Source organism: Aulonocara stuartgranti (genome assembly GCF_965226115.1).
Source record: "Aulonocara stuartgranti genome assembly, chromosome: 4".
NCBI classification, from domain to species: Eukaryota; Metazoa; Chordata; class Actinopteri; order Cichliformes; family Cichlidae; genus Aulonocara; species Aulonocara stuartgranti.
Window position 1 is genome coordinate 6,413,833 of NC_138942.1, and position 144,179 is coordinate 6,558,011.

General features: G+C 39.9%; 1 protein-coding gene across 7 annotated transcripts; it reads left to right on the forward strand.

Annotated features, from left to right (window-relative positions):
* The first annotated feature begins 1,219 nt into the window (after window positions 1–1,219).
* spop (speckle type BTB/POZ protein) lies at window positions 1,220–100,741 on the forward strand. Of its 7 annotated transcripts, XM_082529083.1 has the most exons (14): window positions 1,220–1,323; window positions 16,374–16,457; window positions 17,864–17,999; window positions 33,383–33,482; window positions 37,022–37,216; window positions 46,342–46,545; window positions 49,999–50,120; window positions 53,866–54,017; window positions 64,217–64,344; window positions 83,443–83,620; window positions 90,946–91,001; window positions 93,981–94,103; window positions 95,799–95,941; window positions 98,574–100,741. In XM_082529083.1, the coding sequence occupies exons 6-14, from the start codon at window positions 46,459–46,461 to the stop codon at window positions 98,716–98,718; spliced, it is 1,134 nt and encodes a 377-aa protein (XP_082385209.1). In that variant the 5' UTR covers window positions 1,220–1,323; window positions 16,374–16,457; window positions 17,864–17,999; window positions 33,383–33,482; window positions 37,022–37,216; window positions 46,342–46,458; the 3' UTR covers window positions 98,719–100,741. The 7 variants fall into 7 exon arrangements, with proteins under 7 accessions (XP_082385209.1, XP_082385208.1, XP_082385207.1 ...); XM_082529082.1 differs by lacking the exon at window positions 33,383–33,482; XM_082529081.1 differs by lacking the exons at window positions 33,383–33,482; window positions 37,022–37,216.
* Window positions 100,742–144,179: the final 43,438 nt, after the last annotated feature.

Genomic DNA, 144,179 nt, shown 5'->3' on the forward strand with positions numbered 1-144,179 from the left:
GCCTCTTCATGGTTCCCATTCGCCTGCGGGATCCCCAAGTACTTGTAACTGTCCTCTATGTCTGCAATGTTGCCTTCTGGTAGTTCAATCCCCTCAGTTCTGACTACCTTCCCTCTCTTTGTTACCATCCGACTACACTTCTCCAGTCCGAACGACATTCCAATGTCATTGCTGTATAGCCTGGTAGTGTGGATCAGTGAATCGATGTCTCGTTCACTCTTGGCATACAGCTTGATGTCATCCATGTACAGGAGGTGGCTGACAACTGCTCCGTTCCGTAGTCGGTATCCGTAGCCAGTCTTGTTAATGATCTCACTGAGGGGGTTCAGGCCTATGCAGAACAGCAGTGGGGACAGAGCATCTCCTTGGTAGATCCCGCGGGATCTACCAAGGATATATATATATATATATATATATATATATATATCGTTATGTATATTTGTTGTACAGAATGTGACTTCTGAAATACTTAAAGGGTTTTGTCATATTGTGTTAAGTTTTTGGAATTTCACACATAATATCACAAATCTTTTACATTTTTTTTTATTATTTTTTGATTTTACAACTAATAATATAATGAATCTCACACATCAGTGCATATAAAATATATGACATCCATAGAAACTTAATCTAATGTGACTATAAGTATTTATATATACTACACAGAAAATATTAGCTATAGCAATGATATAACGTGTGAGGACAAAAGAGCTTGTTGTCTCAAAATGCACTCATGGTTTCTGCCTGATGGTTTAATAATAATCTGGAGATAAAGGATTACAATCCTTGATGGTTTGATTCAGCAATCTCTGGTTTCTCAATTAACAATTATTTTAAAATATCCTCTCTTCTTTTCTTATTCTGGTTATAATTAAGGGCCACTAAATTATTTTGAGGTCAAGGGAAAAGCTCCTTGTTTGAAATACTTTGAATTTAGAGCAACTCAGACTACAAACCTTTTACCATAACTCAGTGAATTTCTTATCTGAGGCTTATTCTTATTATGTGCCCTTTGCTTTCTTTTAATTCTTATCTTAAAAAACGAAAAGAAATTCCTACAGCTAAACCAAACAAAATAAAGAAAATGTAGTTTGTCTACGAGTGATAGTAAATGTGCTAGTCTACTGATTTTGATGACAGACAGCTGCTCGTAATTAAATAGGAAATTTGTATATTCCCGTAACACCCAGAGTCAAAACCAAAACAATCCCAGCATGGCCAGTCGCTTATTGGGCGTTCGGACACGTCACAGTCTAACCCGGAAGTGCAGTGACAGCTCTTGTCAAAAATCCTTCATCTCTTTCGTTCAAGTGCGAAACAAAGGTGAGTTTTAAAGATGTAAAATGAGCTCTTCATATGCCTGTTATTTACGAATTTTATTGATTCCTTTATGGTAAAGTGCGTTTAAAGTTTGGCCGTAATTTAACGCTGGAAGCACTTTTACAGAGCTTCAATATTAGCCGCTAGCTGGCTATTGTTAGCAGGTAGGTAGCGGCTCGGGACTTATTTATACTGTTTCCGTTTCTGATTCACTTTTCCGCGGATTGTTTTGTGCAATTTTATGCCATGACTGTCACGTCTGGGTTGTCACGGCAAGAGTTATCAGTCTGAACGTTTCCACATGGATATGCAAAATAATGAGACCCATGTTAGAAAAAAAACATGTTATGCTTCATCATGCCTCAGTATCCTGCCAAATAGTGACCACGGCTTCTCCCCTCTGTTGCTTCCCAATGCGCAGTGCAGGACAGCTGCAGGTTTCAGTCTGCCAGAAAGCATCTGAAAAGAGAGAGTCAAGCAGAAAGGCTACTGCAATGCAGGCTGTAGTACCTCTGCACGGTGGCTGGGGAAAAAACTGGTGACTTTTAGATAAAGTAATGAACTCAAAGTTCTATGAATAACTTTTTTTGTGATATCCAAATTCAAGGATCTAACCCACAACTATTTAAATGAAATATGGAATGGCAAACATTTGGTACTGGAGCTACAAAAACTAGTAGTTTGTTGGTTTATGAAAAAATAAATAAAAAAATCAGAAAACGTCTTTAAGATTTCAGTAGACCTTATAGAAACCCCTAGGGGGAATTTGGCTTTTATTAAAATGAGAGAAGACTTTATCTTTTGCTTTGTTCAATTTAATGTTTTTTTTTTTTTTTTTAGTTTAGCTGATACATATAGACCAAGTTTAATTAAAAAATAATGATCAGATTAATCAGTAATAGCAATAACTGTTGCAGTCATTAGAGTTGGATGACTGAACAAATATCTACTGCTAATTGGCCAAGTCCATTGCCATTGGAGGAAGGCGGGGATTCTTTTCTTTTTTTGTGAATTTTGTTATTTAATTTAGTAGCCTGCTTCTTTCATAATTATTAACTTGTGCAGCTCCATTGAAACCAAGTACTAATAGGAACTACCAGATGGATTTGTGCTGACGCTAGTACATGCCAGTGCTACGGTATTGTTTGGGCTGCAGAAAGGCAAGAAACAGGTAATTTTAGCCCATTGCTCAGTGTTTGGCATCATAATATCTCGTACATAATTGAAATATGAGTTAATAGATATTATCGCTGTGAAATAAACATGATCAAATGCTTTCATAGCGTTTCATAGGTGCATACCTGCTAAAAACAGGACATTTAAGTCCGTTGCTTGGTGGTTGCTAGGCAACCTTGTGATATCTGATAAAGGTAAGAGCCTTCAGGGGTCCAAAGCTGTGTCCATACTGGAAGCGTTGTGATGACTAGAGACCATAGAAAGGGAAGGAAATTTTGCAACTTTAGTGACTACAGGCAAAATAACCTGGTTTCAACTTTTCTGGAGTTCTAGGCGAGCGACGGACAGCATTATCAAAAAGAGCAGAGGATACCTTTGATTGGCATATGACCTGGTGGTAAATACATTAGTGGGTTACCTAGGCAACTAGAGCCTGGAATGTCTGTCAGGGACGAGCAGTCGGCTTCAAAGTGATGCAAATTGCTCAAGATTTACTAGTGTGCCAAGTTTAGCTCCTTGGGCTCTGATAATGTGAGTGTAGTGCATTATGGTGTATTATATTTATGTATGTTTTATATTAAGATTCTCCTGTAGAATCTGGGAGTAAGAAGTCTGTTGTGAGAGTAGTGTGCATGTGGTAGCGAACCTGGCGAGGTGGAGGTATGCACTGAAGAGAAGAGGAATGAAAGTCAGTAGAAGCACGACAGAATGTGTATGAATGAGAAGGACACAGGTATATCGGTGAAGGTGGAAGAGTTTAAATGGGTGCCTGAGGTGATTTGTGACAGAAGGACGTCAGCAAAAGTGAAAGAAAGGGTGGCAGAGTTGATGAAACTCAGATTTTCACTGGGAGTACCCAGGATGGACAGGACTCGAAATAATTACTTCAGAGGGACAGCTCAGGTTGAGCTCTTTGGAGACAAAGTCAGAGAGGCAATGCTAAGATGGTTTGAACATGTGCAGAAGTAGAGCTGGGCGATAGAACGATAACGATATGTATCGCGATATAACTTTTACTCGATAGAGAAATTAAGCTATCGCGATAGACTTCGCCGCTCTTGTCCTCTTTAAAAAAAAAAAAAAAAGGTCAGCCAATCCAAATTAAGTAGCGCAGAGCCGAACCAATCACAGCCGCAGCGTCACGTCGCGTGACTTGTTACGTACAGCACAAGTGCCAAGCCACACGTGTTTGTGTTTGGGAAGCAGCCAGCGGGTAATGGAGCCAGCGCGTAATGGAGGAAATGAGTGTGCCGACTAGAAAAATCAACCGAGCGTGACCGAAGAGAAAACAGATGATGGTTCCAATGCCGGAGAGATTGTCGAACGGAAGAGCCATAGAAGTTCCGTAGTGTGAAGGTATTTCGGCTATTTCAAGTCTGACAAAAAACAGAGTAGCGTGCACTGTAAATGTGCCGAAAGCAAGTCTGGAAATACAATAAACTGGTGCATGCGTCACACTGTGCGCCACGTTATTGTTTCGGTGAAATGAATTTCTACAATACTGTTACTGTTAATTCTACTCTCTGCAGTGTTTAAATGCTTACATATACACACAGTTACTGTCCCTCCACACATACGACTCGGTTCTGCTTCTGTGCCCCAGCTTTGTTTACTTTTTCCCACCGAGGCTTCTAGACTTCTGATTGGCCAACATTTCTGCACGGTTAGGAATCTAGCGCCACCTGCTGCTTTGGCATGTTCATAGCAGCGTTTTCCTTCATTTCTGCCTTTATGTGTGGACGGGATTATTTTTAAAACGAAAACGGAAAATCTCCGTTTTCAAAAATACCCGTGTACGTGTGGACGTAGCCTCAGTCTCTGACTGGAAGCGCTAATTCGTCATTCGGCTTTTGTCAGACGAAAGTAACTGTTAAAACTGTTTGAAAAGCTAAGCTATACAACAAGGAGAGATTGAGAATTTCCTTTTAGTTCTCAGTTTATTTGATATTGACAAAAGTTAGTCAGTTTTGTCTGTTCTTCTGTAAAACAAACTAAGATTTATTTTTAGAATTAATATTTTGTTTCTAAGTGGAATTGACAATTTAGTCTGTTTCGTTTGTTCTATTTTGAAACTTAAACGCTTTAGCGGCTGCCTTTTGTGTAGTTTGCAATATTTGCCTTTATCTATCTGAAAAAGTCTCATGTTCCTTAAGTACATCTACCCTGTTGAACTTATTATGGGAAATAAATATTTAAATAAAAACAAGCTGCTGATTATTTCACATTTTACTTGTGAGCAACGGCACATTTAAATCTTACAAATATAGTTATTTGGCTTATATCGTGATAGATATCGTTATCGCCTGAAATGAAAAAAACATATCGTGATATGAAAAAATCTCATATCGCCCAGCTCTATGCAGAAGAGAGATCGGGGATGTATTTGAAAAAGGATGTTCAAGATGTAGTTGCCAGGAAGACCACAGAGATCATTTATGGATGAAGTGAAGGAGGACATGCAGAGGGTTGGTGACAGAGTAGAATACTAGGGATTGGGTGAGATGGATGCAGATGATCTACTATGACAACTCATAAAGGGAGCAGCCAAAAGAAGAAGTAAAATTCTTGTTGCACCATGTTCCCAATGGAACAAAACAAGACAGTTACTGTGCTAAGTGACATTGGACTTAAATTGGTGCTAAATGTCAATTCACCTTTGAGATCTAGACCAAAATGTGTGGTTGTGGACCCTGATCATTTGTTTCTATTAAGAGGCTTAAGGGTTTCTCATCCTGTTGCCTTGTAAAGGCCCTTCTCCTTGCTGGATTCATGTTTTAAAACCCAAAACTCACTATTGTGGCTATAAGGACACCAAAAGCTGTTTTTTACACATCATGCTGGAATAAATGACCAGATCTAACAGTGCATCCTTAAAATAATTAGGTGGCCATCTGAAAGGGCAGGTAAACATGTCTCATTTCGTATTTTCTATTAGTGATGTGACAAAAGTTGGTGGAACACTTTTTTGCAAAGCTGAATTTCCTAGTAAAAGATCTGCTAAGTGCTTGCTAAAAATTCAGCTGGTTTGTCCCACAGAGTTTTCTGCTCAGCTGTGCTGCGATTGTATGCATGAGCAAAGGGCATGTGGGAGTTCAGAAATGCTCTGAATGGGAGTTTGGATTGATTCAGAAGATTCCATGGTGAACAAATTTGAATCCCAAAAGATAACTCTTTGACTGGCTTAGCATTTTTCTCATTTTATCTTCTTAAACCGTGACACATCCACACATTCTTCACATATCTGTTGGTAAAGACAGATTCTTGATGTACAAGTTCGTGACTTGTTTTGGTGTGCAGGGAAATTGAATTTTTTATTAAACTGCAGCTCATTGCACAAAATAAAATACTGACTTCGTTCCTCAAGCTTACAATACGGTCGAACTATGCAGATTCAGGATCTGAATTTCAACATCCAGTCAGTTTTGTGTAACAGCTGTTGGCACTTAAGTCACAGTTGTCTAGCTGTGACTGTAAAAGATGTGATGTCACATCATTGTTTTTATTGTGTTGGTATGGAAGTGTTTTGTTCACTCTCCGGACATTGTTGTGTCTGTCAGAAAAGGAAGTGGATACAAACTGGTAAACTTTCGGTTCATATTCTGAATGCAGGTGAACTAATCTACTGTTTAAGAACAGGACTAATGAAACTAACAGTGTAGTTTTGGTAGATATTTCAATATGACATATAAGGAAAGCAGTAGATGTATAAATGAAATCAACCAGGTGTCCAGTCCAATTTCTTTGCTAGTTTAATGGCCCTTTAGTCATAAATATTTTTTTGTTGTAACTTTTTAAACCAATTTCAATTAAAATAAAACCATTTTGATTAAAATAAATAAAGTAAAACATTTTTTTTATTTCATGTGTCCCATTTAAAAAAAAAAAAACAAACCAAACAAAAACAAAAAAAACCAAACAAAAAAAGTTTTGCTTTCACTGTGGTGCAGCGGCCTCAGTCTGTCTTTAGCCACCACTCTGTGGTCTTGAGCAATGTCCTTTCCAATTTGATTGGTTACATTTCACAAGTAATAGCCTGTTAATGCTGAAGGCCACTTTGCCACAGACAGGCACAGAGGAGCAGCTTTTCAGAGTTTTGAAGGTATAACAGATATTTCCCAAGTTGCAATAAACACAATAATCCTATGATTTATTTCTTTGAAGACAAGCACTCTGTTTTCCAGTTACATTGACTGATTAAAGCACTTTATTACAGTAATCATACAGTTCACTCAAATGTGATGCTAGAGCTTTACTGTATGAATCGGTAGCATAAATATACTTTTATTTTAATTACAAATAATTAGTAATGTTTTTGAGTCTAAACAAAAAAAACCCCCAAAACAACAAAAGAAAACCAAATAGGTTCCTTAGTCACATGGTTTTGGGTTATTATACCTTTTCTTATAGTTAGCTGTGAATGCTCAGTGAATATATGCATGCAATGAAGCTAGCATTTGGTTGAGATCATTATGTTATTACTATTGTAAATGTTCTTTTTATATTTTTTCCACTAGTATGCATGATATAATAGGATATAATGACTGTTAATTTAAACATATAGGTAATTGTGACTTTGTTGTGCCAGCGTCAGTCTTTCTTCACTTTTAGGCCAGCAGTTGTTTTTATTTTTTATTTATTTATTTATTTTTTAAATCTGTACTAGGAAATTTATTATTTTTCCACAGTTCTTCAAAAGCCATTTAAAAAAAAAACAAACAAAAAAAACCTAAAACCTGCAGTGGTTGAATTTATAAACACAAACTTATGTTTTTGTGTTTCTTGTTTGTGTGTGTGTGGGGTTTTTTTTTTTTTTTTTTTTTTTTTTTTTTTTTTTAATCTGAGTGAACTGCCCAAATAAATTCTATGTAAGAGGAACACGGATCAGGCTGTTAACAAGATCAGTTTGGAGGGGACAGGCCAGATGCTGTGTTTCATATTGCTGAGCTGTATGCATCAAAAGTGGTTATTAGACAGGTGGCCTTTCCATAGACTTCCACCTGGCAGCTGGCAGATAGGCACACTTTTTCCTTTTGTATCTAGCTGTGTGTGTGTGTGGACTGAGACCACTTGTCTTGATTTAAAAGTGCCTTTCTGGCTTCTCGTATTCCTCAAATTTAAACTCTTACAGTGATGTGTCGCGCTCTCCCTCTAGTTGACTGTGTCCATTCAGCTCGCTGCTGTATATTAAACTATTCAACCACTCTGTTAGATGTTCTTTACACACAAGCGCCCAGCTGCAAAGAGCCCCCCGCCCCTTCATATACTACAAGATGCAGCCATTTGGTTTATTTACGGGTGGTGCTTCTGTAACTGCTGGGAATAGGCCAAGAGCCAATCGAAGCACACGGTGGAGGCCAGGCTAATAGAATCTGACAGGAATGGAGTCATAGAGGCCGCTCAGGCATCGTAAAGCTGTCGCTGTTTAAGCCCCTAAATTTGTCGCTATTACCTGCTTGCCTCTCTCTTTACATGGGCAAAGAGTGCACCCGTGTTCCTGAGTTTGAGACGATGTTGTTACTCATCTTTGCTCATTTCAACACCAAATGAGTACGTCGGTGTGTGCGCACATGCTTGTGTATTTTCAGGGTCAAATGCAGAGCGCATTGAAAAATGGATCAATGATATACTATCCACTATATAATGTCAAGTAAAAAGTGAATTACTGCAGAATGTGGTGGACCTTAACAAACAAATGTTTCAGCACTGCACCATTTCTCCATCAGGCTCAGACTGTATCCTATGTTTTCAGATTTGTATTTTTATTTGCTCTTCTGAGAATTCCTTTCTTGGTGTGTGCAGCAGTGGGAGATGTCAAGATGTGTGAATTTGTTTGGAGTGTAACAGTGTAAAATGCTACACCGGTCAGTACATCAATACTAGTCGGTAAGGAAATTGGGTGTTACTGAAAATCTTTAATATGTCAGAATTGAAGATTTTATCCCACTAATGAGCCTGATTAAAAGAACATTCACAAATTCCTCTAAAACCAGGCCCATACTGTCCAGTCTTCTGAGCTGTGTCGCTGGATCGATTTCAAAAAGTATTGGCTGATCACATCACAGCATACAGCTTTGATACTTCTTGTTCTGGCTTCGTGAAAAGCTGAAGTGATTTCTTTTAAAGGAAAAACTAAGGTAATGAAATCCATATATGAACATCATATTCAAATTACTCATTCGGTTGACTCATTTGATGCTGTTAGCTTAATGTTTATTTAAATGTTTTGAAAACATGAAGTTGTTGATATAAACACAGGCAGTGGTGTAATGTACGAGTTTCAAATGGCACGCCATTTGATTAAAAAAAATTTCCTTTTGGTTGTAGTTTAGATTTTCTATCCTGCAATGCTACTCCTAAGGACAATTTGCATATGCACGGCACTACTAAGACATAATTGATATAGGCATTCAAAAATGTCTCAGATTGGACCTTTTTTAGATGCAACATGCGAAGAAGCTCATTTCTCATATTGCTGATCGCTTGTGAGGGAAGGCAACAAGTATTGAATTAGTTTGCATGAGAGGAGGGAAATTGAAATATGGATTGGGGTCGCAAATGCCTGCCAGTGCTTTGGCTGTTTCGGATATGGAGGATGAAATGTATTTCTTTGTGTATGTGCGTGTCAGTGTGTGACTGATGCAGACAGAGCCGGCATCGAATGGTTTTCCACCTCTCTTGCATGAAGCTATTTTCCAATAACAAGTAGAGAGCAGAAGTGACACAGATGAAGTGAATGTTTTAAGAGGAAAAGTAATCTTAAAGACAAGCCAAGTCATTCCTCACTCTAATCCCTTTGCTTCTCCTGCATTACTGCTTCTGTCTTGAAGCCAGATCCCAGCCAGGTCTCTCACCATCTGCCATATAGATGTATTTAAATCATGCATGCATGCTGACTTTGGACCTGTGATTTGAACTGGCCAGGTCCCCGGTCTCTGCCAGACTGCTCAGCAAAACACATGACCCAGGAAAGCTGTATGAATATAAATGAATGACAACACAGTTGGTTAAAAGCGCCATTGCCCAAAAGTCAGATTCAGTTTTGCTGATACACTGGCATTAGATTGTGGGAAAACAGCGACCCATCCAAATACTCTGAACATCAGATCCAACTTTTTTAAAGCTCCAACAGTGTTTGGCATTTAAAATTCATATCACTTGTAGGTGAAATGTTAAAAGAAATTAAGAGAAGACTGGTTCAAATAAAACAGTTCAGGGACGTTTTAAAAAATGTATCTAAGTTATCATGTTGGTGTTCCAGGATAAGAGTGAACCACCTCTGTAGCACTAAATAAACCCAGGGTTAAATCTCAAGTTACCTCACTAAGCCCATAGTACACAGTACAGGCCTCAGCAGTGAATAAATAGATGTCGTGATGCATCTCAAGTCACGATATAGTCATTATAATAGGCAGTGCATTGTTACGGTGTGCCATTGGAAGTTACTCTGTGAGGCCCACCTTTTAATATCTCAAAAGTGTACAAGGTAAGGGCAGTGGTATTCACTTTTGTCAAGAAATAGCTTTTCTGTTTCACCTTACAGATCGATCGATTCGTGATGTCAATGGAAAAAACATTTCTTTTAGGAGAAATGTGAAAGATGTAAAAATGTGACGGTAACGACCTCTCCGTCGCGAGAAGCCTAATAATAAACAGTTTTCATTTAACAGAAGTTTGGGGGGTGGGGGGAAGGAGTTCCACATCAAAGGTGGGGAATGGAAAAGAGAGAGGACAGAAATGGGCAGAGAAAGAGTAAGAATCGTGACTGTGAAATCGATAGTTCATACTGTTCTGAAATTGAGGGGTTGTGTTTTTTTTTTCTTTTTTTCTTTCTCCTCAGAAACTGTGTATATATGGTGAAATATGAAATAGCCTTAGTGGAGGCCCCTCATGTAAGCAGCAGTATTGATTTCCACAGACCTGGTCCAATTTTGGTACCACAAGTTTTTTTTTTTTGTTTTTTTTTTTTTTTTCTCCCGCTGCCCTTTTTAAAGGACTAGAGCGACTCTGGTGGGGCAACGTTATAGAAAAGCACCTGACTCTGCCTCATCTCCTCATACCCGAATGGCCAAGCTGTTTTTGCAACCAAAGCCACGACGAGAAAAGAGTCAAGGAAATTTCTACAGTTTCCAGAGTCTCTCTGAGGACACAGCTGCAGGATGGAAGATTTCCCCTGTTGGCAGTTCCTGTTAAGAGATTCACTAGCATTACAACATGAAGAGAAAATAATCCTTTCTCTTCGTGTGTCTGTGCACGCGTGTGTCTGTGCACGCGTGTGTGCGTGCGCGCTTGTGTGTCTTTCTATTGGCAAGTGGCTCTGAGAGAAAGCGTGTGGCCGAGTGGACTGACAGACTTTGTGTACGATATAGACTGGCTTCTTACGTCTGTAAGTGTGTTTTGTTACTGAACAGAGGGAGGGGGAGTCACATGAGTGTCTGCTCAGCTGCAGCTTGCGTTGAGGTGTATTCACACATATCCCCCACAGTTTAGCAGTTACTGCGAGCAGCCAGACATTAGTGGTGAAATTGCAGCTGTTTTAAAGCCTTTATTGCAGTAGGATTTACAGGGTAAAATGGTCTGTAATTCTTAGCCTGTGCTCCCGCTGCGATGTCCCTGCTGCTGACGCTGCTTTCATACTTCCCTATCTGGCTTCATAAGGAAAAGCGACTGGAGGGTATCAGCTCCCGGAACAATATAGGACATTTTCCTCCCCTCTTCTCCTGAGATTCAAAAAAGTTTGAAGGCAAAGAAACAAAGCCTTTGCCTCTTACTCTTTTTCTTCCCCTTTCCTTCCTTTGCAGTCACCATGTGTCCCATCTCTTCTTCCCCTTTCCTCTCTGCCTTTAACTTTCATTCTCTCCAAGTAACGGGAGTCTCTTGCAATATGCTGTGTTTCCCCACTTGAGTGTTAATGAGGCAGATGAATATTCATGAAGAGGAGGCTGACATCGCTGTATGGCGATTGTGCAGCGGATGATTGTGTGCATGGGGATTGTTGTGGCCACATTTCTGAGGGATCTGTTGTGCAGTGGGTAGACATCAGGGGACTCTGGGCTCCTTTGCTAATGATGCAGATGGTTGAGTTTTGTTTTGGTCTGTGGTTGTGGATGACCTATTCCCAAGGCCGTTCCTCTCTCCCTCGTGGCTGCTGGAGCTTAAGTTTAGCCTCCAGCTGCTGGTGGAGGATAGCCAGGGAGTGAAAGACTGAGAAAAAGAGCTGCCTTTTTACTGCCTACACTCCTCCTACTCTTCCTCCCTGTGGTCTTGACTTGTGACAAAGGGATGCCATGAGTCACATCTTCAGGGGCCATCTCTGTCTTCTTATTTTACCTCTCACTATTTGTTGCTACCTTTCTTATCTTTTGTGTTTTTTGCATTTTCTTTCTGTGGTGACTAAAACTGATTTCACCACATGTTGAAGGACATATTAGAAACTATGTGGCCCATTTTAACAGCAAAAGGCTGTGTAGTGCATGCTTGTCATGTCTCTTGGATTGCTATTTCCTCCTGTGCACTGCCCACCCCCTTTTTTCCTCTTTTGAGCTTTGTTCTGCTCTTCAGTTTCTCCTCGAACAGTTCCTATAGTAATCTCTCACGTTTTCTTCCCCTCTTTTCCTTTTTTTGCATGACAGATTCTCATTTACATTTTCTCACTAGCTCATCATCCAGTCTGCCTCTTCTCTCCCCGCTGCCATCAGCCTGGGGCTTTCTCTGGTCCCCTTTCCATCTCTTATTTGCCGATGCTACCTTTTCCCCTCTCAGCCTCAATCTTTCCTCCTTTATTTCCCTGCAAGATATCTGACCCTCGCATATTTTAAACCTTTGATCTCCAAACAGTCATTTTCGACATGAAGTGATGTGTGTTTATGTCTGCAGCCCAAGGTGGAAATTTGTGTTTGTCTGTCTGGGACATGCTTTGTATTAAGCACCCTTTAATTTAAGAAGGTGAGTCTGCCATTGCTAGGTTGGAGGACCGATAGTCCGACTGTCTCCTTCGTGGTGACACGTCTGCTAGTGACATAATGGAGGTCTTCCTTTTCCTTTGTGCTCCTGTGTTGTTCATGAAATCAGTTGCATTGCCACTTTATGTTGTCAGTTCCAGTCTAGCAGGTGTTCATACTTATTCTCATGCACACATATCCTTCTTGCAGTTGGGGAAAGGGTGGATGCTGGCCAATTTATCAGTGTTCTGACTGTAAGGCTACAGGGAGCCCTCCGTCTTCATCAGTTCACTCAGCAAATAGGCACACCCCAGTCACTGCTACTAGACTTAGCTCATGTGTCTCCATTATACTTTAACAACAAATCTGTGAGGCTGACTAGAAATAGTGTTCTGTGGTTAGCCATCTTAAAAAACAGTCTGCTCAGATCACAGGTGAAACGGGTTAAAATGGGTTTATTGCCTCAGATTTATTAGTGTTTCCCACAGGCTGGCAGTTTACAATAAAAGGCAGTTGGAAGATTATTATAGTATAATAGTAGTCACTTTATTATAAGCTAATGAGAATAACATTAGCCGAATTATAACTGCAATGTCAGCTGACTGCAGCTCAATTGCCATTACCGCGAGTATGGAACAAATGTTTCACACTGCTTGTAATAACTGCATTCGGTTTAGTGCGCAGTTTTTTTCTTCTTCTTCTATATATCTCTTTGAAACACTGTGCTTTTATTCTGTCGTGTCATGTGATATCTCAGGGCTGTTGTCCTGCAATAGTGAAGGACGTTTGTCTTATTTGTCTGTCTGTCCTCATCCTCCTCCTCTTCCTCCGCCGCCCTTAGCCTCTGTGCCCCCTCGATTTTCTCGACCCACTGCTGATCAAAGCTGCTTTGAGGGTGCTGAGCGTGTCCAAGGCCGGTAGTGATTTGATGATATGTGTTCGTCTAGAGAATCTTGTCTTCGTGTGATTAGATGGTGTGTGACAGGTGGCGTCAGTCCCATCAGCTCATATTAAGCCAGAGCGCCGTGCTGCCACCGCCGTTGCTGTTTTTTATCCTTTAATGTTAAACCTTCCTCACCAGCAGAATCAATTATCAGTGATTATGTTAGTGTCAAAGTCTTTAGCGCCTGGCTGAGCCCCATTGCTGCCTCCTCCCACTCGTTGCTGTGTGGCCCACAGAAGCCACACTATGCTGATCCCCAGTCAGAGCACTGCTGCTGCAGAGGGACAGCTTTACAGACAGCTCTAAGTTTAACCTTCCTCCTCAACAGTGGTGTGACAATGCAGGGAGAGTTTATTATGCCTGACAAAACTCCCCCCACGTAGGTTTTTCCTCAGTGAGAAAGCTGCATAGCGATTAGCCCTATCATGCTCAATTGTGGATGTAGCTGTCAGAGCTGGCCTGGTGGTCTTGCGTCCTTGGTTGCAGACTGCTTGAGAAGGCCATGTTTTATAAATATAAGAGTTCACTGAGCGTTTTCTGCACTGCATTACAAAAAACAACAAAAATACCCAGAATTTTCTATGCAAAAACTCTACTTTGCCATGTAACCAATCTTTTTCTCACATAAGGTTTCCTCAGAAGGACGTCCTCAGCCTTGGATTTACCTGTGATGCACAGTGTGTGTGCAGATTATTGCCACTGCACCACACAGGGCAGTGAGGCAGCTTGTTAAAAACCCCTCTCTGCTGCAAGGTCACAGCTCTGGCTTTTCCACCATTGTGTCAGTTCTTTGTCAAACAAACATTCGCACATTGCTTTCAGAATTCTCATCAGGCGGGATAATTGGCTTACAGGACTTTGTGAAACACACAGAAATATTCGCATATGCACTAACAACAATTTCTGTGTAGTGTTTAAGCAATTAAGCAGCGCTTGCTCCATCATGTTCCCCCACCTCCTTTCTATACATGCACCGTCACTTTTTCTTCCCCGTTCAAACTGAACTGTAATGACCTGTTGGTACCGTAGTTAACAACTAAATTAGTTACAGTAACAGTACATACTTTGATTCTAAATTTGTAACTCTGTTTTGGATGCAGAGTATGATTCATGTTCAGTCTAACAGAAGACCTGTATCTCATGTCTCTCCATAAGCAGAGCTCTCTGTGGAAGTAAATCAAGGATCAGGTTTGGAGTTGCCACTTAGGATTAGAGGTTTTAATTTCAGCTGCTGGGTGTCTTTTCTTGACAAGCCTCTGCTGGTGACAGGAGTGGAAGTTGGTTTTTATTATTATTTTAAATCTTTTTGAGGCTTTTAAGATCTAATGTCCATCTTCTATCTAACATGGTTTCTTTGACTCACTCTCGACCCTCCCTGACTCTCCATTTGCCCTTTCTCTCCTTCTATATGTTATCCAGTGTTGAGCGGAGGTAAGCAGAGATAGTAATCTGCTGTAGCCTTGGCACTCTCTCGCACTCTGGTCTCATTGAAGAAGATTGATGGCCCTCTTTCTGGAATGGCCGTTGTTTTGGATGGAGAGAGAAGAAGATGGAGGCAAAGTAGTGGGTTTAAAATGAAAAACTAAGTGAGGGAGGGTTGAGGAAAGGCAAGCAGTAGCAGGGATAAAGAGAAATGGAGGTAAGGTGAATGATGGTTGTAAAAGATGGAGAATTGGGAGAGGAAATGTCACTGTGGAGGAGCTTGAAAGCTCATTAAATTTGGTTTTTATTTTATTGAGTGAGCGTATACATCAAACTGTGATTGGTTTCAGATTCACACGTCGTTTCTTTTTTCCTTTTCTAATGCACACGCGGGCTATGGAATTGGCTGCACTTAGTTTGCATGTCAGCAGGATTATATTTAAATGTCAGCTCTTCTCTCAAGATGCAAATGAGACAAGAACATGTTTTAATGGAACGATTTTGTACACGTGTCTTGTGTTGCTGTTGCATTACGATGCAATGGCCTTTAGGGCTTTTAGGTATGTGTGCTAGTCAGTATTAACAGTCGTTGCTGCATTGCTAAGGGGAATAAGCAGTCCTTCATCCCTCTTCATGATGGTTCTGTTGCTCAGTGGCCATGTGGGTGGCACTGGGTTGATTGGCTGTAATGACAGTTATGCTCTTAATTGTGTCACTTATACTCCCTCTGTGGCTCTTTTGAATGCAGTCAAGCGCTTGATCTAACCCCCCCCGGTGTTTTGTTCCTTTCTACGTATTGGTCTTTTCAGGTTTCAGGAGCAGCGAGATATAGAACAGCCACTCTTTCTCCTTCCTCCTTAATTCTTCTCTCGTTTAAGAGAAGTATTGAATCTGACATTGTCTTTATATTTGGGCTCCCCCTGTCTCTGCCCACCCCCCCCATGCCCTCTCCTTAATTTGTCTCCTATCCCTTTAGTGTCTTTTTTTTGTTCCTCTGTTTGACTATTGTCTGACTTGCTGTTCCGCTTCTTTCTCTCTTTGCCTTTCTCGCTCTATTTCATCAGCCTGTGGTACATCGACCTATCTTTCATCCTGCCTCTCCCTCTTCTGTCTTGTCGACGACTTTTTTTTTTTTTTTTTTTTTTTTTTTTTGCTTTCTATTCTCCCGTCTTGTATTTTTTGTTTTCCACCTCCTCATCTGTCAGCTCCCTCCTCAGTCTTTTCTTTTTCTTTTTTTGAGACAGCCCTTGCTGTCTCATGGCGTCCCAGCATTGCTGGGGTCAGCTTGACATGTCTTGGTGGCATGGCTGGTTGTATTGCCTATTGTTATCGCTTCCTGTTTGAGCTGACCACTTGACTTGAGCAGGGTAAATGATACAAGACCAAAAAAACCAGGAAGAACATGAAGGGCACATAACGTTATGTTTGTTCATACTCCTGACAGGGTTGTTTCAGGTTATACTTCATGTAATTTCCTGTGGTAACAACTCAGCATAACACTTCTGAAGAGCCTCAAATAAACATCACAAATGGAAAGCAACCAATAACAAATATTTAAAAATGTGTTATCTTAGGCAATCTCCACTTCATCAGCTGAAACGGTTTCATCCAAGTTTGTGACAAATGGAGTTGGAGTCCACATCTGCTGTTTTGAGTCGGTAAGAACGAATCTTGTATTCATTTCAGGTGAGCTATTGATCAAATGGTGCTGGTCCCATTCACACATCACAGAGCCAGTCTACCTTTTTGACATTTCTTTCAGGGCTCAACCTTTGTATTTTGCATCTGATTGACATTTCCTTGGTATATATGTGTAAACACAGGGATCTTAAGATATTTCATTCATTCATGCAGATCATCTTTTCTCTCTCTGAGGTAAAAGCCCACAGGCAGTTTGAATACCGGTCGTGAATACAAAGCACCAAAATATAAAAAGTAACACTCTCGGTGCAGTATTTCTGAGCCAAATATAAGTCAGTGTTTAGCCTTAGAGTTGCAGTTTATTACACCTCTGAGGCAACTTGTCACTCCCTGGATTGCCGTAGTTTGAAGTCATTCAACGCCTGTTTTAAAATCCTGTTTTATTCTTTATGATCCAAGTGTCAAAGTAAATTGACTTAAATCACACAGCTTTCTCTAGTTGCATGTTAAATGTCAGACATCTTTATGGATTGGCTTTATTATGAGAACAAAGTGCATCACTGTGGCTGTTTAGCTTGAGACATTTTGTCACAATCTGCAGACCTTTCTGCAGTAATGGTTGGCAAAACACACCCAGTCTGCTCTGTGAAATCCTGTTCATCTGTGGTTGGCAGGCATGTGAAGTATGAGTAAGCGTCCTTGGTCATGTTTATTTAGGTAGAGGTGGTATTTGAAAGAGAATTAGACTTGGAGGATTTTAATGACACTGCAGAGTTGAAGCCACCGTGGGTCTGTTCTGTCAGATGATTGTTTTGCTATCGGGCTCTGTGTGGGCCCTTTATGCATCACATTAACGTGGTGAATTTTATCTACAAAGATTTTTATCCACTTTTATGGGCCACTGTAAATATAGCATAAAAAGTATCAGGGAAGCATTAAGCCTGCTTTGCTGTGATCCTGCTTTGAATGCTATTGCTATAAGCAGCACTATTTCATTTGTGGGATTGAGATTGCATTGCTTTATTGCTCTGTTTACACCTGTGGCTTTTTGGTTTGCTGTTTGGATACAGTCCAGATACAGTTTGTGCTTGGATTAGTATTTTAAAGCTGCGTGTAATTGTGGAAGGTGGGCCCCTGTCCCGCTTTGTTCCGCCTCGCTGTGTAAACCTTACTACAGTCTCTGTAAAACATGTGTTTTTGTAATATCTTGTCTCACACACACACACACACACACACACACACACACACACTCGCTCTATCTCAGGAATACTCTGCATTCAAGTCTCCTACATAACAGATGCACACACAAACAGTCAACTTGACAAGGAGTCTCTTGCAAGACTATGATAAGGCACTGGCTCACACCCACGCTCACTCTCACAACTACAGTCTTGTTGATTCTTTTCGCTGTTTGTGTTTGCAGCTTGCCAAGAAGCTCTGGCTTTGGACAGACGAGCAGTACTGACACACCTACAGACAGCAAGACCTGACGGAGAGAGTCCAGCTGGCTAGTTATGGCAGTTGCAAGCGGAACAGATGTGCGAGGTACTTTGATCTAGGTGAGTACCAAATGAGGTGTGGATCTGGGGGAGGGAAGGGGGGGCATCGGTCTGTACCAATATTGGGAAATTGCAAATCTGCCGTGGGTGGGGAGAGGAGAAGTGGAGAAGAGCGATTGTTAGAGGCAATTTTAGTCTATGACGATAAAACATTAAAATGACCACTTTTGATCTCAAGCTGATGACAGCACTATTAAACCAAGTGTTTTTAGCTAACTTTTAACAACTGTTTAAGTATTGGAGTCTTTGTGTTCATGTGTTCTGTACTCATTTTTCAAAGCAGACAATTTCACATTCATTTAAGTTTGAAATGCTGCCTTTTTGACTTCTGAACAACTTCAGTTGTCTTCAAGCGTGTTTTTATTTTTTTATTTTTTCCCTCCAAACAGGTTTTAGCTTGAAAAAAAATTAGTCATTTCTTCTAAAGTAAGCTACATTTGTTTAGCTGTTTAAGAAACCAACACCTACAGTATTCTCATAAGGCTAACTTTGAATCAAATTATGGGTAAGAGGAAGTGGATGGTCCAGCATAAGAAATAAGCTTGGTTTGGATAGAAAACACAAACCTTCAAAAAGCATGAAGGTGAAAGAAGATCTAAAGGCTGCCAGTGAAGGAATACCAAATAGCAAGAGAATAGAGACAGCAGCAGACACTTGATCATATAAATGGCAGCTCGATAAGACATTTCAGGTAGTATTCATCTGTCATTTATAAGCAGAATTTGGACCCAGTTCTAATAAAAGACCGAAAAGGTGAAAAAAGGAAAAGCTTGGGTTTTTAGAAGGGAAAATAAGGGTGGAGGTATAGAGGATGTGCCAACATTGGAGACCAAAAAAAACAGAGGAACAATAAAATAAATCCTTGAGGGTAAAGTATGTGGTCCTGTGTGTTTCATGCTTCCCCCACCAAACTTCTTAATTAGGTAGTGTAAAACTAGCAAGAACAGCAAGACGGGAAGAAAGGAAGGGGGGGGAAAAGCTTGGTGAAAATAGTGTAAAGTAGCAGTCTCTTTCCATTTAGAGGCTATGAGATATTTGTTTCTTATTTGCTGAGATGACGAAATGGTAAATGATAAATACATTAATTTGCCCTACTAGTGTACAGATCAGTCTGCTTCTCCACTCCTTCATCACATATAAGATAAGACGTTTATTTATTTTTTTACTTTGGGTTTAAACTCAAAGCAAAGGTTGGTGTTGACATTAATACAAAAGAAATTCCAAGATACAGTTCAAACCTTTTCTCTTTCTTCCCACATGTTTGGTGTGTGGTTTACTTTCATACATTCAGAAGTGAATTTCAGAGTATTTTTTTTTATTTAACATTTCATTTGGCAGTGTCTCTTGACATCAGTGTTGCTGTGTATACCCATGAAAATTAAATCTCTGTGTAGGATTTGTTGAGAAATGCTGGGATATTTTAATCACCTCCTTTCTGTATTATCACACAGAAAGAGCATCATGAAAAATCAACATGAATGTGGTTTTTCAGATGGTTATGAAGCAGTGCCGGTGATATTAGATTTCTCGGTGGTAACTTCAGTTCTCCCATGAAACTAAAAATAGTTTTAGTATTGGAGATGAAGAAAAGTATTGTGTGTGTTCGGTTTTCTTGCAAAATTAGATGGTTGGATTCTGTGTGTATTCTTGTGTTTATATATAAGTGAATAACGGTCTTTGCTGACCCTGTAGTTACAGCCAATTTGCTGTGATCACAGTGACAAGTGTCTCCATATGGATACTTAGTAATTAGCTAAGAGGAGATGGAGAAAGGTTGGAATTCGTGGGGTATTAGAGGACCTGTCAGAAGCCTCCACTCATCTTATCCCCACCCCCCCTCCCAAATCTGTCAGGAGGCTTGTCTGGGGCCCATGCTCCCCAGTCCCCTTCCTTACACTTGGCTGCTTCAGTTAATTGAAGCCACTTCAGATCACTCAGAGGAGCTGGATCTGCATGCCTGAACAGACCACAGCACTCACCTGACCTGTCACTCACTTCTGTCAGCAGCTTCCTGCCACCCACAAGCTTTTTCCAACACATGATCGTCTACAAACCCAGGATATAACAAAGATCCCGGGAATATACTTAGTACACAGTTACCTTAAAAAAACAAAACAAAAAACCCCACTTCACTGGAAATTGACAGGTGCAAATGTCCAACATATTGGGATCTTGGAGTAAACAGACTTTTAACTTGCCAGCTCCTTAGTACAATGTCTGTTTGATGGATCTTGTTAGAATTGTCTCAAATTTACATCAAGTGATTTATATCGTGGCATCTCTGTCACACAAATTTGAGTATTTCCTGTAGTGAGAATGCATCAGAAGCATTCTGGCTAGAGCAAATGTAGTGAGAATGTACTACAATATGTGGCACATAACATGTTGTCTAGTACATATTGGAAAAGGCAAATTTAAACAAAGCCATGAACCAATTCTCCCAGCATTTGAGTTTATGTGTGAAAACAGCTGAGGTCTGTTGTATTGTATCAGGTGCCATCATAAAGGTCTGGGACTTTGCCCATGAGTATAAAACACCTTTCTAAAGTTAAATTTAGCTGATCTCCCCTTAGAGTTCATCTACTCATGTGTTTCATACCTTCAGCATTGCTGCTTTTTTATTTTTGTTATTTTAAGGTTCCTTCTGGTAGTCTCTTTATGGCCACTACTTGTGTTTCTGTGATGCACACAACATTTTAATGTTATTCAAGTGAAGAGGATTAAAACGAAGGCTTATGTGTGGTGAGTTGGGTTAAAGAAATGTTAGTCTAGCCAAAAGGCTCCTGTGTTTTCTATTTCTCTGTCTATATACAATGGTGAGCTAGTATGATGACATACTAGCATGTGAAAATGCTATCATGTGCCATCGTTTGAATTAATTACACTAAATGGCTCTATTGGGCTGCAGTAGCTGACCATGGTGCGACCAAAGCTTTTTTTTTGACCATGTGCAAGCACCTTGTCATGTCCTTGTCTTTAAATGGTCGCTTCAAAGGCAGGGAGCAGTTCTGGATCCACTTATAGTCAGTTGCCTTCTTTGACTGTCTCATTGCTGTTTCATCAGTTTAATCTGCTATTGATTTTCAGTTGCATCTGTTTTTGATTCCTTCAGTCTATTTACAATAATATAGAGCATGGCTATTCAACTAAGAAGTTAGTTGGGCCAGATTTTTTTGCAGCCAGTAAGCAGCAGATCATGATCAATTTCAAACCCACACAACTGTATTGAAAAACAAGTAATTTTTTTATTCCTTTTCCCCCTGTAAATGTGGTGACCTCTCAAGAATGCACACCGAAAGGTCCATTTATTTAAAAAAAGGGAGCTATAAACTATTTTTTTGCACATTTGAAATAATAATAATACTAATAATGATAATACTAAAACATTTTGATATTTCCCTTTCAAATTAAAATAAATCTTTTGCTGACCACTCACTTTTCCTGCCATGAATGGAGCCCCATCTGTCACAAGTATACAGACACGCTTCATATCCAGACCATTTTCCTCAAAAAGAGCTGAAATCTTCTCAAACATTATTTCGCCAGCTGTGTGTCCCTCTAACAGTAGTAAGCAGAGCAATTTTCCATCCAAAAAACGGACATATAGGCACAACTGTGCATTATCAGTTCTGTCTGTGAACCCATCTCCTGCTATAGACATTAAATCAGTTTTCTTCAGGTCATCTAACAGCATTTCAAACTCGTCTGACGCCAGAACTTCACAGAACTTCAACTCGACGAATATTTGAACTGTCTGACAGGTGTACGTTTTTAATAGCAGATGTCACACTTACTTTAATTTTTTTGTCACTTATCACCGCATCCACCACGGCCAGCATGCAGTATTTCACTGTTTCAGAATCTGTGAAAGGCTGTTCTTCTTTGCCAAGAAGCAAACACGAAGGGAAGCTGCTGCAGCTCTCTCTTGGGCTGTACAGGACCCTCACCATGGTAGTACAACTCCGGTTGTAAGATTATTAAACTGTACTTTTGCCGCCTTCTCCTGAGATCGCTCTGGAAAGTTTGTGTAGAAAGTCTGGTGTTTGTCATTGTGGTGCCTTCGTAAGTACTGCAACACACTCACTCCAAACTAAACACATTGGTTTGGCATTTGGATTTGTCAGTCCAGCCAGGGTTAAACCGACGGTTTTCATTGTCAATTTACGCTTTTGGACTGAGAAAGACATGCTGTTGTCGCATCATGCATTACAATGATAGTTGAATATATTTACATTACGGTGCATTGTGGGTTAAATATTGCTAGGCTACTAGCAGCATTCAGTCTACACTACGCTGTAGGAATTTTTAATTTTTTAAAATTAATTGATTAATTTTTTGCGTTTTCTCTGTTTCTGCCAGGACCACAGGCAGGGCCACTCTCAGGTTGCTTCTGGGCCGCCATTTGAACAGGCTTGATATAGAGACTAGCTGTGATAAATGTGATATCTGTTGCAAATCTATCTACTACAGACCTGTAGTGCTGTATAGGAGCCAGTGGGGAACTCACCACCAGCAGACCATGCAGAATCTCAAAATACGAAATAAATGTATAAGTTTACAATCTAGACATTTATAAACAAACAGAGCTAGTTAATTCCATTAATGACCAAGAGCAGTGCAAATTTATTGCTCAAAACTGAGATTGTGAATAACGTACTAAAAGTACTACAGGTTCTAGACATTGCTTTTATCTGAAAACTGTTCAGATAAATTAAAAGAAACTGCATAAGAATCAATACGTTTATGACACAAGGGTGAACTCTTCTGCTAGAAATTGCTGAGCACTGTATGCAGTCCTGTGGTGTGGGACTCGGGTAGAGTGCATGATTTATCCAGAGTGTGTTTTTATTACATATAATATTGTAATTATTGCTGAAATAGCTGAAATGTACAAAGGAACACAAAACATTATTCATGTGAGATTCCGAGCCATCCATGTCTTTGTGAAGATACTATTAGTGTGCCATGTCCGTTAAACCACACATCACTCTAGGTTTTTCAGCAAGTTATGTAAGATATGGGTTTTGGTGTTAAATTTAGCACATTTTAGAGTAAACTGTCTGCTACAAACATTAGTAACTCAGGTTTGTGTGTTTGTTACTTTTCGATGAGCAGACGAGTTGCACTCATAGCTGCAGACTGACTGAAATTATATGTAGATAATAATGTAAAGGCAAAGTGAGAAAAGTTCGTGGTTCAAAAACTTAGTGAAGTGGTCCTGGTTATGCTTCTGACTGGAAGTTCCACCGTTGAGGTGTACAGCTTCCAAACCCAATGTAAAATTCCTCTCTTATCAGCATTGATGATCCTCAGTCAAATTTGGGCTTATTTGGGTCCAAATTGAAATCGGAGATGTACAAGGGAACTGCAACATAGGAATCTAAAATTAGCATTGGAGCTGGATTCAGACTAGAAGATCTTAATCTTGAAGGGGAGAGTGGAAAGATTTTATTCTGGTATGATGGAGTCTCAGAATTTTATGATTGCACCATTTATGCAACTTATTGCAAACTTCTTTTGTTCATTTTTCAAAATATTTTAAAGTCAAGTGAAAGCGTTACAAACATACCAAGAGGCCTGAAAATAGACTTCAAGTGAGCAGAAACACAGATTTTCAAGAGTTGGACCTTCATTTACAAGACGTGACCCTGAACTGCAGTTTTATAGCTATAAGGAGAATGTTGCCATCTGATAGCCTGTACTTACTCATGCTTGAAAAGCCAAGCATAACAAAATGAAAAAAGGGCAAATGTGGACTGGAGATGCAATAAAAGGCCTTTTCCAATTCATGGGTATTTCTAAACTCTGAAAGAGCACAAGAAAAGTGTTAAAACTCAGTATAAACAGAGATCCAAGACTTCAAGCCCACAAAGCTCAGCTAAAGTGACATGGACTAGAATTGGATTTGTTTTGAATAATTTGCCTCCCACATGGCTTTTGTTGATAAATTATGGCTGAATTGAAAATTATCTATGGTTATCATAAAGTAACCATTCTATAAATGCAACAAAGAAACAACTTGTTCTATGATTTGGACCAAAACAAGCTGTCTGAAGTTCATAAAGGCCATAAAGTCACGCCTTCATCATCCAGACATAGAAATTCTCTTTTTCTCTTGCCTCAGCATGCAGTTTGATGTCTGACTAGCAAGAAATCATACCTAAACGGCAAAGAAGGTTTCAGATTCGTCCTGCACGGTAACGATAAATGAAAGACTATGATAGTTTATACAATTCAAGTAAGATTACTTTTTTAAGTTTATGGTTATCTTTGGAAGAAACCATGATGAAGGTAGGAAGTCGAAGCAAGAGGTTGCATGCAAAAAAAGGGTGCATTTACATGGTTTAATTTAATAGCTGAAAGTGTGCTGCTGGGACAAGCAAGCTCAGTGGTTTATGGCGTTGCAGATATTTTTCAGGTATTTGCACCTAGAAATCACTCAGTTGAGAGATTGTCTGGCTGATGCTGTAAAAAGTGAAACTTGCCAATCTCTTACATCTTGCTACTGAGTTACTTGAGGCTGCAATAATGTGCCCCCTCTGCTGGTTCTGAAGTGCTGCTTCCCGTAACACTGAAAACTGGGAATGTGTGCAGTATAGCCATAGGGAATAGATCTTTTTGAAACACTCCACTTGGGAGTGAATGTCTAAAATGAGAAGTGGGGCTTGTGAATTGTTTTAAATGCCAGGCTTCTACTCATTCAGGGTGCTTTCTTGTGGAAGTCTTTAGTTATACTGTAGCTCAGTCTGCTGACATTTAATGCTCAGCCATTACATCCTCTGTTGCTGCTTTAGTATAGGCCCAGTTGTTACCGGTATGAATATGAATAGACAGATGTGACAGCTGGCCAGCCATATGTGACAAGCCTTTTAAATCTTTACGCCTTAATTATTCCGTCCCTTGGGACAAATATTGGCATTTAAGGTCTTAACACTCAGACCTTATAAACTGCCAGCCTCCAGTTGGCATTATCAGTCTCTTGGCAACTTCCAAGCAGACTAACAAAGGTGCTAGATAAAGGCTCACAGCTAAATTCATAACTGTCAGTTGTGCTTAGATGATTTCCTTAAATTCTATCAGTATTATACAGATCATTATGTTGCATATTTGTTTAGAGGCAAGTATCTCCTGTAAGCAGTGTTAACTCTAGAAATGTTTTAATGCTTCACAAGGGGGCTCTAAAAATCTCATGGTGGCACACTGAAATCAAAATCTATCACTGAATTAAAGTAATTCTGTTATGCCTTGATTATGTATATAGCTTTGCTGAAAACTACATCAATACTGGAATTGTATACCGATGTACCCTTTTCATTTATACACTCTGTAAAGTTACTAAAAATGGAGGTTAGTTCATCTGCTGCATGTAATATAATTAAATGATTGATGCACTGAGCATTTCTTTATTATTCTACTGCATGACATTTCATTTATTGAATGCCATCAAATTTTCTCTACCTTTTTTTTTCTCCTTCCTCTTCTTCTTTAATCTTTCCCCTCACCCCCATCAGTTTTGAAAGATTAAGACTCCTCCCCGAACTTGCTTTTTCCTCTTGGGGAGTTCGTCCTTCCCACTGTTGCTAAGTGTGTAGCAATTGGGTTGTGTGATTGTTGAGGGGTTTGCTTTCTAATATTGTAGAGTCTTGCAATTTAAAGCACCTCGGAGTAGCTGTTGTTTTGAGTTGGTGCTAGGTAAATAAAATTAGAATTGAAATTTAAAAGATCCAGAAGAGCAAGAGAAATCTCTGTATGCTATAGGACAAGGATGAAAGCCAATGCTGAATAAGCATGTTTCTTGGGCCCCCAGACAATGCTGCATTAAAATCTGACTCTGTTCTGTTGTGAAAATCTGTGCATGGGCAAGACAGGAATGTTAAAAACAATATGTTTGGGAACACATTGTTGCCTCTACAGGCAAAGTAAAACTATTGTGAAAAGAACAAATCACAGGTAAAAAAAAAAAAATGGAAAAAATATATGCTTATAACTTTCACATTTGTGAAGGCACCATTAATGCTGAGTGTATATATAATATAAATATTATGCAGGTTCTACAGCAGCACATGCTGTGATCCAGCTTCCACATCAAAATAATTAGCTTTTTTAGCATAACAAGGCCAAACGATATTCTGCATTAATGCCCTGTAGTTGCTGCTCAGCCACGTTGCAGCCATCCCTGCAGTCCAGACTTGTTACTCATCGAATACATTTTAGCTCATTATGAAATGGAAACTACAACAAAGAAGGCGCCAGACTGGTGAGCAGCTGAATTCTGACTCAAACAACAATGGGAAAACATCTTGCTTTCCCAAGTGGTCTCCTCACTTCCCAACAGTCTAACAGTCTCGGTAAAAGGAAAGATGATGCAACATAGTGGCAAACATGCTTCTGTACCAACTTTTTTGCATCACATTGCTGGTATCAAATTTCAAATGAGCATACGTGCTTTTGAAAAAAACAAAACAAAGTGATTTTACAATTCACTGCCTTTGATTCTTTTATGTACATTTATCACAGTCATTGTTTTTGTAGGTAGATAGATATAAAGTGTGTGTGTGTGTGTGTGTGTGTGTGTGTGTGTTTTATCGTATACATATTTAAAATGGCATTGTTGCTGTTGTCAAATGAAGAGGAAGATCGGAGTGCTTCTTTCTCCCAGTGCTCCCAGTGAACTGTAATAGGAGAGCGTTATTTCGTATTGATGTTTCTCCTAACTTGGTTTAAACTTACTGTACATATTGTGATAACTGCCATAATGTGTCAAGATTGTACGTTACCGTTTACCCAGATAACATTACTCTGTAACCATTTACTTGATTATCTGGTATACACTGTCACAAATTAATTTTTTTTTTTTGGTCTAGGAATGGGCTGGTGATGCTGTTTCTGGGGCAGAGCGTCTAGCACTTGGACTGTCAAGTTTGAGATTTTAGTGAATGAATGTCACCAGCCAGCATCAGTTTCACATTAGCCGTGAGCACAGCCAGTGAGAAACTGGTGGCTGTGGCCCCTTGTGATCCTCTTAGTGTCACCTTTGCTGCCAGTTTTCTCGTGTTGGTTGGAGATTTGCCTCATTTCCAATGAGGGCCTGAGTTTTTAAGGCATTTTTTAATGCATTTTTATAGTGTGGGTATTGAGAAATCCTTTGAGAATCATTGTGACTATGGGCCATACAAATAAAACTGACTTAATTAATAACTGGAAGTCAAAGTTATAATAATTTATCATACGCTATTTATAGCATCAGTTTCCACACAGTTATATAACTCTTCAGCTATATGTAAACATGTACAATTATGAAAAAAATGATGATAACGTCACACTACAGGAGAGCATATTTATCGTTGTCTGATGCATCAGAGGAATAAGGTGCTGACATCGCTTTAAGATTTTAAATGACAACACCTACCAGCATTTAATTTATTATATTGTTATGTAAGGGTTGCTCAACAAAATGAAGGTGGATCTGTTATTCTGTCTCTAAATCTTTTTCTTTCTTTGCCTCTCATCTTCTGTCTGTTCCCCCTCTTGGTCTGCCTCACCTGGGTCATCCCACACATTCTCATTTCTCTTGTTATCCTAGGTTCTAATTTCAGTTGCTGCGGTAACCCTGCGGCTCCCTACACTTATGCCTCCTCCCTCATCTCTCTGAGCTCCTTGTTAAGTGTGGCAGAGCTGGTTAATGATTGTGTTTTATTTATATTTTTCCTCCGGTAGGGTTCCTTTTGATAGGGCACGCATGCCTTGACTCTTGAATAAGCCTGGCTTTATAGTATGTCCTGTATCTTCATTTTATTTCTTTCTCGCTTACTCGTTTGCTTTCTTTCTTGCCCTTTATTTTCCTTCCTTTTTTGATTTGTAGCTGGCTGTCTTGTGTTTTCTTGTTTTTCTCATAACAGTTAGCTGTCAGTCGTGCAAGAAAACAATCTCTCAGAGACACGAGGTGGACTCTCACTGCTAATGCAGTGCTGTACTCTGATGCAAACTAATTTGCTCAGTGTGCCTTGTATGATTGTTTAAACTTGATCTACATAAATGCAAACAGAGTTTCGTTGAACTCTCAGTTCATGATTGGAGTTCAAAGAAACCTCCCGAAACAGATGAGAACTAATACCTGTAACTGGTATGGGTGCATGATATTCACTCCATAATATTTTTTTATTTTTTTATTTTTTTAAGATATCCAGTAATAGCTGTATTTTTCTTGCGCATTTGAGCCACTACTGTATTTTTCATTTACTTTTTTTGATACACTTATGCATGTTGGCATTTGCTGAGCATATGGAGTTTTTTCTGCTATGTTGAAATACTGACCTCTTCATTTGAGTTTCTTTATAGACTAGGGAAAGAATGGAAAGGCAGCAAGATATGCTGAGTAGGGGAGGTGGTGAGCAGCTGTTGTGCTAGGGTGGCTAGAAAACTTTCACAATGTTATGATGGCACAGTATCAAGCCAAGCAGTTCAGGTTGTTTTCACCAAATGTCCTCACTCACACACCTCAGGATGTTTAAAGTAGAACTCCCCATTGACAGTCTAACTGTAGCACAGCATGCTCCTTGCTGCACTGCTTGAGCTGATGTGCATCCTTCAGGCTTGGGTGATGTGGTCTGTTTTACTAAACTACTGGTGTTTGATTTCTGAGTCATCCCTGAAGACCTAGCTCTTATCACCAGTGATGATCCTTGACATAAATTTTGGTCTGTATGATACAGAACGTGACGTGTACTCTCTGAGCATGTGCACTTGATTGGAATGGGACTTACAGTCATTGACTTGAAAATGGTCAAAACCAAGGCCAATGGGGTATTGTCGTCACCATGCTGGGTGGGTGCCATGGACAATTAAGTTTGAATGTGAGAACAAAGAGATGTAGGAGCTTAAGATTGATGCTGTTGTTGTACCAGCTAAAAATCTGGGTTTGAATCTCAGTGACCTCAAAGTCAGAGTCAGAGGTCAAGTTTTCTGACGATCTTGTGAATGCGATAACTGAAGAACACGGCGACGTAGATTTTTGAAATCAATAGGTCTGCCTGATTGGAGGCTGAAGCGTAGCATTGGTGGTCTCCAGTATTTATTTATTTATTTATTTATTTTTTTTATTTTTTATTTTTTTCTTCAAATATGCTTTTTGCAGTTTACCAGTGTACTTCACTGATATATCTTTAATGCTTGATATATATTTGTATACCCACTGAAGTCCTGTTTTCTGCTTGCTTGGAGATGATTACACATTACTTCAACTCAAATATAGAAGATTAAATTGTCCTAGTGTGTTGTTCTTTTTTTGATCTCAGCTAAATCTTACTACTTGTTAAAGTTAACAATCAGCAAAATGTACTTGAATATAACTACGAAAAAAACTTCAGCCTATCTAATTAGTGTACTGACTGGCAAATGGTAAGATGCCAATGATCTGACTGACTGCATACCAACAGATAGCCCAGTTCACTTTAATACCAACCAGTACAATACTGTTCACATACTGTATGACTGGACAGGTTCATGCTTGTTTATTGTCCAGCACCACTTTCGTTTTTCTTCTATTGTTACATCTTTCATTCTTCACTGTGTCTGATTTTGTTCCTTTCACAGATATCTCTGGGTAAGGGCACAAAAGTTGTTCGAGATATTTTATCGACAAAAAGTGACCGGACTAGAAACCAGAGTACTTTTTAATTTTTATTTTACTTTGGTAGCAACTCTTGTGGGAATCATCATGGCTCTAGTTATGTAGTTAATGAGATCTCACTGTGAAAACTGCAATGAAATATTTGTGTTTGAAAATTCTTTTTGCAAATATGAAGAAAATGGCTCATCCAGACATGTCCAGCCTGCTTATCCAAAGTTACAGAGACTGAAATCTAATTTGTTTTGACATCTGGATTTTGTGTTTGTGTTAGTTTTTGTCTTTAAAGACATTCCTTGCTTTCTTTCTCCCTTACTCATTTTGTGTCTGCATGTATGCTTCCATTTATATCCATCTCTTTCCCCATTCATTACCATCTTAAATAACTTTTTACATGTTAAATATATAAACATAATAAATGTTTTTCTTTCTTTCTTTAATGGGTGCTGTCTTATGTTGTTTTTTAGGCTTGTCATTCTTTTTTTTCTTTTTTCTTTTTTTATCTGCCTCCATCTCTAAGTCCATCGCTGTCTACTGTTGCCACCATCCTGGCATCTGCCAGAGCAGAGAAAGTCTCTCTGGTGCTTTTGATTGGCTGTTTAGAGATTGGAATGTGCCTGCCTGACACAAATGACTTCATTAGAGAGAGTGATAATCTCAGAGGGGGTCTTCACCAAAGGCATTCTTCAACAAAGGCCATTTAGACAAAAGACAAAACATTTGAAATGGTTAACGTGAGTAATTTCAAATGGCAGAACAGGCGAGGAAGCTGAGTTTTAGTGCTAAAAGTTTGATAGTGGCAGGAGTGTTCTCAGAGATAGTGAAAGAGAAGGAGATGAATTAGGGAAGCTTCAATTCAGAGCATAACTGTTGGTTACGGTCCCAGATTTACTGTGAAGATCTGAAATGTCACTGTGTGTGTGTGTGTGTGTGTGTGTGTGTCTGTGTGTGAGAGAGTGTGTTTGTATGTGAATGTGTGTTTGTGGTAGTCTAGCAGCTTTATCTGCCTGGCATTTCCTGTTTTCAGAACTGACTGTGGTACCAAGCAACATCTGATGACCCTCCAAAAGGCTCAGTGCTGCAGAGAATACTAAGGGGAACACTTGTAACCTTAACACAAATTAGAAAGGCTTAGATTTGGAGGGTGACTCACAAGGTTTTGTCACCTTTACTAACACCAGCAGTTATTTTGCAGCTGTTATCTTAATAGTTTCATGGGAATTTGGATTTGATTCTGCCAGTGCCAACTTTCCGTGAGCTCCCTTGTGCAGGTAATGAACTGATCTCAAATCAGGATGCTGGCTGATTAATATAGATGATATGACACATTTCCAGCTGGGTGGTATCAGCTTTTGGCTGCAACTTTGCAGTCTCTTCCACTTCAGTGGTGCAAGGATAGAGGTTGGCATTTAGGTGTCAGGAGACAAACAGAGATGTTCGTCTGCAGGCACCCAGCGCCCACCACTATCTCGACTGGGGTTCCTCCAAGTAAATACTGAAAATGTCAGCTCAAAATTACATTTAAGTTGAAACTTTTGAAATTTTAGCATTTTGAATGTCATATCTTTTTTTGAAAGAGAAAACGCCATAAAATGTATTGAAGCTACATTAACAAACCATACTTGTTACAAATGAAACATTCAACTTTTATGCAAATGATCTAAAAATGAGAGCGAATATAGTTTGAAAGAATAGACCGATGCTTGTTTACCTGTCCTTTATTTCTCTGACATTTCTCTTTTAAAGGTTTATGTATCCTTGCTGTTAATGCTTAGTCTGACCAACAGTGTTTTTATCTGTTAGTGCTACCTGCATTTCCATTCTTATTATCAGGGCTGCGGTTTGGCACTTTACCGAGTGAGATGGGTAATTTTCAGCCCTCGCTGTATAATATCTGTGCTCTTCAATGTATAGATAACAATGTGTAAAAGGTGAGAAGATCACTTTTGGATTTAAGAGTTGGTCCATCTTTTAGGAATTTAATGAAGAGCATTTAAAATTCTTCCTGAATATAAATGAGTGTATGCATGTGTGGGTGTCGGTGTGGGTATGTGTGTAAGCGTCGTAATTGGGAAGCAGAGTGACGTTGGGGCACACAAAGGAGCAACCCTTGTCGTACCATGTGTAACCGATGGATGGAACTGAACTTATTAGCACAACTACCTTTTCCTTTCTTTTACTGAAAAGAGCAACAGCAAAGCAATAAGACAGAGAGCACTGCATCTGTCTCCAAATCTCATCAATGGTCTGTGAGACTGCCTGGTTTCAGTATGTTTTTGTGAATTCTGTAGCTCTATTAAATAAAGAGAGGAATGAACTTTCTTAAATGGTTCATTCATCTCCTAGAATTACTTTGTTGACAGTTTATATTAAATCATGCATTCAGATGTATTCTCTTATTGGATATAAAGTACCTGTGATTGTATAAATTTAGGAAGTACATTAGTACTAAGTCTATTTCTTTGTTCTCATCTGTAGGTACTTTAAAATACAGCCTCACGACTTGCTTCGGCTATTTCTTAAGAATTAACTCTTCTTGTTGATGTTAGTTTTTTTTTTTTTTTTTTGGATTCAGGAAGCCAGTTTATTTGGTCAAGCTCACTAATACAGACTTGGGCAAATTCAAAACATAACCTAAGCTGCAAGTGACTTGAGTCTCTGTGTGGTATTTCTTACTTGTCTGAGTCATTTTGCTCCCTTTAACAATGTAAAATGATACTTCTGAGATGCCCAATCAGCAGGGAATTGTATCACTGACGATCCAAAAAAGTCACTATTGGAGAAAAAATATGTTTTGTGATGTTATACTACTGTGATTAAGAGTCACAAGAGAAAGTATTACTAGTTACTAGTAAGTAACTAGAAATACAGTTGGAGAAATCGAGAGAAATGCTGTGCTGTTTGTTTTAATTCCCCCATTTCATTTTCCAGGTTTTGTTATTAGTTTCATGTATTGATCTACTTTTGGAGTTGATCCATATTTGGATTTGAATCTAGGAATTTTTGGGAAGAAATCTTTAGGGATGAGATAAAATTAGTCATATTGGATCACATCAAATTGATACAGGAAAGATTAGAAGACGCGTGTTGTTTTTTGTTGTTTTAAAGAAAATTGAAACACAAGTCATCCAGATATCTTTCCGGGACTCAAATCATTCATGGTTTGGCAGTAGTTTTTAGCCTTGGTTGAGCTACACAGTCTTGGACAGTTCTTGTTAACATTTGTTGAATTATTCTTGATAATTGTTCTTGTTGACATCTGGTAAGAAGCAGGAATATTGTTCCCCAAGGTAAAGACGAGTGGTAGTGTGAGAGAATCCCAGCGTTGACCATCGATGACATTAGAGCACCCTTGATCCCAATATTGCTGCACAGTGATGTGACAGTATGACACATTAAGCGAACAGTTGAACCTAATTGGCTCCTTGTGTGTGGGTGTGTTGGTGTGTATCCAACTGGGATTTATGTCCTTTGTAATGCTAATGGAAAGACAGCAGTAGGGATCGATGTACTTTACAAAAAGACGTTCATACTTTACATTAATATTTGGTTCATTGATGGGTTTTCACAGATTTTTTTTTTTTTTTTTTTTTTTCCCGTGTGAGAGCAATACAAGAAGAAAAGATAAATTGGTGAATGGTCAATGGCACTTGGTATTTGAAGACATGCTTTCAAAATTCTACAATATTTTCTTTTTCCCCCCCCAATCCAATATCAGTGGATTCACATGTGTTGTCATTGTTCTTTTACTCTGCAGACACACGGCTCTGTTGAGGATGACATCCCACAAATTCAGTAACTTGTACTGCTGCCGGCACAGTTCGTCATTATAATTGTTGGAGAGTAAGGAGGGAATGGTAAGGAGGAAATAAATGGAAAAAATGGCAGAAAATCTCATTGTGCCTGAAATTGCTTCCTTCCTACACCACTGTTTCTACATAGTAAATATTTTAAGCTCTCGGTAGTTTACTGTGAGATTTTGGAATCATTACTGTATATGTAGCCCACCACTGTTATCTTAAAATCGCTAGCAAAACCCTGAATCTGCTTTTCTTTTTTTTTTTTTTTTTTTTTTTTCCCCCCCCCTTCCCCTGAAAGAGGATTATTTGTAGCTTTATGGTACTTAAAAGTATAATTGTCACTGAATTCAAACTCAAAGCTACTAAATGCAAGCATAGGCAGCCATTCTAGACAGAGCACCATAGTGAACATTGTTAAGGATAATGAAATTATTCCTTGCTGAAATTAATCTTATGAATGTTTGGAGATGCACAAAGTTGCTTGGATTTCAAGCCATAATTAAAAGGGAAACAAAAAATGGAAAGTGGGTGTGCTATGGTCTTAACTTTAATACCAGCAGAAAATGCTGATCTCCTGGGAAGTTTCCACACAACATTCTCTACGGTTTACAGAGAAGGGTATGAAATTGAGAAAATATACTGTGGGCAATAGTTCTCTGGATCAAAATGCCTGTTTGACATCAGAGTTCACAGGAGAAAGGTAGTTTGGCCACTCTCCTCTGAACTTGAGACAGACTCTGTCACTCACAAACTCACTCATCACCCCCAAGGTATGCAGAAGAGTGTGTCTGAATGCACAAGATATCAATCCTTGAAACACATGGACTACAGCACCAGGAGACCACACTGGGTGCCATTCCTGCCAGCTAACAACAGGAAAACAGGCTAAATTTGCATAGACTCGCCAAAATTGGACAATAGAAGAATGCAAAGGTCTCAGATTTTTGGTGGTAGGGTCAGAAAATGCTGTAAACATCATCATGGATCAATCCTGCCTTCCATCAGTGGTTCAGTGGGATATTTTTGATGACAGGCTTTGGGGCTGTTAGTACCAATTGAGCATCGTTTAAATGCTACAGTCTGTCTTGAGTATTGTTGCTGACCATCTCCATCCCTTTATGACCCGAGTGTAACCATCTTCTGATGGGTGCAAATGGCTCAAACTGGTTTCTTGAATATGACCGTGATGGCCTCCACAGTCCATAGATCGTACTGGTAATTGGAGATTTGGATCATGGATGTGTAGCTGACAAATCTTTATAAGCTATTGTGTTAATATGTACCAAAATCTCTGAGGAATGCTTCTAGCATCTTGTTGAATCTGTGCCATAAATAATTAGGGAACCTGTTAAGGCAAAAGGGGTCCAGTATTTGTAAAGTGTACCTAACAACGAAGTGGAGAGTAATTCAATATATAGGGTTTTTTTTTTTTTTTTTTTTTTTAATTGAATTTGTTTTATGTGGGATACAATTTAATAGTCCCCGTTTACTAATTTTCAGGCCTACTCCAAGTTTCTCATTTTGCATAATGCTTTGGTCCAGAAAAGCTGAAACCTGTTGGCATACAAAGAAACTGACAGAGTGCATACATGATGTCCAACACCCTTTGTGAAAAGAGAAGGATAAGAAGAGATTAGACAAACGAAGGGGATAAAGATAGAGCTAAAGACAGGCTTTGTTTTTGGTCCCCTTATGAGCCAGGGATCCTGCTAATTACCAAGCTCTCTGGTCCTTGCTAAATGTGTTTGAAATCCACTGGATGCAGATAATTGAGCTGGAAATGTGTTACATGACAAAGTCATGCTGAAGGACAACCACTAAAAAAGGCCTCCTCTCCATCGTTTTCTCTGTCAGGCACACTTTTGATATAAAACTTTCTCAAATGATTCATTCCACAGTGTTTATCTTTGTTGTTTGTTGAGATTAAAGCTTAGGGGATGCTTGAACCACCTTTTGTGATAAGCTATAGTCAAAACAGAGACAGGTCAGTGGTGGACGTGTCAGACAGGTCTGTGTTTTCTTGTTGCTGAATAATTGCTTTTAGTTTTCAATTTAGGGATTTGAGCTTTTTAAAATCCCTCACATCATCATAGCAAAGCAAAAGACTGTTTTTATAGCCACAGGCTGGATGTGTCCATCTATGCATCTCAAGTTTTTTTTCTCAGCTAAACAGTGTCTTGTACTTGAGTTTTTGTATAGCCTAAGTCTCAAATTGATTTCGGTGCTTCATATAAAATTGATTTACTGACTTGGATACATAGATCCCGGGCAGAGATCAGCCTCCCCTGAGAATGTTGGAGTAAAGTGAAAACAAGGTGAAGAGACACTCCCTGTCGTTCCATTTGCATTTTAATTATAAATTGCATCATTGCACCGAGTGCGGTAACAAAACAACTCTGCCTCTCTCCATTCACTCCTCCCATTTGCTTCAAGCTCAGCTCACTTCACGAGACTGAAACTTCGTGCGGAGAGCCTCTGCTGGGCAGAAATTAAAGAGGGAGAGTTATATGTAAGAGAACAGTTGGTGAAGCTGAATGAAGCCTTGCCTCAGTGAGTGTATGAAAACGTTATACAAATGATGTTTGTATCCGTTTAGTTTAGAAGAAATACATTGCTAAAAGAAGATTTTTGTTTCGATAGTAAGACAGACTTTGCTTTGGGCACTGGAAAAGAAGACAGTGAAAAACCTCTGGACTTGATGCAGCCAATATCATTTTGTCATTTAAAAAGCTTTTCTCTGTTATCTTGGCAACATGGGCCCACTATGATTTGATGTCTGTCTCAGAGTATATAATAATTTTTATTTTTTCAGGGCTGCAAATTTTCTCAGCAGGTTTGACTGTTTCTGCTGTGTGTCTTTGTGTGTGTTTGTTTGTGTGTGTCTACGCTTAGGAGTATTAGTTTGTCACTTGTGTTGTCAGTAATTATATAGAGCTAATTGATCACACTGGAGAAGTGTACAAGGACAAACTGTGTGAATGCAGACTGAGAGGCTTGAGATGTGGCCCATAAAAATCCAGCATAGCATGGCACATTATTTACAGGGGTTGTATTTCCGTACCACTTGCAAAAGGTACCCCATATGTGAGAGAAGTCCTTTATCTTTCCTGCAGATTTGACTGATAAAAATGTTACATTGGAATGGTTTCTATCGGAGTTTGCAAAATATGGGAAAAGAATATTGCCAGTATGCAAACAGATTAATTTGCATTTTTCTAATCCTAAAAGGCAGAAAAGCAGTTGGCATGTGTAAGGAAGTATACCAAGCCATTCACTTTCATATATTTATTCACACGTTGCATCTTTGTGTGGGGAAAAAACTTTGAACAGACTGCAGGTGTTTTGACACACACAATTTGAATAGTGTTGGGGAAAATCAAGAGGTTTCCCATTCTCACATATAGTACTGTGCAAAAAATCTTGAGCCACCACTTGTAAAGTAGTCTTGTGTTCTCCAGTTTTTCTTTCATTTTTAAAGGTGGGAAATGGGTAGAAAACTGAGGTATGCCAAATTACACAAGAATTTATTTGAAAATTGGTGGCAACTGGTCTTATGAAGTGACATGTTTCAATCAGTCATGGTTTTGCCTCCTCAGAGCCTGGACATGAGCACGCAACATTGAAGCGGCGTGGGATCATCTTGACAGAGAATGGAACAAAAGGCAGTTGGTATGCAAAGAAGCACTTTTGCAATGTCCTCCAAGAAGTCTGGAGAACTATTCCTGAAGACCACTTAAAGAAATTAGAAGAAAGCTTGGCTAAGAGAGATCAGGCTGTGCTGAAAAACAAAGGTGGACATACCAGTCTGTTTTTCCCTTATAGAATATATTTCTATGTATGTTTGGATGTGTTTCAATCATTGACTGCACATTTTTCAAAATTTCCTACAAAAAACAAACAAAAGACGAGTGGTTTAACATGTTTGCGCTACACTGTATAGCATGAGATAGTTGGCTATAGATTTGAACTACTCTGTTTGATTTAGACAAGGTTTGCTACTTTTCTAGAGTATATAGGATGCAGGAAACACAATGTACACTTTATACTAGGGAGCTGAGAGGGTAAAAACCATCTAATAACTTTTCCAACTGAATCAGATGTTTACATTCTCACCTACAGGTTTGCCCGACCTGTAATTCATGTGTAAATTCTGGACTGCATTGCATTGTGTTAAAACTTCTCAAGTCGTTTTAACTGTAGTTTAAATTGTGTACAAGCTGCTCTTTATATAACCTTTATGTGCACTTGAGTCATGTAGCAGCTGGTCTGCTCTGCAACAGAAGAGCAATGGAGAGATTTGGTAAAGATCAGAATATGACGGAGAAGTGGGAGGATTTAAGAGAGGATGATGGAAAAGGGCAAATGCTGCCAAAATATTCTTTTCTTGTCTTTTCAGCCTTACTATTACATTAGATGCACAGACGTACTGGGCTACTTGTATATTACACCGACAGGAGCTGCTCAGCCATGGAAACCCATGACATGAAGCTCCAAGCAAATGTTTTTTGTGCTGATGTTGATGCCAGAGGAGGTTTGGAACTCCTCCAGTTTGGAAGATTTGACTTCACTTACTGTATTGAAAATGTAATTATTTCTTGGTATGACTATAGCAAACACTGTGACGTACTTACAGTACATGCAGTACATACAGTACATGCATCGGTATGTTATGTGTTGCAGTACAGCTGGGGATATATTTTGAGCTAAGCTGTCTTGTTTTATTTGCTAGCATTATAGTAGTTTTGTTATCTTAGCTGCAAGTAATACCTTTCTCGTTTGAAATCATCTAAAGTAGAAAATGCCACGTGAATTAGTAGATCTAAAGCAAGGTATGTAGTAAGGCATGGTTGCTCAGTTTTATAGCAGTCTTGAGAAGGATTAAGAGAAGTGAAAACGGAGAGTTTAGGTGATTTAAAAAGGGGAGAGAGAAGGAAGCTGTGAGAAATGGAGAGTGAGAGAAGATGACTGGTGATACGGAGAGGGATAGTGATGGTGTTTCGCTGGAGTTTGCTCCACGGTTCAGGGAGGACCTCTGTCTCTGCCAGTGCCTCTTAATCCATCACACCTCCTGCGGTCCTGGATCCGACACACTACAGCGTCTTCCCAACCCGCTGACGAATTTATGCTCAGCTCTGTCATGCATGTGTGCCCACTGTTCCTGGCCTTCTCTTATCCCTGTTTTCACTCTTTTTCTTTCTCTGAGTGAATGTCAGGGCTATCAGCACTGCCTCGGGCAAGATGGACAGACACTGTTTTACAGTGTTTTTATACATGCTCCACATCTAGACTTGTTCTTTCTCTCAACACTGAGAGGCTTTTCTCCTTCCCTTTTCATGTTTTGCCTGCCAGTGTCTCCTGCAGCAAGCTCAAATATTTTCAGTGTTCTTGCCCTTAATTTCTGCTACAAATCCAGAATCTCTCATAACGAATATTTGGGATATCTTCCTTTTTTATGATCCATGTGCATGTACTTATTTGACAGGATGTGCACCTCCAGCCATCTGTGAGTTTTAGAAATGAGGGTCGGCTACTTTACTTGATCAATCTTGCTAACCCCCCAGATGGATCTGCACATACTGCCTAAGCTTTTTATGAAATCTGACGTTATAATGAACAGGCTTGATTAACCCTCTGTCAGACTGCTCACCAGAGCTGGAGGAAAGAGAATTGTGGTGGTGGTGATAGAAGAACATGGCCTGGCTCTAGGCTGTGAAAAGATGAGCTAGCATGTGGGCATTTGATTTACGTTCAGAAATGCGTCACACATACGTTGAAGTCTGCAGCACTTTGTCACTTAACCTCAGTTTTCTGGCAGGTTTTCAGTGTTTGTAGTCTGTCCCTCTCAACTCTGCAGCCCGCCTGTGTACCTCACAGGTTTGCTCTGTGCCTGTTGTTGCACAAGGTGACCCTCTAAACACTCCAGGATCCCTGCTGTGATTCTGGCTTTTCTTTGTAGCGGCCAAATTACGCACCTCCACCCCCTGTCCACCTGGTGGCGATGTCTCAGCACCTTCCCACCTGTTTCTCTGAGGGAGAGGATAGTAGGTAACTTAATATTTTTGACATTTCCATTTTATTTTCCGTGTAAAGGGAATTAAGATAGTGACAGGCTAATTGTGTATTGATGTGTGTTTGTGTGCTTGCATGTAGAATGTGTTTTTCCTTTTCTTTTGTATAATGAATATATTTTCTGTTTTTGAGACTCTGCGATAGCTGTAATGAATTCCAGAAGGCTTTTTGTTGTTTTGTTCTGTCACTCCTATTTCACAGTAGACCAGGTTGCTTGAAGTCCCTGCCATATGGTCATACTGAAGGATTTATTGGATAAACTTAACCTTTTCATACAAAAACATTGCTATAACTCTACATAACTTATGTAACCACAATAGGATCCGTTTGTCTTTAGAATGGCAATTTATTGTAAAGTTAGAGTAGGTGACATTAGATTATGTTGGAACAAGTATTAATTTTAGAATATGAACACCACCTACACTTGTGTTCATAATCCAAAAACTCGTGGTGATGGTAAATGTAGATTGTAATTTTTCAACAGCGACATTTTATATGTAGGGATAGTAAAGCTAAATATTTTTTCTGCATGTGTTTTTGCTACTATTTAGCCATGACAGCAGAAGCAGCATAAAGAGAAAATGTGCAATGCAGCAGTGGTCCCTGGCTGTAACTATCAGTTAATTAGGTGAAGTATTACACTGAAACAGGTACCCTAATGGACTGCCAAGAATGTTATGTTAGGACGACTGGCTCTGTAGCCACAGTCACTGGCATAATTGCAAATTATTGATCTGTGAAGATATTATAGGCTGATGATCCAACCTGCTGAATATTATACAGGTTCACCTCCTGCAGCTCCCACCATGGTATGAATATGTTACCTCTTAGGTGCCATGTGGTATTTGCAACCAGGATGTTAGAATCAGATTTTTGGGTCTTGTGGGTTATAAGGCATTGACCGGTTTTGTTTTGACAAAGCCTGCAGGTACTAGATCGGATTAGAATCTCAGGAATTTGGAGACCAAGTCAACACTGTGTCATGTTTGTTGACTCATTTTCTTCTGTTTCTTTCTCTCTTTCTTTCTTTCTTTCTTTTTTTTTTTCTCCCCCGTCCAGTGTGGTACGGTGCATTGTACTGCAGGCCGTTGCCAGTGACATTGCTATGGGAATGTGATCATTTGCAAGGATGTTTAGGGGGTGCCTCATGTCAAATAACATCCAAGTAAATATCAGGATCTGAAGATTCCCAGAAAATTACACTTTCAGTGGTTTTAGCATTATGGCTGTTCAGTCTAATTGAGGAAACAATATGAGCAAATGTTCTTTGTCAAAGATGTTTTTTGTTTGAATTTTAGTTGGTCTAAAAGAACACAATCTGGGAGAAGTCAGGCTAACAATTCAGAGAAAATTACAACTGATGTATGCTCTGTCAGCCCAGCAGCTTAACAATGTGCACTCTCCAGCATTTCTATGCATGAGCTTCTGCTTTCGGCTGCTCCCTTTAGGGGTCACTGCGGTGGTTCATCTGCCTCCATCTCACCCTATCCCGAGCATCCTCCTCTGTCACATCAACCTTCTGAATATCCTCCTTGACCACATCCATGAATCTTCTCTGTCGTCTTCCTCTTTTCCTCCTACTTGGCAGCTCCATATTCAACATCTTTCAGCTCCTTTCCAGCCTCACATAGAAATCACTACACACCTTTTCCTTTCTCTTTGCCACCTAGCCTCCCAATGCTCTGTCTACTTTACTCGTCCTCCTGACTATCCCTCTTGTTTCTTTGCTAACCCTTTTGAATGCTTTCCTGTACCTCCTCATTCAAAGCCAAGTCTCCTTTTCTCTGTCCACAGTGTACACCTTCTTAGCAAATTACCACTTCAGCTGTACTTTCCCAGTCCTCCCCACCTTTTGTCACCCTATGTTCCTGCCTCTTCCTGAAATGCATGTTCACCTCATCCATCCTTTTCTCTGCCATCTGTGCTTTTCTCTTTTTAACACTATATCTCTCTAACACCACCTCATCACACCTGTTCCTTTTTACTTGCATTTCTTCATCGAAGAACATTCAGCATCAACGCTTCAGTTTCTACCTTCAAACTCATGATCCTGGCTGATATTCTCCTCACCTCTACAACATTGTTCACATGATCCTTTCTCCATTTCTCTTCCTATCTACACCATGGTTGTTAACCTGTGCACCAACGGATCCTGCATGGAAATCTTATTGGTGATCTACACGTTTTATCTGGCAAACCCAAGCAAGTCTAGTTAAATGATTGGAAATGTTTTAAATATCAAATGTCTGGCAAACTTGGCATTTCTTTGATCCTGTTAAGATTATTATTATTTTTTTTTTAGAAGGGCCAATAAATACTTTTATCCTGCAATGAAGTAAAGATAATACTCCAACAGCTAGACATATTGAAAGTAAACAAGCTAAATATGCATTGTTCTCACTGACACTGAGGTTGGGAAGGCTGTGCAAGCGATGTGCATCACCAGCTATTCAGATTGTCACAAGCACAGATGGAAAAACAAATGAACAGAAATGTGTCCTCGAGTGTAAATATGCATTGTAAGCTCTTCACAATATCAGATTTGCAGATGGAGGTAACATATGCACAGAATATGCTATCACCACGTAAAATTTACAGATGGAGTGAATATCGCAGCACAGGAATTATTACACCATGAGCCGAGTGTCATGTATTCACTTAGTGTGTAACATGTTAGTGATGTGGTACCGGTATACCGTGGGGCTGTAACAGTCTGGACAGCTGGTGGCCTCTAGCTCTCATCCTGATGGCAGAGGCAGACGCAGCATCACCTCGCTTACCTCTTGTTTATGCAGAAGAAGTTGAATCTATCTGTCTTTTGGTTTGTCAGAGTCTCTTCCCTGGCGTGTTGAAGTATGTGACAGAGAGATGGAGAGAGATGGTGACTGGACTGGTAGAGTGCGAGCAGACTGTCTTTCTGTAATGAATATAAATGGGCTCCAGGTCTCACTCTCCTCATCTGGCCTACCTTTCTGAAAGCAGACATGGGATGAGAATGTGGATTGAAGTTGGCCCATCCTCCTATACTCCTTTTGCTACACAGTCACACCTTCTGCATTATACATACAGAAAACAGAAGATCAAACTTGTTTTGTGCCATGCTTTTTTTTGCCGGCTGCATTTTGGTTTTAAGGTGTCATTTGAAAGGGGCATCTTGAACATAATCTTCTGCAAGGTAAAAGGTAAAAAATGACGACGTGCCCTAAGGAAGCCCACAAGTTACACTTATAACTCAACATAGCACTGAATTCTGATCTGTAGGGTACATTTATTCTGCTTATGTAGTTTGTAAACTATTTCTTTTTCTAATTATTCACTGTCTGTAGTCCTGAAATGTAAAAAACTGAGGAAATTCTAATGTCAAAGAGCTGATAAATTGTTGTATATCATTTAAGATTAAGTGTGTGTTGAGAGACATTAAGTGTAAGTGTGTGGAGAGACATAAACCATTTTGACACTTATGTGAATGTAAAGTAAGAACATTTGTTAAAACATGACTTCTTGAAATGAACCATAGGTTAAAAAATGAATGGTTGCAAGAGGTTTTAGTGCTGAGGTTGTTGTGCAGAAAATCAGGAATGATGTGTCTTGTCAGTCAAGATTTTGTGATAATGACATTTTCAATAAAGATGTGCAAAAACCGATGTTGAAGGACAGGAGTGCAGAACATTTTCTCTTTTCTACCGTGCACTTTCTGTTTTTGATTAAACTGTAATTATTGTAAGTGCAGAATGGGTTAAAACCAGAGTGGCAACATCCAAGACTATAATAAGGCTCATGCAGAAGTGCCAGAAACGGTTCTTCATTTCCAGTTACTCAAATGATGACAAATTGCTCTGAAGATGAGTCCCCATGGACTTCTGTGCTAAAATGCCCAGCAGAAATGAAAATTTTTTGCAACAGCTGTTTGGGGGCAAACTTTTAAATAACTCCCCTGTACACATTTTTGTGAACATTTAACCTTTTAGCATTATTTTGTCATGACTAACAGTCGCCTAGCGTTAGCAGGTTTCTGTGACTGTGTGATGTTGTCCATCAGTCCATCGCAGCACTGTTAACCAGGCTCTGTAGTTTTATCTTGTAACTTAACAGTTACAAAAAACCCCCAAACAAACAAAAAAGGAGAGCCAATGCCACAATGCTAAAACCGAGTCTTCGAAATGGCAGTTTACAAACCAGATGGTGACATCTTTGTGACTCAATTCATTTTTATATGGCCTGTAAATTGCATGTGAAAACCATGCAGAAAATACTTTGGTGAGCTTGTGACATTAGTTTTTCAGATTTAAAAATAGAACCTCTTACTTTAGTGGTGTTCAATACAACAATAGCCCTCAAAAATTGTAGTGGTAAAGAAGGACAGGTCATTTAGTCTTCACAATGCAGCATCCCTAGCACAGCGTTTGTATGCTTTTGTTACAGAAGAGTAAACTGTTGTCTAGTTCTTTAGTTTGCTGTATTTGCAGGCAGAGAAATTTTGATGTATACTCTGCAGAATCTGAACTTGTTTGCTGTTCTTCTGCATTGCTCTCTCTCTTTCTAAGCACTTCTTATCCTCATCCTAATTTTCACTGCTTTTTATCCAACCTTAGAAGTGCTGATGGCTACCAAGTAGCTGCAAAAAATTCTTCAGTCCTTATCTGAACCACAGCACCTCGATTACCTCTTTCCTTTGTCTTTTAATTGCCTTTGGGAGAGCACAGTCTTTGTGCCTGCCATACACTGTAATGTGACAATATTTATTTTCCCTACATCATATGCATTATCACCTATTAGCCATTCCTTTCGTTCACACCGTCATCTTCAGATTCCTGTGACAAATGAACTGTCTGAAGACATTTCTCCTGAGGGAGTCCTATGATTAGCACGCATCTCCTCTGTCTCTCAGTTGTTATTGTTGCTTTTCTCCTACTGCTTTGCTCTTGATGTTTGTCATGAAAAACAAGGAAAAAAAACATCCCAAGCTTTTTTCTGGTTAAGTGTCATCTGGGTGTATTTAGAAAGCTGTGAGGCTGTTAGCAGTGCTGCCAGTGTTGTCATGTTTTCTTAAATTGATTTCCTGTGATTACTAGGCATTCATTGTGTTCTTTAAGGGACACGATACAAGAAAGCCACTTGGTAAATTGTGCCTTGAATACACTGTGATACAATACCAGAATAATGACACGAGGAAGCACACGCATGTAAAAAACCACCCTCGCTCACTCGTATAGACTGTAATTAATTGCCAGGAAGTCTCAGGTAATTTAAATTGCAAATGAGTACAGCTTTTTTTTCCTCCCGACTTTTTTTTTGATTAATATTTTATTGTTTTACTGAGCGAAAATGCCACCAGTGTTTTCATCAGATACAAGTGGCACAAAAGAAGAAAAGGGGGCACTGAATTGAGATGATCAGATTCAGGTGTTAGCTCTAAACATTAATTAAGTTGTCTGGTTCCAGAGCCGGTGAGGTCCGCGTGTCGCCTCTTCTGTTTCCAATCCACTTACCAAGAGACAGAGGTTCCTCTTACCTTTTTACCCCTTTCCTTCCCTTTTTTTGTCTCTCTGGATTCTTGGTCCAGTACTGTTTCTGCCAAGTTTTCTTAGGTCCTAAACTTGTCTTTCAATCAGACACTAATTAAGCAATGGAGTGGAAAGGTTTCTCTGGCAGGAGATCAGGGGGACTTGCAGGTTGAGTGAGAAAAGCCAGATCTTGAGACCTTGATGACTTAGGTATGAAATTTGTGGAGAGGAACTTGAAAGGAGCGTAAGGGAATGAGACGAGAGGAAATGAGAGATTTAGACAGCAGAGAAATTACACTTTGAAACCAAACCGTGCATATTCCTTTTTATTTTTCAGTAAGATGTTCAGGCATTTGAGACTGCTAGTATAGAACGGACCAAAAATTAGAATAGGAAAATAATGAGGAAACTCCGCTTTGCTTCAAATGGAAGCGGAGAGGTGATGTAGCCGTTACAGTCTAAATCTGTACCGCAGTATTCTGGAATAAAAACAGCCTTGGAACAGGTGCTTATCAAACAAAACTTTGACCTTTCTTAGTCGTTTGAAAGTAAAGTGTGACCTTGTGTGTGTTGTGAGTACAGACTGGCTGCTTGAGATGAAAGTCTTAAGTCCTGCCCTTCACTTACAGCCACAGCGGATGGGATGCAGCCTGGCTGGAATCACGTGGCTGGCACAGCACTCTGTTCATCTCAAAGCAAAACAAAGACGAAACCACGCGCAGATAAAGGAAGGGTTCCCTTAGTGAAGCCGAGTGCACGCTGCTGCTGTGCTTTGACTGCCAAAGACTCTTTTAAATAATAATAATAATAATAATAATAATAATAATAATAATAATAATAATAATAATAGATACTTTATTGATCCCCATGGGGAAATTACTTGTTTTTCTCTGCATTTGACCCATTCACTCAGTGAAGCAGTGGGCAGCCCACTAAGCAGGCGCCCGGGGAGCAGTGTGTTGGGACGGTACCTTGCTCAGGGGTACCTCAGGGTAGCCGTTAAGTGGATTCGAACCCCCGACCTTCCGATCATGGGGTGACCACTTTACCTACTGAGCTATCCCTGCCCCAAAACAAATAAATCCAGAGCCCTTGCTTCCTACTTACTGGGAAATACCACTCAATTATTCCAAACATTTAATTAAGAATTGCCATGACATGTACAAAGAGAGGCACATACACACATGGGATGCACAAGGTCGCAGATTTCTTAGTTATCGGTTTTGTTGCTTTAAAAGTCAAACTGTTTTAATGGCTGTATTTCTGTGACACTACAGGGAGCCTGTAGCTATTTTAGAGTCTGTTGTACTGAATTCAACTTTCTGCTGTTCTCTGTATGGCAGGGGTTTAAGAGGCAGCCAGCTTGACTGATTATTGGACCTTTCCTACCTCATACACCTCATACCACCTCATCCCACATCTGGCTGCTGCCACTGCCCAACTCTGTGCTCTCAGCATCAATGCTGGCAATGTCCAGAGTACCAAGTCCCCCACCACCGGCAGAAATGTCCAGCAGTCCTGTGGCTGAGAGCTGGTGTTATACTCAGGTGAGTAATGCATGACTTTTTATATTTTGTGTTTCACTTTTTCACTTCCTTGTGTTTTACTAAACTGAACCGTAATCAGGCCAGAATGCATCTTGAAATATTATAGTTAGATTGTCAGGCATTACTTAAGATGGTAACCACTAACCAGTGCCATTAATCAGTCTCCTGTGTCTCCTGTCCTTTTGCCTGGAAATTAATCTCAGCACACAATGCTGAAGGATGTCTCAATTCCTAAAATGCATCTGAAGTAAAAAGTGTGTGTGTGTGTGTGTGTGTGTGTGTGTGTGTGTGTGTGTGTGTGTGTGTGTGTGTGTGTGTGTGTGTGTGTGTGTGTGTGTGTGTGTGTGTGTTTTAACAAAAGTATATCTGATCACATTGCACCACGTTTTTAATTTAATTAAAAAGTAGACTTAATAGATAATATTTTGCTGATTTGCAAAACCGTTGACCATCTGAGATGAAACAAATACAGCTGTAGTTGGGATATAACGAAGCAATTTATGACACACCTGTGGCAATAGTTGTTTTCGCTAGAAATACATTTTAAATGAGGCTCTGAAGCAGTGATTTTTAATTTTGTTCAACGCCTGTTGCCTCAGCTCTTCTCTCCTCATATCTCTTTATCACCTCCTTCATTTGATACTCTGGTAAAATGCGAAAAAAGGAAATGAAGATGTACAAACTGAGAAATAAGAAATGGGGTATATTTTACTGGACTGCTTTTGTAACCATAATTTTAATTTCACCCCTTGTAAATGCTGAGGTTATTTAATTTGTGGTCTTTAAAGATGTTAGAGGATTTATAAGATTTTGTCTTTAACCAGCCCGAACTCACTTCGGCAAGCTTCCTCGTAATGTCTTTAAGTAGTTATAAGGAATAGTTCTTCAGGAAATTCCAGACATCTTCTTTGGATGTCATCTGCCTTTTGTTCACTTTCCAGATGATCCCAAACTGTTTAGATAATTTTGAAGTCCAGTCTCTGGGGATGTGAATCCATGCCTGATAGTTGTGTGTTCCATTGTGTGTTCTTCCATCCAGGTGCTTTTTTTTTTTTTGCATTGGCAGTGTTTTTGGAATCATTGTTATGCTGAAAAATGAAGCTGTTGCCAATCAGACAGTTTCCAGATGGTATTGCATGATGAATCAAAATCTGACAATATTTTCTTTTTTCATTATTCCATCGTTTCTGACGAGATCACTGGCTGAAATGCAGCACCAAAGGATGACAGAACCTCTGTGTTGTGTTGTACCTCTCCTCTGACTTCTTTAATACATTTTGAAAATGATTTGATATAAAAATTAGAAATTTGGATTTAGCACTCATTAAGACCTTTTTGCTACTGATTTTCAGCCCAGTTCTTGTGTAATTTGGCAAACCTCAGCTTTTTCTTCTCATTTCGCTTCCTTAAAAATTGCTTTCTGACAGCCACATTTGCACTGAGACTGTTTCTGATAAGGGTTCAGCAAACAGTAGATCAATCAACTGATGGACCAAATACATTTCTCAGGTCCTGTGTCTGGTGTTTGCTGAATAACACAACTTTTAGTTATTGTTATTATATCCCCACTAGACGGGCAGGCAACGTGGACAAGCAGCTTTTTTAAAATGTGATTACATAACGAGGTAGCGTAGGAGTTTTGGTACCAATAGGTGTAGCTGCTAAAATTCTCAGACAGGTTTGAATCCCGGTGACCTTTATCTTAAGGTCACAGGGCAAATTCTGAATGCAGTCACTTTTGAAATTGATACCATAGGTGTTTCCACTAGGAGGCTGAGGGTTAGCAGTGGTGGCTGCAAGTGGTTTTTAGACTGGCCACTTTTATGGCCAATAGCTCTTTGGGAATCAACTTGGTGTTGCAAAAACATTATAAAACAATGTTTGTTTGTTTTTTGCTGCATTTTTTACAGGTTTAACTTTCCTGACCGTTTGCTACATAGCCCCTTTAAAAACCCTTTGTTGCCATTTTTTCCTGTTATGTGTAGATACAACACTGCTTTATCACTTTTGTTAAGTTCCTTTTTTATGCTTGAATGAGTCAAGTTAAGTGACTTACTAAACAAACAAACCAAAAAAAAAATGCAGGTGAAAATGTTCATATTTTCTGGTCTGAAAATAAGTTAAAAAGCAGCTAATTTTTAAATGAAACTATGATTAACTAGCCAGGAGAACTACTGCTCAAGACCACGTTAAAAATTAGAAGAACGTTTGGTTCCTTGGAGGCAAAATATAACAAAATGAGGCCTGACTCAAGACTTTTGCACAGTACCATATGCACTACCTGGCTGGATTTAGCAAAACAATCTAATTCTACCCCAGAAGAACTCTGAATTTAGTAATTTGGTAATTACTTGGTAATCGGTCCCTTTTGTTGGATGCTTTCATGCAGTCAGGAGGTTGAGATACTCTTTTTTTCGGTTCCTCCTTTTGTTGTTTTCTGCCCGTAGATTATCAAATGTCAGTTTGATTCATGCAAGCAAAATTATCTTCATCATTTATAAAGTACAATCTTTGCTTTAGAATTGGCTATGCACAGTCTGACAAATTGCTTCAAGCTTCTTCAAACATTGTTGGTTTGTTGGTAAGAGATTTTTGTTGCCTGCTTCTTATTTCTGCTTGAGGCTAGAGGCTCAAGGCTATATTAGCAGTTACTACTATAATTTACACCCAGATTACTAGATAAACTGTCAGACGTTGAGCTATATTGCGGGTGAACTAGGTTCTGTGTTTTAACAAGGTGGCGATATCGCGGTTTCTTCTGCATCAATTTTGAATGTTAAAAAAAGTTCTCTAAACTTACAAGGTGCAGTGTTAAATTGGAGGAGTAATTCAGCCATAAAGGTGTTCTTGAACATTGTTACACAATATGTATCTTTTGCTTTAATCAGCCTGGTGCAGCTTTTGCTAATCTTTAATGGTGAATCTTTTTTTTTTTTTTTAACTTTTTTGGTATTTGTGCAATATTAAATCTAGCTTGCTGATATGCTTTTTCCCTGATGGCTTCTACATTACCAGCCAATTTTTTTATTTTTTTTATTTTTTTATTTTTTTAAATAAAAATTGATGTCATTTTACATGTTTTCTTTGTTTAATGGTTATCTGTTCTATGAAATTGTATTTGTTATAGTTATTGCAGTGTAGGCTTTACTAGCTCAGATAACACTTTCCTGATAAGAGCAAAGCTAGATAAAGTATGTCATTGATGATGTCTGTTTTTTCATCTCTGCTACGTCCTTGAAAAATTGTTTTTTTGTTTTTTTTTTTCCGTGGCTACTTTTCCATTATCCTTTCTTCTTTCCCTTCGTTTGTTGTCAGTGTTTATTAAGATGAAAGGCAGTTTTGATGTGCGGTTTTGAAGTCCTGGCTGACCAAAGACCACTTACCCATATAGAATAGATAAATATATAAAAAAGGAGATCTGGTTTCAGCCGATCCTGTGCTTTTTCTATGCAGATCAAAGTGGTGAAGTTCTCCTACATGTGGACCATCAACAACTTCAGCTTCTGTCGTGAGGAGATGGGAGAGGTCATCAAAAGCTCCACTTTTTCCTCAGGAGCCAATGACAAACTCAAATGGTTAGTAAAGTCTCATCATTCTAGCTAACACATATAAAGTACAGCATTCCTGCTCTAAGAGTGCTTTTGGAGAATGTCCTTTCAAGAAGTCGTCTTAAGGATTTTCAACTTAGATCTCTGTCAGTGCGCCCCAGGGCAGCTGTGGCTACAATGTAGCTTGCTATCGCCAGTGTGTGAATGTGTGTGTGAATGGGTGAATGACTGAATGTAGTGTAAAGCGCTTTGGGGTCCTATGGACTAGAAAAGCGCTATACAAATGCAGGCCATTTACCATTTACGTGATCTACGTGCTTCTACACGTGGAGTATCAATCATTGCTCTGTGCCTTTTAACGTGTCTGTGTTTGCAGTGTTTATTAGCATATGTTTTGAAATTAAAATATACCTTCTTGCATGACACGTTAGTATGCATGAATTGATCTGAGGTTAAACCCACATTTAAATTGGATTACTTTACTCTGAGATGAGGGGACTTTGCTCTGAGATGAGCACCCTCCTGCTTGTCGTGTTTAAAATTATAGGTTGAGTTTGAGCAGTTCACACCTCCCATCTTTCCTTGAAACATCTTGGCAACTCCCCAGGAAGAACTGAGGGATGTGGAGGATGTGGCTAGGTACACAGAAAATTGCTCTATAATTCTTCGTCCGCTAATATTCACAGTCTGACCAGGGGAAAATGGATAAATGTATGCTGAATTTTCCAGATCGTAGCTTTGGACTTTGTTTGATTCCTGCAAAGTGTGGCAAAAAATGTTCAAAGAAAAAACTGTTATGTTTAAGGTGCTACAGTGCTTATCCATCCTTGTCAAAGCTAAATTTTTGAAGGCAGTAATATGATTTGATTTTGTACTAGTTTGCCCTGAAATGACTTGACAGACTTATTCCATCCGGTGTTGGAAATGTACCTAATTGCCGAGAGTGCAGCTGTACAAACTGGCTAAGTGAACAGCTACTGGGCTGTCATGCTTTGACTTCCGTAGATGGCTGAACTGATGAGTACTTTTTGGATCCACATCATCAAAGATTTGTGTTAAGTATGACATGCCAGTGATTTCATTTCCACATAAGTCAGGGTCACTCATTTAAAATCTCATGCATTTATGTAGTGGCCAAAGATATTTTAGGGGGATGAAGGCAATGATTATGTCCTGGGATAAAACAATGCAGTAGTCACTATGGGTTATGTAAGTTGCTTGTTTAAATTGGATGCAAACTGTGTCATGTTAAAGAATGATGACTTAATTAGTCTTTTGTTTCCGGGTGAACGATTCTGTTATTTATTTATTTTTATTTTAACCATCTGTAGCATAACTCTTTTTCAGTTGCATCTTTTTCCAGTGCACTGCACTGCAGATCAGCCCCCCAAGTTGTACAATAAAAACTAGAGACAAACATAAATGAATTAATAAGAACTTGTTAAGAATTCAGGCCAGGTTCGCTTTTCTTTTCATTTTCTTTTACCTTATAATACTTTTTAAGTAGAGGTTATTTAATTTGAAAAATGTAAGACTTACTTGGCAGCTGACTATGACGTGATGCCAGGATTATTACAGTAATTCATATAATGTCGTAAAATATTATTAAATAATTTCCAGAATTAGTTTCCAGATGCTTAACAGTCCATATGGCCATGGTAAAGTGTTTGATGCTACTTAAACTGTAACAGGCTGTGCAACAAACAATCCATATGTTGCAAACACAAAGCTATGATTCTTTTGTGAAACTGGTTTCTGTTGCATTGCTGAGGACCCTTTTTTCCTGTGATTTATTTTAGATTTCTGATGTTTATTTATAATTATTGCGGTTTCATATTGAAATATTAGGAAAGCTCAGACTCTTTGCTCAACTACGTTGTACCACTACTGACTATAAAACTCTGCTGGATTTACCCTCATTTCAATTTGGCCGATTCCAGTCTGCTTGTGAAATTCGGCAGCGCCTATAACACTACTTTTTCGAGGATGCTCTTGCTGTTCAGACCAATTTCACGTCTGTGAAGGATTCTAGATCTTCAACTTGCATTTGTTTTTGTGGAAGAGGAGAATCGAAAGGATCTAGATCTGACAAGTATGGCGGGTGATGAGTGATGACTGTGCTTGTGGCCAAAGTTCAGTTTGTGTGCATTGGTGTACAATTGACACGCACCACAGGTCATGACTTTGCACTGAATGCTCTCCCTCAGGCTCCTTATTCAATTACTGCTGAAGCCCTCAACAGTCGGTCTGATCTTGGGTTAAATGTCCCCCTAAAAAAACCCCCCAAAAAACAAAAACCCCAAACCACCCAAAAGCACAGGGGGAAGGGAAACCTCCCACAACAAACAAAAAAAACTAACAAAAAACGAAAATACCCCAAAGAGCTTACTGCTGATCACGGATCTCACCATGGACACTGTGTACTTCTACTGAAAATGGCTCATATTAGTAGTGACAATCCTTGACATAAAGGTTGGGTCAGCTTGACACAGAAGTCTGCACAAGTTTGAGATCAAAGGTGGAACTCCTGATGCACACGTGTGAGGTGTTGGAACATGACTTTTCAGGTGCATTGTAATAAAAGTAGCTTCGCTGGAAGCAAAGAAGAAGACTTTGAGGGGAGATTGGGAGTATTAGAATCAGGTGTTGTTTATTGGGTTTTTGTGAGTACAGTGAAACTTTATATTGGTTTTGCTTCCTACTTTGTTAAAAAAATACCCTTTTAATGGCTATATCTTCCACTTTAATGCATACCGTGGTTAATTAGTGACTAGGAAATATATTAAATCCTATGTATTTTATTTATTCACAAGTTTCATAATGTCAAAATATGTTTTTAGCTTATCTGATGAATTTATGCCGTGACAGCGCCTCTGGAGATTTGTCAGTCTTCCCATACAGCCACATGTCACAAGAATCGCTACTCCTCCTGGTCAGAATCGAATCAAACATAGACACGGTGATCACCTAACAGGTCTTCATCCAAACTGTGCTTGGCATTTTACCTGCAATAACCTGCAAATTGTGACGGATCCTGATCCTTATGAGTTATAATACTGCGTTATTGCTGCTGTGGCTTTGTTTAAGTGTATGGGATCATTAACCAACCATGGCACAGCAGTGGGTTACCTCACAGTGGTATTGTCTCACTGTCCCTGAAACCATGTTACAAGTGTGAGTCTGTCTGGCTTATTGTCAGAGTAACATAATAGTGCACCAGACAGATTATAGGTTTACTTTTGAGCATCATTTCCTTTGATTACTGGAGGGTTTTGGTGACAATAGCTTTGGACATGAAGAGTAGTCTGAGACTGCTGCTAAGCAGATCTTTAGTAGCCTTAACTGCTGTGGTTTCTGTGCTTTGATGTAGTCTAAAGCTTCAATTAAATGTTGCTTTGTGAATAAGGACATTATTCGATTTTTAACAACTTGTTTGAGAATTTGTGAAATCAAGAGAAATTGCTTCATACTGGCTAAAACATAAATCGATTAAGTAATTGATTGTGTTTGATGAGGAAGACGTTTTTGTGCCATTATAAAACACATTTAAAAGCTGAAGTGGAGCATAGAAGCGACCGTTTAAAGTACATATCAGATGAAAAGTAAAAATCATTGTCAATAATTTCCAATACTTTTCATCTAAGAATAATCAGATTGTCACTTACAAATATTACAGATACTTCCAGGAACTGATACTCCCCCTTGTCCTTTTTTTTTCTCTTCTTCTTTTTTTTGGTCTCACTAGTGTGTTTCTTCCCTTTCTTTCCCCTAGGTGTTTGCGTGTGAATCCTAAAGGTCTGGATGAGGAGAGCAAAGACTATTTATCACTTTACCTCCTCTTGGTTAGCTGCCCAAAAAGTGAAGTGCGTGCCAAGTTTAAGTTTTCTATCCTCAATGCCAAGGGAGAGGAGACCAAAGCCATGGGTAAGTCAGAATCACCAGGCCCTAAACAATGGCAGTCAGTTTTATTTATATAGCCTTATGGCTCAGTCAAAATAGGAAAACCTCCTTGGACTGGAAAAAAAATCGTTGATTTGTGAATGTTTTCAAATTTGGTGACTGATTTCAAGTAGGCGTGACGACCTGTTGGCTTACCAGAGATTGAGTGTGCAACATCCTCAAGTTTTAGGTGACTCCTTTTGGTCACAAGGTGATTGCACAGATCACTTTGTAGAAGAAAACCTGTCTCCAAACAGTCACAGTCTGACTCAGACTGACTGCAGCCACATTCAGACAGATTTACGAAGAGCATGGAATTCCTTTTTAATTCATAAACACAGACAGATTGCAACACATTGCAATCAATCTGAGCTAGTCTACCTGGGCACAACTCATCTGTGATGCATCTCTTTGCAATAAGACACCAGTTTTGCCAACTGGTTGCATTTTGGTTATATTCCTATAAAAGCATAGTCTGCAGTTAAATGGCCAATCTCTAGCAACTATGTCAGTATTTGTGGAGGGATTTCTGAATGAGGTTCTGGCTATACTCTCAATTTAAGTTGTTAGTGTGAATTTCTGTGTATGTAGATGGCAACATATTTGCAATTTTCACTGATCTAATTGCTCACCATTAAATGCCATTGATGCTTGACCCCATTCAATCGCAAACTGAGACTAATAGCTGACACAGTCAAATTATTTTAAAGACACCAACTGTCTGCATGTGAATCGTAGACCCTGTCCTCGAAGCAACTATTTGAAAAGCAACAAGATTGCAAGTTCATTGCACACACTGATGAAAGAAAACATATTTATAATACAGGTGATCAAGATGGTAACATTATGTTTTATATGAGGAGCTTTGACATGATAATAAACACATGACCCCTCCCTCACCGGCACAAGAAGTTAAGACTAACAAGCATTTAAAAATACATGGGAGTCCAGTTTTATTTTCTGAAATCCTAACTTGTTCTAATTGACACTGAAAAATATATTCAAATTCATTACTGAAACCTAAGCTGTCCACATAGACTTTATATTCAGCACAAAGCCAGGGATATCTCAAAGTTTAAGAGTTTCAAAATGAAAAACTCTTGTCACACCTGTGTCTTTGGGGCACTGAAATTTGTAATGTAGAAGGTGGAGAGTGTGTCTAATACCCCAAGTGTGTCTAATAACGTAAGGTATTGATAGCCATATGGGCTTGTGTAATCACTGCCGGTTGGATTCATTTCTGGTAAATATATAATTCAAAGTAGCGTGGGGCAATTTTGATTTTAATTAAAAAAGACCCAACCTTTTTAGAAGTCTTCGACAGCCTCACTCCCTGTTGATAAATTGGAAGTGAATGCACCTCCAATTCCTTTTTTTTTATTTTTAATTAGGTTATGTTATGGGGAGGAAAAGCAAACTTGTGTGGAATTGAATTAGTGAGGGCCAGATGTGACCGCTTCCTGGTTATCAGGCTTTTTGGCTGCCTCCCTCTCTCCCAGTACCCTGCAGCTCACTGTACAGGAAGCATGGAGGAGGGAAGACGGGGCGGGTGGGTAGGGAGGTAGAGAGACGAGAAGAGGTGGGAGGCGGAAATGTGTTTGAATGAGAGGCATATGCAGTGAAGTTGTGTACAACACCCTGCGGTGCAGGTTGTGTAGAAAGGGAAATCATTTTTCCTGCTGAGAAACATTCCCCCATGTGAACTTAGGTACCTCATTTGCTCACTTAGACCTTTGCCATTTTTCTCACTCACAAATTCGTTTTCTTTCTCTTTTATCCTTTTTAATTCCATCACTATTTGAAAACTAAATCTTAATTCTGAGTGGCCGACTGAAGAAGAGTTTCTCTTGTAGTGCTTATACTGGATATTAGGTATTTTGTGATCTATAGTTTAGTTTTGCATGGAGGATTTTTCTTTGGTAGAAGTAATAATTAGACTGTGGAGATGTATAATTTCAAGGCCTTACAATTTTGGTAATATTGCTCCCTTAAATCGCCAGAGAAAACCTGAATTTTGGGAATGCCAAGTGAAGTAAAAAAGAATCTTCTTTTTCTGACTCTCTTGCTCTCTTTTTGTCTCAAGGGGCTTTCTGTAATAAATGGTATGCTCCATGGTGCACACCCCATCCCATTCTTGCCATATGCCCTCCTACAATTTTCTCACATTCCCCCTGGGGAAACCTAGGCTCTCCACTGCACTTGCATTGTCAATGGAGAAAATTACCCAACTGCCAGCATATTTGTGACACTTTAGCAAGCACTGTGTCTAAGAATATGGTAGTAAAGATTGCTCTATTGGTTCTGGATCATTTAGAATCCAATTTAATCCAGGCCTCTAGGAAAAAAAAAAAGTCAAATAAAAACAAATTGGCTTAATTAAGAAAGCTGAGCGGCTGTGGACTGTTTGTGGCAGGACAGTGATTTGTCTGCCTCTATACTGTGTTCCTGTAGGGACCATATTTAATATAATAGTTATTGGGTTATATTTCTTTTAATGTGGATAGTTGAATAGAAGGAAGAAATGGTTAGAAAAACTAGTGAGAACTTAAAGTAGAGTAAGTCCAGTATCTTAACTTTGCTTCCATTTATATATTTTTTTTTAGCTTACTGGAGAAGTAAAGACATATTTATATTTTCCATTTTTACAGATGTATTCATTCCCATGTTTTGGGTTTGTTTATATGGAAAATATGAATATTCCTGCAGTACATAACAGGAGGGTGTAGGATATACTATGACGGATTTGCTTGACATTATCTAATGAAACACCCGATCTGCATCAGTCAGCCCTTGAGCTTCTCACTAGAGAGGGTGTTTGTCTGTGGATCCTCTGATGGTCTGTACTTAATAATGGAGATGGATTCAAACATCAGCTGCAGACACCCCCCCCCCCCCCCCCCCCTTTCCTACACCAGACTTGGCCACATCATTTCTCTCTCTTGCTTAATGTGCTGGTTCTCCCCTCTGAGGCTACTGGGTGGATTGTAAGTTGTCTTTTGACCCCACTCCCCCCTCTCCCCAACACACACACACACACTCCGTCCTCCCCCCTCCTCCTTTTGCCAGAGAAAACAGCTGCCCCCCTGCAGACTCCTGTTCTGACAGCTCAGAGAGGAGAGATGGAAAGTTCTCAACCATTGCCGCAAGCTGTTTTGTATTCAAATGGTCTCCATGTTAAATCTCCCCTACAGACAATGGTTTTGTTGTGTTGTAGCCAAAGGCTAAGTGAGCTCATGTGTGTTGGCTGTGGTCTGCTTTATATTGTAATTTAAGAATGAGAAATGTTGGTTTCATTTAACTGAAGCTGTGGATGTGAACTTGTCAGAGTCTGTTGCCCTCAGTGACTGATAGAGGCGATCAGGCATTCTGTGTGGGGGGAGTGGAGCACCGTGTAATAGAGTAGAAGTTATTGGTCAGTCTTTATATAATCAGGTTGTATTGACATTGCTAGCAAGAATGTCAATAGACAAGTTTGTGCTGACATTAGCTTATAGAGCTCGATCTTTAGTAGAGGTTAGATTTTCTTGTGTGAACAGCTGTCACGTTTATATCTCTTTATGCCAGCCAGTTTGAATCAGTGTGTAAATGGGAGCAACGTTTTACATTCGATTTTTCAGCTTTTTATAAAAGCTAGTAGAATGCCCATTACTGCTAACTGAAGACTAGACTAATTGTCCTTGAACAGTCAATGCATGAACAATGGATCAGTATAGTCTGTTGTTAATTATAAGTTGTGGTTAGTGGGATTTTGCTAAAATTGAGTGGTAAAAAGTAAGTCCAGAAAAGTGACAGACACCAAGAGAGATGTTGACTCTGGCTGCTCTGTCAGCTGCTATTTTTCTACATGCCAGCTTGTCTTCTGGCGACCTTCTCTTTCTGTGTGCCAATCGTACCCTTGAGTTTTCTGCCTGAATATGGATGTCCTGCACACCTAAATACTCTGGCTTGGCTTCCCCTTTAGTCTTTCTCTCGCTGTCGCCAGTTTAGACATCATTTTTCTCACCTTCAGCATCACCTTAGATTCTCTTTTGGCAGGGTGAGAAATTTCAGTGGTAGTGAAATATCGAAGTGCAACTGCGGCGTTGTTAAAAACTTGACAATTATCTCCACTTGTTGCTGATTCATACTTGTTAAAAGTGTGTTTTTGTTTTTTTGTTTTTTCATACAAGTTCATTATAATTTCCCCGAACATTAAGAGGTATGTTACTGAAACCTAAGCTGTCCACATAGACTTTATATTCAGCACAAAGCCAGGGATATCTCAAAGTTTAAGAGTTTCAAAATGAAAAACTCTTGTCACACCTGTGTCTTTGGGGCACTGAAATTTGTAATGTAGAAGGTGGAGAGTATGTCTAATACCCCAAGTGTGTCTAATAACGTAAGGTATTGATAGCCATATGGGCTTGTGTAATCACTGCCGGTTGGATTCATTTCTGGTAAATATATAATTCAAAGTAGCGTGGGGAAATTTTGATTTTAATTAAAAAAAGACCCAAGCTTTTTAGAAGTCTTCGACAGCCTCACTCCCTGTTGATAAATTGGAAGTGAATGCACCTCCAATTCCTTTTTTTTAATTTTTAATTAGGTTATGTTATGGGGAGGAAAAGCAAACTTGTGTGGAATTGAATTATAATTTCCCCGAACATTAAGAGGTATGTGTAGCTCCACTAAATGTGTACGGATCTCTCAGCTGCACCTACCTACCCCCCTCCCTCCACCGCTGCCCTGCTCTTTTTGGTATTCTGGCAGAGTGGCTGCACTCCCACCTTGGCCAGCTCACTGAAAGAGTGAGCGCCAGCGATCTGACCTGCAGTTGATTCTCTGCCAGTGCAGTGTTCTGATGCCCCAGTGGAGATGATAGCATGGCATTAGCTGAGCTCAGCACACACAAAGCCGTCATCATTGGTGCCTGTATGCATGCACACATCCACACATGCACCCACAGTCATCTCACTGTCACAGCTGAACACTGAAGAAATCACACTTCTTTCTCTTTTCACTGAGTCTGCTGGGGCTTCTTTCCAGCATCATTCCCTCTCACCTCTCTTCACTCTCCCCCCCCCCCCCCCCCCCCCCCCCCCCCCCCCCCATCTCTTCCTGCTGCCAGCCTTTCTCCTCACCCCCTAGATTAGCTTTAGATACTGCCACTGGGGAACTATTCACTCGTCACTGGTCTTGTTACTTACCCAAATAACACAACTTCACAAGTATCTTCTGTGCTTTGGGGCTTCATCTGGGTCACACATGCTAGAGCCATCAGACATGTTTAAAGGACATAAGAGTGGGTGAAAGTCACTAAAGAAAGAAGATTTTACTGAGAGCCTGTGAAAGATACCTGCATTAAGTTTAATTCTTTGTCTCAGCCCAGCCACAAAAGGTACAGTGTAGCAAAAGTTTGACACAGTTTTCAAACCTGCTAGACTTTGCTGGAGATACCGTTGGCTTAAAAAAAAAAAAACCTCAGTCGATTTTAGAGTAACTGTTCAGCTGGGAGAACAATGAATAAAGTAGCTTTGTAAAGTGCATAAATACATTTTGTGAATTGACTTTCAGTCAAGCTTATTTGTGTATCGGTTTGCATGTGGATTCCTGTCAGTTTCTTTTGCGTACACAGCCTCCAGAGGCAGAGGATTACAGTGAAGGACCCCCTGCATGAGCAGTGGTGGGAATAACTGCATATGCACTGCACTCCCCCGCCAATCCCCTCTTTGGCTGCCTGCTCTCTCAGATCCAAACAGGGGATTAGACACAGGATCTTACAGTAGCATTGACACTTCATCCTAGTGCTTCCTACTGTGAACTGTCAGCAGATCTCCTATTGGGGTTTCTATGCAAGAGTAGGCTAGAGAGGAGTCTGTTTGAAGTGGCAAGTGTATACACATTAAGTTTACACACCCTGCAGATGTATGAGCCTTAGACATGATCTTTTATGGGGTGGCTGTAGCCTTTTTCACATTTACCTCTGGACATTGTTGGGAGAGTCTGGCTGGACATGAAGCTGGAATTAGGCTTTTTAACATCAGCAAAAGAGATTCTGACTGGATGCAGAATACAGGATGATGATACCTACTCATGGCTCGACCGGACATCAAACATACTTTGCAGTGGGCAGTTGTGAGGGAAAAGACAGATTTGAACATTTGATTTTACATGCAGCTCGACTAATATTTGGAATTGTTTAGGGCTGCAACCCACGCCTAAAAAAACCAATTGTGTATCTTATAGTCAGCTGGAATCAACACGAGACTTTCACTGTGCTGTTTTACCAGGTCTCAGTGACACAGTGGTTATTTTTAGCACATTTCGTCATCTGCATTAAAAGTTAAATTTAATGTTGACTTTAAGTGGATGTAATATGCCTGGAAGTTCAACAGAAGTCTGAAATGTCAGTGATGACCTGAACCCTTTTAAAGTACTGAATAAATTAGTTGGATTGAGATTAAAAACATTTGTGAAGTTGTTTTGTAAGAACTCAAGCATAGGTGGATTCTGTTCACTATTTTCTGACTCTGTTTTTCTTAAAAATCAACATTGTATGCAATATGTCCAGGTCACTGGAAGGAGGCCCCGGGGCAGACCCACGGCACACTGGAGAGATTGTGTCTCTTGGCTTGCCTGGGTACACCTCAGTGTCCCCTCAGATAAGCTGGAGGAGGTGGATGGTCTGGGCGTTCTTGCTTAATCTGCTGCCCCTGTGACCTGTTCGCAGATAAGTTAATGAAAATGCATGGCCAGGTCTGGACAATAGATTCTGATGGTTCTCATTGTTGGTATAAAAAGCTTTACGACTTTCGCTAGGGTCAGGTTTTTATTGTCTACCAGCTGTGTCAAAGCATGCCTGAAAGAGCAAAAGCTTGAGGGTAGATCCTGGTTAGTAGTGGTGGTTTCCTACCAACAGAGTCTGATAAAGAGGTGTTGGAAGTGCCACAGGTCCACCTCTCAACTCATACAACTTAAAGTTATTTGTTAGGTTTGCCAACACTGGGCCAGATTTTATGTCAGGTTCTTTTAAACATGCTGGGGCTTCTGTGGCAAGAATTCCACAGGCTGTGCTGTGGGGTTCAAAGTGGCTGAAGAATGAGGAGAACAGAGGGATGACAATGTTAACTTTGGACCCGATCCTGAAAATAATAAGGCCTTGGATGGATGTCAAGCATGGGAAGTTTTTATAGTGACCCATGTTTCATATTGATGTTTTGAACTGGTCCGAAAGTTTGGAGCAAAATACAGCGGTCCCTCATTTAGTGCGGGAGTTCTAAAAATAACCCGTGACCGGTGAAATCTGCGAAGTAGCCAGCGTTATTTCTTTTACAATTATTATAGATATTTTAAGGCTGTAAAACTCATCACAACACACTTTATACACTTTTCTCAGACAGGCATGAACCTTTTCACACTTTCTCTCCTGTTTAAACACTCTCAAAGTTCAAACCGTTGCAGAAAGTCCAGTATTATAGAATGAAACCAAAGATCGAACCCTGTTTTCAGGTCCAGAACATGGGGAAATTGAGCAGCTGCGAGAGAATCCAACATCGATGAGGAATGAGTTGAGAAAAATTTATCTGACTGTTTTGTTTTGCTTAATGCGCCTTATAATGCAATGTGCCTTATGGTCTGAAAAATAAGGTAAAGTCCAACTTTTTGTGCGATGGTTAGCATCTTCCTCTGCCTTTTAGATGCTACCACAGGTGCCTTTGACGTTGCAAAATGTTTCATCGGCATTGTTGTGTTTGTTGGGGAGAAAACTTACCAACATACAGTACAACACTTTTCAGAGTCACACTGCTAGCGATCAAGGATTTATGTAAATTTGACAAGCTGAACGCATTCTGTACTGTACAGGAGACACGGCACGGAGGAGATCGAGTGACTATGGTCTACAGCCAATCAGGAGGCAGAACACAACGCAAAATTGCACAAAAAAAAAAAAAGAAATTCTCGAGACCTCAAAAGGTGAACCGCGTTATAGCGAGGGACCACTGTATTAAATGAACCAATTTCAGGATCATGGACAGTGCATACATTTTTCACCATGTTCCCATAAGCTGTGCTCTAGCACATGGCTGTTTGAGTGGTCGACCATACTAAACAAATCCAGTGGAAAAATTTTTTACACTTGTATAGAAATAAATGTTTGTCAGTCAGGCATTTCTAGTTTAAAGTGATGTAATTTATTTTTTTAGAAGAATGCGAAAGAATTCAATGTTGAACTATTGTCGGCTGGTTTACAGTCCTGCCTGTCAGTTCCTGAATCCTGTGTGCATTATAACAACTCTCTACCAGACTGCAACTGTAGGCCTACAATTAACATAGATGTGTATGACCTACATTTCTATGCGTTTTACAATTAACAAGCTGCACCTGTCCTGTTAGAAACTACCCCCAGCTAAATATCTTGTTAGTTTGTGACAATGCACAGCTCTTGGCAGATTGGGTCATAATGAACTGAACATACTCTGACTGTGTTTGGAAAACGGTGCAAAACTAACATCTATCAAAGCAATTTGGGGGATTATACAATCTATGTGTCTATTTAGGTTCATGTAAAACACTCTTGCACTTTGCAATACCTGGTGGTATTTCATCCAATACCATCAGGGAGCGTTCTGGCTGTCCTGTGTTCGTTCTGTTGCATGATAACAAGTACATCTCCGTAGCCAGAGTCATAAAGAACTATCTTCAGTGACACGAAAAAAGAAAAGGATTCCTGTAATAGTCTCCACAGAGACTCCACCAAGCCTTCATCTCAGTATTGTGGAGTGAGTCTGGGTTACATGAAGAGGAAGAAGTCACTGAAACAATCTGAATGCACAGAAGATACTTTGAACAAACTATATGCCAATTATCTTGAAAAATTATGCACAAGTGTACCCAGGAGAATTGCTGGCAATTTGAAGGCAAAATGGGTTGTCATAACAAATATTAATAGAAGACGTAAAAAAAGTTTATGATTTATTAAAAGAAATAATTCTCACTGCTACTGCCCAAAAACTGCGTGGCTCTAATATACTATAATGAGACTGGGGACACGTTGCTTTTATACTCTTATCAGTATGACCAAGCATTGCACAATTTCATCTGGTAATTTGCCAATTTGTTTATCCGTGTGTCCTTACTAAATTTTCTTCTTGTTTCTGCTTAGTGCCAGCACAATTCAAGCATGGATGATTACATTTTTATTGTGTCTTACAGAGCATCCTTGGAAAGATCTTAATGGGGAAGAAATGACAAGGACTTGGCAAATAAACTGATTTCTATTAACTCTCATTGTAGCTTGTGGAGCTTTTTCCTGTAGCGTCATCTAATCCTTTACAGGCGCGCAAAAAAACAGCTATAAAACCTTAATTTATTACCGTACCGTATCATGTCATATAGTTATGTCTGCGCTTACAGGAATGGACAGTGATGGCTCCATGCACAAAAAGGGTCTGTCGCTTAAGCTCAGTAATCCCAGAACAGTGCTCAAGGAAGCATTTTCTTCTCATTAGCAAAATGGTGAATGATGTAATTTCTCCAAAGAATGGTGTCTTATTCTTCCAACAGAGCTTCAGTTACTTGCAAAATTTATGTGTTAGCGGCTGGCCTTATTCTATCTGCAATTAGCTTTAATTTGCTGTGATCTCTGTAGCTGCCGCAGTTCAAAGCCATTAATGTTTTGACCTTGTATGTGAGTATTTGTGACTGTTAGGTGACTGTAGATAGCTGTGACCGCCTCCACAGTGTGCCTGTTGTACACACAAGAACTCCACCACCTTTCCTGTGTCTTTGTAGTGCAACTGAGTGTTACAGAATCCTTCCTGCCACTGTTAGAGATAATTGGCACTCCATAAACACATGATAATTGGACTGCTTTGATCCCTGCAATTTCTCACTTCTTGGCCAAAGAGGCACAGCAGTTCTGTCTCATGTTTACCACTAGTCTTTATGTGGCAGCGAGAGGATAGAGAGAGTGAAACGGGGGAGAGAGAGAGATTCTGTTTTCTTCTGAAGTGTTAAAAGCTCCCTGCAGGCATTACTTCATGCATCCAGCCTCTTTTGCCATTGTTTCTCCGCTGCTTATGGCCATGACTCATAACAAACTTTCTCTTTCGCACACACATTCACACACGCAGAGCTTAATCACGTTGTGAAAGTCTTCAAGTAATCTTGTTTCTCCTTGTTTGTCCGTGTGTCTTCTTTTCCAGAGAGCCAGAGGGCGTATCGCTTTGTCCAGGGGAAGGACTGGGGTTTCAAGAAGTTCATAAGGAGGGACTTCCTGTTGGATGAGGCCAACGGTCTGCTGCCTGATGACAAACTAACTCTTTTCTGTGAGGTAAGAGGTGGAACTGTTCATTAAAACTCATGTTGTTTGTTGAACTAATTTCACTGTGTCTTCATTTTTAAGCATTCACAGTACAGGCTGCACCTCCAAAAATGAAAATCCTTATCAAAATGATTGTTCATGAAATGGGATATTTCAACATTGACATCATATTCTGAGCTGTGTTTCTATTAGTTGAGCTATTTGGATTAACCCAGAATATATCATTTTTATTAAGTCCAACCTATAATTATTCAATTTTGCTGAAATACCTACGTTTCCTGTGTTTTGGTGGTTTTGCCCACAAGTGATCACAACTCCTATTTCACTGAGTTGTTTTTTTGTCACTACTACTTATTCTATGTCCCTCTTAGTTAATAATGTATGTTTTTATTGGTACTACATACTCTCTGGGTTTCTCTCTTTCATCACTAACATACAAGCTGATTGTCATTCATCCTGCATGGTGGCTTGGCTCCGATTCCTCTGATCCAAATCTGGCTGCTGCTCCTCATTGAAAATTCCCTTGTTGTTTTTCAGCTGTAACACAGGGGGCAGCAGAGGTCAACTGTCCTCTCTCTCGTTCCCCTCTGCTACTCGTAATGGAGCCAGGGAGCAGAGAAGAGGTTAAACTTTCCGGATATGTTAATGCCTTACTTGTAATGCATGCACCCCATAAATGTTTAAAAAGCATGGCAGTGGCTGTTTAAAACAATTCTAATTAACCCTGCGGGTATGGAGGGGAGCATGTCTTGAAGTTTTCCCTTTTTGTAGCGGTGCAGCGTGCAAGTCTGTTTAAAGTGTTTCCAAACCGGGCTTATCGACAGAGGGGTAGGAGGGGCAGTTGTGCTTCTCCAGAGCCATGAGGGAGGGGGTAGAATTGAGTGTGTGTGTGTGTGTGTGTGTGTGTGTGTGTGTTTCATCCACTCTCCTGAAAGGAAAGAGATGGGGTTGCTGGTTCAAGTCCTCAGTGGCCACTTCCTCCCCTGTAAATATCTGTTGCTGCTGTAATTAGCCAGCTCCGCTGATGAACAAGCAGGACGGCGGAAATTTATATAGCACATTTTAGAGAGAAAAAGTGCTATATATGAAAATTAGATAAATGGAAGATGGAGACATTGGAAGTTTTCATCAGCATAACAGCAACCATTTTTTTAAACTCTAGAAACATTTGGAGGAATGGCCTTAAGTGACCTGAGGGGCACACAGAGTTTATTTTCTCAGAGAAAGTCAGATGTGATATATAGACAGGCAGCAGTGTTTTTTAGAATCAATTCTGAAAGAAAAAAATACTGCAAAGGAGTGTTATTCGAGAAAAAAGGCAGTCTGGAAGTGGGGTGTTTTGTGTGGTAGTGATGAAATTGCCAATATTGAGGGGAGTGGCAGTATTTTTCACCAACATGTGTGAAGAATGGTTGGCAGAGTTAGCTACTGGGTGGAGCATAGTGGGTTGATGGTGGTAAGAAAGTGTGGACGGGTGTTTGAATCTCTTTTCCTGGTCTTTTTCCATGTGAAAGTGATGCCCAGTGTTTACTGTCAGAGACCTGGCTCCACTTTTGTCCAGATGGTCCCATCCTGCATCTGAGAGAGCCCCATTGCCCCAGAGCCCAGCCCGCTCCCTCTTCTCTCTTCTCTCATCTCTTCTCCTTCCTCTTTTTCCCCTCCATCTTATCTCTCATTCAGACCCAATCTCCTCCTCCTCCTTTCCCTTTTCCTTTCATGTCTTGCTGCCTCCCACTTGGAGCATCACAGTTTCTTACTTTTTTCTCCTCATTCTACCTTCACCTCTGCTTCGTATCCCTTGCCTCACCCGTCTGCTGAGCTTCTCTACTTTTACTTCCTTCCTCTTTTCCCTCCCTTAATTCTTCCTCTTTTAGTATTTCTAGTAGAGTGTCAGAGGAAAAAAGGCTATGAAAAGAAGCCAGATTAAGGTTGGAGGGGGGGAACTGACTCAGCCGCTCCTCCTGACCCCCTGGTCTTTCTGTTCGGTTCAGTTGCCTCCAGAGACATTAGTAATTCAAATTTAACACAGTGAAATCTGTCTATGTCTGTCTATGTGTCATGTCAGAAAGTGCCTAAACAATAGCTGATGTGTTTTCTCTCTGTCTCTTCCTTTGTCTCCATCTCTTTTTGTCTTTCTATCCCTGCCAAACCACTGCAGACACCTTGCAGGTATTTAATGAGGAGATGGCTCCCATTAAAGGTGCTGCGTTGGCTGTCAAAAGAGAGCATGAGGGACAGGGGGAGATAAAAAGGAGGGGAAGAAGGCACAGAGAGAAGAGACTGAAGGAAAAGCCTTCTTGCGAATGTGGGCACAATGGGTGGCATCAAGCCGCAGGGGTAAAGAACAGATGAAGATGGAAAAATAAAGACGATAAAGGACAAAAACAAAAGGCCAAGATTGGATTTGGAGTTGTTTTTTTTTTGTTTTTTTTACCTTCATTTTGCTTCCTCCTCCTTTAATGCGATGCTGAGGTAAGGGAGGTTAAACCCTCTCTCTCTGTAACTGACCTTCTCCTCCCCTGTCAGCAACACAGGTAACCTCTAGCTCTAAGGTCAAACCACTGCTTATCCTATTGTTCATGCTACAGGTAATGCAGATGCTTAAGAGAAATTTTAGAGTAATGCCAGACTCACTCGGGAGGACCAGTGGCTCCTCAAAAAAAGAAACCCAACAACTTTGGGCTGCCGTTATTTGCCTGCTGGAAGAGTCGTGTTGACTGACAATGTAAGAGTTAGTCAGAAAGTCTGTTTTGATTGACTAAAGGGGAAAGAAGAGGTTGTTTTGGAAAGTTTGTAGTGAAACGTACCTGTCAGTCATTGTAAATTGGCCACTGAAAAGCAGAGGCACAGTGGTCCCCTTTTACTCCATAAGAACTAGAGTCACAGAACTAACGTTGCTGCACAGATATGGTTTATTTCTCCTCCTGTCCTGTGTGCTGTGGCTTCAGGGCCTTATTCCAGGAAGTGTATTCAACAAACTCTGAGTTTATTTTTAAACTCAAAGTTCAGCAACTCTGAGTGTCCTGCTCCAGTATGGTGGGTCAGAGTAAGTTTCGACAGCTCTGAGTATTTTTTTTTCCTGAGTTAAGCAGAGAAAGAAAGCCATCATCTGACCTCCATTTTAATCCATCGGACCAAAAGAGTGTGCATGAGACTTAGCTTGTATAGCTCTACCATAAACATAGACAGAATAAAAGTTTGATACAAAAACAATAATTCTTTTAATACTGGTCACAACTTGAATTTTCAATAGAAGCTGGAATCCCTGTTTCAAATTTCAACCTGCCGGGGACAAAATGCAAGTGGAAAAAAATGACAGAGAAACAGATAAGACAGTTTACTAATTGACCCGTGACATTAGTTATCCAGATAGAAATAAACTCTGGGGTGCATCCAACCTCAGGCAGTTATAAAATTATATAAATAACATTTTTTAAATATTAAGTAAATGTTTAATAGGTTTCAATAAGTGTTAAAATGTAAAATCTGACGTAATAGTTGACTTCATCCTTAAATTAGCATCTTACTGATTAGCACTTATGTTAAGTACTGGGATTTTCAAGTTTGTGAAAATAAAAACTTCTGCAGTTGATTTGCTCTGCATCGAGCTTTGACAGCGACTTTATGAATGAGGAATCGAAACCACAATCAGTTGGTTCAGGTACCGCAGGAGGAGAGTAGTCAAACTCAGTTTGTTGTAGAAAACCTGCCAGCAAGCAGGTTAAGTTCAGAGTCTGTTAACTCAGTAACCAGCTCAGAATTTAGGTTAACTCTTTCTGAAGCAGAAAAGTGGAGTTTTGTCATGTCAAGATGAACAAATTCAGATTTGTTAGCTTATACCAGCTTCCTGAAATGGTGCCAGGATGAACCACAACAGCATCTGTTTCCACCATGCAGAAACTACATTTTCTCGGTCTTAACCTTGGATAGAGATGCCAGTATGTAATATTTTTGGCCTTTTTTTGTTGTACACACACAAATTTCTTTATTGCTAACATTGTGGTCAAAATGTCAAATCTTAAAAAGACAAATATAATTTTAGAAAGGAAAACGTGTGAAAAACAGGATTCAGGTGTGAGAACCAAACTGGAACCTGTTGATTCCTTTTTTTCCCCATCCACAATCAGGGTTTGTATTTTGCCCCTGCAACAATCACTTCAATTCACTGGGGAGTATGCAGAGGGAAAATGACTGTTGATAAAACCTGGATTGGCATTGATTTTACTTCCCATTCAAGCACCAAACACTCGTAAACTTGAGAACTACTTCATATTTGGCGGCTGTCTGATTTAGACAGAAATTAACCGCTAAGCTGGAGATGAAGTTTTCAGATGGGGACATTTTTTCAGGTTCTGTAAACATCACTGGAAAGTGCCACAGAGAAAAGAGAAAAAGCAAGGTTTGTTTAATAAGTTAGAGCTTCTTTATCAGCAGTGGAGTGACGTAGTTCAAACTGAAACAGAATATGTATGGAGGTGGTTTTAATTATAAGAAGATTCTAAATCATAAATGTGGGCTGCTTAGTAGTGATGGGATTTCTGGCTCTTTTTAGAGATCCGGCTCTTTCGGTTCGGCTCACTAAAAAGAGCCGGCTCTTTCGGCTCCGAACCGGCTCTTCAGGTTGTTTTGTTGCTTTAATTAATTTATTATTAACAATAATATAAAATTATGCACAAAAGGAATTACTAACGTAAAAACAAGTGGTTTTATTTATGTTTATATATAAATATATGCGGTGGCCCCTAGAGACAAAACACGTACAAACTCCAAAACACATTTCTAGCATGAACTGAACTTCCAAAGCAGAGCTACTAGATCACTTAAATTACACAATTGAAAGCATGTGTGTATTGTTTGTGTATTTATACACAGGCACTCATATATATATATATATATATATATATATATATATATATATATATATATATATATATATATATATATATATATATATATAAAATCTCTCAAATAATTAAAAAAAAAAAAAAAAGTTCATTTACCTGTTATTACCACACACCAAATCCGGTCGTTGGTACTTGCTGGCTTGTGTAGCCACAAGATAACAAAGGCTCAACACTGCGCCCAGCATCCTGGAGCACTTCTGTTGTCTTTTGTACGTGTTTTGAGTTTTTATGTGCTTCTGAGTTTTTACGTGCTTCGGAGTTTGTACGTGTTTTTACGTGTTTTGGAGTTTGTACGTGTTTTTACGTGTTTTGGAGTTTGTACATGCTTCAGAGTTCGTACGTGATTTGAAGTTTGTATGTGCTTTGTCTCTAGGGGCCACCGTAAATATACTTTTATTTATTCACTCCACATAAAATGTAATAAATAAATCATATAATACAAAAATCAAGTATTCACATTTCAAGTTTTAACTATTTAAATTTTTAGCTTTTTCCTTTCACAAATTTAAAGTGAAAAGAACACAAAACACTGCAAACCACAACACAATTAAATATAAATTATAATATGAAAACTAAAAGAACATGCATATTCTCTGTCATATGGACCTGCATGAATAAACTTTCTCAATCCTTTATCATCTGCAACCGAAAATAGTTGTGGATGATTACTATACCTTTCTAATGTTGTTGTCCCTGCCTCTCTTTCTCTCTCTCTGGCTCTGTTCCTGTGCTACTGAGTGTAACTACCGCCCCTCCCCCCTCTGCCCAGCGTAAAGCACAAGGCTCGCGTGCAGAGGGAAGCGGAAAAAAAGTGCGAGAGAGAGGCTGAGAGAAGGGGAAAAAAAAAAAAAAAAAAAAACCCACGTGACGGCTCGCGATAAGGAGCCGGCTCGCGTCGTTCACGTCAAAGAGCCGGCTCTAAGAGCCATTTCGTTCGCGAACGACCCATCACTACTGCTTAGTAAATATAGCATAGAAGAAAGCTGCAGAGAGATAAGAAGTGAAAAGGAGTTGAGGAAGAGCATAGCCAAACCACACTGTTTGATCCAGAAGAGGAAAATTAAATTAGTAAAACAGGCTATAACCACAGTTTTTGAAAATTGGAACAGTTTTTCCAAATGAAAACCCAAAACACCCTTCATAATATGATAGTACAGTTCTGGCTGCCGTGGTCTTCAAGCTAGCGGTGAAGATGGCTGCATGTTGGGTAGAGCATTCCATAATTGGATACATTTATTCATGGCCACCTAAGATGTTTACTAGACATGTTCAAAATGACAATTTCAGTTTATTTCAACTTCATGTACTTCTAATTACTGTGGTCATGTGACTTTGTATATTTAACCTCTATTGTGAAGGTTCAAGGAATGACAGGTTTGTGTGCGCACAGCAGTCTACTTGCATGCTAGAGTTTGACTGTTGCTGTGGTCAGTGTATCAGTCTTTACTATATGCTGAGGAGACTTATCTAAATACAATGGGCAGAACAAAATTCATGGATCATTAACAGGATTAAAGTTTGATTAAGCTTGACACTTGGTCACATTGTTGGATCCAGAGAACTGGAAGATGGCGACAGAGGCAGAAAAACAACAGGAATGCCTAGAAAACAAAGCATCATCAAAACCTTGTTTCTGTGCTCAGTATTTCCACGTTAGGAAGAAAACAAAAGCAGTCACAGTCAGACTGGGCTCCGATGAGGCCAGAATCGGAGAATCTTGGTGTTCCTGAATGATTGAGACACTAAAAATGAATCATCAGCTTTGATAAATGTTCTGACTGGATTGACTGAGCACTCAGCTCTCCTTGTGGTGCAACCTGATGGAAAAGGTTTATATTTTATTACAAAGCCAAAATGAAAAGGAAAAAAGTCCAGAGAGCAACTAATGACTTACAAATAGAAATATAATGACCTGCGTATGATTTCTCATAGCCAGTGCTAGCATGAAAAGCTACGAAAAGAAGATTTTCTTCCCATGCAGAAATGAACCATTTTATCTAGTTTGTTACTACATGTCCAATGAACAAGTTTCTTCAGATTTATGCTCAAACTTTTAACTTTTGAGACTTAAAGCCACAAAAGCAACATTAATGGGAAAGATACTCAAGCAAAAGGGCAGAGGCTTAGAAGCAGGAAAGACCTAGGCTGAAATAATTTTTAAAATCTAAAGGTTAAGTGTCTAGTAGTAGTAATAGTAGTAGCATAATAGTATAATAATACTGTTATTGTAATGATAATAATTATTATTATCATCATTTACAAAACTATACATGCAACTTTGCACAAAATTTCATGCACTTCTGTGTGAGTCATAAAACTGTAATGAGTTCATGAAGCTCAGCACTTGCATGTGTTACCTGGTTGTCTGTTCTTTTTCTTTTTTTTCCTCTTGAAACTTTAACTCCTGCAGAATAACTATTTTTGATGCGATTTACAGTATATTAATATTTTGTGACTTTGGCCATAGCTAGAGTAAAAGCCCTTTCTTCAAGGCTCCTCCAGTACACCTCTCCTAGGGTGGGAGAATAAATGAGTGGGGTGCTGATGTTCAGCTGTTTCCTCCTCTTCCTCATGGTGTTAGCGCGGTTCGCCTCTCCCATCGGTGGGTAAGCACTTTGCCGGGTGACAGCACCCATCCTTCACAGGGCCCTGCCATATGCTGTGCTGCTGTCAGAGGAGACGACTGCAGATGCTCCAGCTGCTCTCTCCCTGCACACTGAACAAGACGGGCATGCACACACTCACACACATGAGCAGCACTTGGTTCAGGATAAAGAGGCAGCGGTGGGAGACACAAGGAAGAAGGGGCGTGGGAGAAAGGATGCACAGAGAGATTTGGTTTTTGTTAGGCAAAAGGGAAATGAGGTGAAATATATTTGTGTAGTTCTGTGTTTTGTAGTAGCTAAATGGTGTAAATTTGGATTTACTCAAAGACGGATATGTAAAACTGCTGATTGAAGGTGAAACAACAAAGCAAACAGAGTGCAAGCTTGACCCCCCTCTGTCTCACAATGTGACTTGAGCCACAGTGGATCCTTTAATAGATACTATCTTTGCAGTGCTTTCGCACCAACAGCACAAATATTCTTTCATTTCCCATCAAAAGCACTTTGCTTCTCCCAGAGTAAAGACTGCAGAAAATTGAACAAACAGGCAACTTTTGCCTGTTTATTTATTTTCTTTGTCCAAACATTTCCTTCAAGCTTCTTAGATCGGGCATCAGAGTCTCAAAGCTATCACTTTGGTGTCTGTAATCTTCCAGCAGAGAAAACAAAGCTACTTAAAAGGAGACCCAAATGGCTGGTTCTCATAGACTGAAAGCAGAGGCTCATGCTCGCAGCTAGTGGTGTTACTGAGCGTGTGTTGATTATATGTGTGTGTCTGTCTGTGCGTGCATGTGTGTAGAGGAACTGCGTCTGAGTGTGTGTCTGTCTGTGTGTGCCTGTATGTGTAAGAACAAAGTTGGCTTGGCTCAGCATACTTGGCTGTGAATCAGGACCTGAGCCATGATACTCGTTCAACAGCTTGACTTCAAACCATGCATGAAATATGCCTCTGTCTGTGTAGATTCACCAAAATACCACCATGTCAGTGGCAGGGCAGTAGGTATGTCTATGAGCAGAGTCTCAGAAATTCACACAGCTGGATCCCTGCACACAGCCAGTGAAGTGACCACTGTAAGACCAGGATGGATACCTATAGTTAATATTTTGTGAAAACTTTAACTTTCTTGGCTTAACTTTGTAGTGTGCTGTTGGTCGGAATTGGAAAAGAAGAGCTACTGTTGTGTTTGGCCAAAAACTAATTATTCTTACCTTGAATTAAAACTGCTATCAATAATCCAGCTTTTCCCATTATGCAATTAGCAACAGCATTCTCATTTCGTGCTACACCTGGCAAAGTAGTTTTCCTCATTTTCCCACATTTCCTTTAGTAAATGTGATAATGAGTGTTCAGTATATTTTTGTAACATTTAGAAATAAACTCAGAAATGTCCAAATATATTGATATTTTGTTATCATGTTGTTGATGGAAATATGCCCTGAGCTTTCAGTGGACTTTTGGGTAGTCTGTGTGTGTGGGTTTTATTTATTTATTTTTTTATGCCCCCTCAGTAGCCACTGTATTAGGCTTGTACTTGTTTGGATTCTTTTGCCATCATAATTGGTTTAGTTCTTCTTGGCATAGAGACAACAACTTGCTGGAAACTTTCTCAGAGAGTTTGGTCCATATTGACATGATGGCATGATGCAATGTGCTGTTCTACCACATCCGGAAAGTGTGGTCTTAGATTGATATTTATTAACTATAGAGGTAATTTGAAAGTAACCACCAGAAGACGCATGCACTTTAATGAAAGGGGATGCACATAGTCAGCACTATCATGATCCTCAGTTGACACTAAAGGGCCCAAACAAAATATCCCCCACACCCATACAACACTACCCCCAGCATGAACCATTGATACACGGCAGAATGGATTTATGCTTGCATGTTTTGTTTTGTTTTTTTTTTTGCCAAATTCTAACCATATAAAAGCAGAAATGTTCCTCTCTTTGATTGTCCAGTTTTGCTGAGCCTGTGCCAATTTTAGCCTCAGTTGTCTGCTCTAAGGTCTTCTGCTGCCGTAGACAATCTGCTTTAAGGGTTGACGCGTTGTGCATTCAGAGATCCTCAGCTTTGGTGGGTATTTGAGTTACTATTGCCTTCGTTTCAGCTCCAAACAGTCTGCCTATACTCCAGCATTTTCACCCTGAGAACTGGGTATTTTCACCTCTTTGGATCAGTCTTTGTAAACTCTAGAGCTGGTTGGAAAGAAAATCTCAGTAGATCAGCAATTTCTGAAAAACTCCGACTAGCCAGTGTGGCACCAAGAAACTTGCCACATTCAGAGCCACTGAGCTCACCTTTCTTCCCCATTTTTTTTTTTTTTTTTTTTTTTTTTTTTTGCTTTGTTTGAACTATAGCTTGTTGTCTTGACCAGGTGTGCAGCCTTAAATGCATTGAGTTACTACAATGTGAATGACTGATTAGATATTTGTGTTAATTAGCAGTTGAACAGGTGTATTTAATTAAGTGGTCGGTGAGTGTGTAAACTAATATTAAAGATATTAATATACGTGTTAACATACACATTAAACAAAGATTCAAATATTGAGGTTAATCTACTTTATGTGCATGTGATCCCTGTTAGCTAAAAGCTCCAAACACTGTCTGACTGTCTTTTCTTAGCTATGTACAGTGTCAGTGAGAGGAGATATCTCTAACATGACTTTTCCGCACAAAGCCCCACTCATACGCTGTTGAAATCTTTTGTTTGTGAGGGGCAGCTGGTTCAGAAGAAAGGTATCATAAAGGGAGGGTGGGGAAGGAAATGAAATGGCCTATTTCAGACAGAAGATGAACTGACTGGCTGCAGCAGGAGTTGGTATAAAATAGATAAGGTATATTTTAAACTGTGAATCGTTTAAAGCTGCTCTAGTATCGTATCTCCAAGAATAATAAATGACATAATAGGTCACCTTTAACGAAAGTGTGGTTTCTACTGCTAACAATCTTATAGCACTATGGTCTTGCATAGTAGGAGTAAACACAAGCTATATCAAAAACCGCTATAGTGGTGTTTTTGTTGTTATGCAGCAGTGTTCTTTGTCTGATTGGGGCTCGTGTCTATAGCTGCTCAGACTAGTCATCCAGTATTTAGTGGTTGGTTCTTTTTTTTTTTCCTAAGTTTTCTGCAAACAAAACAGAAATAAAATTAATTACTCTTTGTTCACCAAAGGGAAGACCAAGCAAACACTGGAAATATAAGAGCTTCCATTAAATCCTTATGGGTGGAATAAGGAGGTTAAAAAACAATGATCAGCTGGGAGGAAGTGAATAGCCTTTAATTAAAGAAGGTGGCGGTTTTAGCTGTCGCCTTCCTGTGAACAGTGTTTATTTCTGACTTTTGTTTAATAGCTCTGGGATTTAGGGCTATGTTTGTTTAATGGTGTCAGGACTAAATCAGATTCCTCTATTATTCTCCGGTTTAATCAGTTGTGTCACCTGTTGCAGCTGCCAGAGGGCCACTAACTCAGACCCGTGTATTAGACTGTCTCCAAACTCCAACATCCTGTCATTGCGCTTTGTTTTTTTGATTTTTGTGAGCAATAAAATCTAAAAGTAGATGCAGGGAATGAGTAAGAGAGCTGCAGAGCGCGTCTGTGACATCAAGCCTGTTTACTCTAGCTGGCTAGAGAGTGGAGAGCAAGTTGTACATTATAAAAAGATGGTGATGAATTTTTGTGTTTAAGGGTTGAAATGACAATTTCAAAGATCACAGATCTTTTGAGAGTTTGTCGATGAAATGAGTAGGTGTACATCATGAGTGTGTATTTATGTTGTTTATCGAAAAATAGTGGAATTGCATGCACTTTGTTATTAGATTTATTCCTCAGATAGCATGCACTCACCTTGTTGTTGCGTCTTAAAAATCTATTATAAAATACAATATTTTCCCCTGACATTTGATTCAGGTTCAATTGCAATCAAATTTCCATTAAAAATGTAAATAACAGATAAATGAAATTCTGAAGTGTGGCTGTGCTTTTCCTTGAACTAACTCGTAATACATTTGTAATGATTTATTTAAACACATTTGTTCCACTGAAGCAGTAGAAACACAACTAGTAGTGAATCCTCAGACTAGCAGTGTGTTTGATTTGAAACACAGCAGTGATATAATGTGGGTAATGCTGTAAAAGATGTTTGTCTGTTTTAATTTGTTAATGCTTCTGTAGTTACCTCCAGAGAGATCAATAGTAGGTTTTTAGTGGCCCCAGGCAGCCACATTTGGATCACTGTCAGCCATTTAGTATGGTGTGGTTGCCACTGTAGGAAGCACTTTTCATGTCTATTCAGTGCTTTCAGTGTATAATCTTTGTCAAGGCAAATGAGTGTGCTAGAGCTGCATTACATCACACTGTCACATCTAAAGGCAAAAGTGAGGTGTGCAATAAAACAGTGAAACGATTGAATAAAACAATAAATAACACTCAACAGAACTGACTTTATACTTAAAGAAAAATAAAGTGTATCATTGTACTAATACTAAAAGACAGACTGATTGGGAGCAACACTGATCTAATAAATAGAGAAGGATGGAAAACATGCAGTAAATCAGTTTCTGGTTTAATTTAATGCAGTTTTTCAAATGTGGAACTGTTATCTTCCTTTTTTCCCCCTCAGTGGCGGCAAATGACCCAAAACTTGCAAATGTGTGATTTCAAATGCATTCAGCCTCACACTGATATTTTTAATTTGCATAATTAATAAGGCACAATGGTAACATTTCCTCTGTATGTGTGTACAGACGATTAAAAAATAACATCTGTGTTATGTAAATTGCTTTCAGACGATCTTGGTATCAGGTTTTATTTTCGAAATATGGACATAATTGTTCCAATTCCAAACAATTAAAATAAGGCTACCATTTTGGCAGCGGCTCTTTGCCAACCTGGCAACCATTTCTGAACCATTTACTGTCAGACTTTGCTTCTGCCTGCAGAGATGGACAGAATTTGTTTTTCCCATTATGTTCATTAGGTTTTTTTTCTTAGAAGAATGACCCAAAAAGTTAACAAATTTAAGCTGTTGAATAATTGTGAAAAACATCCTCCTTTAACAGGTTATTGTTTAACATACCACATAACAAATACTCTTAATTTTAAGACTTGTTATGTTTATCGAATGACATCCTTAATGATCTCAGAAGTAAAGAATCGGAAGGACAGTCATGAAAATGTGTGGTGAGGACGTCTGGGAGAAAGCAGCATAAAGGAATTCTATTTTGCATAGAACTAGTGGATATTTATTCTCATCCTGAGTGCTGTCTGTCTAGATAGCACCTTTTCAGGTTAATAATAATAATACATTTTATTTAAAAATAGCGCCTTTCAAAGCACCAAAGGACACTACAACAGATAAAAACACAGAAACTGGAAATATACACAATAATAAGAATAACAGATAAAAGTTAGAGCATACAGAGGTTTAAACATAAGCAATTTTAAACAGATGAGTTTTGAGGGTGGACTTAAAAAGAGGGAATGAACTAATATTTCTGAGGTCAGGGGGTAAGGAATTCCAAAGTCGAGGGGCAGAGCAACTAAAAGCCCTGCCCCCCATTGTAATCAGACGAGCGGAAGGAACAGAGAGAGAAAGAGAAGATGAAGATCTGAGGCACCGGGATGGGAAGTTCATCTGTACTAAATCGGAGAGGTATGGTGGAGAGAGAGAATGAGTAGCCTTAAATGTATAGAGGATTATTTTAAAATGGATGCGACATTTAACTGGGAGCCAGTGAAGCTGCTTCAGGATTGGGGAGATGTGGTGGGTAGAGGAAGTCCTAGTAATAATACGGGCAGCAGAGTTCTGGACACGTTGGAGCTTGTTAATAGATTTTTGTGTAAGGCCAAATAATAGTGAGTTACAGTAGTCAATTCGAGAGATAACAAGATTATGGACGAGAATGGCAGTGGCATGAGGAGTGAGGAAAGGGCGGAGGCGATTGATATTACGGAGTTGGAAATATGCTGCATGTGTGACATTATTGATATGTGAATTAAAGGATAATGTGCTATCAAGAATGACAAGGGAGAGATAGGGACCAGCGAATTATTGATGGTAAGAGAGAAATTGTTAATTCTGGATAGCAATCGTTTAGTGCCGACCAGGAGAAGTTCTGATTTATTGCTGTTGAGTTTAAGAAAGTTGGAGGAGAACCAGGAATTGAGTTCAGCTAAGCAGAGGATAAGGGAGGGTGGAGGAAGAGTAGAATCAGGTTTGGTAGAGAGGTAAAGCTGGGTGTCATCGGCATAGCAGTGGAACTGAATATTATATTTACGAAAAATATGTCCGAGTGGAAGAAGGTAAATGATGAAAAGAAGGGGCCCGAGGACAGATCCCTGGGGCACCCCAGTAGATAGAGGAGAAGGCTGAGAAGTGAAGGATTTTAATTGAATGAACTGAGTGCGGTCAGACAGGTATGATTTAAACCAGGCTAATGGAGTATGAGAGAGACCAATAGAAGCTAATCTGCTAAGAAGAATGGGATGAGAGATGGTGTCAAACGCTGCACTCAGATCAAGGAGAATAAGGATGGAGAGGAGACCAGAATCAGCTGCCATAAGAAGGTCGTTTGTTATTTTTATAAGAGCAGTTTCGGTGCTATGCAGAGGACGGAAGCCAGACTAGGTTAGAAGTTTGCCTTCACTCAAAGCAGGTCATTAAAACTATGTTGTGTGGAAAGTCAAATAATATTTATGCAAATTATCTATGGTAAAAAATAACAGAAAGAAGGAAATTACACTTTTTTTTAAAAAATAATACATCAGCAGCAAGTAGTGTCCTGTCATATGTGTGAGAAAGTGTGTAGTTTGCTGAGGTGAGTGTATGTATGCATGCATCTGTCCATATGTCCGTCTGCTTCGTCCGTCATCTCGGCACGTGTTTACGTGTTTGTGAATGCAAAGGACTGCACCGAGAAAATGAGTCTTGGCAGGTAAAGGAACAAGTGTTCCAGAACTTAATGAATTTCATTTGATTTGAATCTCTTTTTTTTCCTTTTTCGAACTATTTCACGCATGGCAAAACACTGTAAATCCATAAACAAACACATAAACAGGCAGAAAAAGATTGATGCATTATGAATAAATCATCTGGGTGCTGAAACTCAATATTAACTCTGCGTTGCCTGGAGGGTTTACAATGAGATTCATCTTGATGTCTGAGGAACTAACTGGGAGGCAAGCGCTTTAGTAAGTACTTATCTCTGGAACTTAATTACCAAAACAAATGATGATTGTGGTGATATAGCTGCAATGATTCTTCATTACTGTTATTTTCTTACCTAAGGTTGTATACATAAGTGGTTTCTGTCGTCATCATCATCATGATAATCATCAGTATAACTACTGGGTAATAAATACAAATCAGTCAATCATTTAGTTGGTTGGTTGGTTAATTCAGTTCTTTCATTGCATTGAATTGCACTGCTGGCAGAGTTACTATGGAGTTTTCCTCTGAGGGATCATTCTTATTGACCTCGTTGACACCAAAACTCAAAGTTTAGAATCAAAGTCGATATTAAAATTGTGATATTGACCAACATTCAGTTAACACTCCATTACTGAGGTATCTTTAAAGAAAAAACTACATTTACCCGGGATGCCTCCACACGTCTTCCTGAACAATCTAATATTAATTAAAAACGATATGAGGATGGGAGGGTGTCATGACTGTGACTCTCTTATAATAAGTTGGACTTCACATAAAAACATATAAAACAACTAGTGTGACATCATCCAGCTGTTTTGAAGCCTGCACCTGAGCTTTTGCTTTGCTGAAGCCGGATGTGATGTGACTGAGAGCTTTCATACAGTTGGTACTTGTCAACTGCTAGGTGGGGAGCACAACTTAGACAATTAATGTGATGCTGTACTAAGAAAAAAAAACTAGAAACTAACAATAAAACCCATAAATCACGCAAGCAGCACGATTGTGTCCTTAGACTTCTATAAAGGGACTCACCCCCTGCTTGGAAACGATGAGGATTTAATTCACTAATGCATTGGCTTCACAGACCTGGAGGCTACGTTCATCTTTATATACCGTCTGTTAGTGGAGTTTATAATTTCACTGAGGAAATCTCGATGCGAAAGAGTCACACAGTCTGTATATGCGTTTTTGACATTTATTAAGATGTTGAACACTAATGCCTTTTTCTTGGGAGGACTTACATTTTTGTTGTCAGGTGACAAATAACTCATCACAAAGCATTCACCCATCTCTACTAAAATAAGTGAAGACTTAAGATGACAAAGTATACTTATTGTAAGACTGAATTAAGATCAAGTGTATACATGGTTAGGAATGTTGTCTGCTCAATCACTATGAGAATTGTTTTCGAGTGGGGAAAATGCAAGCAGGAGGAAGCTGACAATGACTGAAGATGACAGCTAATGGTGTGAAGACTGTCTGGGCAGCCAGTGTATCTAAATAACCAGGTGCTGCGATTTAGTTTCTGCCTGGTTAAACAGTGAAATAATTGGTCAAGTTAGCCAGTAATTAGACCGGCTCTGCCACACTGCATCTAAAAGCCCAACGACGGCTCCACCATACTAATTGGGCTATTTATACCGAAACGCACGGACCAAGCTTCCAGGCTTCCCTTCCAATTCGCTTTTCAGCACTTGTTTATTTTATTCAGTGGGTACTCAGGACACAGCTCTGGACTCTCCCCTCTCTCCTCCTCTTCTCCTCCTAAAGCCATTTTTCATTCCAGCTTGAGCTCAGTGAACTTCTGTCCTCCGCCCTCTTTGTCTTTGCCTGTGCGTCTGTCTCTCTCTTCTGTTTTTCCTCCTGTTCCTCCCTTATACGCAGCAAATCCCTATCTACCAGGCCTTCTGTATTACTAATCAGTGTTTTATGAATGCCAAAGTCTGTGCACAGGAATGTCTCTTTCTCGTGTGAATGTGGCTTTATTTTTAGTTCCCATCTGTCAGTGTGTTGAGATGTACATATGTCAGTCAAACCTGCATCTCCTAGGAGTGTGAATAATAGGCCCAGCTGTGGAAACCAGACTGTCTCACACACAGGAATGCTTTGAATTCTCCTTCTTCAGAATAGTCACATTTTCTTCACACTGTCCCTGTCATTTCTGTACCAGGAATGAGCTGCTACTATGAGAGGTCATCTTCAACTGTAGATCCCACCAATGGCTCACTCACTCCTAGCTCTTTTGTGTGTGATGGCTTCTCTCTATTCTGTCTGTCTGTCTTTTGGTATCTCTGCATCTGTATTCTCTCCACTTTTATTATCTCCATATCTCCCCCTCCCCCCCAATCTCCTGCTTTTCTTACTCTTCTGTTTTATTATCAGTCTGTCTTTCTGTCCCCTTCAGGCTAACCCTCAAACCTCCATCAGGAGCAAACAAGGCTCCTTGACATTCAATTTCCTGCTTGCCATGTACTTCTCTATTGTATGCACTTTTCCTCCTTTTCTAGGACTCTTTTTGTGTTCTTTGAATAGGTGGATGGATGTGGCATTGGACGAATAGGTGGGCTGATGGTTGAATGGGGATGGATGAGAAGGGAACCGGGCTGTAATTTAGTTTAGTTTTTTTTTATTTATTTATTTTTTTATGGATTTTTGGGTGTCAGCCTCAGTTGCTGATGCTTTAACAGCAAGGTCACTTTGTGGGATGTTCTGGGATTTTTGGCCTTGTTCTTGACAATAGTTTACTGAAAGCTATTCGAAGGTGTCAGCGAGAAAAACAGGAGAACAAGCGTCCTTTGATTTATCAGGTGTCAGGTGCCCTGTAGCTCTTAATTGTGGTGTTAAATGTAACTGAAAACCAAGTCCTGCAAATTTCATTTTCCATCCACCACCAATACTGCCAGCTATGACAAAATACATTTATTTAAGTTGATAGAAAAAACATGTCAGAAGTCTTTGAATAGTGTTTTGTTGAATGCAAGAGTGCTTAGCCTGAAAATCAATAATATTCTAATGAAATCATGTTTAGAATCTATCCATCCAGAGTTTTGGCTGTGCCAGATGTCATAGGGCACCCGTCCATGGTACACCCTGGACAGGTCACCAATCTATCACAGGGCTAACACAAAGACATAGACAATCTTTTATGCTTACTTTACATCTTTAGCCAGTTCAGAATGACCAGTTAACCCAACCCCATACATTCTTTGGACTGTGGAAAGACGTCAGATTAACTGGAGAGAACCCATGCAGGCTCTGCAGAGAACGGCCTCAGGCTGGATTCAAACCCAGGATTTTCTTGCTATGAGGTGACTGTGCTAACCACTGTTCCATTGTGCCATTTTAGAAAATAATACAGTAATAGTAATAATAATACGATTCAGCTTTTCTTTAATCAAATGGTTACAAGTATAAAAAACTACGAGTGGGATCACTTCTTTTCAAAAAATCATAATATAGTGTCGTTACAGTGTCCGTAAACTTACCTGACCCTAAAAGGCCTAATTTAAAGGAAAAAGAAAGCAACCCAGTTGGGGAGTATGGCCTTAATGTCTTATAATAACAGAAAACTAGCAAAATCTTAATTTGACAATTTACTGAGCCATCGGCTATACAATTTAAAACACATTAATTTACAAGTTGTGCACTAAAGGAGACTTTGTTGAACACTGACAATTTATCATAATTGGTAATATGAGCCATATTCTTTATTCTTTGAAATTAATTCTTTGACACCAAAGTTGTAGCCTTGGTAACTTTGTCAATGCAGTCTTTGTCTTCTACTAAAAACTCAATCGTTACAAGATTATATTAATCCAATCAGAATAGGACATCTTCCAATAATTTCAATAAAATTAACTAGACCATTAGTTTTAGTTTATTATTGGAACTCAGTTAATAATCCTTCACCGTTTAACCCTCACTCCGCGGATGCTAGCTAGAATGACTCTGGACTTCGTCATTACTAGACTAATCTGTCATGAATCGAAAGCCAGACAACTAACTAATTAATTAACTAACTACAGAATGTTCCAAACCAGGCTATAGCTAGCTAATTTTTCTCTTTGATTAGATTGCACTCCAGGCAGGTGAAAAACTGCAAGTCAGTCAATCCAGTCTGTTGGAAATTACTTAGTAATTAGTGTGTGTGTGAATATGTGGGTGTGTTTGTGCTCATGAGCCTGCTTGTTTGTGTGTGTTTGCAGTGAGTCCTGTTGAGAGATAAATGAGTCTGGTTGACATTGTCTGGAACAGGTGGTGAAGTCAGCAGGGAAGACATACAGACAACTCTCATGCACACACACACATACTGGCACTCCCAATTTGACTTCAATGCGGGTTTTTTGGATTGTTTGGGAGTGTAGCCAGTCTGATTTGATAAAGAAGGAACAATAGGTTTTCTTCAAATTACTTCCATACTGAGTGGCTGATGTATTGATTACAGAGACAGTGAACCCACATTAAGCATTCACAGCATGTTTGATTTACCGATTTATTTTCCTTTTATGAACATTGCATGCTGTTTATTTGCCTCTGTGTGAACCAGTCAGTGTGCTAAAGGAACTATTCACTCTAAAACAAGTTATTCCGATTTACACAATAAAAAGGGCACAAAATTTACGACATGGGGGGGTAATCTGTAAACGTGTGTGTGTCTTTTCAGGTGAGCGTAGTGCAAGACTCTGTGAATATCTCAGGCCAGAACACCATGAACATGGTGAGGGTTCCTGACTGCAGGCTGGCGGAAGAACTTGGAGATCTGTGGGCAAGCTCCAGATTCACCGACTGCTCCCTGTGTGTTGCTGGCCAGAAATTCCAGGCACACAAAGCCATATTGGCAGGTGAGAATATCCTTTGTCACATGTGTAAGAGGTTATTGCTACAGCTTTATATTTAGCCTTCAGGTGCTAAAACCCAGCTGGAAACGTTGTTTAAAGCAATACACTTACTGCTTTGTGTTGTCTGTGAAGATAAAATGCTTTTAATGAAGTTTATGATTGATAAATAAATTAAGACATTTAGAATTTTTGTGGTCCAACTTTAATGTCTTCTTTGCAATAATACATACATTAGGGGAAGTAATTATTTCACGTGTATAGTTTTTATAGTAGTTTCATTTATTGGTGAGAGACAAATTATCAGTTAAGATTGTCAGACAATAATTCTGAAAAAGAGGGAGAGTGGAGCCTAAAGAAGAAGCACATTACGGTCTCTAGACCTCAGTCCTATAGAAAATTAATTGACAGAGCTGAAACTTGCTGAAACTGAGTTGCCAAGCAATGGCAAAAAACCCTGATGGAAACCCATGAAGAATGATCTTGGATCGTCTGTCAGATAATTGTATTACAAACTGTTTATTTTTGTTTTTTAAACCAGCCACAAGTGCCCCTTTAAGAAACTGCAACACGTTGGCTTCATTTGACAGCGCTGAGGTTTCCGTTAGATAAAACATGACTGATTGTTGCCTGGAGCTGCCATGTTCATTTTATGAACATTCAAGTGACTTGTTTTAATCAAACTTTGCATCAATATGACTTTGGAATCAGCGGGGGCTGAGAAAACAATCACACCATTGTCTAAAGTACACAGTGATATGCCATAGGCAAACGATGGGCAAACTTTCTTTGCAATGTTTGTTTTAATCCTAACAGCTAGTGTTGTTAGACTAGTGGCAACATTTGGTTGATTGTTCCCAGGAGTATACTTGTCTTTTCTTTTTGACAATGTGTTTTTGTGCACAGTACTTCACATTAAACACTGATGCATTAAATTCATTTTAGGATTCTCTTTTTTTTTTGTTTTGTTTGATGGTCGCACATGCAGTCCAAAAAACACATCCGATTTAAATTCATGATGCTTCCTTCAAGATTATTTACTTGGGCAGCTCTCTACCACTTTCAACGTGTCCTTTTAAATTCTTTCCTGGAAGTTCTGACCATTTATCACGTTTGTGGTGCTTGCCTTCTTTTCCTCTTTGTATGAAGATGGTCACCCCCGAGTTGAATTAAATTTTAGAGAAGAGGATGAAGTTGCATTGATATAAATGGGGGTCTAATACCCTGTTGTTGTTGTAGCCCCCCACAAATCAGCCTTTTTGGTAAGCCTGGTGTAGGTGCGCTGTGGTAAATTTTTGCCATGCCTTAGGTTATTATGGACTACAAGAACCATGTTTCAGGTCAACTAATGACTTGTGACTTGAGTTCTCCCTTCAGACTTACTGCTGTTTGGTCTCTTGGTCTCAGCCACAAACCTGCCATGATCACCAGTCTGCTGCTGCTTCCGTTTCTTTAGTTTCTCCCTTTATTTGGAGCCACAGTAGCTCATCTGCCTCCATCTCACCATGGCCCTAGCATGTCATATGTGTTTTACCAACCTCGCATGTCCTACTTCATGATTCCTCTCTGTGGTCTTCCTCTTTTACTTCTGTCTGGCAGCTCCATATTTAACACTTCTACTGCACACCTCACCAGTGGCTTGCTTGACTCATACATGTCCTGCACCACCCTCACATACTTCTCTGCTGCTGTTGACTTTCTAATGCAGTACCATAGTTCCTCTCTTGGCACCCTATCATATGCTTCCTCAATGCCTACAGAGACCCCGTGGAGCTCTTTCTGACCTTCTCTATACTTCTTCATCAACACTCTCAAAGCAAACATCGCGCTTGTAGTGCTCTTTCTCGGCATGAAGCCATACTGCTGCCCCTCAATATATGCTAGGTCAGTTTGACACAGAAGTTCAGGTTTGCTGTCTAAGCAGGTTTGAATTCAGTGGTGAGATTGCAGATGCACAAGTGCAAATAGTCAGAACCAAATGTAAAGTGGTCCATTGGTACACAAAGAAGTGGCCTCGAATGGGGAAAAGGGCCTCATTTAAGTAAGGTCTGTTTTATTTTATATATACCTTGTTTCTTTTATTCTTTTATTTACTCTGATGGTAAAGAATATAACACCTTATGCCTTTGTTAAAATTGGTCTGTATTTAGATTGAATTGAAATATTAAAATTTGATGAAAAAGTAGTTCATTGACATTGCACTCTAATCCACCGTTTATATTAAAATACTTTGAATTCAAAGTTTTATGAGGGTGGTGGAGTTTGTTATTATTCATAGAGGAGTCTGTCATTATTCTAGGCTTCACTGGAGAGTTTTCGTTTCGGTGTGAATGCTGTTACAGAGGCTTTTCCACTGTGACGAGAACTAAATTCTGGGGGAAATACTTCATCAAATTTTTAATTTTGATGAATAATTTTGCTCGCCACGGGGATGATTAAATTTGAATACATTGAATATCCGTATTCGCTATTGACACCTTCAGCACCTGTGTGTCTTCATTGGCCTTCAGGAATCCATATTGATGAAAATAAAGTTTCTCACACTCTCATGCAGACAAGCATAAACTTGTTTCAGATATTGGCACTTTGATGACAGCCAGCATCAGCTAGTGAAAAGTTTGAAGAAACTGGTGAACTGTGTGTCTCTGTGGAGACGAGGGGAGGCTGTTCATTATTGGATTTGTTGAAATGTGTGTGTGAGGAGCCATTTTAATTATGTGCTGCTGTGGTTTGGGGTCTTCCCCTTTCTCTCTTGCTACCGTGCTTTCTCTCTCCGCTCAGTCCAGATGACGTACCTCCTCCGCGTTACTCCCCCTCTAGGCTGTTCCCGTGACAACTCTGCTGTCCGTTAATCGCCGTGGAGACGGACAGAGTGGGATCAAACGGCGTAGGGAGAGTAACTCAAATTGGCTGTGCATTGGCCATGTGATCTTTGTACAACTCACTCTCTTCCCGTCGCTTACCTTAATTTTATACCCGCTTCTACATTTCTTACTTTTCTTCTTTCTCTTTCACTCAGGCTTTTTATTTTTTGCTCCTTTTTTATTCTTCATTATCTTCCTTTGACTGTATTCTTTTCTTATCTCCTTTTCCCTGTCTTTTATCTGCGCCTTTCTGATTGTTAAATGTCTTCCCAGTGGTTTTCATGCTTTTCTCTCCTCTTAAATTGTGCTCAGTTCCGCTTTCTCCCCATGTCCATCCCTCTTCTTCCTTCCTTCCTTTCTCCTCTCCATGCTTTCTTTACTGTGACTTCTTCCTTATTCTTTCTCTCTCTCACCCACCCCTTCGATTTGCTACTGCAGTATGAGCTCACCAGCTGCACCAGACAGACTTGGTGTAGATTTGTTCCCAGAGTCCTACCAGGCCATTCAGTGCAAAGCTTAGTTTCCATGCAGACATTAAGACAAAGAGAATGTCTAGGCTAGGCGGACTCCCGATCAAGTCATTGAAGCGTAACAGGACCAAACTTTCTAACTTCATCTAAGAGTACTGATATTAGTACTACGTCTTCAGTTATGGATCCATATACATAATGGATAAAGTATGCTGAAGTCTTTAACATGGCACTTCTTAATATCCTGTGGACAGCAAGACTCTCTTAAAACTTAATTTTCTCAAAAAACATTTTGTGGCTAGCTTGTCTTACCTCATATACAGCGGGGAAAATAAGTATTTGACACATCAGCATTTTTATCAGTAAGGGGATTTCCAAGTGGACCATTGACACAACATTTCCACCAGATGTTGCCATCAAGCCAAATATTGACGTCATACAAACAAATCAGAACATATAAGTATACAAGTTAAACCACAATAAATAAAGTGAAATGACACAGGGAATAAGTATTGAATACATGGAGATAACAAGGGGCAAAATGACATAGAAAGCCAGGAGATCACCTGAAATCTGTCAGTATTGATAGAGAAATCCTGTCCCCTATCAGTACTAATTGATATCAGCTGCTTTAGTCCTAATTGATGGCCTATAAAGGCTCCTCATTACCCAGAAGGCACACAGGAAAGACTTCATGATGGGTAAAAGCAAAGAACTCTCTCAAGATCTTCGTAATCTTATCGTTGAAAAGCATTTTGATGGGAATGGTTATAGGTGCATTTCCAGAATGCTGAATGTTCCTGTGAGCACTGTGGGGGCCATTATCCGGAAATGGAAAGTGCATCAGTTCACCATAAACCTGCCACGATCAGGTGCTCCACGCAAGATCCCTGTCCGAGGAGTCCAAAGAATAATCAGGAGGGTTCTCCAAGAGCCAAGAACCACTCGGACAGAACTTCAGGAAGACCTTGCATCAGCAGGTACTGTTGTTTCAAAGAAAACCATAAGCAATGCACTGAACCGCCATGGCATCCATGCACGCTCACCACGCAAGACTCCATTGCTGAACAAAAAGCATGTCAAGGCTCGGTTAAAATTTGCGCAACAGCATTTGGAGAAGCCTGTGGATTATTGGACGACTATAGTATGGTCAGATGAAAGCAAAATTGAACTTTTTGGCAGTCATTCTACACACCATGTTTGGAGAAGAAATGGCACTGCTCACCACCCCAAGAACACCATACCAACAGTCAAGTTTGGGGGTGGAAGCATCATGGTTTGGGGCTGCTTTTCAGCAAGGGGTACTGGCAGACTTCATATTATTGAAGGCAGGATGAATGGAGAGATGTACCGGGACATTCTGGATAAAAATCTGCTGCCATCTACCAGGAAGCTAAAAATGAAAAGAGGGTGGACATTTCAGCAAGACAATGATCCCAAACACAAGGCCAAGGAAACAATGAAGTGGTTTCAAAGAAAGAAAATCAAGTTGCTTGAATGGCCCAGTCAATCACCTGACCTAAATCCCATAGAAAATCTATGGAGAGAACTGAAGATTAAAGTTCATAAAAGAGGCCCAAGGAACCTTCAAGATTTAAAGACCGTTTGTGTGGAAGAATGGGCCAGAATCACTCCTGAGCAATGCAGACGACTGGTCTATCCATACAAGAGGCGTCTAGAAGCTGTAATCACCAACAAAGGCTTTTCTACAAAGTATTGAATAAAGTGTGTTCAATACTTATTCCCTGTGTCATTTCACTTTATTTATTATGGTTTAACTTGTATACTTATATGTTCTGATTTGATTGTATGATGTCAATATTTGGCTTGATGGCAACATCTGGTGGAAATGTTGTGTCAATAGTCCACTTGGAAATCCCCTTACTGATAAAAATGCTGATGTGTCAAATACTTATTTTCCCCGCTGTATACACAAAAGAAGTATCCTTCCTAAGAGACGGGAGAATAGGAATATTTGAAGGTTATGTGAATTTCCATTATCAACTAAACAAGCTTGATAGTTAAGATGCTATCCATCATTTATTTAATGTTTCAACATTTTCACTGGTGTGAGAACACGAGCAATTCCTTTGATATTGAACAAACTTTTACACTGTATCAGACGAAGTTCTGGACCGCCTACTCATTCAGCCCCAGAAACACATGCCATGAAACTCCTGTTGCAGTTTTTGTGCTGATGTTAAACGAAGCTTTGAATTTGAATTTGAAAACTGACTTGCATTATTATTAAAGAATGCCCCATACGCTTACAAAATAAGTGCTTGGTGCTTGATTTTTTATTATTTTTTTTATAAACCTGTGGCAATGGGACTTCAAAGATTAAGATTTTGTCTGTTTCTCATCAAATTATCTTCTCTACTATAGTAAAATTACTGTGACAACTTAAGTAACTAAAATGAACACCATTTATTTCCAATGTCCCACCTTTGCTAAAACTAAACGTGTCGTAAGTAACATGTATGAAAATGTTAAGAGACTTAGTGTTAGCCATTTTTATTTAGTGGATTTGAGATTCTCCTGTAGCGAGTGAGTTTCTGACCTTATAGCCTCAGTGTCCATTGTTAATGCTTATTCAGTTATACAGTATTATAGCTATTTGTGGCTTTGGCAGTTTTAATGGATGAGACCGTGTAACCCAATGAGTAATTAAATGGTTAGATAGCTTTGCGTTAATAACTCATTATTAAGTGTCTGAATTAATTATTATATCACTGACTTTGACACATACTTAATAATGTGTTACAACATTTGTTAGATTTTAATGACTAGCTAATAAGGCATTCACTTCTGAATAATAATGTGAACTGTTACCCTTTCAGTGCATAATCAAACTAAGCGAACCATGTCAGAAAAGCGTGGCTATAGTATATATGCGACTCTGAGTAAAAGGCCAAGGTCTACCTTTGTAGGAACACATTCTTACTCTACTAGTAATAACAGTAGCTGGAAATCAAGTACAGGCTAAGCTCCATCTGTGAGGCTGTGCTTTATTCTGTGCCAAAACTAACCACTGTCACCACTGGGACGACAAGAGAGAAAATACAGTGTTGTTGCCTTAAGCAGAACTACAGGGACAAGATGCGGTGATTATTTTAAGCCTGCAGAATTATTAGACAGCAGTAATTTGAAATTTTAAAGAGCTCTGTTTGGGCCGTCATGTTCTGCCTGTACTGGAGATTAAGCATGACCTCTCCAGCTGGGGTCACGTCTGGGATAACAACAGTGAAAAACACTGTGCTTAAGCTTTCACTAAATACGCAAAACATTAAATACATTAATATGTCCATTTTAGGGCCATTGGGTCATTGCTTTTGCTTCTTTTTTTCCTACTAGACTTTATCTTTGTTATTTTGGAGATTGTCAAAATGTGCAAAAATGTCTTTAGCAAAATATACAATATGAAATCTGTGTGAACTTGGATTATAAGAATACATTTTTCATTGCAAACCCTCTTTGTTTCTTGTTGTGACTTGGCAAATAACCAGCAGCTCTTTTACATTGTTTCTCTCTCACGGCTTATCACTTTCTATAAATGGAAGAATAGTCTGAACTTTCCTTGAGAGGATTTGTAGACTGTGCTGTGATGCAAAAGCCGTGTGAAAAACCATATCTAGGAAAGGAAAAAAAAAAAAAGAAATAGCAGTTGAGTGGTAGCAAGTGAAAGTGCAACTAAAAGAGGAAAACAGATCTTTATTAGGGCATAATATATGAGATAAGCAACACTCAAGTCGGCCCATCAACGCTGAATACTGGCTAAACAAACGAGAAAGGCTGTCAAGAGTCTGTCAGCAGAAAGGAGCTGACTTTTTCCACATGATGCCTCTACTGCTGTCACTGCTGTCAGTCATGTCCTTGCTCTCCTCCGGCCCTGTGGCAAGCTGTTAACGGATATCAGAGACCTCACCGTGTATCAACATTACACTCAATAACAAACCCTCTTTTCTCTGTCTCGGCCTTTTGTTTCTCTCTGTCCCAGCTCGCTCGCCGGTGTTCAGTGCCATGTTTGAGCACGAGATGGAAGAGAGTAAGAAGGTGAGTTGACTCTGTCGCTCCTGCTCCCTCAGTGCATGGTGAGTCAAATGTTTAAATTTCAATCTTTCCTTCTGTTGCATCAGGAAGCACTTGCCTCTTTAAACAAGTGTGGCTGCACATGTTCCTTCATGTCTTGCTGACTATTATATGGTGTCATCACAGCTACTATATGGAAAAAATCCTTAAGTGATTATATCATTATCACTTGTATAATCTTTGATATTTCTTTGATGGCATAAAGCGTGTTATTTGTAGACTTAACAAGACTGTATCAGACAAAATGACTGAAGTCTCTGTTGCTTTCAATATGATCACTCTGTTCCTGGAACTCAGTTACAATGTCATGAGGGAATTGGTTTTCCTTTTGATATCTCTTTTTAATCTTTTTAATATACATATCTTTTTGCCATTTTTTTGTGCTGCAGTTTGTGCCTGGTGTTGCTGCTGCTCAAAATGTTCATACCTCACATCAAAATTCATTAATTTAATGAAATGGGCACAGTAAATCTACTCAATTTGTTTTTTTTTTTTATAAGTTCTGACTTTAGTGAACTTTAACACATGCATAGGTGCCATTGATCAGTAGCAAAATGTCTTGACAGTACTGACCTTTAAAGGAAAGTAGAGAGAGTCTAGTGGGAATATTAACTGCTGTGGTTTGCAGACAGTTATAAGGCAGGAGTCGGTGTCATAAGGATGTATTTTAAATAACCTGTCTGACGTCGTCCTATTTACAGTGGAGATGATGGAAAGATGATGCTAGTTGTGATAACTTTCTGCCTCTCCTATAACTTCTTATTTAATTATGTAAAACTAAAGTGTAAGTACTGTGGAGGTATGAATAGTTCTGAGAGCTATTGTGACTGATTAGTGTTATTAGCAGGTTGACGGTGTGGATTCAAGCTTCCTGTTGCTACAGTTCTGCATGCGAGTAGCTTGATAATACTTTTAAGAGATGGAAAAAACGTTGAAGATTTATGTGCAAATTTATGTAAAGTTAGGTAAATGCAATCCAAGTTCCTCTTGAGGCAAGTGTCGCAACTCAACAGCCATCCTGGAATGAATCATTGCAGTTATTTCCTGTCCCAGAATAAGCTATAAAGGTTTTTTGCCCCCCCCCTCAGTTTTATAACAGGGTGGTGGCACCATCAGTGTCTCTGCTTTTTTCCATTCTAATGCACATTAGGGATACAGGAGCTAAAAAGTAGCTACTCCCTCGCTACAATAATGAGCAGAAAGATGCATCTGCCACCAGAAAACTAAAAGGGTCGTGAACTTCTCGTGTGTCAGTGTAACAGCATGATTGGCTCATTTGTTTCCTGTTTCTGTTGTTGATTTGCTCTTTGGGAGCATTTCAGAATTCTCCCATAAATCCCATAAATATAATGTCTCTGATGCCATTCCCCTTCCAGTCCTCATAATACAAATAATTAAATTAGTTCATGGTTTAGTGAGGCTTGGTCACGAAATTAGTGTAAATAGGGTTAAGTTTAGGTCTGACGTGATGGAAACAAAACAGTGTTTGTGTCTGTGTGTGCTTGTACATGTGTGATGCACTGAGTCTCTCTGCCACAGTTGGTTGTGTTGATCTGATAGGAGGTGGTGAGATTCAACTGTGGTGATTTAGCCGTCATGTCAGCGGAATATTGATGCCTGCAGAGCTCAAATGGGGAAATTGTAAAGCACAGAGCCAGGAAATGCATCTTAATTGCTGTTTAAGTAGGCGTCTTCATCAGAAAGAGGGAGAGATTGTGGGCCACGTCCCCATACGACTCAGAGAAAACAGATAGGTGGGTTAACACTCCTCTGCAGCACTCTATAGAAAAGAGACAAATGAGCTCATAAAGAAGCACTCTGATAGAGGACTGCTCTGTGAATAGAGGGGAGCTTCAGACACTGTAACTACAGGAGTTGTCTATTTATGAGACCTGGTTGGGCACTGCCTTCTCATTACGCGAGAAAGTCCTGTTATGTTTTTTTCTCATGTGATTTCCAAGGTAGTTTGGTGGTAGTATGTCTTTTTTATTTCATTAACGCTCCAAAACACGTTAGAAATTAGCAGAATGAAATTGGTTAAGTGTAGAAAAAATAGAAAGGAATTAGAAATATAACGATTCTGATGAGTTTGAGGTTAATTTAGAAACAATAGGTGTGTTGTTTTTGATATTATACACATTGATGTTATTTTGCCTGTTAGAATTACTAATTTTTTCACGGCTTCATGTGTTTGTGTGATTTGTGCATTCCTGCAAAAGGCTACCATGGCAGACTGCAGGCTCAGACCAGAAGCTTTTAGACTCTGCTTCGATTATTTCTCAGTATGATTATGTTGGTGTTGAGTGGTCAGAGTTGACACAAATGCACTAAACTGTTGGTACACCCAGTCTGACCCTGCTAAAACGCCGCTGGTCACTGTGGTGACGATAAAGCACTGTTATAATTGGTTTATTGCTTTGTTCTTCTTGTCAGTGTGGAGGGGAAAGGTTCAGGTTACCGTCACTGTGCCATAGAGCGATAAAGCCTACTTTGATTGCTGCAGGCACCGTCAAGGAATGAATGCTCAGGATTAATTCTCCTGAATCTGCTGAAAAGAGTTAAATAAATTTACTAGAATGTAGTTTTGCTGAAACGTGTTTTGACTGCTCAGAAGGTTCTTCAAGGTGTTTTTTTTCTTTCTTTCTCTATTGTGATTTTGGAACATGTTTTGTTGTATCACTGTGTGTGTGTGTGTGTGTGTGTGTGTGTGTGTGTGTGTGTGTGTGTGTGTGTGTGTGTGTGTGTGTGTGTGTGTGTGTGTGTACTAAACAAGGTGAGAGAGTTTAAGTCAGGTGGGTTTTGGGAAATTTACATGAAATAAAAAAGACACTGCTGCCATATATAGTTTTGAAGGATTGTCAAAGCGTTTGTTTTTCTTCTCTTTTCTTTTATTCTGTTAAACCCTGCGTGTATTCTCCTCTCCTGTCCTCTCTACCCGTTCAGAACCGTGTGGAGATAAATGACGTGGAGCCAGATGTCTTCAAAGAGATGATGTGCTTCATCTACACAGGCAAGGCCCCCAACCTGGACAAGATGGCTGATGACCTGCTGGCTGCAGCTGACAAGGTACAAAGAGTGTGTGTGTGCATTGCACCTGCTACTATGTACATTTACACACAAGCTGGTATGCATGATAATGTTCCCAAAAATACACCTGGGAAGCACCAAATGCTCCTCAACCTCTAAACACACATACTTACACATCCAAACATACTTTTATAGCAAAGGATAAAGCCGACCCAACTGTGCAAGGTAAAGACATGCACACACTTCCAATGAATCGTTTTCCTCATTGTTTATTCTTGTACTCATGCCGGATATTCAGTGTTTCCTGTCTGTTTCTGTAAAATGACATTTTGAGTGAGTCTTCTGTACCGGAAAGATCTTGTGGTAAACTTATGATATATGAGCTTTAGCTGGCATAGTTTGCATGTGATACCATTTTTGTTTGATTCTTTTTGTATGAACTAATTTATTCACAGAGGAGTTCCAAGCAGTGTAAAGGCTTTAGTAGTGTTTACCTTTGTATGTTTTTAGTATTTATACCAAGTCATCTATATTCACCTTGGTTGAACTTGTTTTACTCGTCTTGGTTATCGCAGATCACTAATGCATTATTTTTCCGTGCTTGTTAAATAGTGGTCGGTAAATGTGTATCATTTTATCAGAGACTAATTAGATTACTAATTAGTTACTAGCTCTAATTTTTTTTTTCTTTTTACGTGATTATGAAATCACGAACATTCCTAATAGTCGTAGCTTAATGTGCAAATTTGGCTCAAATAACCATGTGACTCAGCATAGCTTCACTGCTCCCACGATCTTAGACTTTGTAGAAATTTTGCCAAAGGGTTTAAAACACTTGCAACCAAAAAACATTTAACCCCCTAAGACCTGAACTCTTCCACGGCATGCATTTTTAATTTCTCTTTGAAATTTGGGCATATTGGGACCTGATGAATGTAAAAACAAAGAATTACCAGATTTTTTTTTTTTTTTTACCTGATTTTTGTTTCTAAGGAAAATAAGAGCCACATATGAGGTATAATGTCCTTGTAAGTGGATATCAGGCCCCAGTAGAGCAAAATTGAGTATTTTGGTCTAAAATAACCCAAAATGTGATGTCCACATATGTGGACGCCAGGTCCTAGGAGGTTAACTCGTCACTAGTTTCCTAACTTGTGTCTTTGGAGCAAGACGGATAATTCCTGTCTTTTTGGCATTCAACAATAAATATAAACTGGTAGTTTTGGGATTTTCATGAACCAGTAGCCCTATTTAAATCTTTCCACATGCTTACTTGTCGTTTTAAAAAAGTCTTATTTAATGACAAATCATTTAAATCGACTGCTTTATGTCACTGAATGTAGATAGACGGAATGTAACTTGTTAAATTAAAAGGAAGTACTGCGACATTAAACTGTAGTCCCCCGCTAAACCTCTACGAGTCATCTTGAAGTGTGTGTGAATATGAGAGAAGGTTATTGTAGCTGGTAATTTTGTAATCAGACTCAGTGGAAATAATTTTTCGCTTCTCGTGTAATGCTATTCCATCATCAGTTCCAACTCAGTATGCATATCTGTCACTTACCCTTCTCTTTGCCATATTTTTTTCTTATTCAATTTAATGCTTGTTGCCACTGCGGTGGAGTAATTCTGTGTTACCGTATCATTACACACCGCTGCTACAGTTGTTGGTGGCAGCGCTGTTTAAGTAATTTAGTTTACCTGCTGTTTATCCTCCCTCTCTGTCATTTGTAGTATGCTCTGGAGAGGTTGAAGGTGATGTGTGAGGACGCTCTTTGCACGAATCTGTCTGTGGAGAATGCCGCAGAGATCCTTATCCTGGCCGACCTGCACAGTGCAGATCAGCTCAAGACGCAGGCTGTGGACTTCATCAACTAGTGAGTTACACGCTCACGCTGAGATCATCCATCTTGAGAACTACCTCCACACTAATGCAAATATTTTTTTCACCGACACACGCACGCTTCTGCGTTCGGCTTTTTGTCAGGGGATGTCATTAATTTTCAGTGGGAGCAATTTTTGTCTCCCGAGGAAATTTAATTTAATCTCCAGATCAGATGATTTTGCTGCTGTATCATATTGGTCCATTTAGCAATAAACCTCAGCTGCTGGTGTTAATCGTGTTGCGTGCAGCCTGTTTAGGTACGATGTGGCCTATTAGCATCAATGACTACTATTTATGTCCACCGACAGGTGATTGATCCAGTGTTTCAATGCCCACTTGAAACAAAAGGCTTTCTCTCAGTCGCTACCTGAATTGCCTATCACCTTACCCGTGTTTGTTCAAACTGTGTGCCTTAGAGCCAGACACATTTTCCATCCCTTTGTTCATTCCTCTGTCCTCTCTTTACAGCTTCATGTCCTTTCCTTGTTCCTGCCTGGGCTTCGTCTCCCTCCCTTTTCCATTCACTCCCATTATCCTTTCCTTTCCCCCCTTTTCTCCCCGTCTCCCACCTCTGTTTTGTGCTTAAGAGCTCATGTGTGCCTAAAGGTGTTCAGTAATGCAGATTTCTCCCCCTAATCCCAGTCATTAATTGTGGTTATGGGCGTTATGACAGTTTAATTTGCGACAGCGTTGTTGTGGTGGTGGGAAAATTGGCCACAGGGGACTCCTGGCCAGCAAAGCGTTATCAACTCAGCTCCTGCAGACACAATCGACAGCAACAAGAGCAGCAAAACAAAAATCAATTTAGAGGACAAATATCGAAAACAGACGACACAGAGAAACCAATAATCCTACCCCCAGAAGCACCTTAACCTCTTTCCACACCAGTCCTTACAAGCAGTTTACAGTCATGTAGTTGAGACAATAAGAGTCCTCTTTATCCTTCCTCTGTCTCATTTATTCGTCCTCACCAGGGATGCAGCAGAGAGGAAAGGCACCTAAACTCTCCTAATCCACTTTGTTTACAGAAAAGCTTACAGAGTTTTTTTTTTTAGACCAGCATGTAAACACAACACGAGTAATGTGAAGCACAGACAAAATGCCTTTTTAGTAGATTTTTTTGGTAACTTATAATTACCACTGACTGGAGACTATAGTTTGATTTACCTTCACATCACTGCTCTACTCCCAGTCACTCTCCCTATCTCCCTCCCTCCGTGACGTTTGATTACTCTTTGTCACCTCCCTTTTTCTTTATTTGTCACTGCTGCCGTCTTATTCTCCCCTCCATCGGTCCATCCCTTCCCCTCCTTCTCCTGCTGTGGTTGCTCTCCTTGTGCCCTTTCACTGCCCTCAGCTTGAGCGTACTGGCCATTACTGTGAGCAGGGCTTCACTTCCTCCACAGAGAATAGGGTCAGAGGTTGGCTGGAGGTCTGGAGCTGCTGTGTGGAAACCATAGGACCACACATTCACGCAGACACACACACAAACAGCCAGGAGCAGACGCGCCAAAACATAAACACACGTGTACACGCACACGCATGCGGTTGTTTATTTACACACAATAAAACATGAAAAATGTCATTAAAGGCCACACAGCAGTGTGCGTGATAGTGCATCCCAGCACCCTGAGGGTGTCAGGAGGTTGAAGACTGCCACAGGGTCTGCTGGTGTAAGCTCAACCACAAGTAAACTGATCAGCACTTAATTAGAAAACCTTCCCAACTTTTTCCTCCCTTTTCCCAACTAAGGAAAAACAATTTAGTTTAAATGTCTGAGGATCTTTCAAGAGCAAACAAATGAACAGTTAATGGAATTAATTCAGCTGAAATAGGCACATGCTAGCCATCTTTATTTCTCCTCATTACAATACCAGGTGTGAATAATGAAACCTAAACGTGGAATGCTTTGAAAATGGGAACTAGTCATCATTTGTGTGCCTTTTTTTGCTTTTCACAGTGAGATTTTCATGTGGTCTCTAAAATGAACCATCTATCTGTTAATATTGTGTTCTGCTTACTATATATACTATAATATATGAATTATAGTACATGTTAAGAGTACTGTGTAATAGTATTGTATAAAAGAGTCCAAAAAACCAAAAGATTTAGTTCATTAGACCCAGAAAAGCAGCAAATCCTCACAATTAAAACTTAACAAAAGGTAATGTTTAACATTTTTGTTTAAAAATCGACTCTCATAAATAAACAAATGATCATAATCTTTCCTGAATAATTTCCTGTTCATTAGCTGATTAATCAAGTAATTATTTCATGATATGATATAAAAAACATTATGACTTAACCTTTTTATCGCATGCCTGTATATTTGTGCAACTTTAATGATGCCTTTTTATTTGTGTGATGTTATTTATCACAAAGATGACCTCAAAGGTTAAATATTTAAAAATATAAAATAAATAACAGCCTCACCAGCTGGTATGACAAATCTGTAATGTCTCAAAGCTGCTCTCCACACAGATGGAGTTTTATAATCCCAAACTCTTTCTCTCTGAAAAAAGATTAATTTGTGTACTTTGTTTGGATATCTGTTTAGTTTCTTAATTTAACATCTTTTCCTGCTTTCCGTTTCCTTTGTATTTCATTTCCCTTTTTTCTCTCAGTCACGCTGCTGATGTGATGGAGACATCAGGATGGAAATCCATGGTGATCTCTCACCCACACCTGGTTGCGGAGGCCTATCATTCTCTGGCCTCGGCCCAGTGTCCCTTCCTGGGTCCCCCAAGAAAACGGCTGAAACAGTCCTAGTGGTCGGGAGCGATTCTCCCGACCTAACCCTGCTGCTTCCTCCCGTACCAGCAGCCTCACTGCTCCTCTCTCCCAATCCTACTTTTGTACCTATAGCATCCCAAGATGCCCACAACTGACGCCTAGGGCTTGGGTACATATATAGCTAGGGCAGCTATACAGCTGGGCAGCACAGAGAATTATTGGACTAATGCTATAGAGGAGGTACTACACATCACTGTAAGATGAACTGAGTGAATACCATAAGACCTGGACCTGGATATTTAAGGATTGCAAGCCCAAAGCCTTGCTTATTCCATATCCATCATCAATGATATTGGAAGGCTACAACTCTATTCTGCCTGTCAGGCACGTAAAGAACTGATCTCCTGTCTGAAAGTGAAAAGTCAATGTTGAGTCCCTGAAAATATTTGTCTGTGACGTCTTGACCTCTACAGTGTTGTGACCCAAACTGTGCTTGTGAAGAGACAAGTGAAGAGGATCAACCAACAGGAAAGTGAAGGACTGTTGTTCCCATTATTGGAGACCTTAATGGTGTTCAGGTTATTGTTCTTCTAAGGCTTGAACAATTGTCTTTATATTTTTTTTTCCATGAAAGAATACAAATGTAAACTGTTTAACTATTAAAATCAGGCAGGCACATCGAGATGTTTAGCTCAGATTTTGACTATTTTCCGAATAGTGACAGACTTCTGCCAGATTGTTGTCATTTAGCAAGTAGCGCGAGGCGCAGTCGCTCTGTTTGAATAATAACATCGATAACAGTACGGCTCTTGGGTGACTGAGGACATGACAGTAATTTTACAAGAGTCCGATCAAAGTATTCACTGTAATCTATAGTGGGCATGTTTTAGTGGGCAATATTTTAATATCTAGTGGGCAGTGTTTTAATATAATTGGCATAGTATTTGTTGTCTTGTGACATTAACTGTGCTTCAAAGCTGACAGACCATACAGCCACAGAGTATTTGCTCTTTTTATGTTGTCTTCTTATTTTTCATTCATTGTAGAATTGCACAAAATAATGCTTTTTTGTCATTTTTTTTTAAACACAGTTTTGCAGTCCTATTATTTCGTTTTTTAATTTTTTTTATTCGTTTCGACTGTATTGGAAGTGTCACTTGAGAAAATTGGCTGCTTATTGTTACACTCCTGCTGTTGGTCAGTTGAGCCATACGATACATAAGCATAAATGAAATGTAGGAAAGGCCAATAAAAGAGAGCGCTGCCAGCTAACACAACAGAGAAGGTATCTGCCAGTTTCAAAACATGACATGTTTTACATTAACCTGTTGACCTCAGGCAAGAGATACTTGCTTTTTAACCATGCAGTAACGTAAACATCCGCTTGCAGTGATGATATAACATTTTATGTGCTTGACTCCCTACTACACGTGTTAGTGGAGGATTCCACCAGAGGGCTTCCATATTTGCATGACCTAAAACAGTAAATATCAGGGCAGCCCATTTCTTTTAAGAAATTTATTCTCAGTGGGACTTCAATTGATAAAGCTCAACGTCTTCATTTTGTTTTACCCCTGCTCCCTTGTCACAGGGGTCGCCACAGCGGGTGGCTTTGATGGTTTGATCGTGCTTGATGTTTTTCATCATGCAACCACAATGGGAATTTGTCTCTCTGGCTAGAATTGAACCAGCGAGCTTTTGCTTGGCAAGCAAACCACTAAACGATCAGAGTTGTTTGTTCCTATGTCTAATTTACATATACCTAAGATGACACTGATAATGAAGTGTAGTTGTCTCTGTGCAGAGGCAACAGCACATCATAGAGATGCCAGCATGCCTATACAGACTCTGGTACTTACCGTTGGAGTGCTTCTTGAATCTTCTTGAAACACATATTTTTATTTTTTGATGACATTCACAACTGAAGCTCCAAACACTCACCATCATGTGTATAATTAAAATCAAGTATATCTCATGCCTTAATGTGTTCCCTTGACTTGTTCACCGTCTTGCCCTTTAAAACTGTAAAATACATATATTTTTGAATTTTTTCCCAGCATGTTGGTGTCTTTTTTTCTAATACTTCATATTTTCTTTCTTTCTAATTATGCAGTTTGACCACATATACAGGTTACTGGCTAATTAATGCACAGCTTCTTTCAGCTTGGTGCTAGGTCACTGTGTTTCAGTGTCACATTTTAGTTTCAAGTGTAATCCTGCTGTGATCAGTGTTCAATCTCCTGTGCAGATGTTGTCGACCTTAGCAGATCACATGGGTCTCATACCAAGTTGTGTAGCATGCAGACTTACCTCTCAGGCTTCTTTGACTGGGTCTCTTGCTTAGAGAACAGATAGATTGTAATCACTTCAGAGACTCAGACCTTTGTCTCGGACTGTATTTTAACAGGGATTTCTTTGTGTTGACCAAAGTAGAGGCCCTCCGAGCTTTAGGGAAGCTCTTCCCTGAGCCCTTTAAATCACTCCTCATCAAACAGTCAGCCGTGGCCACCGGTCTTTGGGGATAATCTGGCATTGTGCTGGCGCTCATCAAACACACAAATGGCCATTATTTGTGATACAGACAGTATACAGGGGCTTAATGTTTGGGCACATGGGAGTAGAACTGATTCAACTACATACATCAGATATCAAGTTATGATGCAAGTTTATGTAACAGTTTTATGAGTCATGGTGAACAAATTTTACGCCTTTTATGTGAGTGTAGTGTTTGTGCGAGTATAAAAATGAGAAGAGTTGTAAGGAGACAATCCACGCATGAACCTTCGGTGGTTCTTATTGTGTTGTGAGTCATTCTCTAAAGAAAATATTTATTTAGCAATAATTTCAAAATGGACAGTTTTTATATTAGCAGGCTTTTTATTACACATCATCTGTACAAACCAGCATTGAGAAGAAGAGCTGGACAAATACATGCATAAATGTTATGATCTTAACTAGTGAACAAAGTCATCTGTGTGTGTAAAAGCACTTCCACATAGGGCTGTTCAATATAACGATATCCAATGACGATATAAAAACATCTATCGTTTCCTATTACGCTATCGTTTGTTTCGTGGTGTCATAAAATAAACTGTTTACGGCAATATTTTTTTTCATCGTTTTGATGGAGACTGTAGTGGCTATATTAATTTCTTAAAGTTCTCTCTTTCTCTTATATTTAATATAACTACACTACAGACGGACAAGCGCCTGTTTTTACGTGTTGTCGTTAGCAACAATGACGTAAAACCATGGCTCCGCTGCCGCTCGTTTGTTTTTCACGTAAACCTTTCACAATAAAGCTCAAGATCCTGTTGAGACTTTTCAAAATAAACCGAATCACGTGAAAGAGCATGCAGAGAGTTTACGGATGAGAAGCAAAAAAGAGCTGTCAGGTGGTTAAAACACTCGATTCCAGGTAAAGGACGCCCAGCTGGAAAAACTTCATGCAAACAGAGTTGCCCGAGATTCACAGAATTTACAGAAAATATTACATTTTTGTATTTATATCGTTGTCAGGACGATAAATGTCTTATATTGAGATTTGAGATTTTGGTCATATCGCACAGCCCTACTTCCAGAAAGTAATTTATACAACTGGGTCATTTGGGTGCCTTTTTCAGTTAACATAGACTCAATTTTTTTTTCTTTTTCTAAATTTGCATATTGTATTTAACCAGTCACTTTGTGCTTTGTGTGATTTCTCAAGCTGTCAAGTTTTTGTTAAGGCAAAAAGGATATGTTCTTTATATTAATATATTTACAACATTTGCAAATGCAGATATATTTTTGGGACTAAAATAACTGGCTAGTGTTCACAAATATCTGTACTGCCCATGGATCTGAAGTCGTCACGAGGCACACCTCCTAAAGGTGCTGAGAGAAACGGCGCTAAGATCCTCTGGGACTGCAGCATCCAGACTGACAAACAGCTGCTGGCTAACCAACCGGATATAGTGGTGGTAACTCGGAGCAGAAGAGGGCAGTTGTGATAGATGTGGCAATCCCAGGTGATAGTAACATCCAAAAGGAAGGAAGGAGATGAAGAATCACCAGATGCTGAACGAAGAGCTCGAACAGATGTGTAAGGTAACGTCCAGTATTCCCGGGGGCAATTAGACCGAAAAACTGAATGAATGGCACCAGCAAATTCCAGGAATAATATCTGAAATTTCTGTTTTTAAAGAAATGCTGATAACAAGAGTCTGCAAAACTCTCAGATTCAAGGTTCTGAAGTCGGAGAAATAAAATAAATATTCCTATAAAATTTATATTCCTTGGAGAACATGCCTTTTGTTTGAATGCCACCTTAAACCTCAGACCTGGCAGTATGTGTTTATCCCACTGTGGTGCAGTGTATGTGTATAGCACTATAGAATTAAACTGCGTGCCAAAAGTGGAGAACAAGACTTGATGGTTTACACTTTATATTGCCTGATAACCCTCAGAATAAGCTGTCCAGCCAATATTTCAGAGTTTGAGAATTTTGCTGCAAAGGTCACGGTGTGTGTGTGCGCATGTGTGTCGGACTGAGAGTGTGCGAACATCGCAGACATATGTAGAGCTGGGCGATATGAGATTTTTTCATATCACGATATGTTTTTTTCATTTCAGGCGATAACGATATCTATCACGATATAAGCCAAATAACTATATTTGTAAGATTTAAATGTGCCGTTGCTCACAAGTAAAATGTGAAATAATCAGCAGCTTGTTTTTATTTAAATATTTATTTCCCATAATAAGTTCAACAGGGTAGATGTACTTAAGGAACATGAGACTTTTTCAGATAGATAAAGGCAAATATTGCAAACTACACAAAAGGCAGCCGCTAAAGCGTTTAAGTTTCAAAATAGAACAAACGAAACAGACTAAATTGTCAATTCCACTTAGAAACAAAATATTAATTCTAAAAATAAATCTTAGTTTGTTTTACAGAAGAACAGACAAAACTGACTAACTTTTGTCAATATCAAATAAACTGAGAACTAAAAGGAAATTCTCAATCTCTCCTTGTTGTATAGCTGAGCTTTTCAAACAGTTTTAACAGTTACTTTAGTCTGACAAAAGCCGAATGACGAATTAGCGCTTCCAGTCAGAGACTGAGGCTACGTCCACACGTACACGGGTATTTTTGAAAACGGAGATTTTCCGTTTTCGTTTTAAAAATAATCCCGTCCACACATCACTGGACTAAATGACTACAGACCCGTGGCTCTGACATCTGTGGTCATGAAGTCATTTGAGCGCCTAGTTCTCTCCCATCTCAAGACCCTCACGGCCCCCCTCCTGGACCCCCTGCAGTTTGCATATAGAGCCAACAGGTCTGTAGACGACGCCATCAACATGGCCCTACACTTCATCCTGCAGCATCTGGACTCCCCAGGAACCTACGCCAGGATCCTGTTTGTGGACTTCAGCTCTGCCTTCAACACCATCCTTCCAGACCATCTCCGAGGCAAGCTTTCCCAGATGAATGTGCCTGATCCCATCTGCCGGTGGATCACTGACTTCCTGACGGACAGGAAGCAGCATGTGAGGCTGGGAAAGAATGTCTCGGACTCCCGGACCATCAGCACCGGCTCCCCTCAGGGCTGTGTTCTTTCTCCTCTGCTCTTCTCCCTGTACACCAACTGCTGCACCTCCACCCACCAGTCTGTCAAGCTAATCAAGTTCGCAGATGACACCACCGTCATTGGGCTCATCTCGGACGGGGACGAGTCTGCCTACAGGAGGGAGGTTGAACGTCTGGTGTCTTGGTGCAGCCACAACAACCTGGTGCTGAATGCCCAGAAGACAGTGGAGATTATTGTGGACTTCAGGAAGCACACAGCCCCACTCCCCCCCATCATCCTGACTGACACCCCCATCACCTCTGTGGACTCATTCCGCTTCCTGGGTACCACCATCACCCAGGACCTGAAGTGGGAGCCCACCATCACCTCCGTCATCAAGAAAGCCCAGCAGAGGATGTACTTCCTGAGGCAGCTGAAGAAATTCAACCTGCCAACACGGACGATGATGCAATTCTACACTGCAATCATCGAGTCCATCCTCACCTCCTCCATCACCGTGTGGTACGCTGGAGCCACTATCAGGGACAAACAGAGACTGCAGCGTGTTGTGCGCTCTGCTGAGAAGGTGATTGGCTGCAGACTCCCATCTCTGCAGGACCTGTACACCTCCAGGACACTGGGGCGTGCAGCTCGGATCTCAGCTGACCCTTCTCACCCTGGACACAGTCTGTTTGACCTGCTCCCCTCAGGCAGGAGGCTCCGGTCCATTCGCAACAGGACCTCTCGCCACAAGAACAGTTTCTTCCCCTCTGCTGTTGGACACATGAACAATAACCACATGACTGTCCCCGCCACTAACACATGACCCTACGCTGTGTCACTGCATCATTTCATGTTTGGCACTGATCACCACCTGCACTCATGTATATATCTTTCTACGTAGCACTCTTAATTCTTATTCTCATGTATATATCTCATGCACATATCTTTCTTTCTACATAGCACTTTAATTCTTATTGTCTGCACTGAAGCACCGCAGCAATTTCCTAATGTTGTAAACCTCAACATCTGGCAATAAACCCATTCTGATTCTGATTCTGACATAAAGGCAGAAATGAAGGAAAACGCTGCTATGAACATGCCAAACCAGCAGGTGGCGCTAGATTCCTAACCGTGCAGAAATGTTGGCCAATCAGAAGTCTAGAAGCCTCGGTGGGAAAAAGTAAACAAAGCTGGGGCACAGAAGCAGAACCGAGTCGTATGTGTGGAGGGACAGTAACTGTGTGTATATGTAAGCATTTAAACACTGCAGAGAGTAGAATTAACAGTATTGTAGAAATTCATTTCACCGAAACAATAACGTGGCGCACAGTGTGACGCATGCACCAGTTTATTGTATTTCCAGACTTGCTTTCGGCACAATTTACAGTGCACGCTACTCTGTTTTTTGTCAGACTTGAAATAGCCGAAATACCTTCACACTACGGAACTTCTATGGCTCTTCCGTTCGACAATCTCTCCGGCATTGGAACCATCATCTGTTTTCTCTTCGGTCACGCTCGGTTGATTTTTCTAGTCGGCACACTCATTTCCTCCATTACCCGCTGGCTGCTTCCCAAACACAAACACGTGCGGCTTGGCACTTGTGCTGTACGTAACAAGTCACGCGACGTGACGCTGCGGCTGTGATTGGTTCGGCTCTGCGCTACTTAATTTGGATTGGCTGACCTTTTTTTTTTTTTTTTTTTTTTTTAAAGAGGACAAGAGCGGCGAAGTCTATCGCGATAGCTTAATTTCTCTATCGAGTAAAAGTTATATCGCGATACATATCGTTATCGTTCTATCGCCCAGCTCTAGACATATGGTTCTCTCTGAGTGGGCGTGCATGTCAGCACTTTGCTTTTTTGGGGAATGTCCCTGAGATAGGAAAAGCCTTTCTTAACTGGAGTCGAGCCTGTCAGTGTGACCTTCTTCATGTGAGCTGGAGTTTGAGGCGCCAGGGTGTGATTTCTTTTTAGCTTTGATAGTCAGCTTGGGTAGCAGCTTGCAGCCAACCTTCGGTGTCTTTGTAAATGTGTGTGTGCTTGTGTGTGTGTGCACCTCCATTGGCCTCAGATGAGACAGTCAGGGGGCGATGGATGGCATGATGCATGTGGAGAGGTGTACTCAGTTGTTATGCATGCTGTATAAGTCTGTCGCCCCCCCTTCCTTCGCTTCCCCATCATTCACTCCTTTTATAGGAGAAAGGAGAGCAAGGCGTGGCAGGTCAGTGCTGTGAAAGCCTGTAACAAGCTCTGCATCTGTGTCACCCCACCATCAATAAAGAGAAGGAAGATCAAGGCTGAGATTGATGCCTGCTGGTCTGCACTGGCCTGAAGGAGGGGAAGGAGGATGGATAGCAGTGAGGAGATAGCAAAGTAAAGTGTCGAGTAGGGGGTCAGACCTTGTCGGGCTTTTCAGTTTAAGGGCCTAGAATTCAAACCTCAGCTATTTGTTTATCAGTGCCTTTGACTTTATACACACATGGCAGCAGTTTTAAAATAGGATGTTCAACTGACTTTTATTAAAACAATTATTTTACTTATTTAAATTTGGTCAGTCTTCCTCCTTCTACATTATCTCCTTGAGTAGCGCTACAGTTTCCAGTGTGGTTGCCTTTATTTGACTGCTCCTAAATTCTCTCATGACCACTTTCACTTGCATCAGTAGGTTTCCTCCACTGTATTGAAATCACACACATTCAACTTCAATTTCATTTTGGGGAAGAGGACAAAGTCGCCGAGAACCAAGTCTATGACTAGAGCTAAATATATGCATTTTCAATTAACTGTGTGCTGTGCACTATGGCACGCTTCATGGTTCAGGTTATTTGCACTGAATTTTAAAGTCTTCATTGACAGTCTCACCCTAGGGGAAGAATTTATGCTACACATCCATCCATCTATCTCTTTTCCTTAATTCAAAGCAGGGTATTACAGCTACGTTTCCAGGTTCCTCCTGGGGGATCCTGAGGCATTCCTGGGTCAGAGGAGCAGTGCAATCCCTCAAGTAAGTTCTGAGCGTACCCTGGGGTGTTCTCCCAGCTGGACATGCCAGGAAAGCCTTAGAAAGAAAAGACCCAAGAAGCATCCTAATCAGATTCCCGAACCACCTGAGCTTGACTCAGCTGGCTGTGTTTGACTCAAAGTACCAGCAGCTCTACTGCCTACTTGTTTTGGATGTCGAAGCTCTTCGCCCTATCGCTACAGCTGAAATCTGGTGCCCCAGATGGAATCCTTTCAGGAGGCCACCCGAGACTGCGGGAAGTCTGACTGCTCTGAGCTGCTGCATGGTGCATAAGCACACACAACAGGCTGATCCTTCCCTGATGCTAGTGTTTGGAAAAAGTCTGTCCACAAACACAGACGCACAAACACTTGACCAAGAGCTTAAAACTGCATGATTGCGCATGATTACCCAAACACATTTTACTGCGATTACATGCGCAGAGTCACAAAATTAAAAAAAACAATGACAGCTGTACTATTGCATTGTAAATATCAGGTTGTATATGCATCTATTAAAGTATGAGTAATATTTATATAATGGAAAATATGATTATTTATCTTCTGTAAAAAAGACCTGTTGAGTATCTGAGCAGCTCTCAATGATTTGGTAATAATTAATATGTATTATAAATAGCTTATTAAAAGTGTAAATATCATTCACTCACTCACTCACTGTTTCTTTTATAGTAAGTCAGTACTCAGAATTTTTAAGTCACTTTATAAAATATAGACAAAACAACACTACCTATAAATAGCAATGTCATTATTTAACATATTATGACCTCTGCAAGGGGATATTTGACCATATATTCCTCATGATATCCCAAGTAATCCACACTGATAGTATCATCTGTGACAGGCGAGGGAAGCTCAGGCCTTGGGCCAGAGAAATGGAAGGATGAAGTGACAGGGGTAATGGATGTACAGAGGGATGAAGAGTGATCGGGTGTCATACAGGTGGGATAGGGCCAGACAGATAGCGAATGAAGGAGAGATCGAGGATGGATGGCCAAAGCACCTCAGACATTGACAGCGTTGAGAGATTTGTCTTCTTTGAACGCCATTTGTCTTGGTTCTTCTTTTCAACCATGTCTTGGCGAGTTAAATTTCATAAAGCTCTGATGATACAATGCAGCAGTGTAGTTTTGCATAATGTAACTAGTTGCCCTTTTCGGTGAATCCTCTGCTCTGAAAGTTGTCTTCAGGATTACGGGAAGGACACAAACAAATAAACTGCAATCCATAATGAACTGTTTGCTCATAACACCGGATGTAGAAATTAGAGTAAAATAAGAAGTAGACAAGGGAGTTTAGTCACATGCGGACACAATTACACACATATATATGAGCTGCTAATTGCTTTGTGTGCTCCAATCTGTCGTGTGAATGTGTCGGTGCAATATTGCATTGCTGTGGGTGTTTGCCCGGCTCATAACCGCAGACCAATGTGGTGGAGACAAGCTCATATATTAAGATAACCCTGAAACGGAATGGAATTGTATTTCCCTGGCGGTTCAAACGACTTCTGTGGTTGTAAACTGATAGTGGATGAGATTTGGCTTTAATGAAGCAAGACTTATTGTGCACAGTGCAACAGAGGAAGGTGCATGGGTGTATACGTTTCATTATCCAAGGGTGTGTTTGAATGCGCGTGTGTGTGTGTGTGTATGCATTCATTTTTTTCCTTAACAAGGAGCGCTGTCATCTATAGCTGCATGTTTGCTCGTGCTCTCATGGCAAATGTTATTGTATCGCCATTTTTCTTGCTTTGAGGTTAGAGTGTGTGTCTGAGGGCTGTGATTTATTTCACGTGAAATAATCAAGTGCAAGGTTTTTATTTTGTGCTTGTCCCTGGTGTAATCTTTTTCAAGGTTGCGTGCGTGCGTGCATGCGTGCGTGCGTGTGTGTGTGTGTCCCCTTCATCTGTTCATTAGAATCTCCCCTACTGGCCTGGCTCTAATGAGACCTGTGGAGCCAAAAGTGATGGAGAATTTGAGAGGGAGAGATTTAAGCTGAATGGTATGAAAGAAAATAGGTGCAAAACTCTTAGGTTAATAAGCGATGTATTTTTTACACTTTTTGTCAACCTGATCTTTGCTGTCAGAAGCCTTAAATTTACTCAGATCTATTTTTAATCAGGGGTTTCAAACCAGTTTAAACCCACCATGTTTTCAAGAGAGCTAAAATCTTGCTGGTAAGTGGGCTAACATTCTTCCACCTAAATTCTACTCTGCAGCTACATCGTCTACTTTAGCAATAACTGAAATTCCACCAAGAATTATCAGCTCAATACGTAAGTAGCATGGACAATGTTTTGCTGCCCATCTTCCACTGGACTTTTAATCCTGTAAAAATAGGCTGAGGATGAACAGCATAATGGAAGAAGAGATGAGTGAAAATAAAAGAGGGTGTGAGAAGAGTAGTGCCTTAGTGTTTCACAGGAACCATTCGGTTTTTACACAGTGAATACAAAGAATAGAGTGGAAAAATTACAGATCTACAGTACCATACTGATGTGATCCCATCTTATCTTAATGACCTTGTAGTACCATATCACCCTATTAGAGCACTTCGCTCTCGCTCTGCAGGCCTACTTGTTGTTCCTAGAGTATTTAAAAGTAGAATGGGAGGGAGAGCCTTCAGTTTTCAGGCCCCTCTTCTGTGGAACCAGCTTCCAGTTTGGATTCGGGAGGCAGACACTATCTCTACTTTTAAGATTAGGCTTAAAACTTTCCTTTTTGCTAAAGCATATAGGACCAGGTGACCCTGAATCCTCCCTTAGTTATGCTGCAATAGACGTAGGCTGCCGGGGATTCCCATGATGCATTGAGTTTTTCCTTTCCAGTCACCTTTCTCACTCACTATGTGTTAATAGACCTCTCTGCATTGAATCATATCTGTTATTAACCTCTGTCTCTCTTCCACAGCATGTCTTTTATCCTGTCTTCCTTCTCTCACTCCAACCGGTCGCAGCAGATGGCCCCGCCCCTCCCTGAGCCTGGTTCTGTCCGTAGTTTCTTCCTGTTAAAAGGGAGTTTTTCCTTCCCACTGTCGCCAAAGTGCTTGCTCATAGGGGGTCATATGATTGTTGGGTTTTTCTCTGTATCTATGAAGCGCCTTGAGGCGACTTTTGTTGTGATTTGGCGCTATATAAATAAAATTGAATTTAATTGAATTGATCATAAGCCAATGTTCTGGAGAAATGGAATACTAGATAAACACCCCCCCAAAAACAAAACAAATAAAAAAACAAGCTTATCCAACATGAATGCCATTATCAAATGTTACAGCAGTCCATCAAATATTGAGATATAAGATCGAGAAGTTTTTAAGGCAGTGAGCTGGTCATTTCATATTCATTTCTCACTCCCACTTTAGTAACTAAGCAGGTTTTTATGTTTTTTAATGTAAAGTTTTACTGTTAAAAAAAATACAAACTATACATAAAGTTTATGTATAAAGTTTGAGGCGGTAGGATTTCTTTTGGAGGGCAGTTGTTTTAGATTTCTTTGGGTGTAACTCACAACGTGGAAAACGCACATAAAACAAATGTGTAGGAAATGGATGCAGCATTTGCTCAGATAAATCCTTACAATGGCAGACTCCGGAATTGCTTTGCTCAAAATAAAATGAAAATTGTATCTGAGTTAAAGCAGATGTTTTCAGGTAAAAATACGGGGAAGAAAAATCAAACGGTGTGGTTACAGAGTATGAACCTTTTGAATGTGAGGAAAAGTGAGCACATAACTAGAGAGAGAGGAGAGAGATGCTGAAGGACATCACAGAAAAAGGGGAAACGGGGTTGTCTTATGAGCACTGGTCCATTTGTTACCTGTGCATGGGTAAATGAGAGCCTTCTTCTAGCCTCGTTAAGCATGATGCAGTGCCTCGGCCGTTGGCACGGCGCTGATTAAAATTTACCCTCTAGAGTTTGGAGGAGCGTCTAGCTGAGGCTGCACTCCTGCACTCTTAAAGCAAATGGGCCGAAAGGTCACGGCTCGGCGACCCCCACTGCCATTCCTTATTTATTTAGCTTTTTAGCTTGGATTCTGCTGAGATAGAGGGAGGAGAGAAAATCTTGATTCATTCTCTCATACACTGAATGTATAATACAAGCATCCTCCTCCATCTTTGATTCTGCAATGGCTGTCTCTCTCTTTTTTTTTTTTTTTTAAGTTATTTGATAAGCCGTATTCAAATAGCTTCCGCTGATTAATTTTATACTCTGATTTTTTTTAATTTCACCCCTAGATCTGGGACCACTACATTTATTAAGTCAGAAATCAGCGACCAAACTCAAATGCAGCAAAACACTTCAGTTTACAGTAAAATGGTGGTTTTAGTCGTCTATAAGTCTAGACGAGCTTCACGGGGTCAGATTTATCCGCACCTAAATTTGAAAGTCAATCGCCTCATATGCCAGTAGCTGAACAAATATTTAAAGTTGTACTAATCAATATTTGCTGGCCACATGTCTCAAAGTGAGATCCTTCACTTTGATCCACACTGGTGCCTCAAATTATCTATGAGATTATTTTTCCTTGGTTTAAAAAAAGGATGAATCCTTACTACTTTACTTTACTTTTATTCAAGTCTGATTTATGATTTAAAATGAAATGAGACAGACACAGTAGTATTATATCTGTTTGCAGAATAAATCGAATGAATCAAAGCTGTGAAAGGAATTATAGATTGTGAGAAAACCAGTGGAAACCGTTAAGAATTACGCAGTCGTCTTCAGTGGCTCCTTATTTTTGGGTTGTGACTGCTTCCAGTTGCAGCAGACTGTACCGTTAGCAACCACCAGTTGCTAGGGAAATCTCTGCATTCTCTGACCAGTTGTGAGTGGTTGCTAGAGGTTTGCTAAGGCCCCAGTCAGTGGCTCAGCTCAGTGGCCCCCGGTAACAGTCGGTTGCTAGGAAAAATTATGTATTCCCCAACCTGACTGGCGAGTGGCTGCAAGAGGTTGCTTGCAGTCAGTAGGTGGAATGCCGAGCAATATATTTATCTGAGTCTTTAATTGAAGATGATTTGTATGAAATACAAACTTTTTTTCTTTTTGCATCACACATCACAACAATGAAGTGTGTGTGTGTGTGTGTGTTAAATTATACACATTTTTCATGTATTACCCAAAAACTCTAAAGCATCTGATTTCAATCCATTTGTGTTCCAGGGTCCAAATGTTCATCCAGCTCACAGGAACACATGAAGGCCAGCTTGCAACTTTAGGGATAAATTGGTGCTGGCTTCTAAAAACTCACATCATCAGTCAGCTACAGAAGACCAGATAAACTCTGCTGGCTCTGAGTAAAGAATAGCTGTTACCAGAAGCAAGTAAAGCTTGGAGACAGCAGACGCACACTTTTAATCTCTCCCCGTGTTTCATCTCTATTCTTCAACTTCTTCTCTGTCTGTTTGGGTTTGTTGTGTAAAACTCTTTGACAGCTACAATCATCACCTGCATAATTACTCTGAACATTTTTTGGGGGGGGATGTTAAGAGGGGGGAAAGTGAAGAGGAGGTTTCTGTCATTTCTGGATTGGAATTTAGAGATTTGTGTTGTAAAAAAAGCACTTTCAAAAATGGGTTTCTTCATAAAATCACGCTTGTCTATTCAGTCTGCAGCATGCTGCCTACACGAAATTTTAGCTTTAGAAACAGCGAGTGTCGTTTCTCTCATATTCAGTTGGGAAAATGTTCTCAGCATCAGAAATCCAAACTATTTTATGATTGCATGTTTTAATTGAATTCTTTTAACTTCAGGTACCTTCCTTTGACCTACCTTGTTGACATCTGATTCACTGAGTGATATTTTTTTCATGTTTTGCCAACCAAAGAGAAGAGAGTTATCTTGCTTTATTCAGCTGAAAATGGTGACTAATGTAGATATAGTAGGAAATAGTTTTTTCTTCATTTGAGCAACTGGATTTCCTTTTTTTGTCCTCTGATTGCATTTTTAGAAATATCTTGTGTTCTTCTTTTTACCTCATTTGAGCCTTTGTATTACAACACAAACACACCTAAGCACACACACACAAACACAGGAAAGAAAAGGTCCCATTCATGCAAAAAATATGTTTTAGGTGACAGTTGGGGGGGAAAAAAACTTTTGACTTTAACAAAGGCTGTGGCCTGCTGCTGGTAACATTACTACTCACTCCTTACAACACTGGATTCATGTCTCATATGGGTCCCTTAAAGGGAAGGGCTCGGTTGGTAAGTATTACTCCGCCTTAGATTTTATCTTCTTTCATGAATCAAACCCCCCCCCCCCCCCCAGCACAGCGCGCTTGCCATGTGGGATCTACACTTGATGCTTCGAAGCATCGACTTCCAGGGGGCACCACTAAACGAGACCAAGGGGAATATTTACTAAGCCTGGAATTTCTGTCAAGAGTGCAAAATATTGTGTTAATGCAATTTTTCATTTAAGTGTGGTATTTATTAAGACTAAATATCTAAATTAGCCTTGCTACAGTTTATCAGATTTGGATAAACTGCAGCTAAATAAATTATGCGTGGCTGTTTTGATAGATGCTGTGTATGTCAAGAAAGTAATTGCACACAGAATAAATTGCTTACTGATGAATTTGGAATAGCAGTAAAAAGGCGCTTCTTGAAATGTATACTTTCAACGAAAAAAGGAAAGATAGGCTGTGCCCTGTTTAAAGTCTGGCCTCTGTCTCTCCCCTGTATGTATACTAAAATAGTGTAGAGTTCATTTTTACAATTTAACAGTTTAGCTCGAAAGAAGAGCAGAAAAAAACTGAAGAGCGATCCTGCTGTGTGAGGGCTCTACTGCAGTTGTCTGAATAATATGCCAATATCACCATGCTTGCATGATCTGAATAGCGATCCGTTCCCTCACCTTTACCTTTTGTTTAGTATGCTAGCAGTGCACTTTGGATATCTGCACAAAACCTCATGACAATCTATCCAATAAAAACCCAGAGATTGCCATCTTTAGAGTTATACCCATAAAACAGCTTTACAAAGAATTGAAAGAAATGAACATTGCACATTTTGTGGGTCCATTCTCGTTTCCAAGCCGTGACCTGAAGCCAACAGACCAGTTGGCTTTTGAAACATGAGCAAACTGTCTACTTCTTGACGTCATGTTGCATGATTCATGCTTTTTGAGGTCTTGAAGTTTCAAGTAGTTAACTCTTTCTGTCATTCGGAGTCCCAGCTTTTAACTGGACACAGTATTTTTCCCCCAAGGAGACGTCTGACATTGCTTTCCTCTCGCCTCTGATATTCTCTATTCAATCCCCCTTCCCACTTTCTGTTCTAACACCTTCCTTTGCATTGCACTCATTCCTTCAACACTGCCCTTCTCTCACATAAACTACATCTTTTCACGTGTCCTTTTCCCCTCCACAGTCATCTACCTTTTTTCTTTTTTCCCCCCTGCAACTCACTTATCACTCCCTGTAGTCTCCAGCATCTTCATTGTCTCTTTTCTCTTTCTTGTGCATCTCTGCCTTTCTTCCCCTTTTGGTTGTAGGTGCAGGTCTGGTGAGGTGTAATTGGGTTATTCTCTATAAGCGAACTGCCGGGAGAAGAGCTTTAATCTTTAGTCTCGCTTAAAATGTAAAGCAAACGCCGGAGGCTTTGGGACACAGCAGAGATTTTTCCCTTTACCACACACGTTTGCATATTCACCTTCTTTTATAAAGACACAGTGCACTAAAAACATATAGGGGATTATGCATTTGGTCCCTTACTCAAGCATGAGTCTACCAGAACACACTGGATTACACACACCAACTGCACACTTGTCAAATGTTGTTCTTCAGCAAAGCTAGCTTTCACTTTCAGTGTCAGTGCTTTCAAAAAACAAGTATATAGTCTGATTCTGCCCACAGCAAGTAAAGCGCATTAGTGCTCTCCAGGTGGTGTGTTGACTAGATAATGAGCGTTGAGGTAATTGATTGGGGGTTGTAATTAGTGGTTAGCTGTCACTGATTAATCACAGTCCGCTACTTCCAGCGTTACCATCTCTGGCTCTCACGTTGTTTTGAGCATGTGTGTCTGCTTCACCGTGCAGCAATTGAGCCTTTATTGTGATTGTCTCGGAGCTTAGCTCTGAACTGGCCAACCAAACACACTCTTTTTTTCTTCTTCCCTTTAAGCATTTATTAATTGTTCATTCTCTTCCTCGTTGCAGTTTCAGCTGTTTGGTTTACCTCATTTTCTCTCCGACATCCCTGTATCCCTTTAGTCACTCTCATTAGAAATATATAAATAAGCACAAGGCTGCACGCTCCCCGCTCAGTCCTCGAGGCCGTCCTATTGTCATTTGTGATTAGTGCTGGTTTGTCAAATTAGCCCACTTTAATCTCACAATTAAATGATCTAATAAGTTTTGCAGTTGTATCAGATGAAAGTTTTGTAAGTGACTCATTTGTATGCTGAAGCTTGTGAAATCATTTCTGTTAATGGGATAATTCCAGTGCTAATCAGCAGTTTTTTCTCAGATGAAGTACTGCTGAGCTGCCTGCTACATCTCCAGATTACTGACAGATAGCAACACTGCACACTAATGTCACACAGCTTCATTGACGAGACAAAACAGATTAATCTCTGTGTGTATGTGTGCGTGCGTCCACTTACTTACACAGTCATTTGGACGTGTTTATGGTTTTATGAAATATAGTCGGTTTGAGGGCAGACCGCAGGTTGGCAGTGTCATGGAAACAGGCAGAGACCAGCGGCCTCTTAATTGTCTGAGGTTTCAGCATACCGCACGGGTGACAGATTAAAGGAAAAAATCCATGGCCTCTTTAGTGGGGGATCTGGTGGCTCAGTTATGCCAGAGCGAGGATTACCTTTATCCAATGTGGGGTTGTAACAGAAAAAAAAAAAGGAAAGAGATGAGATATTAAACATTTCTTTCCTTTTCATGCATTATGTAGCTTAATTATTCCCTGAAGAAAGTAATTCCCTACACTATTCTTTACATTGCTTTTGGTTTCTCCATAATATGCACTGAAATGCATCCTGCAGTGTAAACCTTAAGCTACATTCCCACACACTGACACAAATCCCTGTCCTAAAGAGGACACACATGCAATCTTTCTTTTAGCGTTTAGGTTTGAACTCACAGCTGACAACACAAAGCAACGTTGAAAACCAGCCCTAAAGAAACTGTACTCCACTGTAGAGGTAAAAATGAAGGCTACAATATAGGAAGTCTGACTGCTCGTCACTGTCTTTACTACCTGTTGAAGATGAGGCTCTGGATGCTAGGCTGTGGTGGGCAGACACTAAGCTTTAACATCACTCTGGGCTCTTTGCTAGCTTTGTGTTAGTGCAAACATCTGTCTGTGAAGATATCTGCAACAAGCTGAAGTTGTGTTGGCAGCATAATGCAATTCTTTCTGTCTCCACCCCTCAAATGTGTCCACTCCATTTTCCTTCACTCTGCACATGAACTGAAATCAACTGATTGGGGCACAAGTGTGTTGGAAGAGAAAAGTAATTTCTCTTTCTTTTCTCTGTCTCACCATCAGGAAGATAATTGAGGATCCTTTGTAATGCCAATAACAACATAATTGTAGCTGTAATGTTCTATATGCCTGCATTAACAAACAAAAAAGAGGTTAAAGTGAAACCCAACATTGTTCATAATGTGACTTGTTTATTCTACAATGATATTACTGGTACTAAGTTTCCTTTATTAGGCTGTGTCATTTGTCATTGGTATCTAATGCACTGGGTTAAGGTAACAGTGCAACAGACTGTGTACTACGAAGCAAGATTAATGGCTTGGCAAACTACGTCGAGCTTAAAGTCAGAGTTTTCAGTGATATGAAAGTGGCTTTCTTCTTACTGGGCTAAATCACTGTGGTAACACTTAACCGGGTTGGCAGCAGGTTATGTTCTGAGTTCAGTTTAAAATCTGCTGGAAGCTGCACATTTTCACAGATTCTTTCATTTACAGCATGTTTTAAGTGCATTATAAATTCTAATGTGCAAGATGTTAAGTGGTACCTTTCTAAAACCACTTAAGTGCAAAGTGTGTGTCACATTGTCATGGCAATGTTTGTGTATTCATTTAATAGTCATTTATTTTAATTTTAAATTTATTTTAAATATTTTATTCTGATTTACTGCTAAGTCTCTTTTACCCTGCTGGAGTTGCTGCAAGTAGAATACAGAATACCTATTAAGTAGTTTCACTTTGACTTGCCAACAACTAAAGGGATTTCCATATCTCCTTTATTAGGCCATAGGACAGTAACGTTTAATGTTTAAAGGTGTCTATTTTCAGAGTTTCAGAGCTCTAACATGCAGCTGTCACTTTAGAAATAAACAGCAGCACTGAGAGTGCGCTCAGCGATACATAAACTTTAATTTTATTTTTTTTACAGCTCTGTGCAATAAATCTCAGCATTAACGATTTTCTGAAGCATTCATCTCTTGTTATTTGCAACAGTGTTGCATTTTACTGTTATTATTTTTATGTTCTTTATACTGTAGATTCTTAATCACCATTTTATAACGATCGTCATCCGATAACATCTCTGAAGTCGGCGGCACTCATAGGGATCACTTTGTGCCAAGAAAGTGTCATGTGACCCCTGAAACGCCCCCTTTTTATTTGAGCACTCACAGAGCCTGTAGCGCAAAAACCAGCATAACAGATAAAGTTGATAACCATCGTCACAATACCCGTTATCTCTGTCTGGGGTTTTAGGTGTTAGTTATTGAGCCAATTATTATAAAAATGTTGGCTGTGTTGAACTTTGTTCGAAGTATACCCCTCTGGTCTTTTAGTCCCATATAGATGCTTATAAAGGACCCCTTGATGTCACAGTTAAACTTGGTGGGTAAGCATGATTTTACGCCACGCAGATTTAATTTTGGGTGTGATGACCCAATCCACCCTGCCTTCCTTTCAGCCAGTTTATGTGGCAGGTCCCAACTGCAGATGCTGGAGGGGTGGTGTGGCTCATTTCTCATCATTAATACTGGCCACACCCAGGCCCAGTGTGCCAGTGCTCTCTAAAAGCCCCGAGAGATCAGTTTCTGCATGGCTCTCCTCTCTAAGAAACCCTTTTGGCTTTGTTTTCCGCACTAAACAGCATTGCTTACACCACTTGTTCACCCATGCGCTCATTTATACCACTAATTGTACTGACTACACACACCATGGTTTGTTTATTTTAAATGAAAGGGATGAACTTAAACTGTCTCTCATAATTGGCATCTGTGTGCATCTTTTTTGGCATGGATGTTCTGCCCAGTTTGTAACATTGAAAAGTGGGAAAAAAACACACACAACCTTTTGCTAAACAATTAGATTTTTCTATATAAACCAAACTGGTGTGTAAAAGTGAAAGTAAAAAGCAACTTAAAACATATAAGTAAATTAAAACATAGCAATGGAGATTCTTAAGAGAGTATGAACCTTATTCTATTAGGTGGGAAGATTGTGACTTACTCCACCCCTCCAGCCTTCAACCACTGACTGCAGCTCTTTAAGGAGGGCTGGGATCTCTTGGTGTCTAATATTGCCCTGGCCAGTGTGTCAAGGTGCTGGTGGCAAAGTGCACTTTGTCTGTATCTCTGTGAAGCCGGCAGCATCTGACTGAGTGGTAGCATTTAAAGCCCTGGGATGACATTCAGTAAAGAGGAAGGTAAAATTGATTTCAGAGTCAGTGTTAGGTTCAGTTTGGGTTGAAGCAAAGTTTTGGGGTTAGCCATGTGGGAGACTAGTGACAGGCAGGAGAATGTATTAATGACTATCCCCACAAGTATAGAGGAATCTGTTTGGTGTGTGTGTGAGTGTGTGAGAGAGTGTGCTCACATGTGAAGAGAGAAGGGAGTGGGACAGAAAATCCCTCATTTCACCACTGTGCAGAGGAATGCCAGCATGATGTATGAGGTCACTCGTCCTTCAAGAAGCTTTGCTCTAACCGCTTTTATCAGGCTTGCTGTTCCCTCAACACACAAACCCGCATGCATGCGCGCGCACACATACACACAACCTCACAAACAAGCCTCTGTGTACCTGAAAGGTCACTGTGAGGAATGTTGGTCCATCATTTTGGCTATTACCCTTCATTAGTTGTAAAATATCTCTGTCCAGCTGACTCTGTGAAATAGTTGCTGCTTATGAGAAGCTGCTGTCGAGACCTCATGAATTCTTCAAACACCCGATTGCCCTCTTCTGCAGAAGTCCCCGATCATTCAGGTGAGCTGATGGGTCCAAGCTGAAGTCATCACACATTCTCCTCACACTTGGGTGAGGTGAGTTTGTGTGTCAGTCCTCCTCATCATGACAGCGTAACACTCCCCGACCCCACACACACACACACACACACACACACACACACACACACACACACACTCTCCCGCTCGGTTAAAAATTCCATCAAAACCTCCAAAGCTAATGCGGTTTTTGCCTGAGTTTTTTCTCCTCTTTTGTTTATATACCGCTGTATTCCTTCCTTTATTTACGTTCACTTCAAAGTTTTCATTAAAATGCAAAGGATTTTTGCCTTTCTCACTTATACCTCCTCAATCTGCCAATTTCCCCCCTACTGCACTTGAGAATTATCTTGACTTGTAAGGCTTTGCAAGTTTGTCTTTCTCTGTTTCTCACTCATTCCCTCTCTCACGAGTGCTCCGGGGGTGCAAAAATCCAAATATCATATCTGCACTGGCCCAATTACACAATCTGTCTGTTTCTGTGAACTTTGTTTTACATTTTGGCACTAGGACCGTCTCATTTACCTTCTACTGCAGATCACATAGCTAATCATTTTCCATCGCATGATCAGGAATAAGTGCAAATACAGAATATACAAATATTTATTGCAGATGCAAACATATCCATACTTAACTAACAACTTGTAACTTTCTGAATTAACCATAAATTACAATATTAATACTTCTACACTGACCGTATATCTTAATCATTATATATATAATGTGCTTCTAAATACTTTGTTAATCACTTATTTAAACTCGTATGTTATATATGAGCTCATTAATCAAGAATAAACATTTATATATACATTTATTTATAAATTATATACTAAGGCTGAATAATGCTTTATAAATGATCAATTAAGCACTTACTAATACCTTAGTAATGCTTAACTGTGTGACATTATTATAAAGTTCTACCCAATAAACAACCTCCATTATCTTTTAAAAATACCATGGTGCTTCTGTTTCCTTCTGATTACATGTGAAACAGAAAGACAGATGCATGTTTTTGTCTTTTTTTGGTCGAGGTTCATTAGGTCAAAACATGGATAATAAGCTTCACATAGAAAACAATTTTCAAAGCGCTTCATGATAAAAATCATTCCAATGGAAGCAGCAGATTATGACGGTGAAACAAACTCTTCTCTCCCTCAGAAACTCCAATTTCTTTTTCATTTGAATGAAGACTTCTCCACCATGCAGGTGTGTGCTCATGCAAACTTTCATTTTAGTTTACGATGTCTCCATGGCCTGTCATTCTGTGGGATGTTTTCTCTATTTTAAAACGTGATGCATGGTGATTTGCGTTCTGCTAATGAACCACATCATTAAGAAATCCAGAGTGAATAAGAAAAATAAATGAATTACAGTAGATCCACAAAGGTATGTGTGCAATGATGGGGATAATAATAATAATCATTGTGCTGTCGCTTCAGCTAATGACTATGAACATGATGCCTTGTACAATGTGCTGCAGCGCTCTGGGGTGGCTGTAGCTCAGGTGGCAGAGCAGGTCAGCCACTAATCAGAAGGTCGGTGGTTCGATCCCAGGCTGCCTCCTGGCTGCATGCCAAATATCCTTGGGCAAGATACTAACCCCATGTTTGCCTACTGGTGGTGGTCAGAGGGCCCGGTGGCGCCAGTGTCCGGCAGCCTCGCCTCTGTCAGTGCGCCCCAGGGCAGCTGTGGCTACAATGTAGCTTGCCATCGCCAGTGTGTGAATGGGTGAATGACTGAATGTAGTGTGAAGCGCTTTGGGGTCCTTAGGGACTAGAAAAGCGCTATACAAATGCAGGCCATTTCTATTGCCGTTAATATAGCGTGTGTAATTGCAGTGTGTCTGGAGTTTAAACAAATATTTCGCCACAGATTAAAGCTTTAGAGTATTACATCTCATACTTCTAATGTTGACATCATCGCTAAGTTTCTTTCTTTGCGGTTTTTTTTGTTAAAATAAAAACAATCTCTCCATCATTTCTCCCAAATCCAACACAATGTGCTTAACAAAAACCCCCAGAAAGGTAAATGTCAATGTGAAGGTTTTCATAAAGTGGTCGTACGGTAAGTAGGTTGGATCGCTCTTGTGCTGCGGCAATCAGTGCTGCTCCTGTGGGAATCCATTAATACACAGCTGACAACATGACACACGCTATAAACCAGAACCGGTGGGGAGAGATTGTGCTGGTTGATTATAATGAAGGATTTCACAAAAGCTACTTCAGAAACATATCTCATGACTGCACACTGGCAAAGATATTTTATATATATCCTCTCAGAAAGAAAAAAGTTACCTATAATGGCATGCTGTGTTTTAGATGGCCAGTAGTGGGTGTGAGTAGTTTCTGTTTACAGAACGGCCAGCTTACATGGAGTCTGATGGGGATTCTCTGCTTTCTTCCAACTTTTTCTCCTCCTCCTCTCCTCTGTGTCAAGGAAAAGATGTAGCTCAGATCTCTGTTGGACTAAACATCTGTTCAGCCTCTGTGGAAGTTCAGGAGGAGTATGAAATAAAACTTGTGAGTGTTGCATGTGCAGTTTTTTTATTTACAAGTTAGTTTTGAATGGCACATGCACAGGGATTTGCATATGTGGCCCTATTAATGCTCCAGATGATTATTACATTAAATAATTATTTGACTCTTGCCCCCTTGGATGCCAGGTAGAGTTAACCCTTGTTTCCTTTTTCAGAAATGAGTAGTTTCAGTCAAATTTAAGGCGTCATTCCAGAACAAACTGACTGGGTGTGCATTAGAAGTTAATGAGGGTGATGTCTGCCTTACGGTGTACTAGGACTACCTTTAAAAGAACCTGTCAAAACCTGTCAATAAGGGTACTGGGGAAGGTATCAAAGTCATCATTATAGGGGAAAGAGTTGAAGCCAATCAGCAGAATGAAGTTGTTTTTTTTTTAAAAATATGAAGACTCATGATCCAGATGACCTTTGTGATCGTAACTTAATGGGTTATTTTCAGTCTTTCATCCCCAGCAGTACCCAGACATGCATATGGACAAAAATATTGGGCCCCACTCAGGTGTTTCCAGCCCCATTAACACAGAAGTATAAGATCAAATACGTAGCCATGCATTTTGTCTTTACATAGGGGATAGTCATTAATAACCAAGAATGGGTTATTCTAAAGAGCTCACTGAATTCAAGCACTGTACTGTAATAGGATAACAAAATTTCAGTTTCAGTAAAATTTCTTCCCTGCTATGTTTTCCATGATTATTCTGAAGTGGAAGCAGGAATGACACCAACTGATCCAAGAAGTGGCAAACCACATAACGTTACAGAGTGGTGGCTGAGTGCTGAGGCATGTAGCACGCAAAAGTCACCAACGCTCTGCAGACTTAATGGCTGCAGACTCCCAAACCTCCTTTAGAATAAAAAGTGTGCACTGGGACCTTCATGGTCTGCTCCAGTAGGTAAAGTTTAGGCCAAGTTTCTGCATGAGTGAACCACTTGCTACTCTCCCTGTGTCTGATCCAACAGAAATGGTCATTTTAGTTCTCACAGAAAAATTAAAAACGGAGCTGAAAATGACTGTGACTACTCTACAAAAGCTAATGTCAAACTGGGCTCTACTTCAATACGCCATAGATCATTCATTCCCGACTTGGTTAAAGTCTGATATTTGACTTTGAGGCATTTACAGCACTATGCAGAAGTTGTAAGTGCTTTAGGGGTTTGGATTTTCGCCATAATAGATGCATCTGATATGTCACAATGTAAATATAAAACATAACAGTGAAGCCAGAGAACTAATGAGCTAACTATCTGCAATAAAGAACAAGAAGGAGTTCTGCAACTCTAATCAAACCACTCGATGATTACGTGAAACGATATTGAACGAGCTGTAATCCACAGGCGAACAGGGTAAAGTTCTTCGAGATGGTTGGAACAAACTTTCTTGAAAATCTGCATAAGTGTATGAGAATGAGTGCTGCTTTAGTTAAAGGTCACGAACACCAGATGCTGATTTGATTTTCTTTTTCTTTACCACACAATCTGTAAGCTTATTTAATAGAAAACTTTTTTTTAAATCTTTTCTAAGAAGCATCTTCATTTCAATATATAGCTCTACATTTATCTTTTGTTTCTTTAATGTGACAAAGATACAGAAGCAAAATTACATTTCACAAATGCAGGGTAGCCTATGTATCTACATATTTGATCAACATCTAATACAATTTCAGAGGTTTAAAAGGCTGTTGATGGGCTGTATTTATGTTTTTGTTTCATTTAAAGTGCTCAAAAATCCATGCAATGATACTCTGCCATGCAAGGCACTGGTGTAAGCATCGAGAGCTGTTGGCGTTCTGTGTCTAAAGTTGCTAAAAAAATACTTTGAAATCTGAAGCTGGAAATCAAACTGAAAACTGTGCAATTAGTAGACAGCACAGTCTACCTGTGGAGCCAAAGTGCCCAGTCCATCCAATCCATCTATTCACAAAATGTGCCATAAACAATTAAAAAAAATGCCTTCCCACAGTGTTTGTGTTTTTCTTTGTAAATTGAGCAGTAGTCTGAGGAGAATGTTTCTACTCTGTAATTGTTTTGAGGGATTATTCAGCTGTGCATTTCAAAAAAAGAATGAATGGCATTGTTTAAGCCATTCAAACACTGAGTTACAAACAAGCTGTCAGATAATACAAACGTTTTTAAACTAAAAGTTGACAGGAAATATTTTCTCCAAACCACTTTTATTTATTTTCATATCTGGGTGATATTTTAATGATAACCGTTCCTTTAGATCGTGCCATACTGAAGAAGTCGTCTGTGTTTCACATGCAATATTTCATACAGGGCAGGGGTGGGTGATATAAGATTGACGTCGACTGGCCCTCAAGCCTAGACAATATTGGTCCTCACTGGGGGTCTTTAGTGATAGAGGTGGTAATAAAATAAAGATGAGACTGGGCCCATGATATTTACAGAAGGACAATGCGATTACGAGAGGACTGTTAGTTCTGCTATGAAGCTCTTGGGTTGTGATGAAAAGCAAGGGGAAGATATTAAACCTGAACCGTTTTGTAAAAGCCTGCCTTTTGCCATCCGCACCTGCCTGAGAGAGAACCTTGGTGTCATGTAAATAAAGAGAGAAAGGAAGAAGGATGATTGCTTTAGAGGGAGAGGGACAGCGAAGGGGGTGGCGAAGGGGGCTGAAAGAAAAAGCGAAAAGGGCTTGAAAATGTGTCAGTGAAATATATAGAGAAGGTAAATGGAATCTTCTGAGAAATGAAGGATGAAGGACGGCATATTGAAACCTGGGAGGGAGAACGTTAAGTCTGAGGTAGAGATGAAAAGTGAGTGGGTGTGAGAATGACAGTCGAAGGCTGAAGCTCCTCAGTATTCGGGGCAGAGCAGAGGTTTGGATCTGGGCAGTCAAATGGCGCTCAGCTGCTTTAGAACCATGGATCCACTGTAGTGATTCAGTACTTTGAATATAGAAACAGAAATGCTTTGACCAGGCTCAGGCAGTGTTTCTAAAAATTCATGCACATGAATGTCGTCTGCAGCGCTTTTTTTTTTTTTAATAAAAACATAAAAGATGATATTTTTTATGTAATAGTTCATGGTCTGATAGTATTCTAAAGCTCTGCTTTTAGTACTTTTGTGACCCAAAATGGGGATATTAAAGTGAAGAAAGATGATTAAATATATTGAGAAGCAGGAATGTCAGCGGTAATATACAATATGTAATTCCACTGCTCATTTTTATGCTAAATAGATGAACCCATGTGCTTTCTCTTTCCTATTATACTTTTTTTTTTAAAGCCGCATTATAAAAATAGCAAATTATCAGCATTACCAGAAGGCGTGTCGCATCAGTTTGATGACACATCCTAACTGAGCAGGAGCTTCTGTGATCACTGCATCCTCCTTTCATGGAGGTAAAGTTGATTTGACAATCTTGTGCTGCTGACTGTCAGGAGATGGTGCTGACCTGTCAGAGAATGGACAGGAGAAACTACTGTAATATAATCCAAGTGCTCAAATTGCTATAACCAGTTGTTTCACATTTTATATTGTTTTACTTTAAAACAAAGAACAAACAGTATATAAAGTATTGAGCTACAACTCATTTCTTTATCTTTTCCTAAAATGAAAATGACATATAGGTGATGAACTGGCTATGAATATAAATAGAGTTTATACAGTCTATTATTTATTTATGGTATTTTTATAGATTTCACTAAAGAAATATTTTTTTGCAACAGGCTGCTATTAAAAAAGGGCCTAAAGACACAATTTAAAGTTTGATCTTTAAAGTTGGAATTCTGGTTCATCCCTGGGATTCGGTGCCTTTTTTAAGGCTTGATGGACGGAAAGGTCAATGTTAGGTAGCTTTATCAACAAAGAGGAAAAGAAAATCCTTTGAAAATGGTCAGGTACAAGGACTGGATTGAGAATGAGTGGAAAAGCAGCCAGTGTCCAAAGAAAAACTCGGAAAGACTTTCAGAAAGTCTGGAGAACTATTGCTCAACAACACTTAAAAAAATGACATGAAAATCTGGGTCCTTGGAAGCAAAATATTTTAAAGATCAATACCTAAATGTGCAGTATCGCGCAGCACTAAATAATACCATTAGCCCTGTGATTGGCTGCAAACTTCTATTTTGCATCTCATGTACTACATGAACAAAGCCACCATTCATGCTTTCAGTTACACCTGTGCTTTGTCTTTAATGACAGGTGAAAATAAGTATTGTGTGGATTACAGTGGTGACAGTGATGCCAATCAATATTATGACAGGCAACCAGCCAGTACATTTAATAACACAAGAAAATATACAGAAAGTGAATGTAAAAACAAAGGTTCCGTACATAACACAGAACCACATCCATCCATCCATTCTCTTACCTGAAGTCAGGTTGCAGTGGCAGCAGGCTAAGTAGAAAGATGTCCTTTTACTCCGTAACACTTCCTAGTTCCACCTGGGGGATCTCAGAGCATCCCCAGGCCATATGAGATATGTAATCTCTCCACCAAGTTCTGGGTCTACCCTCGGGTGTCCTCCCATTAGGGCATGCTGAGAAAGCCTCTAGTGGGAGGTGCCCAGAGGAATCCAAACCAGATGCCCAAACCACCTCAACTGGCTCTTTCTGACACAGAGGAGCAGTTCATCTCCTCCAAGCTTTCTCCAGATGTCCGACATCCTTACCGCATCTTTAAGGCTGAGCCCAGGCACCCTGTGGAGAAAAGTGATTTAAGATATTGCCAAATCCCCTGCATCCTTAAGCAAACTTTGTTTTGTCTGCTCTCATAGTCTGGTATTGTCACAACACGCAGCTTCCAAGTGACACCATGTGTGTATCTGTGAGATGCCACTGGCTTTAAGTGTATGTATGGCATTAGTTGATGCCATAAGAACAAGAAGAGGTTGCTAAAGGGTGAGAAAAGAAAAATCCTTTATTTATCCTTTATTTGGAACATTTGGAACAAGATTATCTTACATGTGAAACATTTCCTTTATCGGTCTTTGTGGCAGTGGAGCAGAATTAGTCTGTTAGAGAAAGTATTAGTTATCTTTGCATAAACCTTTATGAATAACACAGCTTGAAAACTACATCACGTGACCTCAAATTCTCTTCACTGTAAAGGTTTTCCCACGCAAGTACTGCCAGTTTCTAAAAAAGTGTAATAGGAAGTGTCTGGGGTCACTGAAAGTGTCTTGTAATGGTTTGGGGCTCTGCGCACTGGTCCTCTTCCAGGGTCTTGAAGGTCACAGCATTCTAGTACTGCTAAAAGCTATGCGGTCATTTTTGCCCTGCTAATAGAATTAGCAGGCCATCTGTTTTTGTGTGGTGTGCCAGCCCGGAACCCCTGCTAATTATGTTATAATATCCCGTTCAACGGCAGTCGTCTTTTTAATATTCCCCCAGCAAACACTCCGGGGGCAGGCTCCAATAAAAGCAGGTGGCTGGAGACAGAGATGCAGAAACACAAACCCACATGCTCTGTTCTAATGAAATAACACTGTAGCTGAAAGTGTATATCTTACCCGAACTGGGAAATATGTTCAGAGGCTGAGCCATGTTGCCAGGCGACTGCTGCCTAGAATGGCGTGCGTGTCTGTGGTGACAGACAGATGGAGAGAGGAAGGACGTGGTGAAGCCAAGAGGCTGGAGTTACAGTCTCTCCAAGTCTGTGCGTGTGTTTGTTTGGAAGATTGTTGTCGCTTCGGCTGTGGTAGCTGTGTTTGCAGGGTTGCACTTTAGCACATCAGGGGAGGTGAACAGTGCTGTTTAATAATCTGGCCCAGTCCGCTTCTCTGTAAAATGCGATTACCACTCTCTGCACAGCAAACGCTGTTTACAGCATGTCTGCTATTACAGTTTAATTATTGGGATATTCTGGGCTGCCAGTGCGGGCTTTCTTGTTTGCACTGTTGGTGGTTTGTAATCTGACTTTTCCTTTTTTTTCCCTTTACAAGGCCTGGCTTTGTTTTGTTGTTATTTCCTCTGCGTGCCCTTGCTTTTGCAGATTGACCTTGCTTCAGACAAAGTGAGACAGAGATTCACCTGCACACTCTCACAGTGCGCCTCATTAAATTAGAGTACTGTCAGAGGGGAGTTGAAATAATGCCTGTTCACCCATTGTCTGTCCCTCTTAGTCATCTGAATGAGGCATGTTACATTTTCCCTCTTGTTGTGTCTCCTCTCTCACAGATGTAACTACTGATGCTGCTCACGGGGGACATCACACTTTCACTCTTCAGTGTGACTCTGCTTATGAATGCCTCAGCAGTCTGCACAGCTTACACTCTTCTTACAGGCGGATGTTCATGTCTATTTATTATTTCATCATGCAACCATCTGGGTCTGAGAGAGACTCCTAAAGAGAGACAATATCCACATGTTCAGCTGAATTAGGATTCACAAAATGATCAAAATATGTTATGAATATGTTTGCAACCGGTGATATAAGAGAAACACACAATTAAGAGCATCTGGATTGTCTGGATAACTTTGAAGGAGGATGAATAGCATGCACGTCTCTATAATCTGATAAGTTTTCACATGCACTGTCTTTATTAATGTTGAATTTTAAGGAAGTGCACTGAGAATCCTGTGGTATGTTATCTCCTCAAACATCCCCCTTGCTAAATGTGAACAAATTGTCCACTGATTAACACGTCAGGAAACTGGCCACAGCGTGGGCCTACTGTAGCTGTTACCACAATGACGCTACAAGAACAGAGAGATAAGGAAAAGAGAAAAGGGAAAATTAATATCCCTTTGAAACTGACAGCGGATGTGGCAAATTACTATGCTGCTGCCGTATCTGTGTGTCTGACCAGTTGTGTTGATTGGGATTTCTCCCCAGAGGTAAAAGACCCTCCGACAGGATTCAAAGCTTTAGCCTACCGTCAGACGCCTGTCTGTAATTTGTGATTACAGCACAAGCAGAAGGGGTGGCGGGGATTAATTCAATCCAACACACAAATCTGATTCCCCACATTTGCATATTAATGAGAAAAAATGTTGAGTGTTTTTGGCAAGTGGCAAAGCAGAAGATGGTTAAAACTTGGAAATTTGGATATTTACTGCTCTTGTGTCTGGTGAGTTGAGGTCAGTGTCTGGTTTTGCATGTATTTGCATGCATTTACATCTAAATGATGTGATATACTTGCAGATATTCCAGTGGCTTTCTGTCTCTTTTGCAGCCACTGTTTCCTTTTCAATTATCTGAATTTATGTACTGATCACCCAATTGTAAAAACCCTTGTTGTTTTTGTCACTTACAGAGAAACACTGTGTCTTTTATAAATGGCTTATCAGATGACTCTGGCCAATGTAGCGATGTCCCTCTCTATAGAAATAAACCTTGAGTGGCTGTAAATGATCAGCGATGATCTTTACGATAATGTATTGGTCTTAGAATGTAAAACCAGTAAACTGTATTAATTTTGCTTTGCGCATCAGATCAAGGTAGCAGCAGATAAGTAAGTACAGTCAAAATCTCATCTCATTTTACCTACCTCCCACACTACATACACCTGGCCAGTCACAAAACCCTGGCTAAATGTATAATACAGCTAATGTGTGTTCACTTTGTTATGTTATATTTTAAATTTAAACTTCATTTTCATAATTTAGGTTAAAATAGGTCTGTTTTTATTAGCTACGAACAATTGTGGCAGTTATAAAATGTGTTTCCACTGGCAATGCAGCTTCATTATTTGGGGACATAATTTTAGGAATCATTGCTGGCATTACAGCCTCCTGCTGACCTCTTCCAATAACAACTATAATATTTTAGTAGGTTACCTATGATTTTCTTATAGAGGCACTTGGGGCAGCTTAAGGGGGGCTGTATCATTTCGTGCATGGACAGCCTGCTGAGTGCAGCTATATTGATCTGATGTGCTTGTATTCTTTTTTTATGCCAGCCTGCCAGGTGAGCAGAAGTGATAAAAAGATGTACAAGCTTACCAACATGTCCTAGAGTAATGTACTATCACAAATCTGAAAACAACATTACGATGTACATTAACATACTGCGTCAAACATGCTTCAAGTAGTGATTGATTAATAAGAAAACCAGCAGTGTAACAATCTGTATCCTGCTATAAACTTGGATATCCTGAATCCCAGTTTTCGGGTGTGCAGAATATTGCCCGTGTGAGTGGATTTACAAGGATACAGTTCTGAAGGAACGTGAACATTTATGTGTGTCATTTGCTCCACAGGCAGCCTGCAGAGTGCAGTCACGTTGTACTGATGTGCTTGTGTTTTTGTGTTTCCTGAACAAAAACAAAAAACAGAACAAGCAAAGGCAGTTATTCAAAATTTATGCGTGCCTGGAAGGTTCTCTCTGTCCACGTGTGCAACACCGAGCAGGAATGTTTAGATGAAATTTTATTTTAAATGTCAACTTCTCCAATGCTAAAACATTGACTTTTATTGCTGATTTTAGCATGCTACGCATAGAAGATTAAGTTTAGCCTAAATGTTTTAGATATAATCTATACTCATTTCTACTTGTAGAAATGCAGTAAGGTAACAGTATTAAGTTGTCCACAATTCCTCAAATCTAGCTATGCTGCTGTATAAGTAAAAACTGAATTGAATTGAGCACACACAAGACATGCAGTTGCAGCGCTTCACCTGGCTAATAGCTTGGTATTACTTGGGTCTTGATTGTGTGATAGCTTGAAGTTGTGACCAGCTGCCTGACTCATAGAAAAACAGCTGGTCTAGCATCTAGAGTGGTACCATTTCTCTGCTGCAGCCTTGAGTAAAGCTGGCTCTTGGTTTCTGTTGCAGTTGGATGCGGCTGTGGTTTATGAGCCACACGGCCAGCCCATTAAACCCGCCGCTCTTTTGTAAAGGTTGTCTGCCTCTTAAACGGTGTCATCTTTATTGATGTGTTTCTCTCTCAGCCCCCTTCCTCTCATGTACAGAAATATGCAATATGGCCCTGGTTTAAATTCAGTTCTCCAGCACAAGCTGTTTATTATGGCAGACAGGCCAGCCATGCTATAGCTTTAGAGCAGAAAAAAGTGTGGGGAAGAAGGAGGGGGGGTGACTGTCCCAGCATGAAATGATACAGCAAATTAATGTTCTCCTTTCACAAATAGCTACACAACCACGGCACACACGGAGAAATACACACAGCAGTGGCTCCACATGCTACATCCTGCTTAGTCCTGACAATATAGCAGCTGTAAAAGTGGCTGCCTCTGTGATCGGATGCACAAATCACAGCAGGATAGACGAAATGGTGCCGTCCCGCCGCTCAGAGAGCCAGGGAGGGCCAAGCAAAAGGACAAGCTGCCAGTCTTTTGCCATGGAAGAGAAGGCACTCATCTTCTGCACCTTCATTCAATGTCATTTTCACAGTCTCACTTGTTGTGTATGGCCATCGAATGAGTATTTATCTGTTAGAACGGCCATCAATGTTTGCTCCGTTATACTGATGATGCTAACCTGTCGTCTGCATTCTGCTTTTATTTGCTTTTACTTCCTCATTATTTTTTATGCTTCTTTGGGTGTGGAGTCACCTTTGACATCAATTTCACATGGTTCATCTTGGGTAGTAATTTTTTTTTAAAGCTGTGGTGCCATTACAAATGTAATACACTGAGTAATAACTTTGGCTAAGTATTGATCCTGTGGGATTTCTAGACTGTGTTAAGTACTCAATCTCATTGGCTTCAATCTTTACATGACAGACATAGACTGTGTATGTGTGTGTGTGTGTGTACATTCTTGGTTATTTGTGTGTAGCACTGCCTGCGATATGCTTCTCTGTGGACATTCATGACCGCACAGACACACATCAAAAGACTGTTTGCTGTGGGGGCGTGAAAGAGTAGCATTTAGGGATGGAGAAGCAGACCTGATTAGCGCTGTAAGATCTTGTCATGCTGTTGGAGTTTGTCCCCTACCTTGGTGCTCCCCAATCCCCTACACCCCCCCCTGTTTCCCAGAGCTACTAATGACTGCTAATTGTGGCACGGCAGGGGTGAGATGCTAAAAACTGGATATCACCAGCCGTGCCTGGCAATGCCACTGCCCGCCGGCTGAGAGGCTCATGGCCCCTCATCTGTTAGCTACATCTATCAGGAAGTTGACTCAACTTCTGTGTGTTTGGGAAGGCAGCCTGAAAAACAATGTTTACATAAGTATCATGGCTAAAGGGACAATTCATACTAAAACTGTTGCACATTTGCAATGAAAATCACTAAAAAAATCAAATCTCCCTCACTTCACTGTGACTTTTTGGATTTGTGGTCACAGAAGTAGTGTCTTAGAAGTTTTAACACTAAACACTGCTGAAAAGTTGGTTTCATTATTTACAACCTGCAGCCTTCCCAAAGTGAAATTGAAGTCACTGCACATCCTCTTAATGTGCTCAGAGATATAAACAAAAAAGGTCAAAGGTAGACCTTTGGTCGTCAACCTCTGGTCTTCACTCTACTCACGTCCCCCATCTTTCTATTTACCTACCAAAAATACCAAACAAGAAGGCGTCCAGATGAACCACAGACTGTGTTGCTAACTTGATGCATGGGAGAAAATGGCTATTGATTAAGAATGTGACGCTTAGTAAAGAAAGTTAAAGTTCTCTAAATTGCACGGTGGGACTCATAGTGCCCTGTTTTTCGACCTTGATGCATTCTTGAAACTAAATATTGTAACTTGTCTTCTGTTGCTCTGACTTTAAAAAAATCATTTGTGTGGGTCACCACTACTTCTTTGCAGGCTCATTTTAATAAAACTTAAACTCAAGAGTGCTAACCTGTGCAATATTTGAAAAACTTTTCATTTGATGGATTTTTACCCTGAACTGGGCATTAAATGAAATATGCCTGTTATTGACCTCTATTGGTGATCACTGGGAGTTGCAGTATCAAAAGGCCTGACCTCTGCCTACACATTAATCTTTATGACCTCCACCTTTGCCCACTGAATTTTGGATATTTGAAAATGCAAAAATCTAAATCAAACATGTACATCACAGATTAATGAGGAGGAAAATCAAGTCTTTGAATACCTTAAAGGCTGAAGTAAAATCCAATTTTCATGCTGTTTTTCTCTTCTTCTTTTTTTTACGAGTGTGAAGAATATGTTAAAGCTTAACTGTTCAGTGCCGTTTCCCATCCCTGACCATCCTAAACTTCTAAATATTTTGAGTAAATCCATAAACATATTTCTTCTGAAGCAATTTTTTGTGAGAAACATGGCATATTAGACTAAGTTTAGAGTCACTTAAAGCAGATGTGCATCTCAAACAAATCACTAATGCTACTTCCAGGAAATAAAGCAGAAAAAGAAACTTTCAAGCAGTTTAAGAGCACCTCCAGTCCAATTTGTACTTGCACTTGCTTAACTGAAGGTTCAAGTTGGTTTATTTGTACCTATCAGTAGATTTAATTTGCAGTCGCTGAGTCCTCCTCTGGTAAACATTTTACAAATAACACAGCCAACATAATACAGCATTATGCAAAAGCACTCAAGGTACTGAACATCTCAGTATATTAAAGAATAGGGCTGGGTATCGTCACTGATTTCTAGAATCGATTCAATTCCGATTCACAAGGCCCCGAATCGATTCGATCCACGATTCGATTTAATTTGATTCGATTTAAATCTGGGAAATTTTGACAGTCAGAAATATTATAATTCAGATCAGTACATTTACATATTTTTGTATCAATAAAAAGGAAGCTGACACACGCAAGACTTTATCACAGGTGTGAGCATCACAGCAGAGGCCTTTGTGTCAAAGTAGCTGAGGATAAAACACAGAAAAACATGAAGGTGATTTTCCTGGCCTGGGATTTTATAAAAATATTCTGCAGTACATCAAAAACGAAAGAAAACCATTAATCAACATATGAACATCACCTCTGAAGTTACAGCGGTTTTATTACAGACACAGCGTTTTGCATTTTGAATAATTTTAAAACGTTTAAATTTGTTCAGTATTGAACAGCAGAAATGAGGTTTTCTTTTCGGAAGAATGTAAAAGGGAAAAAACAGCGGCCGACAGCCTGTAAACAACAGTAGACTTGTGCGTAACAAGGAAGCGAATAATGAAGAAAGGGAAACTGTTCTTGAAGTACAGAGAGAGAGCTGTGCATCGCAGTGGAAGCAAAACAGTAAAAGTCTGAGTGAATTCATGACGATGTTTATGTGAAGCGTTTGGATCTTCTTTTGCTGCTGGTTCGGTCAATATTGTTTGGAGAGAGATCAAACTAACAGCTTTAGAATCGGCGCATAAAGGGCGTGCACACAAAGCGCAGACCCGCCGACAGATCAGAGTCAGCGAGCTGTCGGCTTTCAGCCCCGACTGTGAGAAAAGCGACATCTAACTGATTCTGATCCGCGGGTCCCGCTGTGTGTTTAAGTCTTTGTGCAGAATCCGTGTTCCTGCTCTCATTTACTGTCTTAACTGTTTGGTGGTTCTTGAAATTTTGTGAGATGTCACCTGAGATTCTGGCATTTTGGGCAAAATAAATTTATATTAAAAAATCGATTCAGGATTTTAATGAATCGATTTTACGTTATCCAAGCCAGAATCGATTTTAATCGATGAATCGATTATAAGAACCCACCCCTATTAAAGAAAAGGTCAAATAAAAATATATAACTAAAACAAAAGATTCACATACACATATATAATACTGTGCAAAATTCTTTATACAGTGGAACCCCGACTTACGAATACCCCGTTAAACGAAAAATTCAAGTTACGAAGGGACTGAACGGCAATATTTCTGCCCGTGTTACGGCAAAATGCCCGTGTTACGAAATCTGCTGGCTCTGATTGGCCGAACCCACAATGCCCACAGTGCCTTCCGAATCATGTGACAACCCCTTGGCTTTCGTGCTTGCGCTTTGCTGTTCCACTTGAACGATGTATTGTTGTTCTAGTTAGCAATTAGCCTATAGCCTATCGTTCAGCATCGCCTCACTCAAAAGGCGCGATGGGTGCTTCGATTTACGAAAATTTTCGACTTACGAAATTAATTCGTTCCCGAGGGTCTTTTGTAAGTCGGGGTTCCACTGTATTTAGCCTGCAAAACCCCCAAACTTTTCAAAGATTTTTAAACTGGTCTTGAGCAAAAGTTCTGTAGTCTTTTTAAATGGCTTTCAAAGTTTTTCTTTCAAAATTGGCTTCTTTTCTACTCATTGTCAGCTCAGACCTCGTACCTGACTACGTTAAGAAGAATTTTAAACCACTTCACGATGAAGTATGACTCATTCAAGCAAAAACAGCCACCTTATTCAAGGGATAAGGTAGTGTTGTGTCTGTACATAAAAAAACAACAACCAAAACAGAAACCAATTTTTAATTGTATCTTTGGGCACTTTGGTATTAGCAGCTTTTGCAGAAACATATTTGTTCAAATTTCTGTGACGTGATTCTCAAAGAGCTATTACCTGAAAACTTGCAGCAGCACATCTTGGAGTGGTGTGCAGTATGTCCTTAAAGTTTTCAAAAGGGCTGGAAGAGGGGAACAGTGTCTGAAAATCATTTTCTTAAGAAACAGGAAGAAAATGCAGCAAAGACCTGATGCAAAACCTGAGAGATACATCTGGCCCTTCAGTTGCTACTCCTACTGCTTGCTGAAGCCTCATTACAAATGGTCTCAATAGAGGAATGGCTGTGAAGAAGACCCTCGAAGGAAGGTAACCAGAGAGAAAGACTGAGGTACACCAAGTTACACTAGAACTGGACTGAAAATCAATTAATTTATGGTGGCCCTGAGAGGCCAAAAAGACTGCAACTTAAGAAAACACCAGCAATAAGAAAAACGCTGAAAAAGCAAACGACAACGGAAATAGGAAAAAACAAAAACGGACCAGTTGCAGTAACCAAAATATGCTAAGAATTGCGCTGGGAGACACTTAAAAGAAGGTTTTGGTTTTGTGAGAAAAGAAAAGATGAGAGGTAAGTGTGTTAGCCTAACTATTAGCCTAAAAATCCATCATCGGTATTATATGAATCATAATAAAACACACCTACCATGTTTTGGGTTCATGCAACTGGTCCGTCGCGTTATTGTCTCCCCAGAAACGCTTCCCTTGTGCTTTTGGAAATCCGTTTTTTCCTATTTCCATTGTCGTTTTTCCTATTTCTGTTGTGTTTTGTGTGCTTTTGCAGCATTTTTCTTATTGCTGGTGTTTTCTTAAGTTGCAGTCCATTTGGCCTCTCAGGGCCACCGTATTATTCAGTCAAACAGGTGTTGTGGAATGATGAATCCAAATCTGAATGTTATGGTTCAAACTATCATCAGTATTTATGGAGGAGGTCATAACAGAGTACAACAGTAAGTGTCTACATTTGTAAAACATAACAGAAGCTCGATCACGCTTTGGTGCTGCATTTCAGCCACTGGTGTCGGGGATCCTGTTAAAACTGGTGGAATTATGAATGCAGAAAAATACCATCAGATTTTGATCCACCACCATCTGGAATGTATTTGATTTCATCTTTCACCATGTTTCAGCGTGACAGTGATTCCAAACACACTGCCAACGCAGTAAAAGCATACTTGGACGAACACACAGTGGAACACCATCAGTAATGCATTGGCCTCCCCGGAGCCTGGACCTTAACAATATTGCAGTACTGCAGGATCATCTTGGCCAATAAAAAAACAAACAAAAAAGAGCCAACAATTCAAGGGGAGCTTCGAATGTCCTTAAAGAATCATAGAGAACTATTCCTGAGAACTACTTAAAGAAATTTCTTGAAAAATAAAGGTCCTTGTACTAAATATCAACTTTCAAGCTGGTTAGAATTGTAGAAATTCAGTTTTTGCCTTATATACTGTATTTCCATACATTTTTGTAGATGCTTTAATAAATCAGCTTATTAAGTAGTAATTATTTGTTAGTCTCATACTATTTAACTATTTCCCATTTTTTACAGAAATGAGGAGAAGCTCAAGACTTTGGCACAGAATTGTATTGTTTCATGAACAAAACTACTTCTACACTGTGTTGTTCTCTAATAAACTTTTATTCAGAAGATAAAAGCTCACTGTGTAGGGCGTTCAAGTGGCCAATTAAAACTCAGCCACCAAACCACTCTAACTACCTGATGTAGAAGAATGCTGACTCAAGCTTTGACTTCCCAGCTGCTCCCCAAGACTATTCTACAGTTTAATATAGTCAGTTTCTATTCTTTGCAGATAAGTATGTGAACTGTGACATCAATGAAAAAGAAATCATGACAGCATGGTAAAATAAGATCATCAGACTCTCAAAATAAGACAGACCATGGTGACCCGTTTTGCACACATGCTACATTAGGCCTCATTCATAAACAGCGTGTAGGCACAAATCTGTGCTTGAGCACAAGCTGTGGACAAGCTCGTGCAATTTGCATACAAAATACAAGGGAATGAGGCTCATTGGACCTCATTTACTACTATGTGCGTGGAAACATTCTTACCCTGCGCAAACAAGAGCGTACACGAAATTACTGTTGGAATTATGAAATGTGCGCAATGCCCTGTTTTGTTCTTACCGCTGTGTGTGTTTTACTAAACCAGACTCATTTTGAACTGGCCCTGGCATTCTGCATAGACTCTGCATACTGCCACGCCCACAGATTGCTTTCTGCTGTGTCAGGAAGAGCATCCAGTGTAAAAATCCTGGCAAATGAAGTGTGCAGCCAAAAGTAGCTTCTTATTATTAGTACTGTAGTTTTAATTTTAAAGAAGCCAAGTCTTCATTTGTTCATATGTGTAATGAGAGGCCTTTCTGAGTTTGCTTGTAAAGTTCAGTGCAAGAAAATTCAAGTACAAAATTACTGATAAATCACAGATTTGTGCGTATGCAGTGTTAGTAAATGAGAGCCATTGTTTTGGTGCAGACTAACAACAACAATCTGCATGCTTTAAAAATGAGAATAAATCATGTTTACTTGTTTAAAAATGATCGTCACTCCTGCAACATGAATGCTATTGTGCATGTTGAGGGGTTTTTTTTGCAAAAATTGTCCTATGATGATAAATGGTATGACGAACATCTCTCTTGGGACTCATTTCAAAGAGTATCATCAATGTCTGTTCATTTTTTAGAGAAATGGGTAGAAGTAGTGCCTGTGGTAATGTGGCTGGTGAGTGAAAGTCCTGTCACACTCCAGTCTGTCAGGTTTGGAGGGACAGCGGCACACACGCCACATAATTTTCCTGCTCCTCAAAAAAAAAACTGTGATGAGGTCTGCAGCCATGATGAGAACTGCACACAAACGCTATACTTGCATTCTGAGCTGCTGAAGAAATTTAGATAGCTTTCCTGCTATCATTCTGTTATGTTTGTTCTTCAGATTTCTATTACCAGTGACATTTTTGTTTTATTAGCCAATGTATTTACAAAAGGAAGGCAAGGCTGAGATAGCATGGACATGTGCAGGGGAGAGATAGTAAATATATTGGACAAAGGATGTTGAATATGGAGCTGCCAGGCTGGGAGAAAAGAGGAAGACCACAGAGAAGATTCATGACAGGACATGTAGAGGACTGGTGTGACAGAAGAGGATGCTAGAGGAGGGATGAGATGGAGGCAGATACCAGGGACCAGCCAAGAGAAGACGAACAAGACTGATTAATGTATTTATTTATTTTATTTTACAAATTGTGTGACATGTGGCACACTTGTATTTGCGAAATCAGCCTTTTGAAAGAAAAAATTAAAATAATAAAAGGGAAGTTTATGTAAACACTAATGACAATACAGTCACTGCAGAGGACATAATGCTTTTCTAATGTCAACTTATTAAGTATTAGATGGATGAGTGGCTAAATGCTAAATCTCTAATGCTTGATTTATAATACTGTGTTAAAACTGTAGCGTAGCTTACACCATAGCTCTGTACCCCAAGTAGAGGGTGGGAATATATTCCCAGGAATATAACTACACATTCCAGCAATGCAGATCTTAAAAGCTTTTAAACGGCTTCAACAGCTTCGTATTTGGTATCAGTTTAAACCATCACCTTGTGATCGACTTAGACGGTGCCCCAGATGAGCAGGACAATAGGATAAGACAGCTGTAAGGAGTACATTCTTTAGATGGGCATTTTCCTGAAGCGTGAATTATGTGGATGAGAAATCAGATGCCTGTATGTAATACTGTCATATTTTTTTGCTACTTCTGTGTATTTCTGTGCATGTAATTTGGAATGGGAATCCGCTCGTGGGTAGAAAGTAATGTGCAGATGAAGTGCAGTGCCTGATTCTTTGTCTGGTGTTAGCTCTCCCATATCACTCCATCTCTCAGCGAAGAAATTTGCCTCTTGTTTCAAACTCAATTTTTCCAAAACTCCCTGCGTCAGCAGCCGCACCTACATCTGCCCAGTCAAAAGCACAGTGTCCAATTAAACTCTCATATCCATGCAGAAAGAATAATAGCGTTCTTGTTCCTCCCCTCACTCCTTCACCCACTCAATCCATCATTAATATTATTTCCTCCCGTTCTCAATTACGTTTCTGTTTTTTAATTAGCCTGCCTGGTTAGAAAAACGGAAAAGGCTGAAAAGGCTGGGAACAATATGAAATACCAATTAAACTCTAAATGCCTAACACAAATTTAGATCTCACATCAGCACCTTTTTTTCACCTTTTCACCAGTTTTTTCCAGGTGTCTGCTTCTTGCCCCCTACCTCCTCCCTCTCCTTGCAGCAGATGGCTTTAGTTAGAGGTGGACAGGTAACAGACGACCCTGTGCCTCCCCTGATGGCACATGAGCCCTGCCCTGCCCCACCTGCCTTGCCACCAACCACCTCCAAGCCCTTTTCCAGCCCTTTGAACACTTCCATCCCTATCTCTCCTCACACCACCCTCCATCCCTCCCTACTCCTCCTCTGGGTTGTATCTGGTGGGGCAGTTCCCTCCTCCTCCCCCAGTGGTACAGGCCTTCTGGACAGAGCAGATGGTAAGAGAGGGCCAGGAGGAGACGTCCTCTAACCTGGGAGCCCAGCCAGACCTGGCCCACAGCGAATGCCTGATGCCTGACTAATAGACCTGGACTGGGCTTGCAAGAAATCGCCTCACTCTGTGTGTGAGTGAGTGTGTGCATGGAATTTGTCTGTATGTGTTTGTGCACATATGGCAGTGTGTGCTGTTCATACGTCCAACATTTAACTGTGTTTTACTGGAATCTGTGTTATTTAAAAGTCAACGTCTGTCTGAGTTTCTGGAAGCAACAGATATGCTCCACGTGTTTAAAGGAGAGCTTTGATAAGCTTAGAGGGCTGTCGTGATCATGCAGTAATAAACACTGGCTAAATGTTAATTTATGGTTACAGGAGCTGGTGTTATGCATTCAGCACCTGAGGGAATATGAATGAGAGGTTCCCTGTGGATATCCTTGAGCCCTCTAATGCATTGTTACCGTATGGACCACGCAAAAGCTATATGTCACCATACTCTAGTGCATCAACTATGAATCCACCCTACAGGTGGATTAGGTTTGAACAGGGAACAAACACTGGTCTCTACTAACCTGACCATTATAGCTTTGTAACAGTGTCACGTTGAGCTCTGACCTCCTTCCTTGCTCCTATCATAGGTATTACTACCACCTGAACATAAATATATTTCATTTTGGAGCATTTACTGAAATGACTAATGATTTATAAAGGTTACTGATAATATATAACAATGCTGGCTCTCCCCTGTTAATGGAAATAATTCAAGGGTAGTATTTTATGTAATCCCTCCATTGTCTTATGGTTATCGGAAGTTTGGTCATGAGGGCAGCAGGCCAAGCAGTGTATCCCAAATGTCTTCCTCCCTCATCAGTACTTTCCAGTTCCCCCTGGGGAATCCTGAGGCATTCCCAGGCCAGACAAAAATATCATGTGTACGGAGAGTTTTGGGTGTACTCCAGGGTGACCTCCCAGTTGGGGGTGCACAGGAAAGCTCCAGGAAGAATTCTAACTAGATGTCAGAAGCACCTTTTTTATACAGAAGATCAGCAGCTGTATTCACTCCTCAATGCAAGCTTCTGGTGATTTTTCAACTGTTTTAAGTTGGTTGTATTTACATAACGTCAAAAAATAAATAAATAGATAAAAATAAAAAATAAAATAAGGATATGTCGCAGTCTGCAAGTTCTGAGCACCTGCTAGCCAAATACAACCTTTCTGCAGAATTTTGATTACTGAAAACAGCAATCCCTGCCTGAACTTCACCATGGATATATTTTATATTGTTAAGAGTCTTCCCCATTCACTGCCATCAGAAGAAACCATTCAAAAATACAACATTTGCCTTTTGGAAAATAAACGGTAAGATATTCTTTAGTATCAAATCAATGGTTAGCGCTTATTAGCTAAAGCTAGCTAGCTATCGTGGATGGTTAATTTTATATTTGCCGTACTCTGGCACTGGTGACAGTCCAGTACAATGCAGGGGATACGTTATATGACAAATGTATACCTAGTATCAGTTTAAATGACCCAGCATTGATGGCATTGAGTTGCTGACGTAGAGGAGCTGAGTGCGCACCTGCATGTCAGGGTTAAGCGCAATGGGTTCTTGTGAAGTGCTTTCCGTGAAGTTGTGAAACTGAATGAAGAAGAAAGTGGGGGAAAACAGCATTCTCTTTCTGTATAACAATGTGACATCACTTGAAAACTATGAATAACTGCAAACTTGGTCACATCCACTTAAAAGCAACTTTAAGACTATGTGGGAAATCTTCCAGTTTACAGTACATGCAAATCAACACCTTTGATATGTCATAACATTACCATTAAGGTGCGTTTGAAAATGTGAAAAATACTGATGGAATAGATTGTTTTCGAGCACTATAATGTGCAAATATGTTTGTAAGTTGATTTTAATTACTGTCAAAACATGCTTTCCCTCTAAAGTGATTTATTAAAAGCTGAGAAGTTTTAAATTGAAAACACAATAGAACGACGCATGACCTTTTCTTGTGCTGATCTGTGTGCGAGGCACTTGCATGTAATTAAAAAATATCTAAACCGTTTCTATGGCAACATCCCTGGACTGAGGTTAAAGGTACAGAGCTCTCCTCCGATTGCAGACATTATACACTGGCGGTGTTTTGATGTTTTAATGGGTGTCGTGGATCTGTCGCTGGTCTGATAGGAGTTCAAAAAGAACTGTGAACTTAAAACTTGTGTAACTTCATATTTTGTTTTTGGTGGGGTGTTTTTTATAACTCAGTTTACATGTGTAGGTGAGTTTGATCCCTGTAACTGGCCAACATGATGGATGTGCTGGATTGAGGAATATATTGAGTTGAAAATATGTGTGCCCCAGTGGAGAGGGCTTTTCGACTGTAGCTGGTGGAGAACAAATGTCTCTATCAAATCTACCTCGGAGAGTTTTTCCAATCCTGATAAGTCTTACATATGTCTGTCTGCTCCCTAATACCCAGAGCTGTAGTTGCAGGGCACCTTCATTGTAAAGAGCACCAGTTTCTAATGTAAAGAGACAGTTATTCAGTCACCATATGAAGCAGAGTAGCACTTCCACTCACTGTTTTCGAAGTGTATTTATGGCTATTCCCTAAAATTCATTTAAAATTCATTAATACCACAGGGACAAACTCAATGAGCTCAGCCTAGTTTCCCTCATTTGCCCAGTGAATCCAAACGGATTGTTGTTCTCCCCAGACACAGCTCCTCTCCAATCTCTTCCTGTTATTAAATATTCAAATCTCCACTGCAATCACTCTGTTCAGTAAACACTCAGGGGACCTCACCAAGACTATTAAAGCAGAGATGATTGCAATAGTTTGTTTTTGTTTAGGTTTTTTTTTCTCCTTGATATGGCCGACGTGCTAATTGCAAAAGCATTGCTCGTTAATTGTTTGACCATCATGGAACCGTTTCTTTCACCTGATGGAATGTTACACTTTCATCTGCACGTTCCCCATTTGTTTTTCCCTCCTGCTTGTTTACATGTAGTTCCACGCGCCCACCAAGAATACTCACATGCATGCTCTCAGAATGATTTCACACTCCCACAGTCGTCTTTGATCTTTTATGCCTAGGTCCTCACCCGCTGTCAGATAGCACGAAGGACCATTGAATTTATCTGCTATTTCCTCATTTCACATCATTTATCACTCCTGTCCGTTCTGAGGGCTTCTCTTCTTTATTGTAGCAGATTGTTTTTCATCCGATCTCCAGTGTCATGCTGTTTTCTAATAAGCGCTACAGTAATTTCTGTATGTTATTAATGGTGGCACACGCTGTCATTAGGCGAGCTCCAGCTGTGCACAGACGAGGACGGGGCATCGCGTGGCCCCCCTGTGCCACCACACGCTCAACATGCAAACCGCTGCCCCCACCGCCGCCTGGGGAGGGCGCATATTTGCCCTGGAGGTGATGCTAATGGGAGATTTTAACTACATTTCCCTCCTTCCTCCCTTCCTCGCCTTCTCTCCCACTGGTGCTGCGGATATGAGCCTAGAGCAAACACAGGGCACTCTCATTAAGGGACTAGTGCTGGTATTAAATTCACTGTTATTAGAGAGGCCTGCTTTCATTTCACTGGCACAGCAAACCACAGACACCCACAGGAGACTTTGGGTGAAGGCTAGATTACATTTACACACTCAGATGCGTGCACGTGTGTTTATGTGTTTTAGGGGTTGAGGCGTAAAGGGTGTTGAGAAAAATTAGAGCTGCAGTTGCTACGGCCTTTTTTTGTGAGTGCCAACTGCATCAAGAGACACCAGTTTAAAAATAATAGACTATAATGTGGATGAGCAGAGGGTGTTTCTTTAATGGTAGAGTTCCCTGTTGTGTTTTGGCCTTGCCTCATTGGCTTTCTGGCAGAGATGGTGGTCATTTTTCACATTACAGCTCACCACCCGTCAGACCTGTCAAAGACGGGCAAAATCAATATACGTACAGCAACAAGGACTCGGATCCACAAAATCAATGCCACTTATTTGATCAAAGACTGTTTACACAAGCCAGAGCAGAATGTGCACGAATGCCTTTCCTGTCTGAAATGGCAGATTTGCATTGTGACTCTGGTATCTAGAGTAAGTGCCCTCTATAGGACATTTTCACAGCCATTCGTCTGCTTTCTGATACTGCTCTTGTCAGCGGGCCCCGCGGGGCACAGCGGGCTGAGTGACGGGAGCGAGCCAAAGTGACTGTGACAAGGGAACTCGCATCAAATTCCCTGACAGTTACCTCAACAACCTCCTCTGATACCACCACGTCACACGCATAAGAAGATTACT

Bases quoted from the DNA above. Each gene is read 5' to 3' on its own strand.
- spop (XM_082529083.1), top strand. From the start codon at position 46,459: ATGCTGGCAATGTCCAGAGTACCAAGTCCCCCACCACCGGCAGAAATG. The intron at 83,621-90,945 runs GTGAGAATATCC...TCTCTGTCCCAG, and splicing joins ACACAAAGCCATATTGGCAG to CTCGCTCGCCGGTGTTCAGT. The intron at 91,002-93,980 runs GTGAGTTGACTC...CTACCCGTTCAG, and splicing joins AGATGGAAGAGAGTAAGAAG to AACCGTGTGGAGATAAATGA.